General features: G+C 49.2%; 4 protein-coding genes and 2 long non-coding RNA genes across 11 annotated transcripts in view; 4 read left to right on the plus strand and 2 right to left on the minus strand.

The window, feature by feature from the left end:
* The first annotated feature begins 14729 nt into the window (after positions 1 to 14729).
* On the plus strand, positions 14730 to 59249 carry ASAP3 (ArfGAP with SH3 domain, ankyrin repeat and PH domain 3). 3 transcript variants are annotated; one of them, XM_070510711.1, is made up of 27 exons: positions 14730 to 14828; positions 15043 to 15198; positions 37443 to 37515; positions 37606 to 37751; positions 40026 to 40100; positions 41223 to 41272; positions 47114 to 47225; positions 47456 to 47541; positions 47979 to 48054; positions 48235 to 48321; positions 48499 to 48608; positions 49504 to 49573; positions 49871 to 49958; positions 51116 to 51164; positions 51295 to 51485; positions 51570 to 51703; positions 51967 to 52061; positions 52291 to 52468; positions 53419 to 53504; positions 53663 to 53778; positions 54361 to 54428; positions 54523 to 54630; positions 55028 to 55220; positions 56033 to 56258; positions 56817 to 56907; positions 57296 to 57358; positions 57886 to 59249. In XM_070510711.1, the coding sequence occupies exons 2-26, from the start codon at positions 15070 to 15072 to the stop codon at positions 57314 to 57316; spliced, it is 2658 nt and encodes an 885-aa protein (XP_070366812.1). In that variant the 5' UTR covers positions 14730 to 14828; positions 15043 to 15069; the 3' UTR covers positions 57317 to 57358; positions 57886 to 59249. The 3 variants fall into 3 exon arrangements, with proteins under 3 accessions (XP_070366812.1, XP_070366813.1, XP_070366815.1); XM_070510712.1 differs by lacking the exons at positions 14730 to 14828; positions 15043 to 15198 and adding an exon at positions 25921 to 26060; XM_070510714.1 differs by lacking the exons at positions 14730 to 14828; positions 15043 to 15198 and adding an exon at positions 26119 to 26139.
* LOC123285729 (uncharacterized) lies at positions 48993 to 51745 on the minus strand. Its single transcript, XR_006527645.2, has 4 exons — positions 51607 to 51745; positions 51130 to 51307; positions 50001 to 50120; positions 48993 to 49515 (listed from the first exon to the last, which is right to left on the minus strand). It is a non-coding gene; the product is annotated as an uncharacterized lncRNA (long non-coding RNA).
* Positions 58752 to 63252, minus strand: LOC139045354 (uncharacterized). The gene is made up of 3 exons (XR_011503570.1): positions 63116 to 63252; positions 61387 to 61544; positions 58752 to 58840 (listed from the first exon to the last, which is right to left on the minus strand). It is a non-coding gene; the product is annotated as an uncharacterized lncRNA (long non-coding RNA).
* Positions 61783 to 92951, plus strand: TCEA3 (transcription elongation factor A3). The gene is made up of 11 exons (XM_044769983.2): positions 61783 to 62354; positions 67244 to 67306; positions 68101 to 68206; positions 68679 to 68820; positions 72151 to 72213; positions 79880 to 80043; positions 80193 to 80249; positions 83144 to 83298; positions 88420 to 88566; positions 90241 to 90312; positions 92832 to 92951. The coding sequence occupies exons 1-11, from the start codon at positions 62286 to 62288 to the stop codon at positions 92838 to 92840; spliced, it is 1047 nt and encodes a 348-aa protein (XP_044625918.1). The 5' UTR covers positions 61783 to 62285; the 3' UTR covers positions 92841 to 92951.
* A 7750-nt stretch (positions 92952 to 100701) lies between these two features.
* ZNF436 (zinc finger protein 436) lies at positions 100702 to 109610 on the plus strand. Of its 2 annotated transcripts, XM_014855092.3 has the most exons (4): positions 100702 to 101292; positions 102603 to 102695; positions 103496 to 103622; positions 105842 to 109610. In XM_014855092.3, exons 2-4 carry the CDS (start codon positions 102663 to 102665, stop codon positions 107092 to 107094), a joined length of 1413 nt encoding a protein of 470 aa, XP_014710578.1. In that variant the 5' UTR covers positions 100702 to 101292; positions 102603 to 102662; the 3' UTR covers positions 107095 to 109610. The 2 variants fall into 2 exon arrangements, with proteins under 2 accessions (XP_014710578.1, XP_044625915.1); XM_044769980.2 differs by lacking the exon at positions 102603 to 102695 and having other exon boundaries at positions 100821 to 101292.
* A 10704-nt stretch (positions 109611 to 120314) lies between these two features.
* Positions 120315 to 140364, plus strand: part of HNRNPR (heterogeneous nuclear ribonucleoprotein R) — a 33594-nt gene continuing 13544 nt past the window's right edge. The window contains exons 1-5 of one of the 3 annotated variants that reach the window (XM_070510715.1): positions 120315 to 120810; positions 123971 to 124139; positions 126380 to 126498; positions 127130 to 127237; positions 129321 to 129434. In XM_070510715.1, the coding sequence (XP_070366816.1) occupies positions 123983 to 124139; positions 126380 to 126498; positions 127130 to 127237; positions 129321 to 129434 (498 nt within the window). In that variant the 5' untranslated portion in view covers positions 120315 to 120810; positions 123971 to 123982. The remainder of the gene's footprint in view (positions 120811 to 123970; positions 124140 to 126379; positions 126499 to 127129; positions 127238 to 129320; positions 129435 to 140364) is intronic. The other 2 variants (XM_044769976.2, XM_044769978.2) reach the window with 2 other exon arrangements.

The raw sequence follows: 140364 nt of genomic DNA on the forward strand, positions 1-140364 counted from the left end.
GCAGCCCAAGGAATTCCTCCCCTAGGTGTCTACCCAAGAGAATCGAAAACACGTCCACACGATAGCTTGTACATGAATCTTCATAGAAGCGTTATTCATAATAGCCCAAGAGTGGAACAACCCAAATGTCCGTCAATTGATGAATGGATAAAGAAAATACAGTATGTCCATACAATGGAATATTATTTAGCAATGAAAAGACATGAGGTATTGATCCATGCTACAATGGATGAACCTTGAAAACATGCTAAGTGAAAGAAGCTAAAGACAAATAGCACATGTTCTATGATTTCATTTGTATGAAATGTCCAGAATAGGCAAATCCATAGAGACTGAAAGTAGATTGCTTAAATTGATTGCTTAGATTGAAAGTGGTTGCTTAAGGCTTTGGAGGAAGAGGGAAGAGGAGTGACTGCTAATGGGTACAGGGTTTTCCTGGAAGGGGGTGATGGAAATGTTCTAAAACTGACATGGTGACAGTTACACAACTCTATGAATATCCTAAGAACTACTGAATTGTATACTTTAGGTGAATTGTATGGTATGTGAATTATACCTCACATAAACCTATTATTTTACAAATGGACGTAGGGATCTTATGGGAGGCATGAAAGTGTTCTAAAACTGATTTATGGTAATAGTTGTAGTTACTTGATGAAATTTCTAGAAATCATTGCATTGTATACCTGAAATAAGTGAACTTAATATTATGCAAAATGTATCTCAGGGCCGACCTGGTGGCGTAGTGGTTGAGTTTGTGGACTCTGCTTTGGTGGTCCGGGTTTCATGGGTTTGGATCCCGGGCACAGACCTAGCACCACTCATTAAGCCACACTGCGGCAGCATGCCACATAAAACAGAGGAAGATGGGCACAGATGTTAGCTCAGCGACAATCTTCCTCAAGCAAAAAGAGAAGATTGGCAACAGATGTTAGCTCAGGGCCAATCTTCCTCACACACAAAAAACTAAAAACTAAAATGAAATGAAATAAAATGTACCTCAATAAAGTTGTTTAAAAAAAAAGAGTTCCCAGGTAATGTAGCCAATGAAAGACAGAGCTGAAAATGTATTTGAAAGGGACAGTTTTCTAGAAAATAATAAATTTACCCAAATTGACTCAAGAAGAAACAGGAATCATTAACTAACTTCACTTGGCATTCGAGAGTTTCTGACTCCAGATGATGCCAGAGCCAGATGGACTTACAAGGGAGTTTTATTAAACCTTAATCTTGAATGTACACATTTTTCAGAGAATGGGAAAGAAAGGGAAGTGATCCAATTCATTTTATGAGGCTAGGACAACTTTGATCTCCAAACCAGACAAGGACAATGCAAGAAAAGAAAATTACCGAGGAATTTTCTTAAATGTAGAGACACAAATTGTAAATAATAATTAGCCAATTAAATATAACCTTGCAAAATAAAAATAAATCACAGTCAAGTTGGATCCATCCCAGGAATGCAAGCACGTTATCAGCATATTTACTACAAAACTCCAAGGTTTTCTCATGTGTAGAATGTGAGATAGAAATGCTACTTTTTGCAAGTTTGCCCAGGAATCTGTTCCTCATTTATTCATTGAGCAAATATTTGGGTGCCTATTGAGTGCTGGGTGCTGTTCAGACACCAGTGCATAACATGAATTCCTGCCCTCAAAAATGGAAAGAAAGCAATCTATGCGTCACCCACATTGACAAATTAAAGGAAAAACTGATGTGACCATCTCCATAAATACGGGAGAGACACGTGAAAAATTCAACATTCCTTTATGATTTTTAGAAACCTGATAGATAAATGAGAATATATAGGAATTACTACTCTACAGCAAATTTCATACTGACAACAGAAACAAGACAGGACACCTTACTGACACTCCTACAAATCAACACCGTCCTAGTGATCCTGGACAAAGCAGTAAGATAAGGGCAAGAAAAACGCCCACATCTGACTTCCCTAAACCTATGCAATTGACTACTCCACTCTGCTGGACAAAGGTCATGTATTTATCAGACATTTATTGAGCATCTACCCTGTGCCAGGGTGGGGTCATAACTACTGCTCCTTCCTTGTCTACCCTGTGCCAGGGTCGGGTCATAACTACTGCTCCTTCCTTGTCAAAGGTATTGACCTGCTTTAAGGCTTGGCTTCCTCTTTCCATGGATGGACAAGGCCTGGCAGGTGCGCATCTGCAGCACATCTCTTGAGGTCCCTGAAGTTCTAGATTACAGCAGGAACAGAAGAGCCAGGCCTCTCTGGGGCTTCTTTTGAGGAAGATTAGCCCTGAGCTAACTACTGCCAATCCTCCTCTTTTTGCTGAGGAAGACTGGCCCTGAGCTAACATCCATGCCCATCTTCCTCTACTTTATAGGTGTGATGCCTCCCACAGCATGGCTTTTGCCAAGCGGTGCCATGTCCACACCCAGGATCTGAACCGGTGAACCCTGGGCCGCCGAGAAGCAGAATGCGCGAACTTAACCACTGCACCACTGGGCCGGCCTCTCTCTGGGGCTTCTAAACGAGATTTTCTAACAGGCCTCAGCAGTGTGACAATACCATTTTGTTATGAATATCCATATATTTCGTTTGCCTCTTGATCCTTCAATCAATCCTGGAAGAGATGACAGGCAATGAAAGTGAAGTTTGGAAAGTTTAGGACACTTAGAGCCACAAAAAGAACTGGAAACAACCTTCGCTCATTTATTTTACAAACACGTTTCGAGCATCTTCTATGCACTTGCATCTGCCAGGTGCTGGGGAAACTACAGCCTCTGCTGCCTTCCTGGAGCTCACCGCCTTTTCTAATTCAAATCACATATTTTACAGATCTGTACATTCATTTAAATAAATACTTTTGAGCCTCTCTGTTCTAGGCCGGTGGATCTCAAATTTCAGCTCTCATCAGAGTCACCTGGAGGGCTTGTTAAAGCACAGATTGCTGGGCCCCATCCCCAGAGCTCTGATTCAGTAGGTCGGGGTGGGGCCTGGACATGTGCGTTTCTGACAGGCTCAAGGTAATGCTGCGGCTCCTGCCCAGGGGAACCCTACTTTGAGGACCGCTGCACTACAATGTGCCCACACTGGGATTCGTGCGTTACACAGCGTAGAAAGAAAGAAGACAGTCCCTAGCCCTGAGGCACTTACAGCTCAGTGGAGTTTGAGAGACATTCACTTACTCACTCATTTGTTCAACAAACCAGCGCCTTGAACACATAATAACATTTAGTTTTGAGGAAAACCCTATGAGCTGGATATTGTTATTAGCCCTATTTTTATGAATCAGGAAACTGAGACTCAGAGAGTTTAGGTAATGTGCACACGGTTACACAGTAAGTGACAGAGCCCAGGCTGGGGTCCAACAGTCCCTACTCTTAACCTTTAGTTAAACTGCACACAAATAAGTAATTTAATGACGTGTTATACATGCTTCTGCTAAGGAAAGAACAGAGGGCTTTGGGAGCCCAGATGGACTCCAGTTGGGGAAGAATGAACTCAGGGAGGTCACCTCAGGAGGGACCTGAAGGAGACACTTGCCCAAGGGAAGAGAGGAGAAGGCTGCACAACAAGTAGAAGGAACTGCTCTGGAAGAGGCCGGGAGGCCCAATGGTTATGGTATATGCAGTAGAGCATCTCAACAAATCCCAATTCACTGGTCTCAGGCTCGCGCCAATCCTCAAGTGACCATGTGGAGAGTCACCAGCAGGATGCCCAGTGTATCTGTTGGCCGGTGGCTGTGTTAACCCAATAAAGGCCACATACCCTCCTGGCACACTTGTGCACGCATGTGTGTGTGCGTGTGCGTGTTCCTTCAAAGGGATGACTGACCACCAGACAGGTTATTTTCCCAGCCTGGGGACCACTGCCCTCTAGTGGCCACTCTGCCAAATGCCAAAATTGGGGAAAGAACTACCCTTTTTTGAGACTATTGAAGACCAATAAGGACCCGGTTTTATTTTATTTAATCTCCCAGAAACCTTATAGAATAGATATTATTATCCCCAATGAGGCTCAGAGAGGTGAAGTTACTTGCCTGAGGTCACACAGCTGGAAATGATGGACAGGCCCATGCCTAGGGCAAGGCAGCAGATGAGGGAAGAGAAGCGCCTCGCTTGCCTCACCCTAGTCCCAGCCCTCCTGATGGACTAGGACTAGAGTCGAGTCAGTCAGCTCCAAGGCTCATGGTCTTAACCACTATGTGGTCCAGCCTCCTAACTGGTATTTTAGGGGTTCCATTCTGAACTTGGACGTTTGCTCTGTGTGTACAATGCTAGATTCTGAGGGGGGAAAGACACAGCCCTTCAAAGGCCCATGGAGAGCATGATTCATGTCCTGCAAATGGAAGCTGTGAGAAGACACCTTGCTCCAGGAACAGCAAAGGAAGCCTTTTGTGTCTGTGTGTGTGGGCCTGTGTGTGTGCGTTTGGTGTCCTAAGGAAACAGGTCCTCAGGGACGCCTAAAGGCAGTGTCCCAGCCACAAGGAGACTTCCTCCCCAGGCCGTGCATCCTCTGAGGCAAGCCAGTTGGAGGTGCAAGGGAAGTGTCTGTTGGATAAATGACTATGAACTTGCAACACAGTTGATCTGCTGTCCATCGCCACCACACACATGGTTGTCATTGTGCTGTGCGGTCGTGAGGCATAGAAGGAAAACACTCACCAGTGTGAAGGTAATTAGCATTGTTTGGCCCAGACATTCCCAGCTTTGCTCATTTTGCCCACATTGTTCATCAGGGCCCAAGTCAGTAGGGTTCCCTAAAACCAATTCACAAGTTCTTACTGAGCACCCAAAGGAACTCAAAACACAGGGAGAGGGAAATTATAGAGGTGCAGCTCGGTGCCATTTCTCCAGCACCACTGAGATGCATGGCACTGGCCTAAGCCTGTTACTCCTTCAGTCAACCCAGTGTGGGGGGAATGGCGAAACCTTTTAGAGATGAGAAAGCAGCTTGGAGAGGGCAAGGGACGCATCCACGGTCCCGCAGCAAGAGGCAGAGCTGAGATTCGAGCCTCAGGCCAACACCTCAATGTCTGTGCCCGTGGTTCTTGAAGTATCCCCCAGCCCAGTAGCATCAGGACCACCTGGGCACTTGTTAGAGATGCAGATTCCCAAGTTCCACCACGGATCTACTGAGTCTGAAATTCTGGACGTAGGGCCCAGCAGTCTGTGTTTTAACACACTCTCCAGGGGATACCGTGTGATTCTCAAGTGTGAGAACCACAGACCATTGCTACAGTGGTCCCCAAGCTTCAACGGCCCACAGTCAGATGGGGACCAACCCAGACTGAGACAAATACAAATAACTCCAGTCAATAATACTCTATAACAGTGCCAGAGGGGGGAGAGTCATTCTGGGGCTTCGGAACAGGTTTCACAGAAGAGATGACGTTTGAACTTGGCCATGATGAGTGGAGGGACTTTAAAGATCACAAACGGAAGAAAAAGGCTTTCAGGTAGAACACAGGCAAGGAGGCCAGAGAGTGCCTGTTCATAAACGGGATAGAGCTTAGTTCATGAAGACCTTGCCTGCCAGGCTGAGAGGTCTGGCCCTTATCCTGGAGGCGCTGGGGAGCCATGGGAGGTTTGTTTTTTGAGCACGGGTATGCTCATAGCTCAAATTCCCAGTATGTCACTGCCCAACAAGAGCATTTTCTTACTTACTCACTGTGGATGGCAGAATAACGCCCCTCCCCCCCCCCCGAAGATGGCCGTGTTCTAATGCCCAGATCCAGTGAATATGTCATGTTACATGGCAAGGGGAAATTAAGATTGTAGATGGAATTAAGGCTGCTAATCAGCTGGCCTTGAGATGGGGCGAGTATCCTGGGTTATCCAGGTGGACCCAGTATAATCGCAAGGGGTCTTCTAAGTAAAGAGGGAGGTGAGTCAGTGTCAGAGTCAGTGAGAGATTTCAAGATGCTGCACTGCTGGCTTTGAAGATGGAGGAAGGGGCCACGAGCCAGCCATGCAGGCGGCCTCCAGGAGCTGGGAAAGCAAGGGAAATTCTTCCCTAAAGCCCCAGAAGGAACACAGCCCCGCCAACATCTTGATTTTAGCCCATTAAGACCCACTTCAGTCTTCTGACCTCCAGAGCTATAAGACAGACCTCTAGAAAACTGTAACTTTTCCTTTCTTCAACCAAAGACAAATAATAACACGAGTCACCATTTTTCGAATACTTCCGGTGTCGTGTACTTTATACACGTGCTCCCTTTAATCCTCCCTATAACCCCATGAGACAGGCATTGTTATCTCCATTTTTCATATGGGGAAACTGAGGCTTGCCTGAGCTAATAAGGAGCGCAACCAGCATTGAAACCCAGGCCTGTCTCCCAAGCTCGTCCCCACTAGGCTCGAGAAAAGACTTCAGGACAGCCTCCGCTTGAGCTTGCCTGGATGGGTGTCAGACCAAGGTGCTAGGGGCCTTCCCCGGCTGGAGCAGGGGCAGAGGGTTGGAGGACCCTGGACATCCTCTCCCTCTAAGGAGGAAGTTGGTGAAGACAAACTTGAACTTCCCAGTGTTCCACCCTGACTTGGGTCTGCTCTCATCTAGGCCAAGGGAGATAGAAGCCCAGGCACTGGCCGCTGGTTCACAGAAGATGGCCTGCGTTTGTCACTTGCCTGATTCCATAACTTGCTTACCAGTAACCTTAAGCAAATTCCGTACTGCTCCCTGTCTTAGTTTTCCATTCTATGAAATGGGGATAATGATAGTACCCACCTTTGAGAGCACTCTATGAGTGATCATATATAACGGGCTTAGAAGAGAACCTACAGAAAGTAAGGCTGATGACTGATATTATTACTTCATGTCATAGGAGAGCTAGCCCACCCCAAGCCCCCTTCTCAGGAACAATGGTGATGATCAGCTATGCAGATGGGTTCACATACATACTCTTGGTTTGGTTTTTTTTGTTTTTTTGGAGGAAGATTAGCCCTGAGCTAACATCCACCGCCAATCCTCCTCTTTTTTGCTGAGGAAGATTGGACCTGAGCTAACATCAGTGCCCATCTTCCTCTATTTCATGTGTGGGATACCTGCCACAGCATGGCTTGATAAGCAGTCCTAGGTCCGCAGCCAGATCCTAACCAGCAAACTCTAGGCCACCAAAGCAGAGCACATGAGTTTAACAACTACACCACTAGGCTGGCCCTTACATACCCTTTTAACATGAACGTTTTCATGTGTTCACCAAATACCCCTTTAGGAGGTTTTAACCTTTTATGGGTTTGTGGACCCTTTGGGAATCTGATGACAACTGTCGACTTTGTGTATCTGATCAGTCCACTCTCTTCTCTGAAAATTGCCCCTGGGCACACAGGGGCAGGTCCCCGCAGCTATGCTTGGACTCTGTGGGTGTTGGCAGGCCCCCACAGCTCACAGGAAGCCTGGCCCACGCTAGTGGGCACTCACAGCTACTTTGCCCAGCCTTCCAGCTGTGCAGGCTGTGCACTGCCCAACTCTAGGGGGCGCCGTGATATCGACCTCAATTCATAGTCCTGGAGTTGAGTAACATGGAGCCTTGCAAGCTTCTGAGCGAGGCTGGGGCTATGCAACTCTCTCTCAAGGGAATTTAATAATTGAGGTTCTAAGATTAGTCTCTGCTGGTGGCTTGAACTGAGGACACACAAAGACCATTTGGCCCTGCAGAGTAGCTGCCCTTTGTTCTTGGGTACTTTCCAGGTCCTTGGGTAGGGAACATCTTACACAACTTGAGGCCACAGGCTCATGGAGCTCATGGTCCAGCAAAGGGTGGGATGGGTCTTTATACACACGTGCACGCACAATGATGAGGGAAAAACAAGGAAACAAAGTGACACGTACTGGGGAAGCCCCGGGGCCTATGGGAAGGGCATCGAGCCCTTCAGAGAGGGCTTCCTGAGGCAACGACACCAGAGTCAGGAGACGGCCAGACAAAGAGGCTGGGAGACTCATGCAGGCAGAAGGAACAGCAGAAAGGTGGTGGTCGGGTGGCCTCAGGAACTGGCGGAGGCTGAGAGACAGGATTCCTTCGTAGAGACAGGATTGAAGAGGCAGCTGGCGTTAGATAGGAGGGGCCTGTGGCCATGCAAAGGAGTGTGGACTTGATCCCAAAGGGGAGAAGGAGCCCCTCTTTGCATCCATTTTCTTTGGCTATCCTCATTTCCACTTCTTCCGGTCGCTGGTCTCATCTTGCCCCGTGACATGAAACATGAATTCTCCAGTCCCTGGAAGTGAGCCTAGAATTGATCTCCAATAGGTACATCATAGAGCAGTGGAAGAAGCAGGGGTTTTGACCACAGATAAATGTGGATTCTAATTCTGCCCCTGCCACTCACTGGTCATGTAACGTTGGGCATCAGTGAAAAGGGGAAAAACATCTACTTGGTCCAGCAAATATTTATTGTGTGCCTAATATGGACCAGATGTGGGGACAATAGTTAACACTTACCAAGCTACGACATACTATGTGCCAGGCATGATTGCCAAATCCTTTTCATCTATCACCTCATTTAATCATTCTACAACCTTATGGGGGAGGCACCATTATTCCCTCATTTTACAGATGAGGAAACGGAGACCCCCAGAGATTAAGTTGTTTACCCAAGGTAGCTAGCAAAGCCAGGATGCACACCCAGGTGGTCTGGCTCCAAAGTCTGGGCACACAACCTGGTTTCCGGCAAAGCCCTAATCAGGACAAAGAAGCCTCTGCTCTCACAGAACTTACATTCTAATGGAGGGAGCAAACGGTAAACAACAGACAAAGAAGAAAAGCAGCATGTTAAAAGGTATAAGTCCTAAACAGGAGAAAATAGAGTGAGGTGAGGGAGACTGAGTGCGGGGCAGACGCAGGTGCTTGCAGTTCTAAATGAGATGGTCAGGATAAGCATCATTAAGGTGGTGACAGTTGAGCTAAGACTTGAAAAAAATCGAAGGAGTTGGTCATGTGGCTATCTAGAGGAAGAGCAATCTAGGCAGGAGGAGCAGCCAGTGCAAAGGTCCTGAGGCAGGAATGTGCCTAGTGCATTCAAGGAACAAGGAAGTCAGCGTGATTGGAGCAGAGGTGAGGAGCAAGGGGAAGAGTGATAGTAGATGATGTCAGAAGGAGGCAGGTCATGTAGGGCCTTGTGGGCCATGCAAGGACTTGGCTATTAGTCTGAGTGCAATGAGGAGCCATTGGAGGGTCTTGAGGAGTGAAATTACGTGATCTGACATGATACTTTAAAGGATCACTTGCTGCTCTGTTAAGAGTAGACTGCAGAGGAGCAAGGGTGGAAGCAGAGAGACCAATCAGAAGGCTCCTGAAGTAATCCAGGCAAGAGATGGCGGTGGCTTGGATCAGGCTGGTAGTGAAGTGATGAGGAGTGGCGGATTCTGGATCTCTTTCAGGGGTAGAGCCAACAGACTTCCTGATGTGGGGAAAGAGATTCGGGGAGGAAAATCAGAAGTTCAGCTCTGGACTTGTTAATTCAAGATGCCCTATTAGACTCCCAAGTGGGAGTGTCAAGGAGCCGGTTGAACATGGGAGTGTGGAATTCAGGGAAGAGGTCCAGGCTAGAGTTATAAGTTCGGGAATCATCAGGATCTAAGTGGTATTTAAAGTCATGAGCCTGGATGAGATCGTCAAGGGAGTGAGCAGAGAGAGGAGAGTAAAGACCAAGGACTGGGGTCCTCAGTGTTAAGACAGTGTCAGGAAGAACAGAAAGAACCAACAAAGGAGGTCAAGAAGGAGCCGCCAAGGAGGGAGAAAGAAAATCAGGACAGTGTGGCGTCCTGGAGGCCCAGTGAAGAAAGTGTAGCATGGAGGAAGGCACAGGAAGCTGCTGGGAGGCCAAGCTTGGTGACCATTGGGTTCAACAATGTGGGGGGCACCTTGATGAGAGCTGTTTCAGTGGCTTGTGGGAGCAAAAGTCTACCTAGTGGTGTAGCAGTGAAGTTCACGTGCCCTGCTTCGGTGGCCCAGGATTTGCTGGTTTGGATCTCAGGCACGGACCTACACACTGCTCATCAAGCCATGCTGTGGCAGTGTCCCACATATAAAATAAATATTGGCACAGATGTTAGCTCAGGGCCAATCCTCCTCACCAAAAAAAGAAAGAAAGAAAGAAAGAAAACACCACACACACACAAAAAGTCTGATCAGAGGGAGTTAAAGAGAATATTGGAGTGCAGGCATTGGCTTCCTTCCTGAACTCCTCCTGCTGTCTCCAGTGGCCCCACAGAGCACGCCTCCAGGGCCTCTCTGAGTGCATTGCTCAACCTCCCCACTGCTCAACCCCAGCAACATCCTGGTTTCTCCCCTTGACAGATGGCAGCTTGCCTATGACCCAGAATCCAGCACAATAATCCAGTGATGCTGGTAGAGGATTGTCCAGGCAGCTGCTCCTGACTCTACACTACGGGTTGTATGCAGAAATGAAGAGAAGAGGTTCTCTTCTCTTCTCATCATCTTAAGAGGTTCTATTTAGAAAGTTATGACACTGAAAGAGAGTATTTACATTCGGTACATCAAACACTGGGATCCTTAGATTTTCTCCTCTGTCTATTTTGATCCAATATAAACCTAATCGTGAGCATGCCATGACATCACACCCCTAGAGATTACTTAGAGATTACCCCAAGCCTGGAAATCTAGGGAAAATTTCAACGGAATTGAATTATTCACATCACATTTAAACAAAAGCAAAAAGTTATTTTACTGAAAAGAAAAATATTGGAGGAGAGGAAGCAGATGCTGTGAACATAGTGGCAACTTTTCAGTGACTTCTGCTGCAAAAAGGAGCAGAGAAACGGGGCAGCAGCTGGAGGGAGAAGTTGGGTCAAGAAGAACCATTTTATTATGGGAGATGTCACAGCATGTGTCTACACTGATGGAAACGGGCTCATCTACACCGTCTTTCTTCCCTGTCTTTGCTCTTTCTATCCCCAGATCCCTGAAATCCTTCAGGGCTCAGCTCAGGTTCCCCTTCTTTCCTGAAGCCTCCTGAACTTCTCTGAGTCAGAAGCCGGAAGGACTCTCTTTTCCCCTCCCCATCCCTAACTCCCACAGCACCCTGTAAGGGTATTTACAATTTGAGTCTTATGATTATGAGTACAAGCTCCCTGAGAGCTGCTCCATATCCTGCCCATCTTGGAACCCACAGCCTCCCTACTCCTCATTTTCCACATGGGAATACACCTAGAATGACTTGATCAATGTTTGTTGAATGACCAAGTGAACTGCAGGCAGCCAGATTTGTACAGGTTGGTCCAGGGACCTAGAAACAGCTATTTTATAAGTAGTGTGTCTCGAACTCTTCCCTTGAAGTAGCCCTAGTAAGGTGAACGTTTACACAGGGTGGTCTGGGGAAATAGCTTGAATCACCTGGAAATTTCCTCGAAGGCACATGTTTTCTCTGAAAATTCCTAAAAATCTTATAACCTACTCTGATAAAACCCTGGGTTTTTCTTATTTCCATATAATACTGTAATTTTTATTTATCATTTGTTATTCAATTTTCTGCCAAAAGTCTTGAAATAAAACTTACACTCCAGCAAGGGGCACACCAGCAGTTTGTGTGTCTCTCAGTTTGAGGATCTGATATAGGATTTGACACTGAAGTAGTTGCTTTACAAAATAGTGAGGGATTTGTGAGCCTGAAGATATTATGACAGTATTCTGCCTCTGATGGGTGGAATGTTTTAATTATAGGAGAGAATATATGGAACATTCATATCTACTTAATTTACAAGGGGCAATATTTTCTAGTTGGGTGGCATAATTTGATGATTAATAATAAAACAAAAGAAAGGGCTTTGGAGGCATGCAGGCCTGGGTTGGAATCTCGGTTATATGTCTTGTTCATTCTGACTTTATATGAAGTAAACTCTCGAGGCTTTAGTCTCCCACCTATGATATGGAGATGGGAAGAATAATATCGCCTGCATCCTTGGGTACCTCCTGTTGTGGGTACTGAGTGAGCCATAGCCCTTGGCACTGTGACTGCACATAGTAAGTGCTCAATAAATAAATAAGGGGGCCAGAGACTCAGACCAGCAAACAGGTGATCACAATCCACAGTGAGAAGTGCTGTGGTAGAGGGTACCCAGTCCTGTAGGAACCCCTGGGACATCAAGGAAGGCTTCCTGGAGGAAGTGACAACTAATTTGGCCAGTTGAAGGGGGGTGGAGGAGTCTTACAGGCAAAGAGAAGAATAGTGAGAGGGCTGAGATCACGGAGGGGAGGCAATGGTGAGAGATAATTATGGCTGACGATGGCAGGAGCAATGAGACCATGTAGAACCAGGCAGCCAGGAAAAAAAGTTTGTCTTTCACCCAGAGAGCAATGGAGGCCATGGAAGAGTTCTAAGCAGGGGAGCAACAGATCAGAAATGCAAGACTGGGGACAGGGAGACGGGGGAGGAGGTGAGAGTGGAGGCGGTGGCCTGGAGATGGGGAAGATGGGCACATCTGTGAGCCATTTAGGAAGCAGTGATAAGGCTTGATTGAGTGGAGGTTGGTGGAAGGAGATGGTAGAATGATCCCCACAGGGTGCATGGTGGTGCCTTCCACCAAGACAGGGACAGAGAAGGAGCTGGGGCCAGGGACGGGGTACAAGATAGCGAGTTCAGTTTTGGACAAGTAGAGTCTGAGGTGTCTGTCTGTGAGATAACCTCATGAAGGCTGTGAAGCTGGAGAAGGGTCCAGGCTGGAGACAGAGCCTTGGAAGATGTGGTTGGTTGAATAACGGCCCTCAAAGATATCTAGGCCCTGGTCCCTGGAACCCATAAATGTTATTTTATATGGCAAAAGGAATTTTGCAGAAGTGATTAAGTTAAGGATGGGGAGATTAGCCTGGATTATCTGGGTGTGCCCTAAATGTAATCACAAATGTGGGTGGCCAAGGAGGGAGGGAGGCCAAGGGAGATTTGACCACAGAAAAGAAGACAATAGAACACAGAAACAAAATGCTCTTGAAGATGGAGGAAGTCGGGTGCCAAAGAATGTAAGGAAGCAGTACCTCCAGAACTGTAAGAGAATACACGTGTCGTATTAAAACACCAAATTTAAAGTAACTTGTCAGAGCAGCAATAGAAAACTAACACAGAAGACATCAACATTAATGGCATAAAAGAAGCTGGCGGGTTGGATGAAGGTGTCCAGGAAGCCTGAGTAGAGTGAGGAGAGCAGGTCCAGCAGAGAGAGCTCCCAATGCCTCCAGCACTTAAAATACCAGGGTTGTGTTTCACAGCATATTTGTCTTGCCTTCTCCACCAGATTATACACATTTTTTTCAACTTTCAATTCTGACACACAAGTAGTATATGCTTGGTACAGAAAAGTGAGTATATACGGATTAGCCAAAAGAAAAAAATTTTACTCATAATGTCCTCAGTTGGTAGTATTTTAATATACATCTTTTCAGGTTTGTTTTTCTTTCTATGCAAACTACATAATCCTCTCAATCACCCTATGGGGTAAAATACCATCGGGCCATTTTAAGAGGACGACATTCAGGCTTAGAGAAGCAAGCCATTTACCCAGCTGCACACAGCAGCACCGACATTGGAACTTCGGTGTGTCTGACCCAAAGCCAGTGTTCTTCACCGCTGTGCTCCCCTGATTGCTTCACCTGAAGGAGTCTTTTCCAGAGAATCTCAGGCTCCAGAACTAAACTTAAGTGAGTTTCTATCCTGAACCCCATCCCTCATCCACCCAAGGATACAGGTGGTTCCCAAGACGCAGAGGTTAGGGGGTGGGGAGGAGTGGCAGTCTTTAGCCTGGTGGGGATGGTGAGCGGGGTTGAAAGACCCCAGACTGGGCCCAGGAAGAACGAAGACATGGGTGAGAGGGCAGGGTAAGGTGGAGCGGGTTACTGAGAGCCTATCAGGTACACGCACGTGTGAGGTTCTTTCCTCGCAACATCACAACCAAGTGGGCAACACACTTCCACTTCCCATTTTACACATAAGGAAACTCAGGTTCCAAGAAGGTATGTAATTTTCCCAAAATCACACAGCTACCCAAAAGCGCGGAGCCACAAAGTCCTCGGAGACGGACACGCGGCTGAGGGCGGACCCAAAGGGCGGTGGGCGGCCCTGGCCGCGCGCAAAGCCGAGGCTGAGAGCCGGGTGTGCGGAGCCAGGGAGAGTGGGGCGATGAGGGCGGAGCGGGGCACGGAGACTGGCAGGGCTGCGGGCGGGGTGGGGGTCAGGCTGAAGGGGAGAGGTCATGCGGCTGGGAACGAATCGGTAGGAGAGGAAGAGGCAAGGCGCACTGAGGTGGGGCGCAGGGGTGTGGCACCCGGGCCGTGGGAGACGAGGGCCGGGATGAAAGGGGGTGGAGCCGTGGGGGGGCCGAGAGCGGGGCGGGGCGAGGAAGCTTCGAGGGAGGCCGGAGATCGGGAGGTGGGCCAGGGGCGGGGCTCTCAGGGGCTGGGAGCCGGGGGCGGGGCCGAGGAGCCCAGAGAAGCGGGCCGGGGGCGGAGCTCTGAGGGGCTGGGAGCCGGGGGCGGGGCCGAGGAGCCCAGAGAAGCGGGCCGGGGGCGGAGCTCTGAGGGGCTGGGAGCCGAGGGCGGGGCCGAGGAGCCCAGAGAAGGGGGCGGGGCGGAGCTCTCAGGGGCTGGGAGCCGGGGGCGGGGCCGAGGAGCCCAGAGAAGGGGGCGGGGCGGAGCTCTGAGGGGCTGGGAGCCGCGGGGCGGGGCCGAGGTGGGGCCCTGAGAAGGGGCCGGGGCGGAGCTCTGAGGGTCTGGGAGCCGGGGGGCGGGGCCGAGGAGCCCAGAGAAGGGGGCGGGGCGGAGCTCTCTTGGGCTGGGAGCCGCGGGGCGGGGCCGTGGGGCCCAGAGAAGGGGCTGAGGCTGGCGGTCCAGGCTAAGGTGCGGAGAGTGGCTGGAAGGCCGAGGCGGGGTGGGGACGCTCGGGGCTCCCGGCCGCGAGGGCACAGGGCTGTGGCGGGCGCAGGCAGGGGCGGGGCGGCGGGGCGGCGGGGCGGCGGGGCGGGGCGTGCGGAGGCCCGGACGGCGAGCGCGGCCGGCGGTGAGGTCGGCCCAGCGCGGTGCAGCGAGCGCCCCCCGCGCCCCTCTCCTGCAGCCCAGGCGACCCGGCCCCGCGCCCGCAATGCCCGAGCAGCTCAGCGTTGCCGAGTTCCTGGCCGTCACCGCGGAGGACCTCAGCTCCCCGGCCGGGGCCGCTGCCTTCGCCGCCAAGATGCCCCGGTGCCGGGGGGCGGCGCTGGCGCGGGAGGAGGTGAGGGGGCTGGGGCGGGAGGGTTCGGGGTCCCGGCAGGGCCTCTCCTGGACCTTAACAGGCGTAACCGGAGCTGCGATGGCCCTCACCGCTACCTAGAAACCTGCCCCCTCCCGAGATCTGGGAGAACCGAGTGCATCGCGAACATCAGCATTCTCGCCGTCGAGGCAGGGGGAGGGCCGGAGGGACCGTTTGGGGGGACCTCGAGGTCACCTCGATGACAGGCTTCACAGGTCCGGGGACACACCCCCAGTCCTCTTGGTGACCTGCCCCGTCTCATGTGTTTGCTCAGCGCCTCGCTGCATCTGTCTGGATTTTCGTCTTCAGAGCCCCACAAGCTTACCCCCCAAGTCACTCCCCTTCTGGGAAGCAGGCCTTCCCGCCTCGGTCCTGAACTTACTTCTCCCTGGCTGCAGGGAGGCCCCCTCCCCCTGGCTGCTGGTTCTGAGATTTGGCCGGCGTTTGTGGAATGAATGCGACCGAGAAGGCGCCAGGAGCCGGGGTTCACCTTGGCCAGGCTGTTGGCGAGTTTACCGTCTCCTCTCCCCTCCCCTCCCCTCTTTGTCTTTCCCAGCAACGCGTCCCAGGCCTTTTCTTTCGCCCTTGCAGGCCGCCCCACCCCATTCCCCTGCTTGCTGGAGTTTGTTCCTCTTCCCCGGACCTGCCGCACGTTCCCGGGCCTCCTCTGCAGGGAATCTTCTGGGGCAGACACTGTGCGGCTTTGGGGCAAGAGAGAATCTGTGTTTTTGTAGTTCCCTTTTGGAGGATGCCCTGAATTGGGGTGGCATTTTGGACCTCAGCAGCGGCTCTCGCCTTCCATTCTTCGCTGTAAGAGTATTGACCACCTACTGGGTGGCAGATATAATACCCTGGGCCACTGTCGTGCGAGATCTCTCCTTCTCCTCTCCTCTGGCAGGCTGAACTCCCATCCCAGAGTGTGTGTGTGTATCGCTTTGTAGGAGTGATAGAGGACTGTGGAAAGAGCGTGGACAGTGCAGCAGGCCTCCCTGTATTCAGATGCTGGCTCTGCAGTTTGCCAGCTGTGTGAGCTTGGGCATGTGACCTGATCTGTTGGAGCCCCGCTTTTGGCATCTGTAAAATGGGGATGCTAATGTTTACCTCACAGGGCTGTGGTATTACATGAGGCAACGTGTGTAAAGCATGCATCTTGGTAAATAGAATGACTACCAGGTTCATTGACGGACCTCTTTAGACAGAGATGAGGTCTCTCTGGTTCTCATTTCACTCACAGAGCCTAGCCTGGTGCTTTGCACCTCGTAGAAGTGCATGCTTTGATTAAAATAAGCTGCCGATGACCTTTGGCTTTCTTCCTTGGGCAGCACTAGTAGCTTGGAGGCCACCACCCATGCAGGTGGAGGCTCCCAGGGAAGCTGCCGCAGACTCATCCTGAGGAACGAGAGCTTCCTGAGGTTTGTCTTCGTGGCCTCAAGTTTCGTGACCTGGAAGAGTTCAGTGCCATCAGCATCTTTAGGGCTTCCACTGTTCACCCTTCTCTGTGTGTTCATTAAAATGTGAAATCAGAGCAGGAGCAGAAGGGGCTGTGCTCTGAACCCTTCTCCAGGGACAGAAATGCCCATCTGTGCCCATGCATCTGGCCTTGCCCGGCTTGCTGTGTGTAAGCGCTTGTGTGTGCCGGCAGGGCTGGGGGTGCCCTTGGAAGGGGTCTGGAGGCCGTGGCCGGCTCTGGTCAGGGCTCAGCTTTGCCCCAGTTGAGGCCAGACAAAACTGGGCCTCCTTTGCCTTTGGGACTTTGGTTTGGTGCATGCAGGAGTTCAGTTTTGCAGCAGGAATGCTGTAGGACCCAAACACAGCTTTTCTCCTCAGCATTGAATTCACTGCCCCAGAAGTTAGAATCTGACCTTTGGATTGGACTTTCCTGAGTTTCCTGTTTGGTTTTGCATTCATGTTTATATTTACATGTAGTTTCATGCTGACACCCCCCACCCCCACAGTTCTGGGCATGACTAACCCCCCCCCCCCGGGCCTGAAGCTCCGTTTGGCTGAATCAAAATGCAACTGTTCTTAAGGCACGTCTTCCAGTCCCAGCTGGTTTCCTGGGAGTAGCTAGGGACTCTGTCCTGGGACTTGCAGCCCTTTTTTGCAGTCCTGCTAGGAAGGACCCGGGGCAAGTCACGGGAAACTTGAGTGTCAGTGCTGAGGGACCCTTTAAGAGAGAGCTCACCTAGGAACTCCCTCCTTTAAGATGGGGAAACTCTTGTCCAGAGAGTGCAGGGGGCTTGTCCACGCTCCCATAGCTGGGAAGAGGAAGAATTGGCATTTCCACCCACAGGTTCTAACCCCTGGTCCTATTCCCTTTCTTTCTACAGTCCAGCTGCCTGTCTCCCTGTGTAACTTCTCTGAACCTCAGTTATTTCACCCATAAAATGGGTCTAATAATCCCTCCTTGCTTTCCTCTCTGGGTCGTTAAGTTCTTTCTTTTTGATTGTGAAACACTGTACAAATATAAGGGGGTATTAAGACAGATAATCATTCTCTCAGCCTTCCTCCTCTCCTGGGCCCCTTTGCATCCATCATCTCATTGATATTCACAATAACACAGGTGAAAATGGGTCCAGGGAGGTTAAGGCAGTTGCTTTGTGTCACAGAGTGGGTCAGTCTAACTCTAACCTGTGATCTGTCCAGTTCTCCATGCCATCTCTGTCCTAGGCACCAAGCACAGAAAGATGCTGCTCTGGTTTGCAGGCTGGTTGGGGAGAGGTAGCCTATCTTAGGGAGATGAGTAGGAACCCCAGGAGTCTGTCTCGAGTACCCAGAGAAAGGTAGAGAAAGGTGAGATCAGTGCCATAAGGGGCCAGTGGAGCAGGGGAGGGAGGGCGCAGTGAAGACGAATGCAGTCAGGGAGAGCTTCCTGGAGGCAGTGACACTTCCAGATGGGTCTTGAAGGGGGAAAGAACTCCGTTAAGTGGAGAGGACAAGTGAGTGAATTTGGAGACGGGTAGGAAGAGAACATATTCAGGAACCAAGTAAGCCGTCTTGACCAGTGCTGAGAATTCCTGCTGTATCGTGTGTCTCAAACTACTAGTGAACTTCTGTCTCCTGATGAATCTTGGATGAAGCAGTCCTCCACAAGGAGGGGATATTCAAAGGCTTGTGTATTATATATATTTTTTTGAAATTTAATGAAGTTTTACTTACACGTAGGACATCATAATTTTTAATTAACATTTTAAAAATGTAACAGAAAAGACTAAAGCCACCTGTGACCGTGTTTCACAAACCCTGTGTTCTCCCCAGAGGTAACTGCTGTGGCAATGTGTGTGCTTCCCACTGTGGGTCCTCAGAGAAAGTCTACTATCAGCAAGGGGGAGTGGTTAGGAGAATGCTTACCTCAATTCGTATCATGTCTTATAATGCATGCTTTGAAGTTTTATGGGAATCAAATTTATCTTTTCCTTTGTGACTTTTCCTTCTTTGAATCTTGTTTTAGAAGAAGAATTTTGTTCTTTTTTTCGTTTTTTTTTTTTTTTCTGGTGATTTGAGGGACTTGCAAGTCCCTGAGCTAACATCTGTGCCGATCTTTCCTCTATTTGGTATGTGGGTCGCTGCCACAGCATGGCTTGATGAGCGGTGTATGTCTGAACCTGTGAACCCTGGGCAGCTGAGCCAGAGCACGCCAAACTTAACCACTACGCCACCGGGCCGGCCCCAAGAATTTCATTCTTAATCCTTAATATTCTTGTCAATTTTACATTCTGCTTCGTCCTATGTCTATAATTGTTTTACAAAAAATAATAAAATTTTTGTTTTACAAAAAATGATAAAAATTATGTCATCTTAGGGCTTATTTGTTTGCAAGAAAGATAAACCCTCTCAAGCTTGTTTATGTTGAAGGGAAATTTGCTTTAAGGAATTAGAGGTGCCTGAGGGGACCGAAGAGCAGTAACTAGTAGACCTCACCAGGGCCTTACTGGAGGCTGGGAAGTCGTCAGGGACAAAAGCAGCTGCTTCGTCCTTCTCACCACCTTTTGCCTTCCTCTTTGCACATCTGAAAAGTTTGCTCCCTTGTCATCACACAGGCCCCAAAGGGCATCACAGAGTCTTCTGGGGAAGACAGGCAGCTTCAGCCCCCACATTCACGTGACCCCACTGGTCCAGCCTCTGAAGGTGACCAAGCCAGTCTTGTGTCCCACTTCCAAGTTCCTGGCAGAGAGGCTGCTGGCCCAGCCCAGCTTCTGGATTGGTTCCAGAAGCTGGGTCTCCACCCCTGGTTTCATCAGCAGAGGTCGTGGAGCGATAGACGCAGGCAGGGTAAACATGGCCACAGAGACCTACACTGTGGGAGGGGGTACTTCTCGAGAAGAGGGGCAGGGCCTGGAAAGTGACCCCCCCCCGACATGTCCACACCAATTTCTCTTCATTTGGCACAATCTCGGCTCCAGGGAGAGGCACTGTGCCTCCCTGATTATCCAGGCGCGGATGAATCCCAGTTTGGAAAGCTCAGGTGCAGGGGAATTAAAAAGATGGATTGGAGAGCTAAGGGGGTGCAACAGGACTTGGAGGGCCTTTGGGCTTTTGAGGTTTTTGCTGAGCAAGGGGGACCAGTGGACCCAATCCTGTCACCTAAGGAACGGATGAGGCTGGCCCCTCCACTGTTCCCTTCTCAGTGAGGGGTACCTCCCTCTCTTCTGTTACATAAGCCAGAGATCTCGCACCTCCGCGTGCACGCTGCATCACCAAGGGTCATGAGCTTTACCTTCCCAGCGTCTCTGCAGTCTACCCACTTTCCTTCGTCTCCAGTCCAAGCCACCATCACCTCTGCCCGGGAGCACCGCAGTGGCCTCCTGACGTGCCTCTCCACTTTCAGTCCAGCTCATTTCTCCCTAACAGCACGGTATCTCTCTCCTTTGCAGTGCACACCATAGAAAAATTTTACATTTATTTGTATAATTATTTTATTAAAATCTGATTTCTCAATAGCTTTTGACTTCCATGAGAACAGAATCTATCTCATCTTGTATGCCTAGTATTTACCATAGCACAATAGTAGGCGCTCAGAAATATTGGTTGAATAACAAATAAATAAAAGAAAACTAGAAAGAAGCATTAATAGAAAATAATGGTGTGAGGGTTCTCCAGATGGAGGGAACAGCTTGGGCAAAGGCCCTGTGGCAGTAAAGAACCTAAAGTATTTGTGACACTGAAGGGAGGCCAGGGGATAGACAGCGATGGACAAATGGAAGAGTGATGCCTTCCACTGAGGAAGTTTGGGGAGGTAGGCAGGGGCTAGATCATATTCAAGCTTCGAGGCCCCAGCAGCAAGTTTGGATTTTACTTAGTTTGCAGTCAAGCAATGTGATTCAGTTTATATTTTAGAAAGATCATATCAACTGCTGGGTGGAGACTCCTTTGGAGGGGAGTGGGAGGGGACCCAAGGAGGCTGTTGTAGTTGTTCATGGAAGAGATGATGGTGGTGTGGACAGGGCCGTGACTGGGGGAGGAGAGAAGTGGGCAGATTCTAGAAGTATTTTATAAGTAGTAACATCAAGATTTGTTGATGGAGTGCATGTGAGGAGTGGTTCCCAAGTTCTAATGGAAGAGTGCCATTGACCCTTCCTAAGAAGGGGAAATCTGGGAGAGGAACAGGTTTGGGGAAAGTCAAGAATTCTGTTTGTGGGGTCGGCCTGGGGGTGCAGCAGTTAAGTGGGCACATTCCGCTTTGGCGGCCTGGGGTTCGCTGGTTTGGATCCCGGGTGCGGACATGACAGTGCTTGGCAAGCCATGCTGTGGTGGGCATCCCACATATAAAGTAGAGGAAGATGGGCACAGAGGTTAGCTCAGGGCCAGTCTTCCTCAGCAAAAAGAGGAGGATTAGCAGCAGATGTTAGCTCAGGGTTAATCTTCCTCAAAAAAAAAGAATTCTGTTTGTATATCTTATGGGTCTTTGAGACATCCAAGTGGAGATGTCAAGAAGGCAGTTGGATATGTGAGTCTGGAAATCAAAGGAGCTGGAGATACACATTGGAGAGCCGTCAGCATCGAGATAGTGGGTTTCAAAGTTGCCTCTGTGTGAGAATCACCTGGCATCATTCCCAGAGAGTCTGATTCAGTAGCTGTGTCTTCTTTAGGCTTCTTATTGCAAGTAACAGAAACCAACCTGAGCTGATTTAAACAGAAAAGGAGTTCATTGAAAGGGAATATGCAGTAGTTCACAGAATGTCTGGGAAGCTGGAGACCTGGAGCGAGGCAGCAGGCAGGATCTCAGCCAGAATCATTCTGCTGAGCCAGTTTGGCGAGGACACTGCTGCCCTGCACTAAATGCCACTGTCCCCTGGAGACTGGGCCCCTTCACTGCTGTTGCCACCAGCATAAGGACGGATCTTCCACTCTCTCTGCTCCTGGTTCCAAGTCTGCAATGAGTGCCTCTGATTGGTCGAACCTAGCTTGTACAACTGTACCCTAGCTGCAAGGGAGGCTGAAAAGTAAGAACTTGGTTTTCTTAGCTTTTATAGGAAGCAAGCTCTGCCAAGCCTTGTGCAGCAAGTAATTTCCCAGACGAAGGAAGTTCAGATGCCAGACTGGCGAAAGATGACAGACGTCCTTGACAGCAGGTTTGCTAGCGTGCAGAAGGTGTCTGGGAATCTTCATTCGAACCAGCAGCCCAGGAGATGCTCGTGCAGGTGGCCCATGAACCACATGTGTATTCACTGCATTAGCTGCTGTTTAAAGCTGTGGGAACGGAAAAGGTCACCCAGGGAGAGGAGTGGAGAGGGCCGGGGCCCAAGCTTTGGGGAGCTTCAGGATTGAGAGAGTAGGATGGAAGAGTAGTTAATAAAGGAGACTGAGAAGGAGCCACCCATGAGGAAGGAGGGAAATCAAGAGAGTACAGCGCCTCAGAAGCCAGGAGAGGGATGTTTTGAGGAGGGAGCAGTGCTCAGCTCGTCAGACGCTGCCTAGCTGTCCAGAGGTAAAGTGAGAAATGAGTGAGACGTGACCCTGGCGTTGGCAGCCTGGAGGTCATTGATGACCTTAAGAATAGGTTTAGTGCTGTTTTCCCCTTCACACCGGCCTGGACTGGTAGAGGAGGGGTCAGATGAGAAGTTCTCCTGAGATGGGGAGCAGAGACCAGGGATGGTGGCTAGGGACCTGGGCCCAGAGGGTTTTCCAGCTTAGAACCCGCCCGGCCTGGGCCCGGCCCCTTCCCAGAGCAGGCTGACTCTGCACAGGGCCAAGGGCCTTCCTGCGCTCGTCAGTCTCCAGCCCAGTCTCTCGGAGTCTCCTCCCCTCTCCAAATTTCAGTCTTTCCTGCTCACTTCCTTGCCTGGCTTCTGCTGTTTCTAGCCACCGAGGTGACACAGGCAGGTTTGGGGAGAGAAACTGGAACTTTAGGTCAGAGCAGAAGGAAAATGCTTTCCCCGAAGGCAGTTTGGAGGTGTAGTCCTCAGACAGACGTTATTGCTGGAAGGTCCCTTTGGTGGACCTGGTTGCAGCCAGAGCACAGGAGACGGTGAGGCCCGTGAGGGACAGTGAGTTCCCCAGACTCTGGGGCCGGGCCCTGGGCTCCCTTTGTCCTGGGAACGTTGTGATTGGGCGTCACCGTGGAGGGTGCGGGAGGCCAAGCGGGAACAGCTGCTAAAGGTTCTCTAGCTCAGCTGGGTTTTGACCTTGACTGAGCTTTCAAGAACTTCACATGCTGCGGGCTCCACCCAGACTCACTGAATCAGAATCTCCCAGGGGCGAGGCCTGGGCAAGCGTGCTTCAGAAGCTCCCCGGGGTGACTCTGATGTGCAGTGAAGGTGAGAACTATGATGGTGAGCTCTTACACGCCCACTTAGGTTAGTAATCCCTTCAACTCCATTTATTGAACACCTGCTGTGTACAAAGGCAGGATGGCAGGTTCTGAGGGCATGAAGATGACAAGGCAAGGCCTCCATCTGGAAAGGAGGACTCATGCCCATGAAAAGATGATTGACAACCCACAGCACACAGGACATGGCTGAGGTCTGTGGAGAGAGTCTATAAGTGAAGTCAGACAGACCTGGGTTTGAATTTCTATTGGCTGTGTGACCTCGGGCAAATGACTTACCCTTTCTGAATCTCAGCTTCTCCATCTGTAAATCAGGGGTGATGATAACTATCTTCTGGGGTTGTACAAGGGGATTACGTATAAAGCATATAGCATGTACCTGGCACATAACATACTTAATGATTTTTAAAAATTCCCTTTCACTAAAAACACAACTACACCTGCACATGGGACAGTTAAAGCGATCAGGAAACACACAGAGAAAAGGGGGAGATATTGGCAACAGGGATGAAGTAATAACTATGAGTGAGCCCTGAAATTGTCTGTGCAGTCCCGGCACGAGAGCAGAACGGGAATCTGTGTACCTGGCAGGTGTCCGGGGATGAATAGCTCAGCCTAGATCTGGATGAGGCAGGTTCTGCCCTCAGCTCTGCCCTTTGCTCTCTTCCAGCCATTTATTTCTTCATCAAACACTTGTTGAGAAGCCTATGCAGTTCTCAGTCCTGGCTGCATGTTACAATCCCCTGGGTTGCTTTTAGGTAGATTTTTCTTTAATTGAGATAAAATTCATATAACATAAAATTCACCATTTAACCATTTTAACATGTACAATTCAAGTGGTCTTTATTCACAGTGTTGTGCAATTGTCACCATTTCTAATTCCAGAACATTCCTCTCACCCCAGAAAGAAACCCTGTGCTCATTACTCCCCTGGCAACTTTCTGTCTCTATGGATCTGCCTATTCCAGACATTTCATATCGGTGGAATCCTACAATATGTGGCCTTTTGTGTCTGGCTTCTCTCAGTGAGCAGAATGTTTTCAAGGTTCGCCCGTGTCGTCTGGGTTGCTTTAAAAGCAAAATAAATAGGAATAGCAAACACACCAGGCAGTGCTGTAAGCATTCTCCATATATTAACTCATGTAATCCCCACAAGGAAGTGAAGGCACAGGGAGATGAAATAGCTTCGTAAGCAGGGCTGCCAAATAGCACACAGGATGCCTGTGCAATATTTGGGGCACACTGATACTAAAACACTGTGCATTGATTACCTGAAATTCAAATATTACTGCTGTCCTGTATTTATTTTTGCCAAATCTGGCAACTCTGCTAGCAGAGCGAGGGTTTGGACTCGGACGGTTCCAAGCACTTGGGGGGTGCCTAACCTGTCACACCCCAGGCGGTGCCTGACTCTCCCCTGCCCTCTCCAGGGACTCTGATTGAACAGGTCTGAAGTCGCTCTGGCACCCTTATTTTTTTTTTAGCGCTCCAGGTGATCACCCTGGGCAGCCTGGGGATGTGTTTCTCAGGGCCTAGGAATACCGAGAAGATGTTTGCTGGTGGGATAACTACCACGCAGCCCTCCTTGTATGCCAGGCACTGGGCTAGGTGCTTAAATGCCTGATCGCATTCAGTGCTATGAGATAGATGCCATGAGATAGTATCCCATTTGACAGATAGGGAAATGGAGGCTCAGAGAAACTAAATCACTTGCCCCAGGTCACACAGCTAAGAGTATTGGAACCAGAATTTGGACCTCAGAACAATGTGACGTAAAAGCCAGAGTTCTTAACCCCTCCTGCCTTTTCTGTGTTCCCATAGGGCCCTGCTGATATCCATTCATTCATTTACTCATTCATTCATCCCACAAACGTTTATTGCTACATAGGGACCAGGCCCTGAGCTGGGTGCTGTGGATACAAAGGCAAAGGAACCAATCCCTGCCCTTCTAGAGTTTTCAGCCTTGTAGAGAAGTCAGATGCATGGTCAGTAAGGGCCATGAGTGCCCTGAGAAAGCCTGGAATGGGCGCAGGGCGGCATGAAGGCAGGAGGGATGAGTTCTGTTGTGCAGGGAGGGGTGACCTGTAGGCTGAGTCTGGAAAGATGAAGTGTTCACAGGCAGAATGGGGGAAGGGCTCTCCAGGCAGTGTGAGCAGTGTGCGCAGAGGTCTGGCGGCTGGAAACAGGCATAGTAAGGAAATTGCAAAGCATCGGTTAGGGCTGGGGTTTAAAGGATTAGTGATGGATATCAAGCCCAAGTTGGGGGCAGGGAGGGGTTTGTCCAGGCCAACAAGGAACCCAGAGGATGGGAGGCGTGGGACCCTCTGCTGTCTGTCCCGGAGGGCAGGCCGGGCTCTCCCCAGGGTTGGGCGGAATTCAGGGCTTGGGGCCAGGAGTCGGACGGGAATCTTCGGCAGTCAGGCCGGCAGAGTTCTTGCTCTCTTAGCTCATCCTGCCGAGCAGTCTCCCGAGAAAAATCCCAGCCAGGAAACTTGGGGTTTGCAGAGGCCTCAGCGTACGTCAAGGGTGCGGCTCCCTTCCTGCAACCCCTTTTCTTCCCCGCTTCCCAGCACCCTGCAAGGGGCAGCTGGTGAGGCCAAGCTGGCAAGGCTGGACAGGCTCCCGGGCTGGGGAGATGTCTGCGGGGGCCCAACCAAGGGGGCGCATGGCCAGTCACAGGCTCCAGCAGCGCAGGAAGGAAAACAGCAAGAGGCTGAGGGATCCTGAAATAATAAATGTCAGAGCTGGCAGGAGCCTTCCATGTCACCGCCCAACCCCTTCGTTCCAGATGAGGATTCAGCCCAGGCAGAGAAGGGGGCTGGGCAGAACAGGGGCTGGCCCCGGGCCCTGGCCCCCAGGCCTTGCAGTGCAGCCACTGCAGGGGCTGCGAGTGAGCAGGCAGGGCTGGGGGCCCCTTCCACATGGGCGATGCAGAGCGGGCCTGGGAAGAACCCTGCCATCCGCAGACACCTCCTTCTGACTGCCCCAGCCTGGAACAGGCGTGGGGCTGATCCAGATGAAAACCACTGGAGACTTTTGCTCCTGCTGGCGGCCGAGGTTGGAGCAGCCTTGCAGGGTACCGTTCATCTCGACTCTGAGTCCCAGAGCATCGACCTGGGAGGGGATTTGGAGGTCCTGTCCATCAGCTCTAAATGGTATGGATGAGGAAACTGAGGCACAGAGGGAGGAAGGAATTTGCTCAGAGGGACACAGAGGGGCTAATGGCAGAGGCAGGCCTAAAATTCAGCACCCTTCCTTCCCCCAAAACATTTCTGCGTGGCCTCTCTAGAGGCTGACATCCACCATTAGGAAAGAAACGACCTGATTTCATCTTCACAGCAGTCCTTCCAGAGCCACCTGGGGCTCAGCGAGGCGGGACTCACCTTGTGGCCTGCTGTCATGTGCTAGAGAGCGAAGTCTCTGGAGGCAGAGGGCTCCGCGCTTCCTGGAGTGACCTTGAGCCAGTTGCCTCAGTTTCCTCGTCTGTAAAATGGGGAAGATAATAACTACCTCACAGGGTTGTTGGGAGGAGTAAATGATTTAAATAACACGTCTGCCCCAAAGCAGGCACTCAGGAAGTGGTGTCTGGATTCGTCCTGGACACTCCTCCCGGGAGCTGGGAATCCGAGTCCTTCCTGTTGTGTGATCAGCTTTGGGCCGGGCTGTGCTCCCCAGTCACCCTGTCGTGCCTGGGGGACGAGGCTACACCCCCTTTCTCCCGCTTGGGCGTGGGCCTGCAGCCGAGCCCCAGAGTTGGTCTTTCTACCAGGAGAATTTATCAGGCCACTCGGCTCTTGTGCAGAACCCTGCAGGATCTCCCCATCACTTGTGGGATAAAACCTAGAGGTTTTGGTTAAAGGCATGGACTCTGGAGCCTGACACCCTGGGTTTGAGTCTTGGTTCCACCACTTACTAGTTGTGTGAGCCTAGGCATACGGCATAAGTTCCCTGGGCCTCAGTTTCCTCATCTGTAGAACCTCCTGGGGTTGTTGGAAGGAATACATGAACTAATACATAGTGTGTCAGGTGCTTAGAATAAAGCCTGGTACGTGGTACTGATAGAGAAGCACCGGCCGGCTCTCGTTATCGTGAGCATGGTCTCCCAGCGGCCCCTTCCCGGCCCTTCTTGGCTCGAGGCTCACTGCTCGCCACTTCCCCACTGGCCCTGGCACCTGCCTGCTCCGGGAGACTCCTGGCTGTTCCCCAAATGTGCCGAGCGCTCCTACCAGGGGCTTTGCAGGGGCACCTCTCCTCGCTTAGAATCTTCTTCCCCTGTCCTACTTTGCTCCACCAATGTCTTCATTTTTTGACTTTCTGATGAAGCATCACTTCATCCCAGGGTGGGGTGGGTGCTCCTCCTCTGTGCCCCCACACGGGCTTCTCTTCTGCTCCAGGCTCACCAAGGCCGCCTGAGCCCTTAGACAATGTCCTTGTCTACCTTCTGGCTCCCCGACTGGGCTGTGAGCACCTTGAGGGTAGATCCTGGCATCCCTCTCTCCCCAGCACCTGCACCGGGCCTGGGTACAGCCAGGCACTCAGTGTGTGCGGATGAGCTCCTACTGCGTGCCAGTGACCCTGTTAGAGACCTTCCCCAGCCCCTCCCTCTGCGCATCAGGGTGGAGAGGGGCAGGTTTGCAGATCTGAGATTCCGAGCAGGCGCTATTAAGGGAGTGGAGCGAGCTGGGATTGCCCTAAGGTGTGATGCCAGAGAATACTTCTCGGTCCCACCCTTTCCTCTTCCTTGCTGGACACCCAGGAGGGGCCCTGGGGGGCTCCCTGCCTTCCTCTGGATCTGGCGGTTGGGCAGGTGGGTGAGAAAAGGCGAACTTCGAACATGACGTGAACAGGACAGCTCTCCTTTGCACAGCTACAAACCTCCATCTTTCTGTGATTCGATTCTCAGTGGGAGGTGGCTGAGCAGCAGTGACTGTCATTCCCATTTTGCAGGTCCAAATTCCGCTAGAGACGCTGGGGACTTGCTCAGGGTCTCAGAGCTGGTAAGGACTGAGTCCAGAATAGAACCCAGGTCTCCTCATTCTGCGTCTTGTTCTTTCCACCATGTGCCCTCTTCGTAATTAGGCCTGGAGCTTGGTGGCCGCCTTTAGCCAGCAGATCAACCTTAACCCCTTCCCGCCTGGGCCTTGCCCTCCATTGCTCCTGAGCCCCTGGCCCTCAGGCCCACTTTTCCCAGACCCCACTCTCTCCCATCCATCCCTCTTGTTGAAAGCCGTGCACTGTCCGTTGAAAGGGGCCAGCTCAGTGTCCTAAGGTGTCAAGGACTAGTTCCAGGTACCTTGGGGCAGTGGCTCCAACTTTGCTGAATATGAGAACTTCTTGTTTTCTTTTATTAACTTTGTATTATAGAAATTTTCAAACATACACAAAAGTAGCCTTACTCAGCTTCAGCAGCTATTCATATTTTGCCAATCTTATTTTCTCATCTATTAGCCCTCCCTTTTGTCTCATTATGGAGAATTTATAATAGTCGCCGGAACAGAATGATGAACCCCCATTTACTCATAACCCAGTCCTGTCCTGTCCACACCCCCACCAACTTTCTTGAGTCTCATCTTATTTTGAAGCAAATTCTAAACATCAAGACATTTCATCTTTAAATATTTCTATATGGATCTCTAAATAGTAAGGACCCCTTTCTTGTTTGCATAACTATGATACCATTATTGTACCCCAAAACATCAACAATAATCCCTGAATCATCAGTTATCTAGTTTTCAGATTTCTAGTTGTCTGATAATTGTCTAACCTCTTTTATAGTTTATTTTTTTAAAAAGCAGGATTCAAGAAAAGTCCGCACATTACCATTTGTTGATGTGCATTTTGAGTCTCGTAAGATTCCCCTGCCATCGTTTGTGGTTTTGTTTTTTTGCGGTCCCCTTGTTAGCGAAACCACGAGGCTTGTTCTGTAGTTTCACACCGTCTGACAGCCCATTGCCGCATCCCCAGGTGTGGTTTAACAAGATTCTCCATCTTCTGCACTTTCCTTAAATTGGTAGTTGGATCTAGAAATGAGAAGTCCCAGGTTTTCGGGGGGTTTTAGCATTTTATATATCATTTCATGAAGTGTTTTAAGGATAACTTAATTTGCTCATTAAAGTATTGTATTTTAATTTTCGTGTTTAAATGTAGTGCAGATAATCTAATCTTCATGTGGACATCAGAGTCCAAGAGCAAAGGAGCCAGGACCCCGCCAGCTCACCGGAGGACCCCTTTTCAGTGTCAGAGTTTCACTGACCTTCCCTCAACAGCTGTACTTTTCATATTGATTGATTGATTGATTGATTGAGAAATATGAAAAAGGACAAAATACTATCAAGAATTCAAGAATGCTTTTAAAGATTTCAGTGTCTTATTGATCATGAGAGCTGCATACATGTTTGGGATGTGGTCAGGCTAATTTGTGAGACGTTTCTTATTGGTCTTTAGTGTGTACTGTAAGTGTGGCTTCATAGGGGCCTGGTAGTAACTCCATGGGCCCCCAGGATCTGGGGCCCATGGACTGGAATGAACAAGGGAGTCAGAGTCTAAAGTCTGAGTCCCAGGTCTATCTCCACCACTTGCTGGCTGTGTGAGCTCAGGCAACTTTCTTTACCTCTCTGAGCCTCATTGATTCATCAGTCAGATGGGAGCAAAAGCAATGACTGCCTCATTAGGATGCTGTGGGTCTTAAAGGGTGGATGCCAACTGCTTTACAAACTGTAAAGCCCTGTACACGTTTGGGTTTGTATTCTTTCCCTAGTTTGTTTGCGTTTCCAATGAGACCCAGGGCAAGAAACTCAGCTGAGCCTTCTTTGCAACCTGTAAAATGAGGAGGGAGTGTTAGATTATCTTCAATATTCTGTGATTTAGCCTCTCAGGGGTCAACATCACGGTCCAAAGCAAAGATAGAAAATGGTTTTCATCTCTGTGCCAAGTCTAGTTTAGTTGGTAGAGGCTACCTGAAGAGCTGTCTTAGCAGAATGATGAACCAACCCAGGGTTAGTGGGGAAAATACTGTGATTGATTAACGATGGCTGCAGTGGTCATGGGATGCCACAAAAGCAGTGCCTATGCCGCATATTCATCCAAAGGAGTGAATGTCTAATGGTATAATTTAATCTGCAGCTCCCAAGGCCTTAGCTTTAGCTGCTCTGCCCTCTTGGCTGAGTTGCCATGGTTACCACAGCTGGCTCTGAGGACTCACAGGAATGAAGAATGGGTCCTATTGATGAATCTTGACCCAGGAGAGGGGCATGCAGAAGGCCCTTCCAAGCAGGGCAGCTGGGCATGGCCCTAGTGCTGCCATCTGTGGTCTTCTGCCTGCAGAGAACACGAACCAGGGAGCCAGCACGCTGTGTGTGTGTGTGTGTTTGGGGTCGGGTAGAGGACATAAAAGGCAGTGCCGCCAGCTGGAACTAGCCAGGCAAGGCTGCCTGAAGGACTTCAGTTGGTTTTCCAAGTTCAGACATGTCCCTGATGCCCTCATGTTTCACCTGCCTTTGCCCTGTGCCTGCCCAGGCTCTTGCATGGAGCCGCTGACTCTTAGCTTTGAGATAAATCTAAATGGCCATCACTACTGATCCAAAATCCAGTGCCTGAATCATGCTCTACCCCCTGATGTCCTTGAATACTTCTAGTGATGGGGAGCTCACTCCCTATAGGGGTCACTTATTCTTCCTCTGTTTGAGGAAGAGGAAGAACTCCTTCCTCGGTTTGAGCTGACATCTGTTTCTGTCTGCCTAACTTCCACCTCTCAGTCCTGGGACTCCTCTTCAGGCCAACAACTCATACAAATCTACTTTCTCTTCAGTAGGCTTGGAGTATTTGGAATTGGGGCTCTACCACTGCTGTCAACCTTGTTTCTTTGGGCAGCTCTTCCTCTGTGGCTTCCCCATCTGAGGGGATGGTGAGGGGAGAAGGTGGAGGCAGAGGTGGCCGCGTTGGGATTCAGTTCAGAGGCAGATCAGGATCAAAGAAGCCGTGTCCCTTAGCCTTTGTGGGACAGCTCGGTGGAAGGAAAGCACATTGGCCCCGGATCTGGCCAGACCTGGGTTTAAATTACGACTCTGCCGTTGTTCAGCATTATGTGACCTGTACATACCTGGACGTGTTGCTTTGTCCCTGGCACACATCTATAGAAGGCAAATGGTGATGCTTACCTCATACAGTGGCGGGGGGGTGACGAGTAACGTGCCCAGCACAGAGCGGCCACCCAGGACATGGAATGTCTGCACTCTGAGACTGCCGGGGGCTGAAGTTTCACTGTGGTTCCTCCACACCTATGGTTCTCACAGCTTGCCAAGCAGGATCACAGTGGGGTGGGGGTGCAGGTGGGGGAGGGCTATCTTTAATTAGCTCAAGGGAAGTCAAAAAATTCCTAAACCAAATTCAGTTCAATTTTGAAATAGATGACATTATTAGCTACCAAATAATAGTGTTCTAAGCACTTTACCTATGAGAATTCATTTCATCTCCCCAACAACCCTATGTGGTGGAAACTATTATCATCTTCATTTCATGAATGGGGAAATTGAGACACAGAGAGGTCACATAGCAAGTACCTAATGGAGCTGGAATTCAAAGCTAGGTCGTTTGGAGCCAGCCCCATACTTTTAGCAAAGATGACTTACTGCGTCTCTGAAGGTAAAATTAGACCAGCCATTCCGGGACCTTAGCTGCGTCAGAATCAGCTGGAGGGCTTGTTAAAACACAGACTGCTGGCCCCACCCAGAGTTTCTGATCCAGCTGAAGAATTTGTGTTTCTAACAAGCTTCTGGGTGATGCTGATGCTGCTGGCTCAGGCGCCCCGCTTTGAGAATCCCTGACCACTCGGGATTAAATGGACCACCTGAAGCCAGAGGCGGACTTGTTTTTTCTCACCTGCCCTGTCTCGGGCTCAGGGCACGAGGGCTGATCTCATCCACAGGCAGAAAACAAAGCACAGGGAGAATCACATTCAGATTTTCCAAATGCCTCAAGCCTTGGCACAGGCCGCGGTGGCTGCGCTCCCAGGTCAGCCTCACAGTAACTCTGAGTTAAGTGGAGAATTTTTTCCCCCCATGTTCTACTATTTTTCTCTCATTTTAAAGAAGAGGCAGTTTGGAGAACTGGCTGGGCTGGGGTCCCCCGGGGAGATCGTTTGGGGGAGACGGGGGTTAGAATCTCAGCTTGTGACTCATTGTGCTATGCTAGCATCATTGCAGGAACTCTGGGAACCTCTCTGCCTTTCCCCAGATGCCTCCCCTCCCCAGGCTATGATCGGAACTTCCTCCTTAAACTACATTTCGTTAGCTTAACTCTTTGCCCCATTATATCACAGATGTTATCAGTCTTTTATACCCCAGTGTGAATGATTTTCAGATATTTTCTTGAGAAAAGGGTGCTCAGAATTCTCCCCTCTTTGTGCCCCCTTCGGGTTGCGTGTTTATATGTCTGTGAGCCTCTTGAAGGAAGGGGCCGTGCCCAGCTAACCTAGGCACCTCGAGATGCTTGTTGAAATGAAGGAATGAAAGGAGGAGTAAACGGTATTCCTCTCCTTGCCCATTCTTCCCCGAGGAAGCTTCCCTCCTCTAGCAACCCTGCCACTCAGACCACGTGCTCCCCCACCGCCGCCCCCGCCCACAGTGCAGTCTCTCAGTCTCTTTTCTGCCTGCCCAGTGCCCACAGTCAAGCATCACAGCTTAAAGCTGTCCCTCTTCCTCCTAAGCAGACACGGCTCTGCCTCCCCTGGGCTCCCAGGCCTTGTCTCTCTTCTATTAAAGCCCTAATCACATTGCGTTACAAGTATCTGCTTGGCTCTTTCTTCCCTTCCATGGTGATGTCCCTGAGAGCTGAGATTGTCTTTTATTATCTCAGGGAGTGAACACATAGCAGGCACTCAATAACGAGCTGAATGAGTGAATAGCTGTGTGAGCCTTGGTTGCTAAGAGCAGTATGGGCCAGGATGGTATCTTGCTGGGAAACCATTTCCTGATATATGTCTGACAAGGGCATCAGGGACAGTTTTTGGATGATTAGAGTGACCTGCCTGCCTGTACCAGTTAGAGCTAGTTCAGCTACAAGTGTCAGAATACCCAGCATAACAGTGGCTCAAATAAGATATGTATTTCTCTTTCATATAAAAGAAGTCTGCAGATAAGTAGTCCAGGGCTGATAGGGTGGCTCCCCAATCATCAGAGACAAGGCTACTACCTTGTTATACCACCATCCACAACACATGGCTTCTACCTCATGGTCCAAGATGGCTGCCTCAGCTCCAGACATCACTAATGCCTTCTAGCCAGGAGAAAGGTGTGGCAGAGGACACCCTTCTCTTTGTTTTTTTCCTTTCCTTTTCTTTACTAAAAAAATAGGGGCTGGCCCGGTGGTGCAGCGGTTAAGTTCACACGTTCTGCTTCTCAGATCCCGGGTGCGGACACGGCACCACTTGGCAAGCCATGCTGTGGTAGGCGTCCCATGTATAAAGTACAGGAAGATGGGCACAGATGTTAGCTCAGGGCCAGTCTTCCTCAGCAAAAAGAGGAGGATTGGCAGTAGTTAGCTCAGGGCTAATCTTCCTCAAAAGAAAAAAAAACATTTAAAAAAAATAGACTTCATTTTTTAGAGCAGTTTTAGTTTCACAGCACAATTGAGTGGAAAGTACAGAGTTCCCATATATCCCCTTGCTCCACATACACGCAACCTCCCTCACTATCACCATCCCATGCCAGAATGGAACATTTGTTATAATCAGTGAGCCTACACTGACACATCATTATCACCCAAAGTCCCTGGGTTACATTAGGGTTCACTCTGGTGTCGTACATTCTATGAACTTTTTTGGGTTTTTTTTAAGATTGGCACCTGAGCTAACATCTGTGGCCAATCTTCTTCTTTTTTTCCCCTTCTTCTTCTCCCCAAATGCCCCCGGTACACAGTTGTACATTCTAGCTGTGGGTCCCTCTAGTTGTGGCATGTGGCCTCCCTCCTCAGCGTGGCCTGACGAGCGGTGCCGTGTCCACGCCCGGGATCCGAACCGGCGAAACCCGGGGCCGCCAAAGCAGAGCGCGCGAACTTAACCACTCGGCCACGGGGCCGGCCCCTATTCTATGAGTTTTGACAAATGTATAGTGACAAGTGTCCACTATCATAGGATCATAGAGAGTAGTTTTGCTGCCCTAAAAGTTCTCTGTGCTCCACCTGTTCTTCCCTCCCTCCCCTCACCCCCGGCAACCACTGGTCTTTTGTCTCCACAGCTTTGTCTTTTCCAGAATCTTGTATAGCTAGAGTCACACACTACCCAGCCTTTTCAGACTGGCTTCTTTCACTTAGTAATATGCATTTAAGTTTCCTCCATGTCTTTTGTGGCTTGATAGCTCATTTCTTTTTTTTTTTTAAGATTTTATTTTTCCTTTTTCTCCCCAAAGCCCCCCCGGTACATAGTTGTGTATTCTTAGTTGTGAGTCCTTCTAGTTGTGGCATGTGGGACGCCACCTCAACATGACCTGAGGAGCGGTGCCGTGTCTGCACCCAGGATCCGAACCGGCGAAACCCTGGGCTGCTGAAGCGGAGCACGCAAACTTAACCACTCGGCCACGGGGCCATCCCCAGCTCATTTCTTTTTAGTGCTAAATAATATTCCATTGTCTTCCGAGCTTTGGCGGTTAAGAATAAAGCTGCTATAAGCATCTGTGTGCACATTTTCAGTGGAAATAAGTTTTCAGCTCATTTGGGTAAATATCAAGGAGCGCGGCTGCTGGGTTGTATCGTAAGAGTACGTTTAGTTTTGTAAGAAACTGCCAAACTGTCTTCCAAAGTGGCTGTGCCATTTTGTGTTCCCACGAGGAACGTGTGACAGTTTGTGTTGCTCCACATCCTCGCCAGCATTTGGTGTCATCAGTGTTCTGGATTTTGGCCATTCTAATAGCCGTGCAGTCCCTCTCTTCCTGTTAAGGATGCTTTCTGGAAGCTAACAAGTGAAATATCCATTACACCCCATTGGTCAGAACTTGGGTGTACGACCACACTTAGCTACAACGTAGGCTGGGAATGTGATCTTTAATCTGAGTGGCCAGGTGGCCATCTGAAAAGTCAGGGTTCTTACTGCTGAGGAAGAAGAGAGAATGGACGTGGGGGCCAACAGCAGTCTCTGCCACAGTGCCGGGGAGAGATGGCCGTTCAAGCCAGCTCAAGCACTACAGGGACTTTGTTGGCCGGTTCAGGGGTATTTCGTGGAGGCCCCAGGACTGGAAGGTGGAAGGGCCTCGGGGCAGGATGTGGGTTTCATGTGCTTCTCTCCACACCTGCTTGTTCTCTTCTCTTTGCACATAGTGGGAAAGGCGCCCCAGCTCAAGCACTTGCAGTCAATTAGCTGGCTTCCTAGAGCCTGTTTCCAGATTCCTTGGAGAGAGTGTCCACCCTGGTCCAGTCAATGCTGGCTAGAACAAACAAGGCGCCCAGGACCCCCCTCTAGAGGGGAGGAGAGCAGTTTCCAGAGACTGGGTGTCATGGGATGGGAGACTCCCCAAGGTGTCTAGAGCACAGACATAGACCTCTCAGGTCCGTGTCCCAGGCCTTTGCAAACCTTTCATTTAGATAAACAATTATTGAGCACCTTATGTATGCTAGGCACACAGATGGCCTTCTAGGGAGTTTTCTAAATCTCTGTGGAATTTGTTCATATCTTTAACCTGCGCTATCTTTTGGCGTGAAGTCATGGCTCCTTCAATTAATCCCCTCTTAGCTTTCCCTTTTCAAGTTTCAAGGTATGGGGATGAGGCCTTTGCGAACATGTGTTTCTTCACCCGGGCCTTTGGGAACTAGGGAGATGTCCATGTTCTCTCCTCTTGCCTTTGTCTCGCTGGTAGAAGTGTCTCAGTTCTTCAGCTGATTCAGATATGGCCCCCACTCCCTGATCTCCCTGACTCCTTGACTTTCTTTCTTCAGCCCTGAGATGGGCCTCCACTGGTCCCAAACGTGCAAGTATCTCAAGTTCATACTCAGGGAGGAGAACGTTAGGTTTCTAGTCCCCGTAGGAAAAGTACCCAGAATCTGATGGACCTTTCTAGTGTCAGCAATAGCAGCTAGTGATGACCATAGGTACTGTTCATTGAAGATGCGCTCTGTGCTCCACACCAGGCTAAGCCCATCATCTCATACATATAACCCTCCTAACAACCCTGAGGGGTAGGCATTATTTCCCCCATTTTACAGATAGCTAATCAGGAAGCTCAGAGAGAACAGGCAACTTGCCCAAGGTCACACAGCACCTGGGCAGTGGAGCTAGGCTTCAAAACCAGACCCTCCTCCCTCCAGAGGCTTCCTACCTGCCAAAGTCTTCCGCGAACACCCCACATCGCCTCCGAGCTCTGCCCTGTGGCATATCCTGTGAGTATGGTGTAGAATCTTCGGAGGTGCCATTCCAAACGTGTTCGCTAACTCTTGTCATATTGAAGCAACTCTTTGGAGCTCCAACTCTGATCCCACTTTAGTCACTGGACAAAATAGGTGGGGCTGGGGTCAGAGGAGGGCCGTGGTGTCTGGATGGAGAAGTGTGCTGACTGGGGCACCCTGGGAGCCCAGCTCTGCTGCGACCCTGCCATTTGACTCTGGGCAAGATTCTCCCCTGTGTTGGCCTCGGTTTCCTCATCTGTGGTTCTGTGGGCCCTTTGCAGCCCTGACATTCTGTGACTTCCAACTTAACTCTGCACTTCATAAGGGTTTCATGAGGTTGGCAGCTTTATACCCACTGAAAGAGGAGCATGTCTGGGAGGTTTCCATGCAGGCTGAGCCTACCTGGGGCAGGTGAGTTCGGCCTCTCGCCATCACATCTCCTGGCCTTCCCCAGTCTGCACCCCCAGACTTTGAGGTTGCATGTTGTCATCCCACCGAGTCTTCCCAGTGGAGTTGAGTGCCCCCTCTACCCTCTCTCATCTCCCCACCACCCATAGTATCTGGTATCTTCCTCATCCTCACGTGCCTGCTCCTCGAGCCTGGGATTTGGTGAACAGAGTTCCCCCATATAGAGACGTCTACATTCTCTCTTCTGGTCTTTGCTAAGCATTTTGTACATAATCGTCAAATCATTCATTCTCTCAGCAACTCTGTGAGTCCTTAGTATCATCCCCACGGTGCAGACAAGGCACCCAAGGCTCAGAGAAGTTAACAGTTTGTCTGGATTGACACACTAGTTCGTGTCAGAGCCGAGATTCAAACCTGCTCTGGCATATCCCCCCGTGCCACATGCCTTGGCATCGCTGCGTTTACTTGGCCTGCACTGGCGTTCGGGAGACAAGTCTGTGGACTTCCTGGGGGAGTGTGACTGGTCTGTGGTGTCCACGCATCTGGTGGTCTGTTTCTGGGTGGTGGGGTTTCAGGGGGCCCCGTGGGAGGAAACTGTGTGTGTGTGTTTGGAGGGTGGGATGTGGAGTCAGGCACCCCTCCCAGCGGAGCGTCTCTGAACCTCTGCCCCGTGTACTTCCAGGTCCTGGAAGGAGACCAGGCCCTCCTGCAGAGAGTGAAGAAGGCCGTGCGGGCGATCCACAGCTCCGGGCTTGGTGAGCGAGCCTGCCTGATGCCCAGCCTGGCCGGCCAGCCCCTGCCCAGCCCCCGCCTGGAGCTGACGCTGCCCTTCCCTACCTCCCCAGGCCACGTGGAGAATGAGGAGCAGTACCGAGAGGCTGTGGAGTCCTTAGGCAACAGCCACCTGTCCCAAAACAGTCATGAGCTGTCCACCGGCTTCCTGAACTTGGCTGTGTTCACCCGCGAGGTGGCCGCGCTCTTCAAGAACCTGGTGAGGCCCCTGATCCTTCTCACCCAGCCCTTAGCCCAGGCTCAGGGTAAATCGAGTGGGCTTGAGAACCTGACCGGGAAAGGGCTGGTTTCCACCCTTCTCCTGGGCTGCCCTTGACCTCTGACCCATGACCTGAGGTCCCTTTCCAGTTCTGAGCCACCATTTGCATCCTTCTTCCTCTCTGACTTCCCACCCACGTCTCCTCTCCCGTCCCTCTCTGCCCTCCTCTTTCTCTCCTGTGGCGAGTCCCCAGGAGCAGAGGGGTCTCACAGTGGGGAAGAGTCCCACGCGACAGAGGGCTCCCTGGAGGAGGTCTGGGAGAAGGGAGGGCAGACTTTGGGGTTCCTGTCTTTGCGCCTCTCCTTAACCCCCTTTGTCCTCTGCTTTCCCAGCTGCATCTGCTTTGTCTTCAAAGCCTAGAACCTGCCTCTCCTCCCCAAACCCCCAGCTCCTGCACGTGGCCCCGTGGCCTCAGGTTCCTTCCTGAGATTACCTCCTCCCCTGTCCTCTGAGTCCCCACCTCGAGACCACCCGAGGTACCAGCTCTTCCGTGCGCAGGCGCGGCTCTCAGCGCTGCACTGCTGTGAACTCATTCAAGCCGGGAGCACAGCTCTGTGGGGTGGTTCACCACTGCCCTTGCTTTGCAGACTAGGAAACCAGGACACGAGGTTAAGCAGCTTGCCCCAGGTCTCACGACTGGATTTGAACCCAGATTGTCTGGCTCCAGCTTCTGAGCACAAGCCTGGCTGTACTGCCGCCCAGCAAAGCCCCTCTCTCTCCAGGCTCCGTAGCTTTTGGACCGGCTCTTGTGGCCTGAGTCCCACGCAGTGCCCTCCCTGGCTGGCAGGGACCCTCATCTCTGAGAGGCAGTTTGCTTAGTGGTTAAGCACCCAGACCTCGGGCTTAGAGTCAGGCCTCGAATTCCCGCTCTGCTGCTCACTAGGTGTGTGACCCTGGGCAAGTCACTCAATCTGCCTGAGCCGCGTCTGTAAAATTGGGATGCTGATGGTACCCACCTCACAGAGTCGTAGTGAGGGTTACGTGAGTTAAGCGCCTGCTCCAGAGTAAGTGCCCCGTAAATGTTTGCTAAGACTGCCATCCGTCCTTACTACGTCTGCACAGCACTGCCTCACACGCTGTCCTGCACGGGGGGCCGTGAATGGCGCTTGAGTTCAACTGAGTTAGTGACCACTTTGGTCTTTACCTCTCCTCCTCCTGTTTCGGTGAAACTAGTGTTTGCTGTGGTGGCCAGTGTACCAGGGGCTGGGGACACAGGAAGAGTCAGGCGCTGCCTCAGGGAGCCACAGTCTAGTGAGGGAGATGGGAACTGAGATGTAGGACAACACCAAGCAGTGCCTGCAGCATAGCACGGACTCAAGGACCCAGGAGTCGGGCCAGAGGCCTCGTGCTGCCATCATTCAGAAAAAGGGAGGTCAGCACAGGCCACAGGCAGGAGTGGTCAGGAAGGGAGACCTGAGCTGTACCTTGAAAGGTGGGCTGAAATATCAGACAGGCCGTTTGGGGTTGCCAAATGACAAACTCAACTTGAACTAGGTTAATTTTTAACAAGGGAAGTCACTGGCCCCTGCAATGGGAAGTCCAGGTACGCAACCGGCTTTAGGCCCCAACTTGTTCTCTTAGATAGTTTCTCTCTGCCTCTACTCAGAGGGCAGGATGGCCCAGTAGGCCCAGCTTCGCATCTTACCAGAAGAAAGACAGTCTTTCTCCCGTGACTTTGGCAGAGAAGCCCCAGGAAGGATCCTGATTGGCTGGCTTGGGTGGTGTGCCTGTTCCTGATCCAGTCGCTATAGCTCCAGGATGGAGTACTCTGGTCAGCTCCGGCTCCTGTGTTGACCCCACAGCCACAGGGAAAGGGTTCCCCACATTATAAGTGGAGACGAGGAACTAGCCAGACAAAAACGACAGATGGGCACCACAGGTGGGCTCCAGAGAGTCAGAGAGGAGAGGACAGGGTGCTCCTGGCAAAGGAACAGAGATGGGACTGACCGCGGATGTTCCTGGGCAGTGAGGCGGTGAGGCCGGATTAGCTGGGGAGGGGGTAACAGCTCTATGGCAGGCTGACTCTGCCGCCCCCTTCTACCTTCCAGCCTCTGCATCTCTCCGCCCGCCTCCCTTACCCCGCTGCTGTCCTCCCCCTGCCTCATTATCCCATTGCTGTCCTTTGCTTTGTGACGCGTCACAGTACCCTGAGCCCCTTGGGGCTGGACAGATAGTCACCCAAGGTGGGGTATGGGGGGTCTCTGCTTTTTCCAGGTTCAGAACTTGAACAACATTGTCTCTTTCCCCCTGGACAGTCTGTTGAAGGGGCAGCTGAGGGATGGGCGACAGGTGAGTCTCCATGCGGGAAGCAGGGGTGCCCAGAGGTGGTAGGATGGAGCGAGAAGGGGGCGGGCAGGAGACCAGAGGGGAGGCAGGGCTGGGCTGAGAATGGCTGGTACAGTGGGAGTGCTGACCCCATACTTCTGACCCTTGGAAGCACAGGACCACCTGGCTCTGGGGTCAGCCTTAGGGTAGCTGAACTACTCTCGGCCAGGGCCCGTATGTACTTCTGACAACACCCCTGTGAGGCGGGTTCTGTAGGTACTCTCGTGCCCATCTTGCAGCTGAGGAAACAGGCTCAGAGGGTAACCTGCTCTCAGTTTACACAGCCGGTCAGCAGAGAAGCCAGTGTGGGCTCCGGGACTCCCACACCTGGCTGCTCCCTCTGCACCTGGCAGCCTGGCTCGAGGCAGACAGAGCTCAAAGAAGACGACAGAGTAATCTCCCTGGGAAGTCCACCCCAGAATGCCCAGGGGAGGAGCTGTCCTCCCCACAGAGGCTTCCCTCCTTGCCCCAGGCGGGGAACCACCCAAACCAGACCAGCAGCTCTCCCACCCAGCTGACTGGGGCACCTTGAAAGTAGGGGCTGTTCTGAAGGGTGTGTGCAGCCCAGCTGAATGAGGCCCAGGCAAATGAGGCCAGGGACCAGCTGGGTCTCACTGGCTTGCTGTGCAGCCTTCGGCAGACTTCTTAGTCTCTCTGTGCACCCTTCCTATTGAGAGGACGGTCTGGTGCCAGGCAGGAGAACGGTGGGGTAAAGTTAGGGAGGACCTTCATCCTCCCATCCTCATCCTCATGGTGATCTCCATCTTCTGAGGGAGGGAATTCAGGGCAGATCCCAAAAATCTCCCCACACCCCAGTCCCGGGCCCACCAGTCTGACTGATTCTTGGCAACTGTGGGAGAGGGTCAGGTGGGAGGAGGGGCTCAGCCCTGAGAAGTGGGGTCAGTTGGGTCTATTGTTGGGGTCAGGTTTGCAGGCAGGGCTGTTGGGGCAGGGGTTGGCTGGAGTATGGCTCTGAGCAGCAGAGGGGAGCATGCAAGCACAGGGTACAGGGTAACTGTGCAAAGTGCGCTGTTGATTTCAGGCTCCAAGCGCCCCTTTGGGCAAATTGTTCTTTTTAAACCACAGGATTCCAAAAAGCAGCTGGAGAAGGCATGGAAGGACTACGAAGCCAAAATGTAAGTGGCTGCGGCCAGGTGGTTTGTCCAGGAGAACGATGCTTGTGTTGCAGCAAGAGGCTGGATGTCGGGAAGAATCTAAATGCTGCCAGGACGCGTTGACCCTAAGTGCATGGCACATCTCGATCTCTAGAGGCACCTACGGGGGGTGGTTTCTGCCCAGGCCTGATGGGAATCTGGGGGCTGGACCACGAGACCATCAAAGGGGAGCACTCGTGAAGGGACCTCAAGATGCTGCTCTCAGAGACCCATCTGCTTGGTGGTGCCAGACATGGGTAGAGAGACAGACAGGAGCTACAATTTACTGGACACCTCCATGTGCTGGTCACTTAATCCTCACAATCACCCAGCCCTGTGAGGGAAGTATTAGTATCCCAATTATCAGAGCAGGAATTGGAGGCTCAGAGAGGTTAACTCATTTGCCCCAGGCCACACAGCTAGGCAGAGGCAGAGCTGGGGTTCGCGTTCCTTGATCCTCTTTCTGCAGTACCATGTGATATCTCTAAACATTGAGAGGTACATAGATGAGGAAAGGGAGTGGATGTCCTACGCAGGCCTCTTGTGTGCACAGGATACTCCAGATCTCCCACCAGCTACTGGGACTTCACAGGGACAGAAGGAGCCTCGGGCACCCAGTGACCAACTGCACCTGAGCAGAGCCTCCTTGCCTCTGTCCTCTAGACTCTGTTCAGGTCCCAGCCCCAGCCCTCTGCCCGGGCCCAGCCCGGCCAACCGTATCTCGGAGCACTGCTTGCTATTCTTCGTAAAACTTTATTTTCTCTTACGTTTTGCAAAAGCACTATGTGTTCATTATGAATAACTTAGAAAATATGGAGACGTAAAAGAAGAAACAATTCTATTATCCTTAGCGGGGGGGGGTCTTGTGGGGAAGAGCTAGTGCTTCTGTGTCGTCGGAACTTTTTCACGTGGCGTGGGTAGCACTGTAAAAAGTGGGGGGAGGGGAAACCACCAAAAACTAGGAGGAAAATCTTTCATTTCCAAGCCTAAAGTATTAACACCTTTCTAGTTATTTTTCTATACAGAAAGAAATATTTTTACAAAACTCAAGTAATAATCATACTGGGTTTTTTTTACCTACAAATACATCGTGACCATCTCTACATCATTACATATTCTTCTACAATGTCACTTAAATGGGTGCACCGTGTGCCAGCATATGCAGAAGCCGTAATGTATTGAGTCCACCCCTCTCTCTGGGGAAGCATCCTTGGAACTGAATCTTTGCTCCCATCCATAACTGTTTCTGTAGGATCCATCCCAAGAAGTAGATCCTGGAGCTTTATTGTTCCTCAAGCTCCGAGAGCCACGGGGACCCCCCTCCCCGAGTCTAGAGGAAAGCCATGACCTCTCCCCCCACCAGCATCTCCATCCATTCTCCAGCTGGGGATCTAGATCCTGCCGTGGAGGCAGTGGGAGCTGTGATGGGCGTGGCCTCTGCTCTCAGAGGCCTGTGGCAGGGTGTGGACCGGCAGGCTAGCTCTCTCTTCTGATTTGATGTGGGGTCCCATGGCCTTCCTCCCCCTGAGTTACCCAGACTAAGCCCTTAGCCTTTCAGATCATCATCTACCATGTGGAAAGACTCAGCCCCACCCTGCTGACCTTCCCCAAGCAGCTCTGCTTTTCCCAGATCTACGTATTGATCTTGCCTATCAGGTTTCATTTAAAGACAAGACTCTGTGTAATTGATGGGGAAAGGGGCTTGGCTGAGGTTATTCAGGAGTTATCGACAGGGCCTGGAGCTAGAACCCAGGGCTTCTGGGTCCAGTGCTTTTCCTGCCATGCTACATGGTCTCCTTGCTCCAGCCATGCACGTTACATAGGTTGAGCTACATGTCCTGGCACAGGTGTCTGTACATTCTTTTTGTGAGGGCTCCAGGTATAGCTAGCTATTGGTGAGCCATGAGTGGCTGTGTGATTCTGCCTCATTCTTACCAAACTGGTCTGGGCAGCAGCTGGAAGGGCCCAGGGCCCTGATAGCATCTGTGGGATACCACCAGGAGTCGCACCCACTAGTCATTCATATAGGAGGAGGGCTCCCCTCTCTACCTGGGGCTGCTGAGAATGGCATCCCAGAACCTGTGCAGGGGCCTGGTTTATCTAGGCTGTTCCATGTGCAGGTCTGTTTCCTCTAATGGAAAATGGGGCCAGTGATACCTCGTAGCGTTGATGTGGGGATGAAACAGTACAGCATATAAAGCGCCTGGCAGGGCAGTTCAGCAGGTATTTATTGGCCATCTTTCTGAGCCAAAACTGGGACCAGAATAACTCAGCAAGGGGCTGAGAGGCAGGACCTGAGACCTCTGCTCCTAGCAATTCCCCGGACCAGCTTGGGATCTTAGGCCGTCATGTCCTTTCTCTGGGTCTCAACTTCCTCTTCTGTAAAATAGTCCTTGACTGTGATCCATCAGAAAAGACAATGTGAGCATCCCCAGCTGGGGGAACCAGGCAGGGGAGGAGGGATGGAACAAATCTGAGCGGTGGGGTTAGTTACCAGTGCCCTCCGTCCCCAGGGCGCTAGCCTCAGACAGATCTGGGTTCAGATCCTGCCTCCAGCACTAACTAGCTGTGTGCCTTGGACAAATGGCTCCTTCTTGTAAAGTCGGGAATGATCCTGCCTCACGGGTTATCCCTTTAGCGTGTGACACGTCTAGGAGAGCACCCAGCACAAAATTAGTGCTTCAAAACAATAATTAGTAATAATAGCAGCTAGTACTTGTACTTACTTGAGACCTTCCTTTCTCCAGGCACTCTGATAAGTTCTTTACATCTGTTATCAGATTTATTCCCCTAGGCAGGGGAAAGCACTGTTAAGATCCCAAATTTATAGGTAAGTAGTGAGGAAAAGACCACCACAACCCCTGCCTTAGTGGGTCCCACTGGTTTGTAAGCAAGAAGAGAGGTGGGTCAAGAAATAATGAAAATGCAAAGTAATTGTGCCCTAATGGAAGTGTCAGCACGGAGCTGGCAGAAAAGGCAGGTAGTTGGCAGGAAAGGCAGGAAGGGTGGTCAGAACAGGCATCGCAGGATGCCATGGTGTCAGGTTGGCAGGTGCGAGATTGGCTTTGCTTCCTTTCCTCTCCCGTCTCCCCCCTCCCTCGCCTCCTCACTCCCCCGGAGTCCCTGTTCCGTCTCCTGAATAGCATCAGACTGCTGCTGTAGCCCTTTCTCCGCTCATCTCGGTCTTCTTAGTAACCAGCATTTCAGCGCTTTTCACCCCCTATTTCATTTCGCTCCTTCTGCTGCAACTCCATTCAAAGGAAATCAGATATTCCTAACATATGAAATGTTTACAAAACGTCGGTGATCCTTGGAGACAGGGAGGGAATGGGACTTGCTGTTTTCTGGGCTGGGGTGTGTGGTGGAATAAAAAGCACTCCCCAGCTATTAGTTTGAGGGGTGTCACATCAGGTGACTGTGTCAGACTTTGTGGGGTAAATCTCTGTAAATTACCATAGCCGAGGCTGAGCGACAGAAATAGGGTAATTCACAAAGCCATGGATAGCTTCCAAGCTTATCTTCATCCTGAGCTAAATAGCTTCTGTCCTTTAATCTCCACTAGACCCTGTATAAAAAATATTAAATAAATAAAGAAGTACTGTATGCTAAAAAAAAATTATCTAAAGGGATCACCAACCGTTCTTACTATAATCATCAGTATCATTAGTATCATCATAATCCTGCCATTTATTGAGGGCTTACCATATGCCATGGACTATATTAAATGTTTCCCATGCATTATGTCATCTGAGAACTAGGCAGTATCAAGGCTCATTTTGAAATGGGGAAACTGAAGCTTAGATTTAGAAAGGTTAAGTGAGGGAGCTGCCATTCAAATCCAGAATCCACATTTCTAGCCACTGTACTACATTGTGGCTTCCTTTCTGTCCATTTATTCTGAAGCAGACATCTTTCCATGTCAATATAGAGAGATCTTCCTCATCCTTTTTAACAGCTGTATAGTATTCCTATATATGGACATAGCATAATTTATTAAACTGCTTCCTATGGATAGACATGTAGCTTATTTTTCATTTTTCACTATTGAAAGATATGGTAACAATGTGTACGGAAGATTCCCCACCCGCTCCCAGCTGCTCTGCCCACTCAGTCTCCTGCCCTCCTTTGCAAGCTGCCAGGCTCGTTGTTGCTAACACCCAGCCTAGCCACTGCCTCTCTCCCTGCTGCTCATCTTCAGATCCCAGAAAAAGCATCAGTGCTGACTCCCAGGCCCGGTTCACAGGGTCAGTCCCCACCCTAACTCCACCACCCTGCCACAGACTCCCTCCTGGGGTATCATAAAGCTTTAGGGAATTGAAAAATAGCTTCTGAGAAAAGAAAAACAAAAGCCTGCAGCGCCCTGCTCTAGAGCAGTAGTTCTCACGCAGGGGCCATTTTGCACTCCACCCTCCCCCCAGGAGACATTTCTGGTTGTCATGACCAGGGAGATGCTACTGGCATCTAGCGGGTAGAGGTCAGGGATGCTGCCAAACATCCTCTATCCACAGAGCGGCCCCCCCACATTAAAGAATCATCTGGTCAATTATCTGTAGTTCCAAGGTCGAGAAACTGCTCCACAGGTCTCCAGGGACAGATGCTGTGGGTAAACTCTGTCCCAGACGTCTGACCTCAGTGGGACCCGAGACTTTAGAGGCAGAAGGGGCCTGAGAACTCAGTCTAGGCCACTGCGTCCTCAGTTTACAGGTGGGAAGGCTGAGGCCTCGAGGGGCTGTAATAATAGCTGTAGTGTCTTCTCCGTGCTAAGTCTTTTGCATACTTTCTCTCATCTGGGAACAGATAAAGAGCCCCCTTTTCCAGATGGGGAGACCCAAAGAGGGGAAGTAACGCAGCCCATGATGTATCCCACGTCTGTCTTCTCTGCTGAGGGCCGGCTCCCATTTGGGAGCAAAGCTATTGAGCAAGACGTCTCCTTTACACAGGATTCATGGTCACATGCGCCCAGCCTTGATGTGGAAATACTCTCCTGGCTGGGAGTGGGTGATCTGATGGGCGTGGGATTTCCAGGAAACCATTCACACAGTTCCACCCATCCCTAAAGAGGGAAAACAGCCAACCCTTGAGATCCGCAGGGGGAAGGCCCAGGTTTCTCTTAGCTACAAGGATAGGAAGCAGTTTCCATCTTCATTTAAATGAAAAGAACAAAGGTTTTGTAAGCTTTAAATGGGGAGTTCCATGGCTCAGAAGAGTGAAGGCACTTTGTGGTCTTCTAACCCACAGGGTCCTAAATCCCTTCCAGCAAAATCAGAATTGTCACCCCAAATCCCAGCTGACCCTTATGTGAACGCATCCCCTCCCCCCATAAAAACCTTCACTCCTTCCCATCACTGTTGGGATGAAGACCAAGAACCTCAACATGGTCTGAATTAGGCCCTGCATGGTCTGGCCCCTCTTTACCTCACCTGGAACCCCTCCCTCTCCATTTCTCCTAGAGCCCTGATCCCTCCTGCCTCTGGCCGCTGTCACATGGTCTGATCCTCCCACCCAGCCCTAGCTTCCTCCAAGGCAACTTCTCAGACTTCAGATCCCACTCAAACATCACTTCCTGAGCAGCCGGATGAGGTCCCCCATGTAATCTCCCATCACTCTCTTCACAGCTGTGATTTGATCCACGTCTTTCTCCCCGACCAGCCTGTGGATTCCCTGAATCTTCCTTGTTCACCGTTGTACGCCAACCCACCACACGGCTGGCACCCAGGAGCGCGCCTCACTCTCGTGTGACCGTGCAGAGAGGAGCACGTAGGGATGGTAGGACGTGAAGGGGCTGGTGGGCGTTGTTCAGCCCTCTCTCTTCTTGGGGCCTAGGGCCAGGCTGGAGAAGGAGAGGGACCGGGCCAGGGTGACAGGAGGGAGCCCTGGGGAGGTGGCCCAGGACACGCAGAGAGAGCGGCGTGTTTTCCAGCTGCACATGTGTGAGGTAAGGAGTGCTCCAGGGGGAGGGTGGCTGGGATGTGTCTGCCTGCCTGCCTCTCCTGAACCCCCGGGGCCCAGGCACAGATTCAGCTCAGGTCCTGGCCGGATGGCCCTTGAGATGTCACCAAGGTTCAGTCATGGCCAAGAGGCGGAGCCCAGGATGGGGACTGCAGCCCCTCGTCCCTGGATTCAGCTTCTGCTCACGTCGCACATCTTGCCCTGCCCTCCCCCCAGTATCTGCTCAAAGCTGGGGAGAGCCAGATGAAGCAAGGTCCCGACTTCCTGCAGAGCCTCATCAAGTTCTTCCACGCCCAGCACAAGTAGGTCTCTCCCCGTGTCCCCACCCCAACCCCACCGTCCCTCGCCCCTTAACCCTCAGGCTACACAGAACAAGGCCCAGGGCCAGGGCCTGGCAGACCTTCAAGGACTGTGTGTGTCTGTCCCCTGTTAGTGATGCGTTGTACAGCTCCTCTTTATCAGGCACTAAGTACCTTACACACTTCATCTTAGCCCAACACCCCTGTGAACAGGTACTGTTATTATCCCCATTTTACAGATGAGAAAACTGAGGCTTAGATTTACTAGATCACACGGCTAGTAAGTGGAGTTTGGACCCAGACACTCTGACTCCGAGTGCCTGCTCTTGACCGTCAGATTCTACTGCCCCCAGGTGCCCTGTGAACCTTAGAGCACCTTCTCCCACACTTCTCTCATTTGCATCTCTTTCTGGTCCCTTGTTTGGCCTCACACCTCTTAGCTTTTTCCAAGATGGCTGGAAGGCTGCTCAGAGCCTGTCCCCCTTCATCGAGAAGCTGGCGGCCTCAGTGCATGCAGTAAGTCGGGCCTCAACCTTGGGCATGGGGTCAAGTCCCTTGTCCTTCTGGGAGAATCTGGGGTGTCGAAGAGCTGGCTCCCTCCCAAAGAGCGAGGCTTCTGCTCTGCAACTCTGGGTCCGGGCTGTGCACCTGGCACGTCTGCTGGCTGATGATGGGGTGCTGCCCTCTGTCCCATAGCTGCGTCAAGCCCAGGAGGAGGAGCTCCAGAAGTTGACCCAGCTCCGGGACTCCCTCCGGGGGACGCTGCAGCTGGAGAGCAGAGAGGTCAGCCCCTGAGTCATCCCAAAGCAAGTGCCCTCCCCTGAGGCCCACCACGGAGGGAGGGAGAAAAGGAAGACCCCACAGCGTCCCCTTGAGAAGGCTCCCGGGGTGACACTCCTGCAGAATGGGGTTCTTCCCACCCAGACGCCCTGAGGTCTCCTTTGCATGTCTGAGGAACAGGAGAACCTGAGCCGGAAGAATTCAGGAGGTGGCTACAGCATCCACCAGCACCAAGGCAACAAGCAGTTTGGGACGGAGAAGGTGGGCTTTCTGTACAAGAAAAGTGATGGGTAAGTGACTCAGAGAGCTGAAGTAACTTGCCCAAAGTCGCACAGCCAGTAAATGACAGGGTTGGGGGAACTGCCCAAAGGGGCTGTTCTTATCATTTGTGTAGACCCCGAGGGCTCCAGGACCGTCCACTCTGGCAATGCAAAATTATCGGAAGCCTGGGCCCATGAACCTCTGCTGAAAGTCACTGGTTCTTCTTGAAGGAGAATAGCAGCAGCTAACCCTCGCTGCAGACTCACCGTGCCCCAGCCAGTCTCCACGCCCCGCGCCTAACCTCTCCAATATGCTGAATATGCCTGGACATGAAAGCGTGGACTGTGCCTTGCTCCCTGGTATAAAAAAATCAGTCCGTGAAATGCACAGGCCCTATGGACGCGTTCATGTTTCTACATATCCGTTTTTATCAGAGAAAAATAACTTTGTTAACCAGTTAATAGGGACCTCTAAGAGCTTTGGATCATGGATTTGCTAATTTTATTTTCAAGGTTTCAATATTTACCCTGCTTTGTTTTTACTTATATTCATCTGTTGCGGTCAAGCGCCTCTTTCCCCTCTCAGACTAGGAGGCCCCTAAGGTTGAGAGCTGTCTCCTCCATCAGACCGGAAGCTCTCAGGGGGCCAAGGTCACATGGTCTCCTTTAGAATAAGGATTCCCAGCCGGCAGGGCTGTGTTCCCCCCATCAGACTGGGAGCTTCCTAAGGAGAGGGCTGTGTCTCCTCCATCATCAGGCAGCCCCAGAAAGTGAGGGGTGTCCGAGTCAGGGCACAGGAGAGGGGAGAGGTGTGGCAGGAGGTCATGCAGGTGGGGCTGGGGACCTGGTCCAGGACTCTCTTCTCTGATTCAGGGGGATTAGGCATGAGGCTCCCGTCACCATCTCTCTATCCCTCTGGCCTTAGAATTCGAAGAGTCTGGCAGAAAAGGAAGTGCGGAGTCAAGTACGGCTGCCTGACCATCTCACACAGCACGGTGAGGCCTGGCGTGCGGGCTCGACCGGTCCACTCCTCTGTGTCCTGAGCAGTGTCGAGCCCTCCCTCCAAGATTAGCCCTCGACCTGGATCCAGGGAGCTGGAGACCCCCTGGGTGGGAGGAAGGAGGGGACCCAAAGCCCCCAACCTCGTCTTGGCCCACCCTCCACATCTTTGAGGTCCTGGGAGGGGGGAGACGTAAACTGGAACAGGATTAGCATGCCATTAAACAGATTGCGATCAGAGTTTGGCAGGCCCAGGGGGGGACGTGTACATCCTCCCGCACAACTTCCCACAGATAAACCGGCCCCCAGTGAAGCTGACCCTGCTGACGTGCCAAGTGAGGCCCAACCCTGAGGAGAAGAAGTGCTTCGACCTGGTGACCCGTGAGTGGTCCCTGCCCCTCCCCCGACTCTTCTCTCAGAGACCTGTCCGCTCCCGGAGGCTTCCCTCAGGGCCTGTGTCCACTTCCACACGTGTTTATAAATGGCTGCTCCTGCAGGCCTGAAACGCCCCTGCAGTCTTCTAGAGGCTTCACCTCACGTCACCTGAAACATTAAAACGCACCCACATCCCACATGCAATCTGGTTATTTCTGTAAGACATATTTGAATGGATTTGGGTAATTTGGCTTTCAAAATTATTACTTTAAAATTTCCAGTTTTTATCCTTTGGAGACTTTGGTGACAGGCTTTACGTGGGGGCCGGCACAGGCTGAGAAAGAGTGAGGCCTGGTCCTCGGGGAGCTCTGACAGGGGTGTCATGTGGGGACCAGGACTGCAAGCTGACGGGGAGCATCCAGAAGGGAGGTGCAGATGTGACACTGTCAGAGATGAGAGGGAAGGCCCGCCCTGTGGTGGGGAGTCAGGAACGGCTGCTCAGAGGAGCATTTGAGTTTGGCCTTGAAGGACACAGAACGGAGAGTCTGGGGGAGGACGTTTCAGGAGACAGGACTGGCATGAGGAAAGGCATGGAAGCAGGAGAGTGGGTTCGGCCAGTTTGGCCAGAGTGCAGGGTTCACACAAGAGTAGTGAGACATGAGCCCTGGAAATGCCTCTTAAAAGTTTGGCCCTTCTTTCCTGGCAATAGGGAGCCACAGGGGGTCTTGGAGCAAGGGAGTGGCTTGATCAGAGCAGAAATTTAGGTACAACAACCTGGCAGCTGGAACAGGCTGGGGGAGGGGGAGAAATGGGGAGCAGGGAGACCAGACAGGAGGCTGTGGGGCCCAGAGCGGTGGTGGCCGTAGGTTCAGAGGATACCCTGCCTCTGAGCTGAGTGGGGTCCTGTGCCCTGGGAGAGCCCCTTGACCCTGGGACTTGGGCTGCACACAGAAGGCCTTGGGATCCTGCTTTGGCAGTAACTTCTGAGAAACTGCCCCCTCTGCTGGCCACTGTCATTACCCTCCCCACTCCCAGCTTGGCAGAGCTTGGCCCCACAGGGACAAAAGCTCCGTCCGGATCCAGTGGTGGGGGTGAGGGCTCCCCGGGTGCAGGGAAGGCCAGCAGGATTTCTGTGGGCCACACATGCCCCCCTCGCCCCACAGACAACAGGACATACCACTTCCAGGCGGAGGACGAACACGAGTGTGAGGCGTGAGTGCCCCCCGCGGCCAGCCTGGGGGTGGGGGCAGGGGAGCCTCATCTAAGCCCCAGCCTCTGGGCCTGAAACAGGAGCCCACCGCCGCGGGTGTGACCCCCACGCCTGCCCGCACACTCTCCGCAGGTGGGTGTCCGTGCTGCAAAACAGTAAGGACGAAGCCTTGAGCAGTGCCTTCCTCGGGGAGCCTGGCGGCGGCCCGGGGCCCTGGGGGGGCGCCGGGCTGGACGGGGAGCCCCAGGACCTCACCAAGCTGCTCATCGCCGAGGTGAAGAGCAGGCCCGGGAACGGCCAGTGCTGCGACTGCGGGGCTGCAGGTGGGGCCGGTGGGCGGGGCGAGGCGGGAGGTGGGCGCCGAGGGGCGGGCCGCACCGCCAGGCACGAGCTGCTCGTCTTTGCAGACCCCACGTGGCTCAGCACCAACCTGGGCGTGCTCACCTGCATCCAGTGCTCCGGCGTCCACCGCGAGCTGGGCGTGCGCTTCTCGCGCATGCAGTCCCTCACCCTGGATCTGCTGGGCCCCTCCGAGTTGCTGGTGAGGGCAGGGCGGGGCCAGAGGGGGGCTCGGGGCGTGGTTCGATCGGGGGCGGGGCTTCCCGACGGCTCGGCCAGAGCCTGTGGGTCGGGTGGGGCTGGGCCAAGGTGGCGCGGGATCCAGAGGAGCCAGAAAGGGGCTGATCAGGGGCGGGGCCTGGGCCCAGAGGAAAGCTGGGGGGCGGGACCTCTGGAGGCTCGGTCCTCCAGGGGCCGCTGTCCCAACCACCCGCCCTTACCACCACCGCGTTCCCGCAACCCCAGCTGGCCTTGAACATCGGAAACACACGCTTCAATGAGGTCATGGAGGCCCAGCTGCCCTCACACGGCGGCCCTAAACCGTCTGCTGAGAGTGACATGTAAGGGGACTCTCAGATGGCGGGCGTCTTGACTGGGGGATTCTGCTTCCCCAGCTCCTGGGGTCTCAGAAAGATCTTGGACCAGAATTCTGGGGGGAGGGGAGCCTCAGATCTGGAAGAGTCCAGGACAGGTTCTGGGAAGAGGGGATCCTGTCTCCTGTGGGATGGGTCCCCGGGTCAGCTGGGTGGAGACGGCCCTTGCTCTGAGATCCCCTGTCTGTTTTGGCAGGAGCGCCCGCAGGGACTACATCGTGGCCAAGTATGTGGAACACAGGTTTGCCCGGCGCTCCACACCCGAGCCCCAGAGACTCTGGATGGCCATTTGCAACCGGGACCTCCTGTCGGTGCTGGAGGCCTTTGCTAATGGGCAGGACTTCGGACAGCTGCTGCCTGGGCCTGAGGGGCAGGTGAGAACCACCTCCAAGGGCCACTGAAAACCCACCGGAACTCGCATACTCCCCAGTCCTCCTCCAGAGCCAGCTACTACTCCCCTCTGCCCCACCCCTGACAGCTGCTCAAACCCCACCATCAGAGGGGTAAATGGGAGAGAACACACACAGCTTCAGTCAGGCAGCCCTGGGCCAGAATCCTGGCTCTGTCTTTTCCTAGCTGTGTGATCCTGAGCAGGTTACTTAACTTCTCTGAGTCTCATTTTCTCATCTGTAAAAGAGGTTAATGATAACACCTAGAGTGCTGAAGTGGGAATTAAGTCATGTATGTAAACGGCCTGGTGCGTAATATGTGTGCCATGAATGTTAGTGTCATTTTTTTTTCCTTGAATAGCCTTAGAAATGGGTAAGGGTGGGTCAGGTTAGATCAGGGAAGGCCACTGCATTGCGATTTCCAGGAACATCTGTGAGCCGAGGAGGGGAAAGGCGATCAGAGACATTTGAAAGATTAAGTCAACAGGAGTTGCTGACTGATTAGACGTCAAAAATTGGATGTCATGTCTTTGAGCTTCTGTTTGACATCTTGGTGGGGCTGTCCAGTGGGCAGTGCGGGTGCAGCGTGTAGGGGAGGTAAGAATTTGGAACAGCCTACACCTGGGTGATGGCTGAGAGCATGAGGTTAGCTGAGGTCTCAGCGGGCAGGGAGAGAGGAAGCCCAGGGCCAAGAACCAAGTTTGGGAAACACCTTCTCCTGGGGGCACAGGAGGCAGAGCCACTGAAGGAAGCGAGGAAGGAATGGTCTTTCACCCTCCTCCCTAACTCGAGGCTCCCCCAGCCTGTCTCAGCTCTCCGCAGTTCTGGCAGCTGCCTATCCAGAGGAGTCAGGGGCAGCAAGGGTTCAAGAGGGTAGTATCGGGTTGAGGGCAGACGAACTGGGGGTAAACTCAGAGGTGTGGACGTGTATTCAGGCACCTGGAGAGCTCGCCCTGCACTTGGCTGTCAGAGTCGCCAGCCAGGCCTCCCTGCCCCTGGTGGATTTCATCATCCAGAATGGGTGAGAACGCCCCTGCCCGCCTCTCCACCTCCTCACGCTGCCCCCTCCTCCCTCTTCTCCCACTCTCCGCCCTCCTCTCCTCTCCCTCCTTTTCCCCCTGACCTTGACCCCTCACCTGTCTGTTCCCCTTCCTCCCTCCCTGACCCCCCCACGCACAGTGGTCACCTGGATGCCAAGGCTGCTGATGGGAACAGTGCCCTGCACTATGCTGCTCTCTACAACCAGCCCGACTGCCTGAAGCTGCTGCTGAAAGGGAGGGCGGCCGCTGGCTCAGGTGGGGCTCCGTCAGACTCCCCTTCCCCACCGCCCCTCCTGTGGGACTTCCTCCTCCTTCCCTGACGGAGAGCACGGGTCACAAGCGTGGACTTGGCAGACAGACGTGCCTTCTAATCCTGGCTTGCCTCGGACCACCTCTGTGACTGTGGGGTCTGTCTGTTCATCTCTTGAACCTCAGCTTCCTCATCTGTAAAATGGGAATAATCCTGCTGACCTAGAAGGCATGCTGAAAGGATAAAATAAAATCATGTTTCTGCAAGTACCTAACAGAATAAATATTAGCCGAATCTGAATAATAATGATTATACTAGCCACTATTTACTATTTAACATGTGCCTGATAATGTGCTAAGTGCTCTGCACATATGAACTCACTTAATCCTCTCAACAGCCACATCAGGTAATTACAGGTATTATACTCGTTTTATAGATGAAGAAAATTGAGGCCCAGAGAGGTGAAGTAACTTGCCCAAGGTGACACAGCTAGGAAGTAGCAGAACCAGGGTTCCAACTCAGACAATCTGACTCCAGAGGCCCATCTTAACCTCGAAGCATAATACCCCTGCCTTTACCCCTCACAGTGAACGAGGCAGGAGAAACAGCTCTGGACATAGCCAGGAAGAAGCAGCACAAGGAATGTGAGGAGCTGGTAAGATCTAGGGAAGAAGGGGGAGCCCCCGACCCTTTCTTTCTCTCCGCTGAGCCCCCAACCCCCTGAACTAACAAGCCTTTGTTTCTGGCAGCTGGAGCAGGCCCAGGCTGGGACCCTCGCCTTCCCTCTGCACGTGGACTACCCCTGGGGAATTTCCCCCGAGCCTGGCTCTGACAGTGAGGAGGACGAGGAGGAGAAGGTGGGTCCCAGCCCCTGCCTCTTGGGCCTCTAGACAGCAGAAGGAGAGAGGCAGGGGTGGGCCCGGTGGCGCAGCAGTTAAGTTCGCATGTTCCACTTCGGTGGCCCAGGGTTTTCGCCGGTTTGGATCCCGGGTGCGGACATGGCACTGCTTGGCAAGCCATGCTGTGGTAGGCATCCCACATATAAAGTAGAGGAAGATAGACACGATGTTAGCTCAGGGCCAGTCTTCCTCAGCAAAAAAGAGGAGGATTGGCAGTGGATGTTAGCTCGGGACTAATCTTCCTCAAAAAAAAAAAAAAAAAAGAAGGAAAGAACCAGATGGGACCTGGCATGGGGAAGGCAGGGCTGAACTGGAGGACCAGGCTGTCCTCCCTCCCACACTTCTGCCCTGGCAGCGCTGCTCTCTGAAGCCCCCAGCCCAGGTCCGCTGGGCCAGTGGGAGGCTGGACATCAGCAACAAGACTTATGAGACCTTTGCCAGTCTGGGACCAGCCCCTCAGAGCCAGAGTGAGGACTGCCCCCCACCCTTGCCAGTGAAGAACCCTTCTCGGACTGTGGTCCAAGGACGCGCGGGACATGCCAGTGGAGGTATGGTGGGCTGTCCTTAGAAGGCTCATCACACCCTTCATTGAGGGCCTCCTGTGTGCGGGGGCAGTGAGCAAGAGTGCGTGTGTTACTCCTTCTCATCCTCACAGCCACTGTCAGGTAGGACTTCTGACCCCTACAGGCAAAGGAACGGAGATGTTAAGTGAGATGCCCAAAGTCCCACAGCTAATAAGTCCCTGATATGGGATTGAAACCCGGGTCCGTGCACTGCTTCACTTAAATACAAAGAGAGAGACACATTTGCTGAGCACCCACCATGTCTCGAGTCCTTCGGGGGCTACGCTGGTGGGAGAGAGAAAAACTGGAGTGCAATCATTGTAATATAAGGCCCAGTGTGCTCTAGAATGTCAATCCCCAAAAGGACGGGGACTGGGAGTGTCTTGTTGACACTATTTCTCCAGCACCTGGCACAGTGCTTGGCTGGTCTCAAGAACTATTTGTTGAATGAATGAACAGGCTTGTTCTGGAAGTCCAGGGGAGGGAGGGAGCATGTCCCATTGGGAGTGGGGGTGGTTCAGGAAGGCTTCCTGGTGGAGGTAGCATCGCGCTGAGCCTGAGGGATGAGTAGGAGAGTCCAGATGGAGGAGAAGGTGTGAGCAGAAGCCAAAGAGTGTGGCCCTGGCTGTCGTGAATGATGCTGTGGATGAATGAGGCTGAAGCATGATGGGGAGGAGCGGAAGGAGAATGCTGGAGAGGGAGATGGGGTTGGGGAGTGGGGAGAGAACCGTGATAGATCCCGAGGCCAAAGAATGCAGAGAAGTGATCAAGACAGGCTTTATCCCTTCTGATTCCAGATCGTTCTGAAGTCCCCAGCCTGAGCTCGGAAGCCCCTGGGGCCTCTGAGAGCCTGAGCAGTCCAGCCTCCTCCTCCTCCAGCCTCACAAGCCCCGTGGAACCTGGGGGTCCCAGCCAAAGCCCACATGGCTCTGAAGAGGGCCTCTGGGAACCCTCGGGCACCTCTCGACCCAGCCTGACATCTGGAACCACCCCTGCGGAGATGTATCCTCCCGTCAGGTTCAGGTTGGTGAGAGCCCAGCTGTGCAACCTGGGGAGGTCTCCTGACCTCTCTGAGCCACTATTTATTTCCCCACTCTAAGTGATCCTGCCTGAAGACTGGGAACCTTCCAGCTCTGAGGCCCATGACTAGACCTTAAGTTCAGGGAGACTGGACCCCTTTCCCTCACACACCTGCTCCCGGGTGTGAGCCAGAGAGCTGGGGAGGAGTCCGGGACCCAGACTGCTGAAGTGGGAGTAGAGAAGGCTTAGTCCCACCTGTGTGGCTTATTCCAGGGGCTCTCAGTGGGGTCTTCACTCTGTCCCCACCTCCAACCCAGGGTCCAGTCCTCCCTTCCTTGCAAACCCTTGCAGTTTGGAGTTTTGAGAATAGACATGGGGAAATCTCTGGAGCCCTCTGGAGGTCAGTTGCAGGCCTCTGGGCCTGTGATGGACGCCGCCTGGGGCCTCGTGGACTCTCTACACATCCTAAGCCCCCAGCCTTGCTCTGTACCTGAGCCCTGTCTCCCCACTCTGAGGGGCTTGCTGGGCTTGAGGTCACGTTGGCCTTTCCCTGCCTTGCAGCTCCGAGAGCACTCGCTCCTATCGGCGGGGGGCCCGGAGCCCGGAAGACTGTCCCACGGCCAGGCAGCCTCTGCCCAGAAGAAACATGCCGGTAGGAGCTCCGGGACCGTGGTTTGAGGGCCGGTACAGGGTGTCTAGGAGGCAGAGTTGGTCAAGAGTGGGTGTATTAGATTGGGAGACCTCTCCCCATGACTGGTGTACATCAGGGCCAGGCGGCCATAGTTTGGCCAGTCCCTGTCCTGGTGCTCCTCCTTCCCTTTCCCGCTCCAGCCCAGGGTGGGGGGAGCTGGGGAGAGCCCAGTTCCTGAGGGACGGCAGAGGTGCTGAGGCCCAAGCTCTGGCTGCTCCCCGGGGGAGGATGAGCAAAGCTGTGTCCGCCAGGCTGGGCGCTGAGAGAAGGAATCACTTTCCTGCAGACGAGGTGGGGTTAGGGTGGCCACGTACCAGCCCTTGGTTTACCTGACCCTCCCTTTGTGCAGGAGTCCCCCGGAATCCGCTGAGCCTGCCAGCTCCCAGGCATAGAGGGATGTGACAGGGACAAGGCAAGAGCTGTCATCCTTCATCGGGCCTCTCCCTGCTGGGTCACGAAGTCTCAAACAGTTGGACATATGTAGCTGAGGAACCTGGGAGTGGGCACAGAACAGAGCCAGTTGTGCCGAGAAGGAAGCCTCCTCTGGCCCTTGTTCCCCAGGGTTCCTCGGGGCTGGTGTTGGTTGTCTGTGTTGGGAGTGGGGCCAGGCAGGGGCAGGAGCTGGGTCTCTGAGGAGCTGGCATCTTCAGTCCATCACAGTCAGGCACGAGACACAAATCTGTGTTCACAACCAGGTATCCGTCACCCAGCATTTAATTGATGCTTGTTGTTGAGACGTGTATGATAACAGGAACCTGGGCTTTGAAGTGTGGAGGCATTGGAAAAGTGGCTTTGCTGCCTCCAGCCTCAGTTTCATCGCCTGTAAAATGGGGATAATTTCGTCCACCCACAAAAGGGCAGTTGTGAAACTGAGGGAGACAAACAGCTGGGACTCAGTAGGTGCTTAGTAAATGTCCATTTTCATCCCTCTCTCCTCAGGTTGGCTTCACGGAAGGGGAGGGCTCGAGGACTGGGGTTCTCCCAGCAAGTTCTGTGCAGCTTTTGCAAGACTAGCTCCTTGCCGGCCGTTGTGTGCCTGGACCATCCCCATGCTGGACCCCAACATTCAGAGCTAGGACTTGAGCCGCATGACTGGAAAGCTGAGGTGTTCGCTTCCTTAGGTCTTGCTTCCTCTGTTCCTTGTGCTTCTGTGGCTGGCCTTCCTCCCTGCCGTGGGCCCGTGCCCCTGCCAAGGACACTGCGCCTTGCCAGGTTAGGGCTGATGGTGGTTCTTTCCCCTCTATCTCATTACCCGCCAGAGGCCAGGGGGCTGTATGGCTGGATCTGAGTACTCCTGAGCTAGCTGCAGCTGCCAAACCCGCAGTCCCTCATCAGACCAGCACTGTGCTTCTTCCATCAGTCTGGGGCCTCCACAAGAGTAGGACCAGCCTGCTTCGTCATTCTCCATGTCCAGACAGGGATTCTGCCAGACCAGGGACTGTCTTCTCAGCCATTATTAGTCTAGTATTCCTTTACTGAGTTCCAGATGCCACATGAATAGAAGAAGGGTCCTGCAGAGGTGGTCCCTTGCTGGGAAGCTGGTCCCAAAGGTTGGGCTTGGGAGTGGGCAGGGCTAGGTTCCAGGGGCTGGGCTCAGGGGCAGACTGACCATCAGCTGGTTTACACCTGTGTGACCCTGCAGCTGTCTGTGGCCTGTGTCCATTCTAGCAGGTCAATGCCCGTGCTATCCTGGCTGTTACATAAATATTCTAAATATCACCCCTTGGAGGATCAGCACAGCCTTCCGGGGGACCTCTGCTACATTCCCCAGTCAGGAGGTAGAGTAGGACTCACCCGAATGTGCCCACTCGCCTTGATGTAGCAGGAAGGAGAGGAATGGTCCAGGATCGTTGATCCTCACTTCTCTGCTCTTTCTGTCGGTCAGCTCAGGAGCCTTTCAGTTTCGGGGGAGGAATGGGCCAAGAAAGGAGAAAGCAGAGTGACAGAAATGGGAGGGCACAGACTGGAAGGTTCTGCTTGCCAGGGCCAGAAATCCCACCATGGCTTCCAGCCCCATCATCGAAAACATATACACCCAGGCCATCCTCAGTCTCTAACACCTCAGCCTTATGGGCACTGGGCGCTGGGCCCTGGCAGGGATGGCCCTGGCCAGACGGGACACCAGAGGGTGCCAATGGCCAACGCAGCAGTCTGTCCCAGGAGGCTGGGCTGTTTACTCTGGAGACCTGGCTGGTCTGTGTTCCCACAGGAACAGGGTTGTCTTCTGAGCCCTCACTGTCTGATTTTGTTTGCCTCAGACTTGTTATTTCACTCCTCTCTAATAAAAGATTTTTTTGAGTAAATTCCACTGGTTTCATTTATGTGATCGGAAGAGTAACAGGGAAGGGGAGGGAATCTTAGGGCTGGGAATTTTCTCGGGACCCAGTAAGGGAGGCAGCTGGTGAAGTGCAGTGGTTTGCGACCACCAGCGATTTTGTCCCAGGGGACATTTGGCAATGCAGAGACTTTTTTTTTTTTTTTTTTGAGGAAGATTAGCACTGAGCTAACATCTGCTGCCAATTCTCCTCTTTTTGCTAAGGAAGACTGGCCCTGAGCTAACATCCATGTCCATCTTCCTCCACTTTATATGTGGGAGGTCTGCCACAGCATGGCTTGCCAAGCAGTGCCATGTCCGCACCCGGGGGGTCAGAACCGGCGAACCCCAGGCCGCCAAAGCAGAACGTGTGAACTTAACTGCTGCGCCACTGGGCCGGCCCCTCAGAGACGTTTTTGATTGCTCCCAACTGGAAGGTGCTACTGGCATCTAGGTGCTAGAGGTCAGGGATGCTGCTAAACATCCTACAGTACACAGCTCTGCCCCTCACAGCAATGAATTAGCCAGTCCAAAATGTTAATAGTGCAGAGGTTGAGAAACTCTGGTGTGGAGGAAAGAGCACTGGATGAGGAGTCTGGAGACGTGTTTTAGCTCTGCCACCGTCCCTGTCTCATTTTGATTTCCCCTGAGACAGGATTTGGAGGCAAGTAGTTTATTATTTGAGAGATGATCCCAGGAAACATAATGAGGGGGTGGGGAAGTGAAAGAGAAGGTCAAAAAGCAACAGTGTATCCATGAGGGGCTACCACCCGGTGCCACTAGGGCTGCTTATCTTGTTGGGGACCTTTGAGAGACTATCCTGATTAGAACATGCCTTCAAGTTATCCCACTGAGAGTGAAGAGATTGGCATGTTTACCACCACCTCTGGTCTCTCCTTGGTTGAGGGGTCCTTCCTGGGGGTGTCAATTCCCAAGCGCCTCCAGCCTGCCCTGGAGCCCTCAGATGTGGGGAGCTGTCCGAGGAGTGTCCAGGAATTGCCCGCTGGAGGCCTCCAGGGAGGACAGCAGGCAGAAGGGATGTGGTGGGTACCAACCGTGTCTGGCATGGTTGAGCAGTGTGGCCCTGGGCCTCTCTGAGCCTCAGTCTTCCCATCTGTGCGACGAGAGGGTTGCACTAGCTGTTTTCTTAGTGTCCTTCCAGCCCTGATGATGTGGCCATCGGGTTCTTTTGATGTCACATGTTTTTTTGTTTGTTTTTTTAAAGGCAGTTCTAACTAACTGCAGACAGCTGTCCCTTCAACCCAGAGGGACTTGTAACAGGGTTGGCAGGAGACCTCCTCACACCCCAAACCGTTAAAGCCTAACCTCCTCAAAGTGGCCGATAATACTTTGCGTGGTCAGACCCCGCCTCTCCCCACCCTCCTCTCATCTGGGTGCTGCAGCCACACCGGTTTCCTGACAGCCAAGCACTGTCCCATCCCTAAGCTTTGCTGCAACTCCAGGAGCATTTTGTTCCTTCCTGGATGCTCAGGGCTAGAACTGCCTGGCACATGGTAGGTGCTCAGTAAATATATGTCGACTGAACGAATGTTACTTCCTCTCTCACGTGAACACTCCCTCCCTCCCCTCAACTCCCACCTTGCACTCGGGCCCAAAGTTTACACTTCGTTTCTTCAGAGGAGATGACACCCTAACTGACGCAGGTCCCCTCAAACGTGTCCTTAACGTATCCCCCCCTTCTTCCCGACCCTCACCCCAGTTGTGATAATACAGAATTGATCGTGTCCAAATTCGTTTAGAGTTTCTCTTGCCCATAGACTGAATCTCAAGCTTGCTGGGACTGGGTCTGCCTTGTTCGTTGCCTGGACACTCAATACATATCTGTTGAATGAATGAAAAGACCCACCCCTTCCTCCTTTCCTCCCAGGTCCCACAGCAGCAGTTAGAAGCCAGATGGGGGGGTCCACACCGGCGCTGTCTCTGTGGCCCGGGCTGGGATGGGGTTCTCCAAGGTTCCCTCAGGACGGTCTGGAGATTTCACTGTGCGCCCCACCCCCAGCTCCCGCCCTGCACACACTGTGGACCAGTGTTCCCGCCTCCCCTCTAGGTCCCTAAGCACACTCCCTCCACCCCCCGAAAGATTATTTTCTGTCAATTAAACTCACTTGTTTAGGACCCTTCCTGGGTCCGCTGGGGACGCTTGTAAGGTCCTTCCACGGGTACAGAGATGTGTGTAGCTGTGGGGGCACAATTCTGTTTCCTTCCCTCCGCCCAAGATGGACCCTTCCAGACCCGATCCCACTGGGAAGGCAGCGGTCGGACCCTGAATAAATAAAGGGCGCCCACGTCCCGGGGTCAGTATTTCTCAAAGTCTCCCCAGCCCTCACTACTCGGACGGCAGCACTGGGACTTGGTAGAAACGCAGAACTTCACTGTAAGGAATCAAATAAACGGCAACAGAGGGCCTGGATCTACGCGGGAGCACAGAGTAGGGCCGAGTTCGATTTAATGATCGCGCACAAAAATGCGATCCCAGCGCGCCAAGTTGCCTCCACCGGGGCAGAAGCGCGGAGCTCGATCTGCCGCTTTGAGCTGCCGCGAGCAGAGACGCGGGAGCCCAGAACTCTCCCCGCAGCCCCCGGGGCGCCCTCAGGCTCCCTCCGCGCAGCGACAGCCTCCCCTGTCCCGGGACGACGGCCTCCCCACTCGCCAGAGAGCCCTCCTCCCCAAATCTCCGTCAGCCCCCGGCCCCCCAGGAAGGGCCCGAGGTGCAGGGCCCTCTCTCGCAGCCTCGTCCCTCTCGGGAGGCCCGACTGGCCGGCGCGGGCAGTCTTTGCCCGAGCAAGTCCTTGAAGTCTATATTTAGCGCAGCCACCCCTCCCCCACGTTCGGAGGCCGGCCCGCCGAGGGGGGTGTGGGGGGAGGGCCCCGCCCCCGCCAGGCGTGTGTGTCGTGTGTGTTTGGGGCCCGCGCGGGTTGCGCGCCCTCCGCCTCTGCGCCTCCTGCCCCCGAGGCCGAGCTGCTGCCCCCGTGCCCCGCGCCCCGCCGGGCGTCGCGGGCCACCATGGGCCAGGAAGAGGAGCTGCTGAGGATCGCCAAAAAGCTAGAGAAGATGGTGGCCAGGAAGAACACGGTGAGGGTGCAGAGTTAAGGCCACAGCCCCCGCCCCCGGAGGCGCGGCGCGTGCGAGCCGGGGAGTCCCGGGGGCGCGTGCTGGCCCGGCGCCCGGGAGGCGCGTGCAGGACTCAGGGGCCCGAGGGAGGCGCGGCGGGTGCAGGGCTCAGCGCCCCTTGGGGACTGCTGGGCACCTAGGGGTGGGCGTGTGCATGGCCCGGGGCGCCGAGGGGATCGTGCGGGCCCCGAAGACCCTCTGGGTGCACGTCCCTCTGGACTTGTAGAGTTCGGGGACCGCTGGGTGGCTTGTGCAGGGCCTGGGAAAGCAAGTGAAGAGACCGGGACCTGGAAAAGGACTTTCGGCGTCCCGGGACTAGCTGTGTGCAAAGCCCGGGGAGCGGCGGCGACGGCGGGCGGGGGGAGGGGCGACGGGGGGAACAAAATCCTGGGCGGCCTGGGAAAGGGCAGAGAAACTTGAGCAGATGAGGGGTGCTGTGCAGCGTCTATCTCGCAGCCCGGGAACGGATCTAGGGGAGAGGGGCGAAGGGCCGCGGATCTTGCGACCCCACAGCTGGGGCGCCAGCAGGAGCGGTGCTGTTTGCAACTTTCCCTTTGCTGGGCCGCGGGGTGGGGCCCGGCGGGCGGGGGCCGAACAGGTGCGGGGCCGCGGCAGCGCCCGCCTTCGGGGCCCGCGGGCGGGGGCAGGGGGCGGGCTACAGGCCTGGGCGGTGCGGGGACTGGGCCCCGGAGGATGGGGGGAGTAGGGACTGGCGGTCCTACCTGCGGGTCCCTGGGCACTCAGTGCCGGGAACTCCGAGCGCAGGGCGACTTGAAGTTAATGTTTATCCTCCCCATGATCTTTGCCTCCGGTCGGCGGCCGCCTGGGTGCCTAGCCGGAGCAAACTTGGCCTTGGGTCAGGGAGGGTGGGCACACCCCGGTAGGGAAGAGAGCGGGGGGCGGGGGGGTGGTGGTAGCCCAAAGGGCTCTCCTCCTCTCACCATCCATAGCCACGTGCTGGAGCAGAACCTGCGTTTCCAGCACATTCTGTGACCCTGGAAACTTGGAAAAGGGATGGACCCTAAGGGAGGTTTTAGAGCAGAGAAGAGGGAAGAGTGGCTGGAGTCGTGGAGCGTCAGGGAGCCCTAGAGCAGACATGGGCGGTGAGGAGTTGGTGTCTGTGTAAAGGCCAGAGCCTCAGTTTCTTCCTCTGTGAGGAGGAGGGGAGCTTACCTGCCTCCTAGGAAGGAGTGGCACTGGACGTGGTGGTCGACGCTGGTGAGGGGGAAAGAAGTGAGATGGGTTTGTAAACCCCTTGGTAGCACTCTGACTGGTGCTCAGTTAGAGGATGGCTCGGTATTTGCACAGAAACCTGCCATACTGGAAGCTTCTCACTCTCACACTCTAAGGCGCCACCCGCCCTCATTCCAGGACCCTCCAAAATCAGCAAAACTGAGCCTCACCTCATGGGGACACTTTCCCAACTGGGGGCGGCAGAGCCCGCCCAGGTCTTGTGAGCTAAGTTCCACCCAAGTGGACAGGTTATCCCAGCCCTGCGCCTTGCTGACCTCACTTTTGGGCCAGCAGATTCTGGGCCTCTGGGGGAGGGGGGGAGACTGGGAGGGGTGGGAGGCTGGGGAGTTTAGGAGACCTGAGACATGCGGCTCAGTTCCCAGCAGAGCTCTGGCTGAGGAAGAAGGGGCCTGCCCTGGCCTCCTCTGCCGCCTTTTATGCCCCTATGCCCACCACTCTACTTTCCCTCTCTGGGCCTCGATTTCCTCATCTGTGAAATGGGAGGAGAACATGGTGTCCTTTTGAGATGGGTTCTTGCGGAAGTACCCAGAGGTCTCTCCAGGAAAGATGCAAGTCTGGCCGCCGTGTCCCGGCTACACAGAGCCAGTGTGCAGCCACGTCTGCGCCTGGGCTCTTGGCAGCATCTGGGTGGGCACGGAGAGCTCTGGGCCCGTGGCCGAGAGGTGGGGCCTACTCTGGGAGTGAAAGTGGGCCCGCCCAGTGGTGGTGAGGGGAGGAGGACACACTTCCTGGAACAAGATGATCCTCCACGTTGCAGCTCAGGCGGAGGGTTTACTGCCTGTTACAGAAGTCCCAGCCCTTAGGGCTTTGTCAGAGGCTGTGAGTGTGCACCCACTGAAACAGCTTCAAACGTACCCACCACCAGCAATCGCAGCTACACGCACATGTAATTACACACAACAAACAGCTACACACACGCAGCCACACACAGAAGTTAAACACACAGCTATGAGTATAAGTGCATATGAGACGTGGCTACTGACTGACATGACAGACACACTGACCATTATATTTACAGAAAGACACGCAAGGACGACTGCACGCCTGCACACAACACAGCTACACCCAGCCAGGCAAAGCTACAGACTTAGCCAACAGCCACACTTACGCATTCAGAAGTTATAACACGGGCATCATCCCACAAAGACAAATAGACCCATTGGGCTTCCAGCCACTACATACAGCTCCACCCCGGACGAGAAATACCACCAGCTACACATCCCATACGTGCATGCAGAGAGACACACCTGGCAACACTTGCACATGGCTTTGTGAGCCTAGCTACAACTAGGGCTCAGGGCTATTCTCTAGCATGACCCAGTTATATACAAATTCTTTTTTTTTTGGTGAGGTGAGGATGATTGGCCCTGAGCTAACATCCCTTGCCAATCTTCCTCCACCCAGTTATATAGTGTGACATACAGAGACACACGCCCAGTGGTGAGCTGGAACTGGCTTAACACCGATTGTTAAATTTTTAGGAATTTTGCAAGCCGGTTGTTAAATACAACCATTGTTTTAAAAACTAAAGTGTATGCTTACAATTAAATAAATTATATTAAAAACAACGGTAATAAATACTCCAAAATCATCACTTCCCAATTATTTTTCTACATTTCACTGTCATCTATGGTCTAGAGGTGATTTACATCTATTGCATCGATATGGTGGAAATACTATATAATGGCGTGCTACTGCCCATCTCTTCCCAGCACCTCCTTTGGGGCCAGCTGGTTGGTTGCTTGAAATTGGCCATGGGAGCAGTATTTACACCATAGAAATTGGCAAACACTACAGATCAGAGGTTTTTCCCCCTTGAGAATTATTAAACATTGAGCAACATACCACTGCACTTAGCCATGTTGATATTCCTTGACGGGACACAGATCTATGTTCATACCTACACAGTTTGTATAGTGGTTCCAGCCCAAAAGGCCTGAGTTTGAATCCCAGCTCAGTTCCTGTAACTTTGGGCAAATGATTTAACCTCTCTGTTTCTTGGATTCCTCTTCTGTGAAAATGGGGTGATAATTCTGTGTGGGAAAAAAAAAAAAAACGGCACCCTAATAGTCATACCTAGCTCATAGGGTGGTCGTTGTGAGAGTTAAGCAAGATAATGTAGGTAAAATACTTAGCACACTGGCCAGCATATAGTAAGCCTTTAATTACTGGCACACACAGGGTCATGCCGTTAAGTTTACGTGCACACAGGTCACACTTCTGAAAACACACTGTGAGCCCAAGCTAAGGGAGGCTGAGGACTGACAGAGGGCAGATCTTGGGACATGGTCCAGGAAGCTTGGCAGGGCAGGGGTTGGCAGCTGGAACCCCACAGTGGGGCCAGGGCAAGGGGCATACAGGACACAGTCGTCTCGTGCTCCCCAGGAAACTGATCTCAGGACAGGAGACTGTGGTTGGCTTCTAGGAAGCCGGTGGGAGGAACAACAAGGCTGAAATGAGTCAGAGGTTGTTCAGGGCCTGGCAGCCAGCAGATTTTCACATCTGAGTCCCCTTTCTTAACCCCCCCCACCCCCGCTCTCCCCCTCCCGCCTTCTGCTTTCTGCTTTATTCATTCACTGAGGGACCCCTGGGCTGTGTGCTGAACCCCGAGGCCTCAGAGATTAAAACAGTCCTCCTTACGCGAGAGAAATGAAAGTATATGTCCACACAAAGACTGTACGTGAATCTTCCTAGCAGCTTCATCTGTAATAGCCCCAAACTGGAAACTGCCCACAAATCCTGTCAACAGATGCATGCATAAACAAAGTATGGTATATCCATGCAAAGGAATACTACTCGGCGATAAAAAGGAGCTATTGATCTATGCAGCAACGTGGATGAATCTCAAAATAATTCATGCTGAGTGAAAGAAGCCAGACAAAAGAGAGTCCGTTACAGTACAGAAAATCCTTAGAAACGCAAGCTCCTCCTCTAGTGTCAGAAAGCAGAATGGTGGGGGCCTGGGCCTGGGGTTGAGGTGCAAGAGGGGTGTATTACAGAGAGGCACAAGGAAGCTTTTGGGGATGATGGCTATATTCTTATCTTGATTTTGGTGATGGTTTTATGGGTGTATGCGGATGTCAAGGCTCATCAAATTCCAGCTTCCATATGTGCAGTTTATTATTGGTCAATTATGCCTCAATAAAGCTGTAAAAAAAAAAAAAGCCGCCATCCTCACCCTGTAGAAACTCCCACTTGGGAAGTGAGGGGAGGAGGATACAGACACAAAAACGATAACAATAAACTGTGAAGTGATTAATTTTAGAGAAGATGGGGAAGGGGAGAGCATGCCTAGTAGAAAGAACAGCTGAACCAACCGGAGGGCTCAGGGCTGGACACTGGCTCAGAGGGACTTGGACCCAGCTGGGTGGTGGGAGATGAAGTTAGGGAGCTGGTCTGGGGCAGAATCTTTTCCTCCTCTCTCCCTCTCTGTCTCTTGCCTGTCCTTCGACCACTTGTCTGCCCATATCCTGCAGCTGGAACCGTCTCCCCCATGCCTCCTGCCCACCTCTCTCCCACCAAGACCACACAGTGGTCAGAGAGGGGCCTGGGGCAGAACCTGCCGCCCTTGGTCCTCACCTTGTGGCCTTCCACAGGAAGGGGCCCTCGATCTTCTGAAGAAGCTGAACAGCTGTCAGATGTCCATCCAGCTACTCCAGGTGGGGTGGGGGTGGGAAGCCCTGGGGGCAGTGCCTGGCGGGTGGGGGGCGGGGAGACCTGGGGAAGGGAAAGACTCTGGGGGTGGGGGAGGGAGACCTCCAAGAGTGGGACCTGGGAGGAATTTCTGAGGGGAGGGTCGGTGGGAGGGGGAGACCTTGAGGCGCTCTGAGGGTGGGGCCTGAGGCATCTGCATGGGAGCGGGGTACCTTCCAAGGGGACCCTCTGGCTCTGAGAGAAAGACTGATTTGCTGTCCTCAAAAATCCCAATTCTCAAGGCCCTGGGCCTGTGGAATCCAAGAGGCCAGTGATCCACGGAGAGGGAAAGGCCCCCATTTTTAGATCCCGCCCTGTGTTGCCCATGTAGCCCCCAAACATTACCAGAAGCTCTTGGCCCAGAAAAAAAAATTGAAAAAATTGGCACAGGCCCAAGCTGTAGCCAGAGCTGTGTCTGGAGCTGAAACTCGAGCTCAGAGACACCAGGGGGTGGGGGATGGGGCGGGGTCCTCGTCACCAGCCAAACCCACCACCATCACCTCAGCTTTTCTCCAAAGCCGCAGTTATCCCTCAGTGCAGGGGGCTGGGCCTTCCTTGGGCACTGGACCTCAGTGAGGGCACAGGTCAGGGCCCCAGTTATAGGATCAGGGTAATTACCTCAGCCACAGGTCAGAGCTGGGGCTCTGGAGAGGCTGAGGCTGGGGGAAGGGGTGGTTGAGCCGGGGCAGGTCCTGCCAGTGGGGGCAGCCCGTTCCGTGTGTCCATTCCCAGGCCAGCTCCTAACCCTCTCACTTCGCAGACGACCAGGATTGGAGTTGCCGTTAATGGGGTCCGCAAGCACTGCTCAGACAAGGAGGTGGTGTCCTTGGCCAAAGTCCTCATCAAAAACTGGAAGCGGCTGCTGGGTGAGAGGGGGGGAGGTCGACTTGGGCCATGTTTTCCTCCCTGTATCTGGGTTGAAACTATGCCTGGCAGGCACTCAGCGTATGTCTGTTGAGTGACTTAACAAATGACAGATGGCCTCAGGTGGGGAGTCTGTGTTTGTGTACGCAAGTGCAAGATTTGTAGACGTGTGAGTTTTGTGTACATGTGCCTAGGCACGTATCTCTGTGTGCTTGTGTGCTTGTCTGTGTAGCACGTCTGTATATACACATTTGTACAAGTATGTGCCTAGGTGTGTGCACATGTCTTTCTGTCCTCTGTGTGAATGTGGATTTGCACCATATGTGCAGATGGTATATGCATCTTGTGTATAAATTTATATTTGTGTGTGTGGCTGTCCCTGACCCTGCCCTTTGCTTCTTCCTCCCCAAAGCCGTGCTGGGTCCTGCTGAGACAAAGCTGAGTTGAGGAACAATGCCACCCTTTTGTTTTCAGACTCCCCCGGACCCCCCAAAGGAGAAAGAGGAGAGGAAAGAGAAAAAGCAAAGAAGAAGGAAAAAGCGATTGACTGTTCCGATTGGAAGCCAGAAGCAGGCCTTTCTCCACCAAGGAAAAAACGGGAAGAGCCCAAAGACAGGTATTTTTTCTGGGATGGAGAGAAAGGGGCCAACACTTGTCACGTCCTCTGCCAGCAGCTCTGTGCATATAACTTCGCTTAATCCTCACACCCCCCCAGGAGGTGGTTATTGTTATCTCCTAGGGGGCCCCCTCTGGGAGTCTTCTTTGGCTCAACCAGACAGACTCACAAGACCCCAGAAGGCCTCCTTGGCACTGGCGTCACCTAGAAGGAGGCAGGGACAGGAGACAAAGATGTGCTGTGCCAGCAGGGCAGCCTCAGGTGTTTCTCATCAGCCAGAGTCCTCACAGGGGCCGGCACCGTGTCCAGAGCTATTCTCTGACCCAGGCAGATGACAGCCCAGCTGCAGGGAATGAGACTGCAATGGATGGGAACCCCCTGACTTAGAAGCCCCATGTCCCAGATGCTATAACAGTCCCGGCGACAAAGCTTCCAGGATCCCAGCAAGGGCGAGGACCAGTTGCAAGATCCACTGCACTCGGGGCAGCCTCAGAAGCTTTGGTTTTCTGCTAGTTATTTATAGTTCACTCATAGCGCTTCCTGTCTAGACGTAAGTTACCCATCAGGGGTCGTTGGCACCATCAGCGTTGTTTCCTAGTAACAGCTGACATTCCACCTTTGTCAGCGATGAGGGAGCTGAAGGTTGAGAGCCAGGGCTTTCCCAAGATCACACGGCCATTATGTGACAGAGTGAGATTCCAGTCTTCATCTGTCAGACCCCAGACCTCTGCTGAGACAAATAGAGCGGTTGTTTGTCTCAACTTCGTGCCCGTTCTCTCTTGCCCACCCCAACCAGGGTCCCCAAAATTGCACGGCTTTCCAGGGCCCAAATGTCTTATCCATCATGGTAGATAACAACCTTTATGCATATAAAAATAAATCCTACCTACTCCCTATGTGACTAGACAAATCACTTAACTTCTTGGTGGGGCGGGGGGAGTCTTGTTCATCTAATAGATAAGGAAGTGGTACGAGATAAAACTGAACAGTATCTGATGGTACTAGATGATACGAGATAATATGGACAATACCATCTGTGATACATCAGCATTTTTATCTTTTTTTTCTTTTCTTTTGTCTGCTTTTTCTCCCCAAATACCCCCAGTACATAGTTGTATATTTTAGTTGTGGGTCCTTCTAGTTGTGGCGTGTGGGACGCTGCCTCAGCATGGCCTGATGAGTGGTGCCATGTCCGCGCCCAGGATTCGAACCAGTGAACCCTGGGCCGCCCAAGCGGAACATGCGCAGTTAACCACTGCACCACCAGGCCGGCCCCACTGCAGGTGTTTCTGAAACATTTTTTCCTTTTTAAATGAATGCTTATTATAATCCTGTAAAATAAGTGTTCTGCAGAAAACACACTGTCGGAGGAGTGATTCTTGACCAGGAGGGAAGTGCACCCCCACCACACTACTCCCATTTTTCGTTGTAAAAATAACTTAGAGCAGAGAGGATGCTCCGTATCCTGCGATGCACAGAATAGTCCTGCACGCTAAAACCATTTTCCTGGGATGTGGAATTCTTGATGCCAGCTCACCGCCCACAGCTGTGAAGCTATGAAGTGCAGCTGTCACTGTGGCTGAGCAGAGTCGTGACATTGTCTCCCCACCTTTCTGGGAGGATCAAGTCGGCAGGGGTCGCATTTCAGCTCAGTTGGGGAACTTCCTTTCTTTTTAGTTTTCTTAATAATTCACTATCGTTATTTATTATATAAACACTATAACCGCATTATTGAAATTTGACATAAAAATGAAAAGTATTTGTCAGTATACCACTTCCAACAAATGAAACAGCTTTTATTTTCCTCTTCCCTCCCAGTCCTGATCTACTTACGCACGTAATTTTTCCGTTCCTGCAGGCAGAGTGTACAAACGATTACGTCCCTGTTTGTTTATCTTCTTGTTGTATTCTAAGCAGTTTTTCATGTTCCTGAATATTTTTCATAATGATCATTTGCAGTAACTGTGGAATATTTCTGTTTTGTTCTAAAAAGAAAAGCAATGAGGAAGGGCCAGAAAAGGCTGAGTCTCGGGGTAGAGGGTCCTGTCTTCCCTTCTTCCTCTCACTGCACGAATTCTGCCTTTCTGCTCTGGCCTGCACCTGCCATCCCCATGGGGCACTCGGGGAGGAACCCGACAGAGGAGCACCCAGGGCCTGGTGTGGGATTGCAGCGGGATGTGGAGGAGGGTCTCTCTTCCCCTCTGCCCCTCTGCGGCCTCTCCCTGTGTTTAAGCCGGGGTGAAAGTCTGGAGCTGGATGGGTCTGGTCCGCAGGATAATTAAGGCCAGCCCCTGAAGCTGCCTCACCCACTGTCTCCCAGACCACGGAGAGGATGAGGTGGGAGCTAGAAATCCATGCAGGAGCATCGCACAAGCTGGAAAACAGGAAATCAGATGCCTGGGATTATGGAGCCTGGAGGACTTCGTTCTGCTGGGAACTGCTGTAGGGATGTAAATGATGTAATGTCTTCTTCCCAAGCAGCCCCGAGGTGTAGGTCAGCTTCTCCCCGCTTGACAGGTGAGGGAACTGATGACCTGCCCAGGGGCAGGGTGGGATAACAACTCATGTCATTGCCTCTCTTTTTTTTTCTTTAGGAAGATTAGCCCTGAGCTAGCTACTGCCAATCCTCCTCTTTTTGCTGAGGAAGGCTGGCCCTGAGCTAACATCCATGCACATCTTCCTCTACTTTATATGTGGGACGCCTGCCACAGCATGGCATGCCAAGCGGTGCCATGTCCGCACCCGGGATCCGAACTGGTGAACCCCGGGCCACCGAGAATCGGAACGTGCGAACTTAACCGCTGCACTACCCGGCCGGTCCCTGCGCGCATCTAATTTTGTACCCTGTTTTTTCACTTACTCTTTTAACCCAGCTCTTCTATCTTCAAGGCCTACGTGCTTCTCCTCTCTTCCTCCTAAGGTGCCTGTGGGGGTGACTGAAGCCAACCTTCTCCAGGTCCTCATGAGAATAGGCAATCCTAGGAATTCTAATCTCCGTGGGCCCCACAAGGCCTGCCAGATAGCAAGGAGGAGCGGGGCCCGCTGAGAATGTCGTTAATAACCAGTAGTACGTGATGTAGCGCATGTAATGTATCTGGTGCGTATTAGGTTTCCTTCCTTGTACTGCTTCACTAGATGGAGGGCAGGTGAGGGTGGCCAGCCCGCACTGCCTGGAGCTTCCTCTCCCGGGCAGCTGTGGTCCAGGTAGGCTCCACCATCCTCACTCCAGCAGGCCTGGCTCCGGGATGCTTTCTCCCCAGCCTCTGAACTCTGTAGATCAGTGCTGATGCTGGCCTACGAGAGAGTCTCACCTCCAATCTCTTCTTTCAGGAGAGACTCTGTGGACTCCAAGTCTTCGGCCACCTCCTCTCCAAAAAGGCCATCGATGGAAAGGTAAAGGAAGCCATGGACTTCTCCATCCCAAAAGTCCTGTTCCATGTGTGTCCCTCTCTCTGCTTTAACGGAGGAAGCCCAAGGCAGGGGAGAGGAGGAAACCTCATACATCATGTTGCCTCCGAGTCCTAGACCCACACAGTAAGACTGTGAGTTCTCTGGTCGATTAGCCGCGTGTGTCATGAGTAAGGCCCAGGAATGGAGGCTCCAGTGTCGTCCTGGTTCTAGACCAGTGGTTCTCAATGAGGTTCGTTTAGAAATTTTTGGAGGTATTTTCAGTTGTCACTATGACTTGGGGGGTATTTTGGTCAGCTTGGACCGCTATAGCAAAATATCATAGACTGGGTGGCTTAAACGACAGATGTTTCTTTCTCACAGTTCTGGAAGCTGGAGAGTCCAAGATCAAGGTGCCAGTCAATTCAGTTCCTGGTGAAAGCTTTCTTCCTGGCTTGCAGACAGCCACCTTTTCTCTGTGTCTGCACGGGAGAGAGAGAGGGAGAGACAGAGAGAGGGAGAGACAGAGAGAGGGAGAGACAGAGAGAGGGAGCACTCCAGTCTCTCTTCCTCTTCTTATAAGGACATTAATCCCATCACGGGCCCCCCTCCTCGTGACCTCATCCTGACCTGATTACTTCTCAAAGGCCCCGCCTCCAGGTCCTATCACACTGGGAGTTAGGGCTTCCATTTGGGGAGGACACAGACACTTAGTCTGCAGTGGGAGTGAGGGAGGAGCGCCACAGCATTTGGAAGGCAGTGGCCAGAGACGCTGAATGTCCTGGGATGTGAAGGACAGCCCTGCATAACAAAGGATCGTCCTGTCCCAAAATGAAACACTGACCACTAATCCATTTCTGGGTTTGATGCTGTAATGAAAACATTCGACATTTGTGTAAGGATTTATAACTCCAGGCTCCTCTCCTGACTTTGACTGTGGCCTTGACGTCTCCTGGCTCCATCCCATAATGCATTCTCTTTCTGAAGGTCAGTCGAGCAGAATATGTTTGTCCTTCCAGCAGTTGTGCCATTTCCTGCTGGGTCAGTATTTGGGGTGGGCCACCCAAAGGGACAGAAGCAAGTCCTGTAAATTCACCTTATCCCCTACCCGGAGTGGCTACTGCACTCTCTGCTTCTCTATTTCATCTTTCTCTTCCATGCATGCATGCATCCATCCATCCACCCATGCATTCATTCAGTGAGCACATTTGTTCAACACCTTGCAAACTCAACGTCCTCCGGGGGTCAAGGGCTTGTGCACACACTGGGTGACTAGTGGAGACCATGGCAAACTGGAGAGCACCTGCCCGTCTGAAGGGGGCGCCCACTCCCCAGCCCCAGCGGCTTGTTGCTTTGTAGAAACCAAAGTCCAGCGCTCCACGTCTTCCAATTTTTTAAGGAAAGCTGGACATTTAGATTGTCAGAGGACACTCCCAACTTTAAATATTGGCAGCACATTCCTATTTTTCTGAGACACAGTAGAGCAAACAAAGCACATTTGTAGCTAGCCAGTTTGTGACCCCTAAGGCCAGGCAGAGATTTTAGACTCAGATCTCTGCCTTGGTACAGCTAACCACTAGTGTAGAAGCAGACGCGAAAATGCTTGTTTTTTGAAGCTGTAAAACAATGGGAACATAGGAAGAGTGTCTCAGTATGACTTGAGAAGTCACAGGAGATTTCATGGAAGAGAGTGTGTGCTGAGCACTGAAAGCTGAATAGGAGTTTGCCGGTAGACAAGCCAAGAGAGGGCAGAGGGAATACGCGTGCAGACGTGTGGCAGGATGAGCGAGCTTGGTGCTCTGGGAACTGTAGCTGGAGTCCCGGGGAGCAGACCATGAGGGGCATCCCTGTGACAGGGAAGAAGGCTGCTTTTATCAGCTGCCGTTAGGACCCAGCTGTCCGAATTGGTGCACTTTTTTTTCTCACCGAGCACTTATGCTTGCTTGGCGGTGCAGTAACCAAAATGCCCTCGAGGTGGCGCGCAGGAGCAGCGAGCCTCCAGGTGCTTCTGCTCTGACCTGGGGCGGGAGCGTCTTCTGAGGGCTTGACGGTGTCAGACCACAGGCTGGTGCTGGCGCTGGCACATTCAGGGAACAGAAGGAAGCTGTTGATCAATCCAGACCCCCGCCCCCACTCCAGTGATGCCCTCTCTGCAGTTTGGCACACTTCCCAATCGTGTGCATTGAAAGCAGAATGAGCATGGCTGCCGGATATGCCACCCAGACACGAATTCCAGCCAGCCAGCCAGCCAGCCAGCCAGCCAGCTCCTAGCCAGGAGGAGGGACCCGGACTGGGAGTGCCCTGCCAAGGAGGTGGGGGGAAAATGAAGCAAGCAGCCTAGCCTAGGCCGCATAAGGGGACTCTGGAAAACCCTCTGCCTTTTAGAGACGTGGTGAGATGTGTTGAAAAGAATTTGGGAGGCAGGCGGACCTAGGCTTGTGGTCTGACTCTGCCATTTGCAAGTTCGATAACCTTGAACAAGTTCAACTCTCTGAGCCTCAGTCTGTTGATCTGGAAGGTGGGTATAATTATGACCTCCTCTCAAGGTCACTGTGGGGCTCCAATGAGGTAATGAAATGCTTAGCACTGTTTGTAACCCGTGTGAGTGCTCAATAAATGCCTAGTGCTTGGTAACAATACTTGCACTTAACGTGGTAATCTCTGTAAGTTTCCTAATCCTTCGTTACTGAAATTCTCTTAGATGCTTCAATTTCTCAACAACTCTATAAGATGGGTATTATGGTTATCCCCATCTTACACATGAGAAATCTGAGGCAGCTATAGGTTAAGGAACTTGCCTAAGGTCACATAGCTACAAGGTGGTGGTGTCAGGCTTTGAACCTGGGAGTTTGGCTCTGGAGCCTGGGTTCTTAATTAATATGCCACCTCAGGGTAGGCATTCCCCAAAGGACCAGTTCTCGTTGTTGTTTGTTATTATGACTCCTTCCTAGCAGCTTGCTCCAAGCTCCCCCTGGTGGTTCCCCACAGCTGGGTCCTAGACCTTGAGAGTGTGGTGATGGGGCCCACGGGTCAGTGAGGGGCGGTGCCAGGAAGAATCTGGGACTCCATCCCAGGTGTGGGAGATGGGATGGCCCAGGTCATGGGAGTTGACAGATGCTGGCTCAGAGGAGATCCTTCTCTTAAACTCAGGGAATGGGGCCACTGGCCTTCCAAAGAGGACCTGTCCCCTGCCCAATTCAGCTCTGCCTAGACCCCCTGGACGTGCCTTTCACCTCTTTGTGGCCAGCTCCCTCAACTCATCCTGTGTTCATTCATTCAACGAGGAGTCATCAGGTGCCCACCTAGAACTGTTGCAGGTGCCGGAAGCCAACGGGGTCCCTATACGCTGGAAGCTGTAATCTGGAGATGGAGGCAGACAATGTTTATAAACACATAAACAAGTTAATTATAGACTTGGATCAGTGCTATGAATGAAAGAAATCAGGTCACGTGCTAGAGAGTTACAAGCAGGAACAGTGCACTTGGCCGCGGTGGTCAGGGAAGGCCTCCCTGAGGATGTGATATTGGAGCCGAGGCCTGCCTGGCAGGAAAGTACCCGTCACAGGGAAATCTGGAGGAGAACGAGCCTTCCGGGAGGAGGGACCAGCCAGCGCAAAGGCACTATGCCGAGAGTGACTGGGGTGTTTAAGGAACAGACAGGAGCAGCGAGGGGGAGGGGGCTTCAGTGAACCCTGCCCTAGGGGACTTGGCGTGAGATGAGGTCGGGGCGAGGCAGGGCCAGATGTGCAGGGGCTGGAAGGCCATGTGAGAAGTTGGAGTTTATGCTAAAAACAGCTGGAAGCCATTAGCAGGTCAGAAGCAGGAGAATGCTGGGATCAGCTGTGAGTTTTTGAAAGGGCCCCAAGGCTGCTGTGTGGCAAATTGACGGTAAGGGGGCAAGAGGATGTAGGGCGAGCAGCTTCTGGGCTGTTGTGGCTGTTGTGGGTGAGAGCCTGGGGCAGGGACGGGCTGTGCAGAGACGTTGGTTCTGGTCGCAGGCAGCCCCTTAGACCAGAGTTTATACCGTCCCAGCCTCTCACCCCAGCTTTCCCTCCCGCTGAAATCTGACTCCAGGGAGAGCTGGTTGGAGCTCAGCTTCGCTGTCCCTGTGCCCTGGCTGCCAGGCCACCCAGTTGTCAGGGTTGGGTAGAATCCAGGGTAAGTTCATCTAGAACAGTAAGGTTCAAACTGCATTAACAATTAAATAAAAGCTAGGGAATCCCTCTGGATGAGTTTTTGGGGATTCAAAATGTCAACCTTATGAGAGCCTTCCGTCCCCAGACCACCCCCGCCCCCCTCCCGCCCCCGTGGCAGCACTGAGACAGCTTTGAGGAGCCTCAGAGCTCCAGAGAATACAAGAATCCCGGCAGTCCAAGGGTATCTGTGGTGAGAGAGGGCATCCGAGGTCAGGCGAAACAGCAGGGGTTGGAGGACAAAGAGGTCACTGGCAGAATCCACACTGAGGGGTGCTCGGGGGGCTGTTGAATGGGATTCTCTTATAACCTCAGGTTTGTAGCATTAAGAAGCCTGGGCTCTTCAGTCAGCTTCACTCTCAGACACAATTCCTTGGGCCTGAAAGACTGTCAGAAGCCCAGCGTCCTCTACAACCATAGTTCCAGAGCTGCCTGGTGTGGCTGCCCAGGTTGTCCACTGTGCAACTCCAAGGGGTACCCAGGTGACAATGCGAGTGGTGCCCCCTGGATTTAGGAAATGCGTCAGCCTTTTGGGCCCTTCCACGAGGGCTCAGTGTGGGAAGACCCTGGAGTGAAGGAAGGACCCTCATTTCTTCAGCTCCGATGAGTCGGTTTTTCCTAGGAGGCATGAGGGCTGGCTGGCAGATCCTGATGGGTTACTGAAAGATGAGACTGGGGAACAGCCAAGAGATGAAGGCAGTGACATCTTGAGTACTGGGCCCTGTCCCCAAGAGTAGTGCAGAGGCAGCTCTGGAAGGGAGGGAGGTGTGAGACTCTCACAAAGTCACTTCACTTCCCAGGGCTCCATCCCCTCATCTGTAAAATGGGGCTAGTCACGTGTGAGTCTCAGGGTTAGAGAGAGGAACGCATAGCAAACAGTAAGTGGTGGCCTTTGTTATTACCATCCTTCACAAGCCCCAGAGTCTGTCCACATCCTCTCTCTCCAGCTCCCTCACGCTCACGCTCCAGCTGCCCTGAGCCCCCCAACATTGCACATACAAACCATAGACTTCCACGCTTCCAGGCATTTCTGCCAAGAATGCCCGCTCCTCTAGTGCCCAACTCCTACTCCCCATCCCTTGCTGAATTTCTTGGACTGAATTGCACTGTAGTGTGTGACCTGTTTGACCTTTCTTAAGCCCTGGCATCGTGATGCTTGTTGGCACGGGCCGCCTCCGGGATGCGGGAGGACGACGCCTCTTGTGACATCGCCCAGCACTCTCTTCATGAAGACCTGAAAGGGACCACCGCCAGTTGGAGTCTGAGCCTTGACCCGATTTTTTCTGGTTGCATGCATCAGTACTTCATTCTTTTTTTTTTTTTTTTTTTTTACTTTTTTTATTGTGGTCAAATACAAATAACAAAGTTTTCCATTTTAATCTTTTTTTTTCAGTCTGAGAAAAAAGATATTTTATCATTTCAAATGGATTAAGATTTACCAAATATATAAAACAGATTAGTTGTCATTGCATATTTCAGGTTTGATGGCTGCTCTCATTCATTACACTTATTATATAGATTTTTCTATTGCGGTAAAATAGATATAAAATTTACCCACTTTAGCCATTTTTAAGTGCACAGTTCAGTAGTATTAAGGAGTAGTATTAAGGACATTCACATTGTTGTACAACAGTCACCACCACCCGTCTCCAGAAGTCCTTCATCATCCAAACTGAAATTCTGTCCCCATTAAACACTAACTCCGTTCCCCTCTCCCCAGCCCCTGGCAGCTGCCATTCTGCTTTCTGTCTATGAATCTGACTACTGTAGGTACTTCATATAAGTAGAATTGTACAGTTTTTGTCCTTTTGTATCTGGCTTATTTCACTTATAATGTCTTCAAAGTCCATACATGTTGTAGCATGTTTCAGAATTTCATTCCTTTTAATGGCTGAATAATATTCCATTGTATTATATACCACGTTTTGTTTATCCATTCATCTCTCAATGGATACTTGGGTTGCTTCTACCTTTTGCTGGCACTTCCTTGAGAACAGGAGGACAGGAAGCCTGTCTGAGCCATCAACACTGAGTGACCGCTCATGCTCATCAGTGTTAAAAAACAAAAAACAAGAAAAGAGTTTCTCATTATACAAGTTGATATATTCTTCATAGAAGATTTAGAAAATATGTATAAGCAAAAGAAAAAGATTTAAATCTCCTATAATCCCATCTTGGAGAGAGAATTATTATGAACGTGGTGTTGTGGTCCGAATGTTTGTGACCCCCCCCCCCCCGCAAGTTCATGTGTTGCAGCCCCAAACCCCAATGTGACTGTATTTGGAGACAGGGCCTTTATGGAAGAAATTAAGGTTAAATGAGGTCATAAGAGTGGAGCCCTGATCTGATAGGATTAGTGTCCTTAGAAGAAGAGACACCTGAGAGCTCGCTTGCTCTCAAGAACGTGGCCGTCTGCAAGCCCGGAAGAGAGCTCCCACCAGAAACCAAATTGCCCACCACCTTGATCTTGGACTTGCAAGTGTCTAGAAGTATGAAAACTAAGTTTCTGTTGTTTAAGTCTGTGTTCTGGCGGCCCAAGCCAAGACACGTGGTTATCCTTCCAGTCATCTGTGCATCTATGCATATGTATATTTGTGGTTTTTTAAGCCAAAACCAAAATGGGATTATTCTTAGGAAGTGTTTCATAGGAATTAAGAGCGTAGGCGTTGGAATCAGACAGACCTGGGTTTGGGTCTTAGCAGGGGAACTTTAAGCAGATCTCAGCAGTGTAACTCTCTGTTCCCTCAGCTGGAAATGGGGACAAGGAGAGCCTCTCCCTCCGAGAACTGCTGTAGGATTAAATTAGAAAAAGCTGCTGAAGTGTGGCACAGTGCCTGGACATGGCAAGAGCCCGCTCCCCATCCCGTAACGGTGGTAATCGTTTGAATGGTGATAAATTCACTGCCCACCAGACTGTGAGGTCCTTGAGAGAGGGAGCTTTTCTCACCTGTCTGCTTTCTCCCTTGTCTTTAGCAAAGTACCTGGAGAACAGGTGCCCATCAATATTTATTGAATGAGCAAATGAATGGTTCAGGGAGAGCCTGGGGAGAGAGCAGCTAGCGCGGTGCATGATGAAGGGACTGGCGTCTGGTTACTGGCGTCGTCGTTTCCCTGTTCTGTAACCAGCAGGGTGTGGTGGTTGGTTAAGGGCCTGGTATCGCAGCTCAGCCACCTGGGTTTCAGTTCTGCTTCTACTCGTTTCCAGAGGTGTGACCTGAGTCAAAGTATTTTACATGTATCTTTCTCTAAAATTCACTTTAAAACGCAACTCTAAAATGAGGGTAAGAATAGTGTCAACCTCATGGGGTTGTTATGAGGATTAAATGAGATGATCCATGTCAGGTGTCTCAAATAGTACCTACCTCACAGGTTTGTTACGAGGCTTAAAGGAGATCATCCATAGAAACATCTAGAATGGTGCTCAATAAATGCTTTATTCGCTTAATGTCAAAATGACCATTACTGATTGTCATCCTCAGATCAAACAGCAGCAAATCAAAAGCGGAGACCCCCAGAACACCCAGCAGCCCCTCGAGCCCCACCTTTGCCCCCTCCGTCTGCCTCCTGGCACCTTGCTATCTCACGGGGGATTCTGTCCGGGACAAGTGTGTGGAGATGCTCTCAGCGGCCCTGAAGGCGGAGGGTGAGAGGGCCTGGGCCAGGGGTGGGGAGGGAAGGGCTTCCCAAGGGCAGAGGAGCTGCGGTCTTGCTCAGCAGTGGGAGTGCTACAGTGCCCGGTACAAGCAGGCTTCACTGCCAAGGTCATGTCTCTGTTTGCCGAATCTCTTTCAGATGATTACAAGGACTATGGAGTCAACTGTGACAAGATGGCATCAGAAATTGAAGATCATATCCTTGAGTTGTGCTGGGGCTGCGGGTGCTGGGCTGTCAGCAGCAAGTCCCCCTGGTGCCAGGGACCCAGGACAATGAGGGAGGAGGGCAGAGGCGGGGGCCGGCCCCCTGCTGTGCCCCCGAACCGGAATTCTGCATTCTAGCTAACATTTAAGTCTCGCACCTGCCGGCCTCTAGCTCAGCTCTTTACGAGCAGCGCCTCATTCAGTGTTGCAGACGGTCCCACATCGTAGGTCCCCCGATTAATCCCATTGTACAGGTGAGGTAACTGAGGCTCCGAGAGGTTAAGTCACTTGCCAAAGCTCGTACAGCAAATAATAGTGGCAGAGTTGGCATCTGAACCCAGAAAATGTGACTCCGGAACCTGAAGGCCCAACTGCTGTGCCAGACAGGCGGTGTCACAACGTGCCTGGGTTGTGACATCAAGTGTCAGAGCAGACAGAGAGGACAGCATTTCTCTTGCACAGCCTTTCCCTCTCTTCCATCCTCTGAAGATAACAGCTCCCCTTTTTGACCCCTGAATATGTACCAGGCACTGTGATGGGCAAATGACACTTCCTACCTCTGTTAGCTCTCACAACAGTCTCTGTGAGGCAGGGGCTGGTGTTTCCATGTTGCGGATGAGGAAACTGAGGCTCAGGAACCACTGGTTGTCAGAGCTGGCCTGAAACCTTGGTCCTTGGATTCCGTGCCCTGAGCTCTTTCCATGTGCCCCCTTCTCCCACTATCTGAAAGGGGCCTTCTAGACGGCGGGGTGGGAGGGTGACCACCTGTGTGATATGGGCCCATTGCACCAAAAGATTTTTGTCTTGGGGAAAATACTCCCTCCGCACAGTGCCCACTGGATGAAGGCATGGAATTTCTTTTACCGGAGGCAAAGCTTTGCATGTCAGAGTGACGTGAAGGGACGGGGACAGAATCCCCAAGGGATAGGGGGTCTGATGTCACAGCAAGGTGTGAGTGACCCTTTGGAGGCCTCTGGGCTCTGTCTGGGGAGCTCAACTGGATCTGCTGGGGAGGGGTGGGGGCCCCTCTGCAGACAGCAAACTTGCCTGCCTGAGGCTCACCCTAATATCCTCCAGCACATCTCCTGGGAGTTTCCCTCCGCCGTCATTAAATTATTAACCGGTGTGTCTTGAGCTGTCCAACTCCTCACCAGGTACATTTTCATAATTTCCAATTAATTCAGGAACACAGAGCACAAGGTGTCAGAACTATCACGAGCTTCATCTTTGTTTTCTCCAGAACAGTTGTCCCTCCAAGGAGTCCGTTCCACCTTCAAGTATGAAACAAAGGTGGATGATCCGGTGCTCAGTTCCACTCACAGTCCACTCGCAGCCTGCCTTCCTTCCTTCCCCCTCCCCTGGAGGAGAGGAGATCAAAGCTGCATCAACCCTTTCTCTCTTTGTTCTGACGTGGTGGGAGGTCACGGGGAGGGTAAGTTTGGGGGCTCGAATGCTCTGTGTCCAGAAAAGGTCTGTCCTCTTTGGAGCGACCCTGGACTAACACGGCAGCTGTGGGGCTCGCATGCGCCCCTCTGAGGGGTCGGTGACCCCGGGTCCTCGCTCCGCCCAGTCCTCCCCTGTGATCTCAGGAAATGGAGACAGAGTCAGGAAGAGGCGGATGGACACACTGCAGCCCCCTGTCCCCACCTGCCAAGCGGATACACGCCACCCGGAATCCCAAATACAGATTTTTAAACAAACTTTTTGACTTTCAAATACATTATGGCATATTCCTTCTTTTCACATTTTTATTGTACAAACGTTAAAACAACAATAACAGAAAAAATAAATAACACCGTATTCCCTCCCACCACTTCTAGCCAGTCAGCTATTTCCAGTTTTCGTATTCCCTGCAGTCTCTTTCTCGAATATGGTTTTTCCCAGCAAAGGCTTTGTCTTCCTGATTCTGTTTGGCTCAGGAGCCCAAGAAATCGCGGCTGTGTGCCCTGAGCTCCTCCAGAGGATGGAGAAGGGAGGCGGGGGTGGGAGGCCTGTCTGGGATGCAGTGTCTGCACAGAGGACTCACTGTGGTTGGTGGCCAGGGGTGACTTCCTGCTGGGGGAGTGGAGAGAGCATTACTGTTAGGAGGGCATCTGGCTTCCAGCCCCGTCTCTGCCGGGAATTTGCCCTGTGACCTTGAGTGAGGGCCTGCACCCTTTTTAAGCCTCAGCTTCCTCATCTGGTAATGAGAGAAGTACCTGACCAGCCATTCCCAAAGTGGGTTCCATGGGATGGTAGTAGGTAGTAGGGAAATGGGGCGGCAGGTTCTATGCTCTGATATATTGGGAACACCAGATTAAATAAAACTCAACCATTTCTTTATTGCAATACTTCTTAGAGCCTTAAACATGTGGTTCCTAATCTTATGCTTTCCTCTGATGACTGGACTCATAACCTCCAGAGGCCCTTCCAAACTAGAGGTCATCTTCGTCATTGTCGTCATCTCAGCAGCCCTTGATTTTGAGCACTGGATATGTCCCAGACACCACCCTCGTGCATCATGTGGCTTAGCTCACTGAACCTCATTACAGCCCTATATTTTATACACAAGGAAACTGAGGCACAAAGAGGTCATGTGACCCATGTGAGATCACACAAGAGGCACAGACAAACCCAGGATGCCCATTCGTGGGGTCCCTGACACCACAGTGCTTGCTACCACCTGAGCTCACCATGGAGGCTGTTTCCTGTCCCTGATACATGGCTGACCCCAAATGTCCAAATGAGATTCCCCACTTGGGGAATCAGAGGTCACAAAGGTGCCCGGCCCCTGTGCAAGTCCAAGGAGAGGAAGAGATGGCCCTGGGGCTCCTTGGGCTTCTGGGAGAGGCTCCCCATCCTTCTCTGCCCTTCTGCGCATGGCTGGCTGGCCCTTGACCATGTCACATATCTACCAGGAGCTCAAGAGCACAGACATGAAGTACCGGAATCGCGTACGCAGCCGAATCAGCAACCTCAAGGACCCCAGGAACCCCGGCCTGAGGCGGAACGTGCTCAGCGGGGCCATCTCCGCTGGGCTCATTGCCAAGATGACGGCAGAGGTGAGGGCCGGGGCATGACCTCTGCATGGGCGGACAAGAGGCCAGGCCCTTCCAGCTTTGTCCCAGTCTGAGAGCCAGTGGCTTGTGACTCAGTGCAGATAAGCCAGAGGGCTCTTTCAGCCAGACCATCGCAACTCCCCATCCCTCGGGCTCCTGGCCCATCTGGAGAGTGAGCACAGCCGATCTGTATTGGGCACTGTGCTGAGTGCTACAGGGACATTGCCGGTTCTATCTTCACACCAGCTGAGGTAGAAATGTTTATTATCCCCCCTTTACAGATGGGAATACAGAGGCTCAGACGAGGGAGCTGGTTTGCCCCTGCCCACAGCTAGAAAATGTCGAGACCAGGAAACAAGCTGTCTGCCCCAGAGCCCCACTCTCCCCTGCTTTGTGATCTGCCTTTCTCTTCTGCCTTGTCGCCCAGCTCTGTGGCCGAGCCAGGATAGGAGTCCCTGTCTCCGTGGAGCACAGGGTGAGGGGGAGACACATGTGTTTACAAAGATGTATAATCAGAGGTGGTGCCATGATGGAGCCACCGTGGAACTTCCAGGAGGGAAGGACTGACCCAGCTCGAAGGGGACAGTACGGGAAGGAAGAGGGAGCAAGCCCGTTTGAGGAGGTATAGTGCAGTGGTTAGAAGCTCAGAGGCTGTGCCACACTGCCTGAGTTTGAATTCTGCCCCTGCCACTTAGCTGTGTGATCTCAGACAAGCTCCTTAACCTCTCTGCGCCTCAGTTTCTCATCTGTAAAATGGGAATGATAATAGCTATCTCACGAAGGATTGAACGAGTTAATACGTGTGACGTGTTTGGAAGGTGAATACATGTGGAGCCCTCCCCAGAACTGGTACATGATAGGCTCATTTGCTGACCGTTGCGTGCAGCCTTCAGCGCCATGCTATGAAAGGGGGAAATTATCCCCATTTTATGGGTGAGAAGACTGAGGCCACACACAATTAGTAAGTGGCCGACGAGAGTTTGAACCCAGAGCCGTTTACTTGAGAGCGCACACCTTGAAAATGCCTTTTGCACGCCATCAGGTGCAAGTGGCCCTTTCCTGCCAGAGCTCACGGAGGGGTTCCCGCACGCACCTGGAGGCCCGGGAAAGAGGGCAAACGCAGGGGGTCCTGGGATCTGGGTGTGCCTCAGGGAGCCTGGGACCCTCTGTAACTGCTGGCCACGCTGGGCCTCTGTGTGTCTGTGGTGTGTGTGGTGGGGGCGTATGATATGTGTGTGTGTGGTGTTTAGTGTGTGTGATGTGTGCGTATTTAGTGTGTGTGTGGGGGGGTGCTATCTAGGGTATGTACGTACATTTTTCTGAGGAGAGAGTTCACTGCTTTCCTCAAACACCTGAAGCAAGAGTGAGCCCTGGCTTTAGGAGAAAATGGGGAACTTGGCACAGGTGGACCCGGGTTATCTTTCTGCTTAATTTAAAATATCTGACCTTTTTAGGCAACTAGTGTCATATGCCCAGAGTTACAAATTGCAGCCTGGCCTTACAGGGAATTCTCCTTCCCTGCATGGTGAAGCTGTGACTTTTACGGAAACCCAGGCTTGTGTTTCCTTCTCTCTGTCCCCACTCTGTGGCTCTGGGGTCCCTCTGCTTCTCTTTGTGTGTGTGTCACGGCAATGCTATCAAGAGACTGTCTTACAAGGAATTCCAGAGACGTTGGGAAACCAGGCCCTGGAGAAGCAAGAGCAAGATGTAGACAGAGGTTTGAGCCAAACACAGCACATTCCCAGAAGCTGGAGGTCGGAATGGAGCTGGGCGTCTGGATTAGGACAAAGACAGGCCCCAGAAGTCCCAGCAAAGCAACTGCGAAAGCCAGACGTGGGCGAAGTCAGGCCCCATCTGAGGACTGTTCACTGGGACAGGACAAGAGAATCGAGTGACCAACCCAGGCCCAAGAAGAGGCTGACCAGGCCAAGGGGAGCAAGCCAGGAACTTGCCAGGCCCTCCACAGGGACTGCCAGGGCCAGCCCTCAGGGACCCGGCCTCCCCAGCAACCCAGGCAACGGATGCCGAGACCTTCATCCTCGGGTCATCTTTTACCCCAGGCAGCAAGTTTCTATAAGAAATGTAGGACCATTTTTCCTCCAATAAGAAAAATAACAGCTTGGGTTTGGGCTACTTGCTGTGCTGTGGCTCAGAGGACAGGGAGCCCCCAGCAGGGAGAGCATGGGACGGCGGATGCCCGTGTGGGTGGACATCCCTCTCTGCATCCTCATTCTCCCTGGCTCCCTTCTTGTGTCTCTTTCCTAGTCCACCTCATTCCCTCATTCTTCTCTTTTTTCCTCTCTACCTGGATGTATCAAAAAATGTCACAGATTCTGAGATTTCCTTTAGAGCTGTCGAGTGGACACACTGTCAGCCCCGCAAGAAGAGGATTTTGTCTGTTCATGGTTCATCCCGCATTGAGACCAGTGCCTGGCATGTCATAAGTGCTCAACAAATATTTATCAGATTCACATTTGGGGCCCTTCTCTAACCGTGGATACAACGTGAGGCCAGTGTCATCTCCTACCCTTATTTTCCTCATTTTCTACATCACTTACTTTATGTGTCTTAATACTGCCTGCTTCCAGAGGAGGCAGGGCAAGATAGGTAAATGAACTGGTGAGTGAGTGGGTAGGTTTTTCTGTTCTCTGTTTCTTAGCTGGCACACAAGACTCTCTTTCCACAATCCTACCCCACACATGTCTCCCACACTCCTCACCTTGAAACTACCCCAAATATGTTATTCTTGTCCTCCGATCTTTTGTGTGTGTGTGTGTGTGTGTGTGTGTGTGTGAAGAAGCTTGGCCCTGAGGTAACATCTGTGCCAGTCTTCCTCTATTTTGTTTGTGGGATGCTGCCACAGCATAGCTGATGAGTGGTGTGTAGGTCTGTGCCCAGGATCTGAACCCGTGAACTCTGGGCCGCTGAAGCGGAGGGTATGAACTTAACCACTACACCACGGAGGAGCCGGCCCTGCTCTGGTCCTTTGTGTCTCCTATTCTCTTTGTCTGGAATGTGCCATCCCCCTTGGGAAGTCCTGCTTATCTTTCAAGACTAGTGAAGGTGTCAGCTTCTTTCATGAGCCTTCCCTGTCCCCAAGCAGTTAGCCAGGTACTCTAGGCTCCCCCTGCACTTTGTAAACTTTTGCTTTAGCACTTTATCTTGCAATCTTGTGTAAATGCCTGGCTGCTCTGCCAGATTAGCATTACTGGGAACAGGAACCAAATCTTTATGTCTGGATCTTTAGGGTTTAGAGGGCGGGGTGTGCTGCAGCCGGCTCCTGCCAGCTCGAGCGATGAGTCTGTGTAGCTGTTGCCAACTCTGCATTCAGTTACAACACATCAGTACCTTGAAATTGGCCATGGTTGGAGTATCTACACCATGGAAATTGGTAAATGCTACAAATCAGGTACCCCTATAACCAAAGTTGGTTTACCAGCACACGAATGCAGTTAAAGGCGTGCAATAAATTGACATCGGATACATTTTCAATGAATGGATGCATTATGCTCTAGAAAGTCCCCCCAAGTTAAAGTCAGCTGCTTGTTTATGTGGCCTCTCCTTGATTGGCTTTTCTATATAGCCCTGCCATTGGTTAGGATCTCGTCCTTGAATTTAACACAGTAGGATTTTTGTTTTTAAGATTTTATTTTTTCCTTTTTCTCCCCAAAGCCCCCCGGTACATAGCTGTATATTTTTAGTTGTGGGTCCTTCTAGTTGTGGCATGTGGGACACCGCCTCAGCAAGGCTTGATGAGCAGTGCCATGTCCGCACCCAGGATCCAAACCGGAGAAACCCTGGGCCGCCAATCGGAGCACAGGAAGTGAACCACTCAGGTGCGGAGCCGGCCCGTGTAGGACTTAAACGTTAGTGTGTGCCAGAATAACTTGGGGACACTAGTAAGAATGCACGTTCCTGGGCCTGCCTTTAGAGTTTTAGATTCATAAGAATCTACCTTTTATCAAGAAGCCCAAGTGGTTATAACGCAGTGGTCAGCACACTAAAATCATTTATCCTTTGTGCCAACTCTGTTCTCCATGGTTTAAGGGGTCAGGATAGATAGCAACAATGAGAATGTTTAGCCAGTACCAAATCCTCATTTTTTTTTTTTAAAGATTTTATTTTTTCCTTTTTCTCCCCAAAGCCCCCCGGTACATAGTTGTATATTCTTCATTGTGGGTCCTTCTAGTTGTGGCATGTGGGACGCCGCCTCAGCGTGGTTTGATGAGCAGTGCCATGTCCGCGCCCAGGATTCGAACCAACGAAACACTGGGCCGCCTGCAGTGGAGCGCGGGAACTTAACCACTCAGCCACAGGGCCAGCGGCCCAAATCCTCATTTTAACCTTAGCCATCCTCCTTCCCCCCAAACCAACCCCAACTAGAGCTCTCCCCAGTTTGAGTGTCCCAGCTCTCTGCTGTCCTCTTGCAGAGGTTTGAGGGGAGTCAAATGGCCAGGAAGATGGATAAAGCAGGGAAGGACCTGGATAACACAGACACTGAATGTCTGCAGTGAGCTGAGGGGAGACAGGAGGCTGTTCTGTAGGAACTTATGGAAAAAGACACTCTCTGATGCTTTCACAGGTGAGCCGTGAGCTCTGCGAACCCAGGAGCTTCAGCTCCTGCTTGGGTTGGGGGTAGCAGCAGTGTGTCATGGAGAGTTGAGACCAAGGTTTCCACCAGGCAGAATGGACTGGGCAGTGATCACAGCTCAGACAGGCACTGGGTCAAGTCCAGGCTGGAAGGATAGGGGAACATCATAGATCGGGTGGTCAGTATTGAAGTCAGCTCAAGCAGGAAGGTTCAGGCAGGCACCCAGGTCCTGGCAGGCAGGCCAGGCACCAGATCTGAGCAAATATACACAAGAGTGTTGATCTTGGAGTGGAAGCTGTTTGCCTTCTGCTCTCCTGTACACGCCCTGCCGTGCTTGGCCAAGTCAGAGCCCCCAGGTTTGACCTTCACCTGGAGATGGAATGGGGAACTCTTGTATAGCCAGTCCTCCCTCCAGCTCCTTGTACTCAATCTAACACATTCCCCACTCCTCTGTTCAGCCTCTCTAGAAACTGGGTGTAGGGCAAGGGTTATGGGGCTCCCTGGCCCTAAAGGGCAGACTCGTTTCTCTCCAGGAAATGGCCAGTGATGAGCTGAGGGAGTTGAGGAATGCCATGACCCAGGAGGCCATCCGTGAGCACCAGATGGCCAAGACAGGCGGCACCACCACTGACCTCTTCCAGTGCAGCAAATGCAAGAAGAAGAACTGTACCTATAACCAGGTATGAGGGAGGAGGCCACGGGGGCCTGGATGCGGAGACCCAGGGAGAGCTGAGGGAAGAGCCAGAGGGGAGGAAGGGCTAACAGCCAGGCTCCAGACAGAGGGCGCGTCTTGATACACCAACATGGTGCCCCTGTGGCTTGTAGGATGTGTTCTCCTGCACGTACGGTCACCCAGATTTGTGTCTATGAGGCTTGGCGAGGGTGTGCTGGCCTGCTCTGAAGCAAAAATAAGAGGAACCAGAGTAACAGGGCGCAGAACTCCATAGAGCCATGGAAGGTTGGAAGAGAACCTAGCAATATAAAAGCTCCCACATTTTACACACTGGGAAGCTGAGGCCCAGACAAGAGACAGGCTTTGCAGCTTTGCCCAAGGTGTCAAGGATGGTCAGTGGCAGAGATTGTAATAAACGCAGATCCAGACCTTTCTGCCTGCAGCACAGCCAACGTGGTCGGTAAAGCCTGAGGTATTTAGCCTCAGTTCTAAGGGTCAAGAGTATTGCCTCGAAGTAGGGAGGCACAGAAGGCTGTGGAGGTCCCTTCTCTGAAAGGCTTAAACCAGAGAACTGACTCCAGTTTCTGAGGTGCACACATGCCCTTGGGGCACCAATATTCTTGAATTCTAATTAGTGCCTAGTCTTTCTGGAACTCTATTCATTCCCCCATCTGCTGGGAAGCGAGATTTAAGAAGAGCACCTTGCCCGTGGGGATGTGCGGCTCCAGCAGAAATACAGTCAGCCTTGCCATTCAGGGGGACGCCCTCGGAGAATTCTGACTCCAGAATTTGGAGATGTTTGCACAAGCTCCTGCTCCCTTCCAAGCACGTTTTCACGTGGAGTGATGTGTTTCCCACACATCGTCTCCCACCAGGAGTAAACTGTCCATTAGCAGAGTTTTCTCTGCACAGAGAAACCCCAATATTACCCCTCCTCAGGTGTCCTTGCTCCCCAGTGACAAGGCTGTGCTAAGCTGTGTCCTCCTGTCTGACCGCTGGGCTCACTCAGCTGGGGGACTCCCTCCCACTCCACGGAATCCCGGGTGACATCCCTCATGGCTGTGTGTCAGCAAAGTAACAACTCGCTACATGTCATGGCCATCCAGGGTTGGCTGTAGAAAATCAGAACAGCCAGGGTTAAATCTGGAAGTGCCAGGGGTTTCCTGCACCTGAATGGTTTGGTGACGGGCATGAGAAACTGGAAAACGTAACGTTAACTAGTCCCAATGATCTTCAGATCCCTTTTCCTCCCTGGGCCTCAATTCTTCCAGCTGCAAAATAAGAAACAAACTAGATGATCTCTAAGGGGGTTTCCAGCTCACAAGTTCTGATCAGTGAGGCACATCCAACAGGGTGTGTTCAGAGCAGGGTCAGGAACCTCCTTCAGGAGATGAATCTTGAGGCAAGAGAAGAGAGATGAGGTCAGAGGATCAACAAGAGTGAGAATGCAAAGGTCAGGCGGGGCCAGTGAGATCCTGGAAGTGAGCTGATGGACCTGTGAGAGGAGGGGAAAGTACACCTGATGGAGTTCTCAGTGATAAGGGTATTGCCAAAGGGGGTGGGAATAACAATGCCAAGCTCTGGGATTTGGACCTACTACCACAGACAGTGGGAGCCATGGCAGGTCCTAGAGCAGGGGAGTGACATCATGAGCGATTCTCGTGCTCTCTCTGTCTCTCAGGTGCAGACGCGAAGTGCTGATGAGCCCATGACTACCTTCGTCTTATGCAATGAATGTGGCAATCGCTGGAAGGTCTGTATCTTTCTCCCTCTCCTGTCATTCACAGATGCTGCCTCACATAAGGAGGAGCATATCCACGGCCCAGAAGGGGCCTCATACATGGGGGGCTGCGCCAGCCTGTGCAGAGTGGGTCTGCAGAGCTGGAGAGAGTGGTGGGTTGCTGTTGAGGAGGCGGGGAGAGAGTGCATGTGTGTGTGTTTTGTTTTGGAAGGCACCCAGCAAGGGTGGGGGCAGCAGCCCACATTTTATCACAGGATGGGCAGGTCTGTCATTTGAGCACAGATGCAATCAGCCGCCCGCCCGAGATCCACAGAGGGGAAGAAAAACAACGGCACTCGGCATCTGGACCACACCCCTTTGCAAAGCACTTTCACAGATGATATTTCCTTTAAACCTGGCCACAACTGGGATGGGAGGAAGGCTGAGCCCCATCAGAGGGGCGTGGCCCCCAAATGCTCCCAGGTCGTCCTCCCCTCCCAAGCCAGCTCTGGAAAAGCCTTACATTACCCAAGGCTGTAACCCAGGCTGCCCCAGCTCCTGCAAAGGCCGAGGTTTTGTTTTCAGGCATGGGAGCCACGCAAAGACTCCTCCCAGAGGGCTCCTTCCTGCCACGTCTTCTGAAAAAACTGAGTGTGATCATGTGATTACTGTCAGTTGCCAGTGCCATCTGGCCTGCATGTGCACGCACCGTGTGATGTCTGAGCCACCAGGCAGGCTGCAGGTGCTCCAAAAGTTCCAAGGTACTTAGCAAGGAGCCCAAGACTGAGCATGGGACGGGGCGTCAGGAGCCCTGGTTTCATGTCTCCGCTCTGCCCTACTCGTTCGTTGTGTGACCCGGAGCATGTCACTCACCTCCCTGAGCAAAACGGTGATAATGCCTTTCCCCTATGGTTGACGTGAACATTATTGCAAATGCACACACACTTTGCAGACATCTATGAGAAGCATTCCTTACAGTATTACTCTCACTTGTCACACAAGGACGCTGGGCTACCGAAATACTTAACGAGCATAAAGTCACATAGTTTGGACTTTATAGTTTGAAAGACAGTGCGCCAAATTCCTGATCAATCTGAGTTTTTTACAACCTTACTAAGAGCCTTGATACCCCTGGGGCCTCATTAGAACTGCCGTACTTTTTAAGGTAAAAGTCAGATGATTATGTATTTTTCCTTTATTCACTCATTGAGCACTTAGAGATGAGGCCAGCATAGTGATGTAGTGGTTTGGAGCATGGACTTTGGCATCAGGTCCAAATCCTAACTTTGTCACTTACAGAGTGACTTAGCTAAGTGATCTGAACCCTCTAGACCTGATTTCCTCATCTATAAAATGGGAGGATTAATATCTAGCCCACAGAACTGTTTCGAGGATTAGAGCAGGCAGTATACACAAAGCATTAACAGGGCCTCTGATCGCTCATATGGCATCTTTGTCAAATTAGAAAAAGGTTTCCCAGCCTCCAGGTAGACACCGCCTTGCACCAGGGTACAGAGCTTGGCACACAGAGCAGGGACTAAGTTTCAGCCTCAACTTGCCCCTTTGGCCAGGCTCTCTTGTGCAGTGAACAACCTGTCAACTATACAAAAAAGCCCTGAGCACGTATATACGTAGAAACTACTGTTCTTACTATTCTGAGTTTGTCACCTACTAGTATTATGGGAGCTTGGGCAAGTCACTTAACCTAAGTTGCTTCTTTACCAGTGAAAATGGGAGTGATACAGTGCCTGTCTCATCAGGTGACTGCGAGGATGAAATGAGTTAATACACACTAATGCTGCCTAGCCTAGAAGTGCTCAGTAAATGGTGGCTCTTGTGATTGGGGCACAAGGACAGTCTGCATGTTCCCAACCCAGCTCCTCCTCCCTGATTCCTATTAGTGAGAGAGGCAGGGCCCACTGGAGGTGGCAGCTGCACAGCTTCTGACAACATTTTCAGGTAGCGTCCATTGCCACGTTGGGAGGTCTAAAGTCCACCAAGTCATTAGTAATAATGACAGTGAATTTTTTTTTTTTTGAGGAAGATTAGCCCTGAGCTAACATCTGCTGCCAATCCTCCTCTTCTTGCTGAGGAAGACTGGCCCTGAGCTAACATCCGTGCCCATCTTCCTCTACTTTCTATGTGGGATGCCTACCACAGCATGGCTTTTGCCAAGCAGTGCCACGTCCACACCCGGGATCCTAACTGGTGAACCCCGGGCCGCCGAAGCGGAACATGCACACTTAACCGCTGCGCCACCGGGCCGGCCCCCACAGTGATATTTTTGACCATGAATTGAGAGCCCACCACATGCCCAGCACCGAATTTTCATTCATTTATTACCTGATCCCCTTGCCCTGGCCAGCATTATGATCCCATCTTACAGATGAGTGATTTGCTCAAGGTCACACAGCCAATAATGGCAGAGGTGGGACCTAGACTCCAGTCTGTGTGGCTCCAGACTCTACCTTCTTTTTCCTGTGCCCTTCCCCTAGCCTCCTTGGGTGATACAGGGAAAGTTCTAAAATGTTGTCGCCTTTTTGGTTTTGTAGTTCTGCTGACAGAACCGCCAGCCAGGATTTCAGTGAACAAGGTGAGGAAGAATAAAGAGAAAGCACTAAGCCGTTGTAACTGGAGAAAAAATAAAAATCAAAACGAAGAAAAATGCTGAACTCTGCATGGGGTATTAGGGACCAGAGGGAGAATTCTTTTGCAAATTAATAATCAGATATTAATAATGCTGGGTTAAATAGGGGAGCCTAGTTGGGGTATGACGCTAAGAATCTGTGTTGACAAACCTCTTGTAGCAACTCAGAGACTGCAGAGCCTCATAGCTGAGGTGTCGTGATCTTTGACAGTGGCCTGGCAGACCTTTGCGTCCCTTCCCTCACATCCGAACCTCTCAGCCTTCTCTGAATTGAAAAATACTAGACCACACAGATCTCACCCCACCCCACTGCAGTCACAGGTGCAGAACAGGTGACACACGGTTTGGCTCAGGCAGGTATGACTTCCACGCCATGTAGAAAGATTTCTTCCCTGCTCCTCATCTCTTCCCAAACTCTCTGTGCTCTTCCCTGTTCCCAGCTGGCTTTGGGGGCCTCTGATGACTTCAGACGCGGTCCCTTTTGGCAGGGAACTGATCGTCTTGAGCCGAGCCTTTCTGAGTGATGAGTACAGTGGTGCCCCCGAGTTCCACGGCCCCTGGGAGGTCCTGAGCCTCAGCACCTGCCCAGGCGCTGGCAGCGCATTCCTTATGGCCCCATCTGTGGCCTGAGCTGCAGAGGAAGCCTGCAGGGCACAAAGGGCCTTGTTGTGCTTCTCCCCTGATGACATAAACTTGCATTTTGAGCTGATAGGAACTTTAGGCAAAACTGGAACCTTCTGCAAAAGCCTTGGGAGCAGGTCTGGTGGGCCTGTCCTGGGTCTCAGTCTCTGACTTTCCCAGCCTTCCAGCAGCCTCTGGATTCTTTGTTTCCTAAAATGGCTGAAGCACAGGAGCCTGTGCACCCCTGGGGGCCTGGGCACGTCACTTAACCTCTCTAAGCCGTTTTTTTCACCTGTAAAAATGGGAGTGGTCCTAGTGTCTATCTCACAGGGTGATTGTGCAAAGGCCGCGGGGTACCCATCTGCCTCGGTTCACCCTTAAGGCAGCTGTTCGGGGTAACTTCAGCCCAAGTTCCTTGTAGGCCCCGGGCATCATCCACTCTGAAATTGGTTATTGCCTTCCTCCTTCCGCCTTCCAACGCCTCCTCCTAGAGATGAAGCCGGCGAGGAAACTGTGTGCAGAAATCTGCCACCATCTTCAGCTCTTCAACAGTCAGATTTGGGGCGGGTCCTTTGGAAGGACAAAAATTCCTCTCACAGAAGATACAACACACATAGCTCATAAATGGCAAACCAGGACTGAAACCCAGGTCCTCTGCCTCACGTCAGTGTGCTCAACGCCATCAGAGGTCCAGCACGACACACAGTGCTCAACCCCTACCTTCCAGGAATTCCTGGCCTGGCAGGGAAGACATCCTAGGTACAGGCTTCCACACCAGGTGGGATGTGATAAACGCCTGAGGGACGAATATTAACCACAGGAGTATGGAGCAATCCTGCTTAGATACCCAGGTGCTTCTGAAGCTTTAATAGGGGTGGGAATCCGCTGGGGATTGTGTTAAAATGCACATTCTGATTCAGTGGGTCTGGGGCGGGGCCTGAGATTTTTCATTTCTAACGAGCTCCCAGGAGATGCCAGTGATGCTGGTCCACAGACCACACTTGGAGGGTTTAGATATCCAGATTTTTCTCTGCACTATCTAATCCTCCATCCAAATGTCTAGAAAACAAAAGCAGAACAAAACAGCAACCACTGCCATATAATAATGTCAATAAATGTTACCTTGGGGCCTTTTAAAGGTGGCACCCTGGGGTGACTTTCAATAGTCACGGTCTAAATATCCTTTGTGTTCCCAGTGTCATAGGGATTTACAGCATAGGAAAAAGTACAAAACTGAATCTCCGCCCTCAACAACCTCGCTGTTTACAAAGGAGATGAGTCAGAGTAAACAGCAAAAGAAGAAGCTGGCTCCAGTCCACATATCTATACAGGGCACATCTACATTCACCAAAGGACACGGAAAAGCGTGACCAGGCCTCAGACTGTGTTCATCAGCAGGTGTCAGGACCCTTCCAACTGGTCTTCCTGTGTCCACTTTGGACCCACTCCAATTCATGCTCTCCATTGCGCTGACCAAAATACACTTTTCAAAATTGCCGATATGATCGTGTTATAGCGCCCCCCCCCATTCTACCACCCCCATTTAAAACCTTCCATTTTTTCCCACTGCTCTTGGCGGGACCTACAAGGCCCTGCAGAGCTGGCCTCTGCCACACCCCCTCACTTGGTGCTCCAGCCACGCTGGCCACGCTGTGTGCTGTGTGTCACAGAGCCTTTGCATACGCTGTTGACTGGAACACATGGTTTAACCCCATCTCCTCCTTCATATCAAAGGGGAAGAGGGTGTGAGCCGCCAGGCAGCTAGCATCAACTTTTGCCACCCAGAAATGCTTCCCAGGGGAGGGGAGAGTGCTACCTTACAGGAGGAAAAACTCAAGGTTAGGTGAAGTGAAACAGAGAGGCAACCTGCTTGGGATGGAGGAGAGAACGTCTCTCCAGGAATGTCATGGCCAAAAGACCTTGAAAACAAAAGTACATTCAAGATCCTATGACCAATGAAGAAGATGTTTTCAAAAAGTTACAGGAACCTAAAATACCATATAGAATGAGAAGTCCTAGTAGTCTCATTCAGACTACCAAATCTGTCTTTAGCCCTGAGATTTCTTTTCTTTTTTTGCTGAGGAAGATTCATCCTGAGCTAAAATCTGTGCCAGTCTTCCTCTATTTTTTTTTTTAAGATTTTATTTTTTTCCTTTTTCTCTCCAAAGTCCCCTGGTACATAGTTGTATATTCTTAGTTGTGAGTCCTTCTAGTTGTTGCATGTGGGATGCCACCTCAGTGTGGTTTGATGAGCAGTGCCATGTCCGCACCCAGGATTCAAACTGACGAAACACTGGGCCGCCTGCAGCAGAGCGCATGAACTTGACCACTCGGCCACAGGGCCAGCCCTCTTTCTCTATCTTGTATGTGGGTCGCCACCACAGCATGGCCACCGCTGAGCAGTGTTGGTCTGCACCCAGGAACCAAACCCATGCCGCCAAAGCAGAGTGTGGCAAACTTAACCACTAGGCCACCGGGCTGGCCCCCCACCCTGAGATTTCTTGAGCTCAAGACTTTCATCACCAAGTGCCTATGTGGATATCTCCTCTAAGTACCCCACTGGCCCTCTCAATCCAAAGAATCTGAAACTTAACTCACATCTTCTCTTTCTTAAATCCTCTCTTTGGGGCCGGCCTGGTGGCGCAGCGGATAAGTTCGCACATTCTGCTTCTTGGCGGCCCGGGGTTCGCCAGTTCGGATCCCGGGTGTGGACATGGCACCGCTTGGCATGCCATGCTGTGGTAGGCGTCCCACATATAAAGTAGAGGAAGATGGGCACAGATCTTAGCTCAGGGCCAGGCTTCCTCAGCAAAAAGAGGAGGACTGGCAGTAGTTAGCTCAGGGCTAATCTTCCTCAAAAACAAAAACAAAAACAAAAACAAACATTAAATGCTCTCTTCTTTTTTATTTGCCAACTAGTTCATTACTTAGAACCATCTTTGACCCTTTCCCCTTACCGTCTTCACCTTATCAGTTACCAATTCTACAGCCTTTCCCTCATCCAACCCTTTTCTCTGTTGCTGTCACTAGCAACACTGTCTTTCAGGTTTTCTTTTTTCTTGGACTGCTGCAAAGACCTTCTACTGGTCTCCCAACTCAGAGCACTGCCTCCCTTTCATGCATCTGCCCTGCAGGGCTCTGTGCTTTCCCCCCGAGCACCTTCAGTGGACGTCCAGCAGCTGTCAAATAAGTTTCAAGCTCCTTGGCTCGGCTTTGAAAGCTCCCCTCCCTCTGCCTCCTGCCTGTCTTTGGTGGCTTGTCTTCCACCCCGCTGCCCCTTCACTCCAGCCTAAGGATGGTATCTGCCCTGTTCTTGAACACCTGATGGTCCTTCCCAACTGTGGTCACCTGTTCTGATTCCCCCTCCCCGACCTCGGTCCAAATCTCACCCCTTCTTCAAGGCTCACCTCAGATGCACGTCTTCCATGACGTCTTCTCCGATCCCCTGGACATAGAGACAGTTCTCAGAACTCCCACAGTGCTGTGAAACTGATAACTATACTGCATTCTGCCACGATGATGAGAACGATGACGACTTCTTTGTGTGATAGTGTCAATATAGCTACTAATTATTGAGCATTTACTAGCTAGGCATCTTGGGCACATTATGTAACTTCTCCATGCCTCCGTTTTTCATCTGTAAACTGGTGGTGACAGCACCTAGCTCAAAGGGTTGTTGTGAGAATTCATTGGAATCATGCCTGGCACAAAGTACCTGATTAGTAAACATCAGCTATTGTTATTACTATGAGTATAGGGGAGTACTTTATATTGTCTCAACTAACCCTCAGACCCCATGAACTAGGATACTATTAATATAATCTTTTTAAAAAAATCATGGTAAAATAAACATAAAACTTGACATCGTAACTATTTTTTTCCCTTTTTTTGTGAGGAAGACTGGCCCTGAGCTAACATCTGTTGCCAATCTTCTTTTTGCTTGAGGAAGATTGTCGCTGAGCTAACATCTGTGCCCATCTTCCTCTATTTTATGTGGGATGCCACCACAGCATGGCTTGATGAGTGGTGCTAGGTCTGTGCCTGGGATCCAAACCTGTGAAACCTGTGCTGCCGACGTGGAGCACGCAAACTTAACCACTATGCCACCAGGCCAGCCCCATCTTAACCATGTTCAAGTGTACACAGTTCAGTAATGTCAAGCACATTCACATTGTTGTGCGGCTAATCTCCAGAACTCTTCCGTCTTGCAAAACTGAACCTCTGTACCTATTAAACACCTCCCCGTCCTCCTCCCCCACCCCTGGCAAGCACCAGTCTACTTTCTGTCTCTATGAATTGTATTGCTAAACTCTTCTTACAGACAGAGACAACCAAGGTTCAGAGAGTAATTTGCTTCTAGGAGACAGAATCTGGACTTGAAACCAGGCCCCCATTGGTACTCTGAGCCACTCTGAAATATGGCTTCACCTCACAGAGCATCTGTGGTGCGTTTTACCTCCCCCATAACGGTGATGGCCGCTGTGTGCCAAGGCCCTCCTCTGTGCCCACGCATTTTGCAGCCATTCTCACATTTAATCCTCACAGCGGCCTTGCAGTCATTGTGAGGCATGGTGTCCTCTCTCTCAGCACAGTGTCTTGTACAGAATAGAGACACAGTAAACACGTTCAGAGAATATGGGCGTATTTGGTGCCTTTTAGAAGGCTAGACAATACTAGTTAAGTTTGTTGTACATTTTTAATGCAACTGTTTACATTTTTGAAAATGTTGACTCTCTCCTGAGAAAACCAGCTGAAATGCACGAGATCATACAGAGTGGCCCAGTCCTCTCTGCTCTCTGCCCCTCCTGCAGAGTCAGCCTGCTGTGCTCGCCCCAGGCCGCCCCCCAGCTGCACCTCATCATCAGCTTTGCTGATCCACAGCCCAAGGCAGAGACAAACAGGCAGGAAGGCAAGGGGACCTAAGAGACTGTCCCTGCTCTGCTTCCTCCCCCTGCCACTCCACCCCCACACTCTTCCCTCTAGTCATACCCAATCCTGACCATTCTGGAACATGCTCTGTCTTTCACGCCTCCGTGACTTCGCACATGCTGTTCTTGAAGACTGGAATGCTTTCCCTCCCCTCGTTCTCCACCTCCAACACTCCTACAGGCTTTGCAAGTCAGCTCAGATGTCACCTCCTCGGTGAAGCCTCCTCGCCTACCCCCAGCTGAGCTCGCCCTCTGCTCGGTGCAGACAAGCTAGCTCACCCGTGTAGCAGAGCAGCTGGACTGCAATGACTGTTCACAAGTCAGTGTGTCCCCCATGTCCCCAACTCCCTGTGCTGTGAGGAGGCTTCATCTCTGCTCCTAGCAGGGGTGAAAAGCCTGAGTCACTCCGATCTTTTTGATGTTCCTGGTATATTTGACAATGAAGCGATGACAAAGCAAGATCACAAACATTGAGGCATGTTTTTCAATGTGAACAAATTAATGCTCCTAATACCAAAAATTACAACATAATTGTGCTGCTCACAAGGTAATTATAGGATTTATTAAAATATAATTTATAGTGCTCCACAGGCACAGTGGTCGGTTAATAAGAAACAAGTTTACGCATCAGCAAGGAGGGTCTTGGGTCAAATTGGTCAGTAGATCCGACATAACATATAACGCTATTTGGAGATGATGTCAGAAGCCTAAACTGGAGACCGTGGCCGAATGGTTCCCCCGGCCCCTCTCCCCAGTGATAGGCTGTGTTGCTGCCTCTGCACTCAGTAGGTGCTCACTGTTTGCTGAACGATAGGAACAAATACAGCTTTCCCAGTTGGTTATTGAAAACTCATGCACAATAAGTATTCCTGAGAAACTATGAAGTCCTGAACAATGGGGCAGGAAGCCACCTCCTCCTCCAGTGACCCCAGCCCTCAGGGTCCAGCTGAAGGCTGCAACAGGAAGCCCCTCACCCACGGTCTTTCCTCCCCCTCTTCCCTACTACCCTCCCCCCACCCCCAGCCAGGGGCACCAAACGCAGTCCGCTTCCCATCCACTCTCTGCCTCTCTTCTCCTCCACTCTCGGGAGGGTCCCAGGTGAAGAGAGAGAAAAGCACTTAGAGAAGGAGGCAAGCAGCCAAGCTGGGCTTAGAGAGGCGTCCTGCCCCCAGGCAGGCCTGAGGAAGAAAAGAAACAGCGAGAGGACAAAGGAGGGCTTAAAGCACAGGAACAAGGGGGAGAAAAGGCCCGAGAAAGTTTACAAAGCAATCTGTCAGAGAAGGACTGAAAAGGGAGGCCCGCTGGGCTGACGGGCCGAGGCACTCGCCTCACCTTAGGCGCGCTTGGAAACCTGCAATTATTTAGTCGAAGTCTGAACCAATCCCCCTCCTCCTCGTCCCAGATTTCCCTGAGCGTGAAGCCTCAGTTCGCTGGGTCTCTGGCAGCCCCAAATACCTCTGCTCTACTGGGCTCAAAACACCATTCGCTTGAACCCACCAAACTGGCCCAACTCCCAGATCCCTCTGAATTTCTAGCCGAAGCACTATGTGAGGAAAAGGTCACCAGCAGATCCTCACAGCTATGGCGCCGCTCTGACTTCCCAGACTTTCAGAGCCAGTGAAAACACCCACAGGCCTCTCTGGAAGTCTCCCCTGCTGCAAAAGGCAGGATTGATAATAATAACAGTTATCTGAGTGCCTATCCCGTGTGGAGCGCTTTGAGTCATCTCACTTAGTGCTCACCATCGCCTTGGGTATGGTTACCCCATTTTACAGAAAATGAAATGGGCCTGGAGAGGTTAAATGGCTTTCCAAAGGATACACAGCCTCGATTCCAACCAAGTCTGTCTGCCCTTGCTGCCCACACTCTCCCCATTAGGGACACTGCCTCTTGGGAACCCTCTACGATTCCATTTTTTGTGGTACCCGCATCAATTTTAGATGGGGTAGGACGGTACAATTCTGTGCTATCTAAAGAATTCCTAGCCTCACAGTTGGGCGTGAGGAGTGGGAGAGTTTGCCTCATGGCTGGGTAGGGTCCTAGTTCTTTTTAGACACTTGAGTAATTTAACCATAAATAACTGGGCACTGGGAACAGGACACTCACTAATAAAAGCATAGCCTGGAGTCATGTTCGATAAAAAAAATTCAAGTCACTGAGTGGGTGGATGTATCTGCAAAACAAAAGAAAAGCCCCTTTCCCAGCCCAAGCAGAGAAGTCTCCTGTACAGTTAAGAGACAACAGGCTTCTGGGCACGTAGCCAAGGTTCTGGGGATATTTATAACTTGAAGAGGGTGGGAGTCCCTAATAAGCTGCTATATTCTTTTTCCATCACTTCCCTCTCCAAGGCTACAGCGAGCTCAGAGCTCTTCCCCACGCAGAATGCCTGCTTTCCCCAGTCCTCGGCTTCCATTGTCTAATTTTCTCATCCTGGCTGGGGAAAGGAAAGGCTGCAAGTCCTTCCGTTCGGAGGAACTCCAATTGAATGCAGCTTAGCTGCTGGTGGTGTTTCTTGGCTAGCTGCTGTGCTCTCAGGGATCTGCCTATGAGCCTGTGGTTTCTCTGAGTTGCCTAAGAGTCTGAGGTCTCGGGAATCTGCGAGTCTTTGGGATCTGCCTACGATCTCTGGGCTTTGCCTGCAAGTCTACGGATTGGAGAGCTACCTGCAGGTCTGAGATATCCGGGATCTGCCAGAGATCTCTAGAACCTTTCCGAACGCCTTAAGTCTCAGAGAACTCTGCCTGCGGATTTGGAATCTGTTCGAGGCCTCTCGGATCTTGGAGCCGCTGATCCAGCGGATTTTTTGCGGGCCAGGTGGTAAGTCTGTTGGTTCCCAACTCGGGTTTTCGGCTTCCTACCTCCAGCCGGTCAGGAACTGCTAACATCCCAAGGGCCCGCCCGGCTCAGGCCCTCAGAGGCGCACGATCCCAGCGGTGCGGGAGGCCTCCAAGAACCCTTTTAGCAGACAACCCCTCAGGGATGATAAGGACAGCCCGTCCCAGCGCGGGGGCTGGCGCGCTCCTCCTTACGCGCCCTATCCCCCACCCTCGCTTCTGATTGCCCTTAGGGTCCCCCCTCCCCCTGCCCCACGCTGGGTGCAACTCAGCCCACTCCTCAAGAGGCGCCCTCTTTAGAAGGACGCAGTCGGACGCGCCTATAGGGTTAACAGCGATGGAGCCCGGACACAGCCTGGCCCAGCCGCTGACCGCACTCGCTCGCAGCGGGCCTTGCGGGGCCTCCTGGGAGTTGTAGTCTGCGTAGCGGGGAGCCAACGCCGCAGGCGCTGCCGGGAGATGTAGTGCATGGGCGGAGCTCAAAGTTCCAGCGCGGCCGCTGAGTCTCCCCTGGGGAGTGGGCGGCTGCCGCTTTCCTCTCAGGCCTGGGCTGCCAAATGAGAGCTAATCCTAGCGGAACCCAACACAGGCCAGCGCCTAAATTAGGCCCGACGTCGCAGTTTAGGTCCGACTCAAGATAAGCTTCTAGTGAGGAGAGGAGAAGCAGGGCAACCGCCCTGGCTTAATCGGGCTGTGGTCTCCAAGAGAAGAAAGCAGCAGATACTCTGCCCTAGCTAGGAGGACGCGCTTCTTTCTTCACCCTTTTGTTCTTTTCCCTCTTTGGCTTTTGGCCTCCGACTGGCCTTTGTACGCCGGTACGGAACTCCAACTCCCGGCAGGCCATGGGGGCGGGCGCAAGCGTGGTAAAGGGGCTCAGCCGTGCTACAAGAGGCGGGCCTAGTGTTCGGCATCTAATTGGCAGAGCGTTTTCCGAGCTTTGCTCGCTGATTGGCTGAGGCAGCTGCCGGAAAGGGCCCAGCCTCGAGCTGAGGCGTTCTGAAGAGCGGAGGCGTTCTGTGGGCTGGGTTGAGAGCCTCCTCCCTGAGACAGCATCTGCTTGACCCCGGGCCTGGGAGGGACCGAGCCAGGGGGCTGTCTCAGTAAACTCCGGCATTGCCTGCACCCCATGGTGGCGGAGACACAGAGGGCGGGTCGCGCTCGAGGGTCAGGGAGGAGAGTGACCCAGCCCGGGTCCAGGGCCCTCCCCACCCGCCTGGCGGCCAGAACTCCAGCCCTGGGGAGTGGGCAGGGCCTGTTTTCTGTGCCTCACGCCCTGCTTTTCGCCTCCTCTAGCGCTGTCTGCTAGCTGCTTTTCCTGCTCTCTCTCCCGGGAGGCCGATCATTGAGCCCGAGATGGCAGCCACCCTGCTCATGGCTGGGTCCCAGGTAAGCCGGGGGTGGCTTCTCGGACCCTGCCTCTGCTTACCCATCTCGTCCCGGCGTTTCTTTGCTCTCCAAATCCCGATGGGAAATTCCCTGGAGTTAGTAATTCGCTCGCTTCGGTATTCTGCCTCCAGGGACCCAGTACCAGGCCAGTACAGCCACAGACATTTATTGAACACCTGCTGTATGCCTTTAAATAATGGGGAGACAAAAGATGGATGAAACTGGCCCGGGCTTTCCCCGCCTGCTATAATCTGTAGGGAGACAGACGCATCTAGTAAGCCGTGATACAACATGATAACAACATTTGCCATGGAGCAAAGTTGTGGTGGTGTGGGAACCAAGAAGTGGGAGTGATTAATTCTATCTGAGGGGTCCAAGGGAGGAGTGGAGCAAAGCAGAGGGATGTGGGGCATTGAAGAACAGTTGGTACTGGAACAGGGCCTTAAAGAATAGCAGGATTTCACTAGTCTGAGAAAGATATTCCAGGTAAAGAGGAACATTGTGAGTAAAGGTATGGAGTGATGTAGCTGCTAAATGTGTTCTGAGAAATATATGACGAGGAGAAGGTTCCAGAGTAGGGCAGGGATATCAGGTTATGAGGCCAGAGCAGTCAGCTTGTAAATTGCTCCCTTCTTTACCCCATCTCTTTTTTGCTTGTTTATTTCTTCTTTGGACTCCCCAGATCAGATTTAATACCTTTTGCTTCCTCAACAATTCTAGCCATGTGTCTAATTTCAAGAAGAAAAGCTGGTACGAGCCTCCTAGATACCAGGTAATGAGGAAGCATTGTGTGATTTCAGGCACCTGTGACATTTGAAGACATGGCCATGTACCTCACCCGGGAGGAGTGGAGACCTCTGGACCCTACACAAAGGGACCTTTACAGGGATGTTATGCAGGAGAATTATGGAAACGTTGTCTCTTTAGGTAAGTAAAGATTCTCCACCTTTCTTCAACCCACGTTTTTGAGACTGTGTCAAAAATGGCTTAGTTCTTTCAACACAACTTAGTAGTTTGATTTTTTTAAAGCACTTACTTGGATATTGGCCTGAGTGGAGTCCTCAGGCAAATCTTTGAGTGTGGAAACATCAAGGTCATGTTGTCTAAAAGGAAAGAATGTTTCTGCACATGTTAGAAACGTTCAGATTTCTTGGGCCCTGAGTCATTTGCCGTTCTCCAGCCTGTTTGTACAGATCACTGACCAAACAGGTCTGACATAATGGTGCTTGCCAGGATATAAATGCCCCTGTAAACAGCGCTTTTACTAGAAGATGAGGGGGTTCAGACCCAGGTTCATGGGAGGGCAAAAGCCACCTCTTTGTGTTTGTTTTGGCTTCAGAGCCCCAGCTTTGCCTGACGTCCTTTATTTACGTGGAGTAGGTACTTGTCTAGAGATGTTTCAGAGTTGATCATACATTTTGAGTGTGTCAGATGTTGTTCCAGGAGAATCTTGAACTAAATGAGATCACAAATTCTATTAGAGAGGGAAGCTAATTTTTTTGATCATCTGCAAACTTGTCTTTTGCCTATCCTTTCATCTGGGTGTAACTAGAATAGACAGTTAACTTCTTGAGCTGAACAGTCTTTGACTCACTTTATCTCCTGTTAGGACTTGACAGAAGTTAGCAACCGTGGATGTTCACTGGGTCATCTGTCACTCATTAGGACTAATCCTTTTTCTGAGATCTTTATTCCTATAGCCTTTTCCAGGACAAAAGGCGACTGTGAAGGATTTTCTTTTTAACTTGAGCGCTCTCTGGTGTCCCAACTTTCTTGGATCCTTCCTTTAGAAAAGCAACTAGAAATGAAGTTATCTACCTAGATCTATTGCAGTCTGTAACCCAAATATTCCCTTCAACAAAAACAAGAAATGAGACTCTTAAAGAAATGTGAATTTATATGTGTATGGTCCAGCCCAAGGAGCATTTGTTAGAAGGATGGAAGCATGGAAGCACCAAAAAAAAAAAAGAGAAAAAAAAGTTTCTTGCCCAGATAAATTCAGGAGTGGGTTAAATAATGTTTACAAAGTTCCTTTACTTCAAGAGTCTTCAGACTCTTTAATGTGTTATGAGGCATTGTGAATTTCTAAGAAGAGGGACCCTTTTCTCCCAGCATACCTAGTAACCTCTTTCTGAAGAGTGTACCAAGAAACACAGCTTGTAAAATGCAGTGTGTGGTAGAAAGTCTCTTGTAGACAGTGGTTGTGTATTTTGATTTTCATTTAAAGACTGTACTTAGTCAATGCCAAGAATGTTCTGAGCCAGGTATCTTTTTTGCCTTCTCCAGCCTTGCCACCTCTATTTTCAATAAAAAGCCACTGGAAAGTAGCAAGTAACATTTGGCAGTCACTTTACCTGTCAACTAAGACTTGGTATAGGGGCCAGCCCCTTGGCTGAGTGGTTGGGTTCATGTGCTCCGCTTCGGCAGCCCCAGGTTTTGCTGGTTCGGATCCTGGGCACGGAGATGACACCGCTCATCAGGCCACGCTGAGGCGATGTCCCACATGCCACAACTGGAAGGACTCACAATTAAAATATACAACTATGAACTGGGGGGATTTGGGGAGAAAGAGCAGGAAAAAAAAAAAAGATTGGCAATAGTTGTTAGCTCAGGTGCCAATCTTTAAAAAGAAAAAAAAGACTTAGTATAGATCGATAAAGATTCATTTTTCTCTGTGCTAACCCAGTAGGTTCTTAGTAAATATCATATAATAGTAATGATGAAGGCTTGACAAGAACATATACATACACACACATGCATTCACACAAAAAATATCTAGGCTCTTGGCTTTTAGAGATTCTAACTTAGAGTCTCTTCTATTTTCTATCTCTGGTTGTCTTCTTCTTTCAAAACCAGGAAGATATACAATTTTCATAAAGAACCATTTTAACTGTAATGATACAGAGCATGAACTTTTATTAGACATGCCTGGATTTGAATCCTAGTTCCACCATTACCACTAAATGACCTTTTGCAAGTCACTCCTTGGGTCTTGGATTTCTCATTCATAAAGTGGAAATCATCATAATGCCTCACTCTCAGGGTGGTTGAAGTAATTCATGTAAATAACTTAGCACAGTGCCTGGCACACAGTAGGTAATTTTTTGTGTGTATTTACCAGTATTATTATTTACCCTTTGTTACAGATTTTGAGATCAGGAGTGAGAATGAAGTGAATCCAAAACAAGAGATTAGTGAAGATGTGGAATTTGGGACCACATCTGAAAGACCTGTTGAGAATACTGAGGAAAATCCCGAAAGTGAAGAGGCCTTTGAAAGCAGGGATAGAGCAGAAAGACAATGGGGAGATCTAACAGCAGAAGAGTGGGTAAGCTATCCTCTCCAACAAGTCACCGATCTGCTTGTCCACAAAGAAGTCCACACAGGCATCCGATATCACATATGTTCTCATTGTGGAAAGGCTTTCAGTCAGATCTCAGACCTTAATCGACATCAGAAAACCCACACTGGAGACAGACCCTATAAGTGTTATGAATGTGGAAAGGGCTTCAGTCGGAGTTCACACCTTATTCAGCATCAAAGAACACACACCGGGGAGAGGCCCTATGACTGTAATGAGTGTGGGAAAAGTTTTGGAAGAAGCTCCCACCTCATTCAGCATCAGACAATCCACACTGGAGAAAAGCCCCACAAATGTAACGAGTGTGGGAAAAGTTTCTGCCGGCTGTCTCACCTAATCCAGCACCAAAGGACCCACAGTGGGGAGAAACCCTATGAGTGTGAGGAGTGTGGGAAAAGCTTCAGCCGGAGCTCTCACCTAGCTCAGCACCAGAGGACCCACACAGGCGAGAAGCCTTACGAGTGTAACGAATGTGGGCGAGGCTTCAGTGAGAGATCTGATCTCATCAAACACTATCGAGTCCACACGGGGGAGAGGCCCTACAAGTGTGATGAGTGTGGGAAGAATTTCAGTCAGAACTCTGACCTTGTGCGCCATCGCCGAGCCCACACGGGAGAAAAGCCGTACCACTGTAATGAATGTGGGGAGAATTTCAGCCGCATCTCACACTTGGTTCAGCACCAGAGAACCCACACGGGGGAAAAGCCATATGAATGTAATGCTTGTGGGAAAAGCTTCAGCCGAAGCTCTCATCTCATCACACACCAGAAGATTCACACTGGAGAGAAGCCCTACGAGTGCAATGAGTGTTGGCGAAGCTTTGGTGAAAGGTCAGATCTAATTAAACACCAGAGAACCCACACAGGAGAGAAGCCCTATGAGTGTGTGCAGTGTGGAAAAGGTTTCACCCAGAGCTCCAACCTCATCACTCATCAAAGGGTTCACACAGGAGAGAAGCCTTATGAATGTACCGAATGTGAGAAGAGTTTCAGCCGGAGCTCAGCTCTTATTAAACATAAGAGAGTTCACACCGACTAAGTCCTGTAATTATGATGACTGAGAAATGATTCATTTGAAGGTACAATTTTATTGATATCAAAGAGCTCTCTCAAGACAGCTCTCTCTCGGAGCTGCTTTTACCATACTGAGTTTCCTTGTTGTGGGCCACAGTTTAAAACGTCAAAGAAGACAAGCCACTTGAAATTCTGACCCACAGCTTTGGGAATGTTATCCGCTCCTCCAAAATAGTGATTTTTATTCACTCGAATTACTTCCTCAAAATCAGCCCCACGGGTAACTGGAAATCTGAAGACCAGGAGATGAATGATGATAAATTCTCAGGCCTGGAAATGGAGTAAATCTTTAAAAGTTCTTTCTCCTATCCTTGGCCCAGAGAACTATGCTAGGGGAAATATTGGACTGTGATAGGGTGGTCACAGCTGCTTTGGAAAAAGAAGCCAGAGACTTGGCCTGAATTGCCACACCTATTCACTCACCATGGTAGTTTGGTACACACATCTTCCCCTTCAAAGGGCTGTTTCCTTGAGTTGCTCATGCATTTGTATCTTCCTGTCTTCCTGAGAGCAGGATTCTTCTGCACAATGAAGGCAATGATCATAACTTTTCTCCTCATTGTTTCTAATTAACTTTTTTAAAGCTTGCATCTTTGTGAAAGCTAACTGAAGATACAGATTGAAACAAAAAATGAGATACAGGTTTGGGGACCAAGGACTCATCAGCGGTGGTGACTTTAGCAAGAGATGTCCACTGTTGTTATTGCCATTAATCATAATTTATTAATTTTCTTTGGGGATCACTGTAGGGAACATTGTAGGGAAAATATCTTCAAGGAAAGATAGGACCATAAGTGATGATGGAGTGTAAGTGGAATTGACCACTTCAGGGAAGGAGGCACAGAGTCCCTTCCCAAGGAACACAGGCCATTTCTGTGTTCTTTCCCCTCTACCCTTTAAGATCAATTCTCCCTATACTGCTAACTCTCGAATTTGATAAGGGCCACATCCCAGTGTTTATCTTAGCTTGCGTAAGGGCATGTGTGTGTACAGTAAAATGTGTGTTCCTGTGGTTTTTCCAATAGCAGAAACTGAATTCACACAGAATTAGCATGTTCTTGGGTGATGTTGATCATGTGACAGAACTACACACGTAACTCCAATATGAGAAGTGTCCTTTGTTTTCATTCTTTATGAAAAAAAATTTCAACAGTAGTGCTCTAGTGTGCACTCTCCTGTAAGATCTGTGTTTGTACTGAACTAAGCACTTGTTTATATGTATCAGTCGATTGTGGGAGATATGACCAAATAGGCTGATTGTCCTGTTCTCAGACTGAATTATCTTCTCTTCGGCCTAGTCACAAGGACTTAATAAACCTAGATAGGAATGTATTTCAATCCTTCCAGCCTACACATATAAGTGGTTAAAGTAAGAGTTGAACCAATTTAAACCCAGTAGTGTCAGTTTTCCTTATCACAGCCCAAATAGAAATTAAGAAATATCCCAAATGTTGATGGTTATCCAAGCATCTGGAGATGGGAGAAGGAAAGAATTGATGCCCAGGAGATGGGACTGGAGTAAGGATTTTTTTTTTTTTTTTGCGCGTGCCCCACGTTATTTCTACTGTGCTTTATTGTGAGTGTTGTAACATTTGAAGAATACTTTTGCCATAGCTCTTTGGTACTTGGTGTTAAAGGAACCAGTGGTCTCTCTTGGGTGGTGTACTCTAGTGAGTTATTAGGACCCACGGCTATGTGGGACTGCATCCCTTGCAAATGACACAACCCCGAAAGTAACAAAATAAAAAACCACTCCACCAAGGAGGTTTCTTTATGTTGCCACTCCTATTTAAAGACAAACTTGGGCAGGGAGCATGTTTTCTGTTCTATACAAAATCTAGCTGACTGTGGGTATTCCTATTTTAATTGTTGAGTGACTTACATGTTCTTGATGACTAAACTCAAATATGTCTTCTCGTATCAGTGTTGCTGATGGTTGCAGTGAATATCAGAGTTCTCCTGTTGTTTCTGTATGCCACTACGGGCATGAGCTTTGGAGTGGCCGTGGGAGACACCATCTCCATGACCCAACTGTATTTCATCCCCTTTTCCTTCCCTACTCTCCTGCCCCACCCTAGCCTGTTCCTGCTGCTGCTTTTGGCTTCTAAATGCCTCAGCCATCTCTCCATACATCTACACTCCAGCTGAGAAGTTAAGAGGGCTAGGGCCAGACCAGCTCAGTCTCCTCTCTTTCTGCCAGTTGCTGCCCATTTGCTGTGCTGAACTTTGTGTAGAAGTCATGCATTGGACTCTCTTTGCTAATGCTTTTTGCATGCCTTCTGCTCCCAAGTCGCTGCTGCTTCTGCACATCCCCTGAACACTTTGTGCCTGTTTTCTATGGTTGTGGAGAGTGAGTGAACAAGTAAGTATGTAGAGCAGTTTTCCTTATGGTATTGGTCACAGTTATCCTAGTGTCTATCTACATCTGTATTATTCTAATAATATTCTATAATTAAAAGTATAATTTTTAAAATCAAAAAACTGAGAATTATTTTAGTAATCCAGCACTGGTTCATAAAATGTCTTTTCATCAGATTCATTAAAATTGGGCACAATTGTCTTTACACGGATGCATTTGTACAGATGTTCTTGTGGAAATTTGGAAGTACAGTGTGTCTTCACACATTAGTGGGCTCTCTGGATATTGCCATATTTTGGGGAGATGCAAAAACTGGACAGTTTCCTATGAATATTAGGCTGGAGGCAAAGCAATGTGGAAATATTTGGTATGGGTGATTCATTGGCTTTGGAGAATGAAAAAAAAAGACAACAACAGAAAACAACCACATCCAAGAAGAAAAATGAGAGGAGGCCTTGTTGCTTTAAGGAGATTATTTTTGAGTATCTGTTAAGAGTACTAAAACAATTTCTACGGAGCTGGTATTGGGATCCCAGAACAGAGATACTCTTAGAAACAGTCAAAAGCTCTCTATTCATGACATAATTGCACAGTCTGCCTAAGGCAGTGATTTGATTCTGTGCTACCAGGGTGTGGCCACAATTTTCAAATTACTTACAAGTAATTTTCTCTTATGAAGCCCTTTTTTTAAATGGAGAGCCAGTCTAGGCAGAGGTGGGTAGTGGAAGAGCTTTAAATTGGGAAAAAATGCAAATAGCAAAGAAAAAATTTCATTAACCCAATAGCCAAGACTTGGAAAAGAAAAAGATATTATCAAAACATTTTTTAAAACTCTTTTTCTCCTTTCTACATGTTCAGCATTTTTTATTTCTTGAGAAGGAAAGTTCAAGGAAAATGCTGGTTCATCTGGAGAAATTCACCTGCAGCCTCCCCTCTAAGGGTATTTGATATGTTAATATTTCGCCATTGTTATAAGGGTAGCAGGTTTCCTTCTGTGTGAGCTGTTCTCTAGGAGGCTAACAGTTGATAGCGCTGTGCTTCCAGGCCATTAGGACACCACTGAGCGCACTGAAATGATAATTTGTTAAATGGTTCCCTAGTGTTTCAAAAGTTAGTGTTGTTCGAAAAGGAGTTCCTGTGCCCTGGGAGAAAGGGACTCTTTGAAGCCTTGGTTAGATGCCCATCTCTGCTGAGGAGTAGCAGGCTTGGCCTCTTATCTACAGGAGACTTCAAGATAAAAGGTCGTTAGTGGAAAACAATTGGGGAGTAAAATTAATAGAAGAAAACTACCCTGTAATGACCTAAAATTGTTTTGTAGCTAATCCTGTTGTATTATCTGTTTTCCTGAATGCTTGTGTCATTTTCAGCTTCTCCAAAAGTGGTTTTGTTTTTCCTTCTGGGAGAGATTGAGGCCGATGACATCAGAATCTCACTTTGAGTTTCACACCATCCCCTCCAGCTGCCTTGTGAACGTCTCCACTTGGAAATTACCCCCAGGCACCTTGAAATCCAACCCCACGCTGAATTGACCTGACCACTTTTTTCCACTACTGCCCGCCTGCTTCTCCTGCATTTCCTAACTCCATCATTGCCTAGGTATCCAAGCTAGAAAATTGCCTATCGTACTGGACAACAACTGCTCCTTTGGCCAACCTCCCAAAATCAACAATATAAGTAAAAATAATGAAAATTAATTGAATAATTAGTGATTCAGTCATGATCATACCACCTCCTAAATATTTCTCCAATCTGCTTAGCTCTCTCTCTTTTACCATCACTTACCCTGAGACTTTGGGCAAGTTACTTTGCTTTTCTGTTCCTTGGATTTCCCATCCATAAAATGGGGATAATTGTATCTGCCTCACCGATTTGCAAAGATTAAATGAGTTAATGAGGCTCAAAACATTAGCTGCAATTATTCAGGCCATCAGCAAGCCACACCTCGGCTCGTGAAACAACCTCCTAACGAATCTCCTCGGTTCTATTTTCAGCTCCTTTTGGTCTGTTCTCCCTTGCCGCAGCTAGAATGATCTTTCTGAAGGGCAAATCCCTTTGTGTTGCTCTTCTGTGTCAAACCTTCTCATGCTTCCCATTGCCAGCAGCACACGGTGAAACTGCTTCAGTGTGATTCATGAGGAGGTCGTCATCTGGCCTCTGCTGCCCTCCTCGGCTTCAGTTCTCTGCACCTGCAGCACTCTCCAGGCTGCATGTCTCTCCACTCTTCTGGTCAACTCCTGCTCTTCCTTCAGGTCTCATACCTAACCTGTTCTAAGAAACCTTTCCCGATCCCACAAGAGTGGGTCAGGTGTTCCTTTTCAGGGTTCCTTGGGTTCAGCCCAATTAAAGTGCTTTATCCCTGTTTTGTAATTGCTTGTTTCCTTTTTCATCTCCTCCATTAGACTTTGTTATCCTTGAAGAAGTCACTGTGTCTTGCTCACCCTTGTATCTTCAACCCTTGGCACAATTTGACTTAGAGTAGGCAAGCAACACATATTTCTTGGATAAATGAGAGAAGGATATGTATAAACTTCATTCTCTTCAGCAGGGCTGGTGAATTCATTTCTTATTTGTCACCACACAAGCTACTCATAAAAGAACTGTAGAAATTCTGTCATTGTGTATCTGTGGGGCCTTATGCAAGAGGAAGAAGGCTCCCAGAGTCAATGTGACCCATCTAAGACACTGCCCCCACCCCCGCCCCAGGTGAAGCTGGGATAAAGACACCCTCACAGCTCCTGTAGTTGAGGAACCACTGTCATCTTTGGAGGGTTATCTAGGAATAGACTCTGACAACTTTGCAGACGTGTTGCAAGGCAGACGCTCAATACAGGGAGCTTGCTCCCTGCTCTAGATTGGGCATTTGGTCAATCTCTGAATTCTCCAAGCTGAGCATATAAACCAATAGTTATTGAGGCTGGCCCCATGGCCAAGTGGTTAAGTTCGTGCGCTCCACTTCAGTGGCCCAGGGTTTTCCCAGTTTGAATCCTGGGCGTGGACATGGCACTGCTCATCGGGCCATGCTGAGGCAGCGTCCCACATAGCACAACCGGAAGGACCTATAACTAGAATCAACAACTATGTACTGGGGAGCTTTGAGGAAGAAGACGAAACAAACAAAACAAAAAAACCCCAATAGTTTTAATAGTATTAATATTTTGAGGAGGATCCAGATTCCTTTGAGAACCTAATGAAAGTTTTAGATCCTTTGTTTTTATTGAGTTTTGAGAGTTTTTTATATATTTTGGATACAAGTCCTTTATCAGGTATATGTTTCGCAAATATTTCTCCATCTTTAGCTTGTCTTTTCACTCTTAATAGTGTCTTTCAAAGAACCCAGGTTTTAAAGTTTGATGTCCAGTTTTCTGATAGGATTTTTACCCAAGGTTTCCTTTTCTAAATTTCTGTTGATACCTCTTGAGTCATAAAACTTTAACCTTTGGTTTTTAGGCAAGGGGGGGATGAAGCACGCTTTCAGTCTTGTTTGGTTACAGCTGCTCTATTGGAGTTTGGGTTTAGCCCGGGTAGTACTGCCATTAGACTGGGGCAATGGGGCCACGCCCCTGAGCCGGCTCTCCTCCAGTTGCACCTTTTCCCATGGGGCCAAGGGTAGATGGCCATCCAGAGCTCATACCTCTTTCTCCACTTCTGGATCACAAACTCCAAGTATCTAGGACCTTGGAATTATTTGCCCAAACAGCGCGCTTCCTCCCCAGGTTTGTTTTCTCGAGGGCAAACCAAGCCGCCTATGTGTATCTCTAGGCCTTCAGTTTGGGAGGATGGACAGAGCTGGGACCTGCAGGTTAGGTAGCCAGAGATGTGGACATGAGGGCCCTCCTGGAACAGGACAAAGCCAGAACAGGCTTCCCTTTGTGCTCTTGCTCCAGCCTGGTTCGAGGTATGCTATCAAACACTTCCATGAGTGACTTATGGTCAGGAGTCAGAACCTACAAAGTCCAGATTTCTGAGGTGAGTAATTTGTTGGATGGAGGAGTATGCTATGAATGGAACCAGGGCACACAAAGAGGAGGAGTCTGGGGCAGATATAAAGGTTACAAGTTAAGTCATTTAACAAAAATTTGTTGAGCACCAGCTTATGTACCTCAGATGCGACTGAACAAGATGAAGACTCTCCCCATATTGAACTTACATTCTGGTGGGGAGATGGACAATAAACAGACATATATAATGTCCAGTGGTAACAAGTACAATGAAGAAAAATTGAGTAAAAGAAGGGGAGTGAAAGGGGATGGCTATGTTAGAGACAGTGGTCAAGGAAAGCCTCTCTAAAGGGGGGACATTAGAGCAGAGTTCTGAATGAGTTGTCAGGACATCTGGGGGAAAGAGTTCTAAGTACTTAATTTCCTGAAGAGCGACTGTAAGGGGGCTGAGGCAGCGGCTGGCAGACTAGAGGAACCACCACCAGATTGGCATGGCTGGAACTCAGTGAGGAAGGAGGCATATGGTGAGAGAGAAAAACCATCTTTAGAGACGAGTTGTGAGTTGAAGGACCTGTCATACCCAAACATATATTCATATGCCCAGCAGGTAGTTGAAAATGAGTCCAGTGCTCAGGACCAAAAGCAGGGCTGCAGATAAAGAAATGGGAACAGCTACAATGAGGATGGTAGTAGTGAAAACTATGCAAGGGAGTGGGTGGCCCTGATGGAGCATGAGAACAGTGTCAAGGATGGAATCCTGGGGACACCAAAAACGATAGGCAGAGGAGAGGACCTAGAAGGAAGTATTATTGAACCCAGAGAATCAGGAGAGGAGAGTCACAGGGTCAAGAATGTGACACATTTCAAGATGTCCAAAGGGAGCAAAGATGTCTAGTGAGATACTGTAGTTGAAACTCTTTGTACATGAAAAAATTCTACACAAGTATAAGATATTATATTATTATCAATGATAATTAGAGAGCACTTGTCCCCTTCTTCTAATGGATATTTAACTTAAGGGTAACGAGAATTTAGTTATGTACACATAGTCTACTTATAATCTGTCAACCTTAAAAATAAAACAGCTCTGGGGCCGGCCCCATGACCACGTGGTTAAGTTCGCATGCTCCACTTGGGTGGCCCAGGGTTTCGCTGGTTCAAATCCTGGCCACCGACATGGCACCGCTCATCAGGCCATGCTCAGGCGGTGTCCTACATGCCACAACTAGAAGGACCCACAACTAAAAATACACAACTATGTACCGGGGGGCTTTGGGGAGAAACGGGAAAAATAAAATATTAAAAAAATAATAAAACAGCTAGTTAGTTTACTAGGAAAAAGTGTTTATTTGGCAATACCTAAAGAATTGCAATTCAGGATATGCATGCTATGGCAGACTATAGGCAAATCCAACAAATGAGGGAGAGAAACATTATTTTACAGGGAAAAAGGAGGAAGTTGGGAGGGGTTGTTTTGAAGGAAAGTCCATTGGAGGAAAGTGAGAGTTTAGGGTGATAGGTTCTCATTGGCTTAGTTACTGGGGTAGCGGATTTCTGCTTGGGATGCAATGTACATTTCTTCCTGTAACTGATGATTCGTCTCTGTTGACGTCTTTCTGTTGGCGTCTATAACTGACTGTCTTCCTGTTAATGACTTCTTTCTGTTGGGGTCTGTAATTGACTATCTTTCCTGTAATTGATCTGGAGTGGTACTGCACGGGAGCTCCCCCTTCTGGCCTGCTGAGTCCATTTCAAATGAGATTTCCTTTTACTAATTTTCACAAATCAATTCTTCCTGTTTTATTGAATTTTCAGAACAAAACATAAGTAAGTTATAGTATGGAGGGAGCAGGACTCACAATCCTTGTTGAATCTGATTTGTGTTAAAAGTATATTTAACTTGTATATTTGAACATGGGTAATAATACTTACCTTAGAATTCTACTAGATTTTGGTTAAAAGCTTTTTTTTCTTTTTAGGAAGATTAGCCTTGAGCTAACTGATGCAAATCCTCCTCTTTTTGCTGAGGAAGACTGGCCCTGAGGTAACATCCATGCCCATCTTCCTCTACTTTATATGTGGGACGCCTACGTGGCGTGCCAAGTGGTGCCATGTCCACACCCGGGATCTGAACCACCGAACCCCGGGCTGCCGAAGCAGAACGTGTGCACTTAACTGCTGTACCACCAGGCCAGCCCCTGGTTAAAAGCTTACAGTAACACTTCCATAAAAGATTTGCAGCATATAGCTCTTCTGCCTGACTATAGGGAAGCCTTAAAATAATTAGAACTTAATGGACCAGATATTATGTTCAACAAAATCCTAGAATCTCATTTCTGGACTTTAGGAGCAGCTGCTGTTGCTGCCTATGCCTGTCTCTTTAAACGGCTGCAGAGTTCAGTGGCAGTGGGTAGATGCACCAAGGTCCTGCTGGTGAGCGGCCAGGGAATGCCGCTGCAGCCAAGCGAAAGAAGGCTGTGTTAAATTCTTCCATGAGACCAAGTGTCTATCACTCTTAAATTGGATTTAACAATCCTAATTGGACTCAAAAGTTGATTCTTGCTTTCTTGAGTTTGACTGAGGGAATGGAAGGTTGGAAAGGAGAGCTTACTCTGTTATCTTTCTTTTCTCACTTCACTTTATCCATAGTCCCTCAACAGAGTCCAAGGAGAACAGAGAACTCATGAAAAAAAAATTAAGGACAAAAGGAATTTTAAAATCAGAAACTACCAACATCAGGTTTGGAAATATAAAGACTTAAAAAGAGGGCAGTTTAACTTTATTCCTTTGAACTCACCCCTTCTAGCTGTGTAGCATGATGATTAAGAGATTGGTGTTTGGAGTTACGCCAGAGTTTGTCTCAGCTTTGACTCGGGCCTGGGTTTCTTCATCTGCAAAGGGGAGATGATATCTTTTGGTACTTGTGCTGTATGTTGTTGTGAGCATCCAATAAGATAACCTGGCAAGCACTCAACAAATATTAACTACTATTATGAAGTCCACGTAGTTATAATCTTTATGAGATGTCTTCTTTTCTAACAAACCTGCCCAAAGGACTGTCGCTCCTGAATGTTGAGACCTTGTGAGGCCACAATTTTGTTCTTGGATACTGTCATTTCTCGAAACAAGTTCAAATTGCATTGTAAAGCCAATTTGCAAACCACATAAGGAAAATGTTCTAATTATCTTATACCACAATTTGCTTTGGACTCTTAAATAGTATTTTCTAACTTATTCATAAAATTGACAATGGTGACTTTTTGACTGGTAAAAATATGTACCTCTACAAGTGAAGAATCTGCCAACACTGAGACTTTACTTGAAAAGTTGCTTGGTGAAGTAGCTTTGGAGTCACACAGACCTGTGATTGAGTCTTAGTTCAGCTGTGTGACTTTGAGCAAATGTGTTAACCTCTCTGAGCTTTGTTTCCTCAATAAAATGGGATAATATTACTAACCTTGAAAGTTTCATGTAAATATCAGCAATAGCCTAAGTAAAACACTTGACCCACAGTAGGAGCTCAGTAAATGGTAGTGATTTATTGTTTGAAACGTTGTGCCACTAAGATGGAGATATACTTTCTTTTCATATTAAAACAGCTTTGATGAATTTGAGAATTAGAAGGGAATTCAACAAGTCAGCTCAAGGATAATCTTCAACAGAAAAATTGCTACAAATATGATGATAAAGCAGGTGTGCATTAAGGTCTTGGGGTCAGTTGACTACAAGCTACTGCAAATCAGCCACATGCACTTTGTTTTTTAAAAGAAGCATAATCCATGGGGCCAGCCTGGTGGCATAGTGGTTAAGTTTGTGTGCTCTGCTTAGGCGGCCCTGGGTTCACTGGTTCGGATCCTGGGCACAGACCTATGCACCGCTCATCAAGCAATGCTGTGGTGGCATCCCACATAGAAGAACTAGAAGGACTTACACCTAGGATATACAACTATGTACTGCGGCTTTGAGGAGAAAAAAAAGAGGAAGATTGGCAACAGATGTTAGCTCAGGGCCAATCTTCCTCACCAAAATAAATAAACAAACAAATAAATAAATAAAATGAAAGAAGCATAATCCTAGGAGGTATGAATAAAAGACAAAGAGCCTTCAGCTCTGGTCAATCTTGATTAGAGCACCACGGCTTTGCAAAGTGCCTTAAAATAATAAAAATGATTAAAGTTTGAGGAAGAAAATAAATAGTTGTATTTGACATTGGGAGAATTCATGGTAGAACTGAAGTTTTCAAGTAAGGCTGAGTGGACGACTCTTGGCACCTAAATGTTTGTAAGGGTTGGTTGTTGACACCCTTTCCACTAGCATTCCACACACGGTGTTTCTTCATCTTCCTCTCCTCTTTCTTCCATTCTACATTGTTTGTTTATTCCTTCCCCCTGCCTGTGCCTTTGAACTGTGGCTAGCATGGCTTATTCTTGTTAGTGGCAAGTGAAGGCATTTTGAAAAGGCTGAATTTATGTAATCTTGTTCGGAGTCAGAAGAATAGACTAAATGTTTCTTTAAGAATCATCTCAGGGACAAGATTAATCTAAGGATGCAGTAAAAAAGTTTGATAATTTAAACATTCTTTGTTACTTCAGGTTGTAAGTAGTAAAAGTCAGAGCTTCAATTTGAATATTCTGGTGCCCTGTAATTGTTTTAAAAAGCAAAGCATGTTCATTCACATACTAGCTCAGACCACAGAGTGGGTCTGTGACAGAAAAGGGTTGTGGAATGGCCTGGCTGCACCATTACCTAATCTCAAAAGATTAGAGATGTAGCTGGAGCTCTCCCTAGTAATTCATTTTTACTATGTTTATTTGTATACTTATCCTGCCTTGTCAGCTGGAGGACAGAGATGGTGTTTTATTCATTTTATATTCCCTACTTGTAACAGTGATTTTATTTATTTATTTATTGGCTGGGGAAGCTTCACCCAGAGCTAACATCCACTGCCAGTCTCCCTCTTTTTGTATGTGAGCCACCACCACAGCACGGCCACTGACAGATGAGTGGTGTAGGTTGGTGCCCTGGAGTGTGCCGAAGTTAACCACTAGGCCACTGGGACTGGCCCTTAACACAGTGATTTGAATGTGGAGGGCATACAATATTTGTAGAATATTGAGTTCACAAACACACACACACAATTTTTTTGGAAATGCAAAGATCAGAAGATCATGCTTTCCAAATTAAGAAAAAGTCAAGAGAGCCAGCCCCATGGCCGAGTGGTTAAGTTCATGTGCTCTGCTTCGGCGGCCCAGGGTTTCACTGGTTTGGATCCTGGGCACAGACATGGCACCACTCATCAAGCCATGCTGAGGAGGCATCCCACATGCCACAACTAGAAGGACCCACAACTAAAAATATACAATTATGTACCGGGGGAGCTTTGGAGAGAAAAAGGAAAAATAAAATCTTTAAAGAAAAACCAAGAAAAAGTCAAGATACATGGTCTGAAAAGGTGGAATATACTTATGAGCACTATATATGGCTAAATATTTGAAATATTATCTCGGAAAATATTGGGTGACAGAATCACTTTAATTGCAGTGTCCAGCCCAGGAGTTCTTATCCTGTGTTAAATGGACTTAAAGGTCTCTCAGTGGAATTCATTGGTCCTTCAACATGCAAGGAAAAAAAAAATAACATCTTTATTTTCACTAATATCCAGATGAAATTTAGCATTTTTCCCCGCTGTGAATGTAGGCAACAAAGCACACTAGAATTAGCAGTACCTTTCACTCTGTCACCAATAGAAATCAGACATTTTCATATCACATTATGGTTATCATGGATTTCTTGAAATATCTTCTCATTCCTTTAAAATTTCAGTGGTTGTTTGATCTGCTACAAGATCTTGACATTTAATGTGTTCGATTACCATATCACAAATTTGTTTTTAAAATATATTTCCGTATTTCAATATAAAGTTTCTTTTGTAGTGCTATGTATTTTATTTAAAAACTTAGACGAGATCGAGCTTTTACCAGACTGTCAAATGATACAAAATCGGTGAAGAACCCTTTAGCTAGAGGCAGATTTATGTGAAGCTAATAAAGTTTAAGCTTCAAAGCCCCTTTCCCATGCCCTTCCAAGACTGTTCCTAAATTTGTCATTTTATATTATTTTCTTATCGATCCCAGCACTTGTGTAAAGTTTCACACCCCATAATACAAAACTTGGGTCCATTTAGCTCAGTATCGGGCACATAGGTTGTCAATAATTAATTTTTGTTGGTAGGTACTGGGAAATTTAAACGATCCTCGAAGTGTATCTGGAAATTCTGCAGACCTCTTCTCGACCTCCTCCCCTCGGAGAGCGGTGGTGCGTTGGGGGCTGGGGTTGGGGTGGGGGGCGGGCTCTCGGAAGAAAGCTTGGAGGGCTGTGGACGAAGGCGAGGACAGGGAACAAACCCGCGGGGTGGAGGGTGAAAAATCTCCTTTGGGAATAAGCCCTTTTCCCTGCATGGCTCTTTTGGCTTCATAGATACATCTGTCTGCCCAGCTACTTTATGAATGTTAATCAGCTACAAACCCTGTGGAAAAGAGGTCCCTGCTCTGTCATTTGTGGGCGCCGCTGCTCTGGAGCAACGGCCACTTTCGCGATTCCCCTCACGCTCGGAGCGGCCCTAGCGAGGCACGGAAGGCAGCCAGGGAGGCGGGGGTGCAGTTTTCCGATCGTCCCGAAGGGTGATTTTCTACCCGAAATTCTCCAGCAAAACGACGAGCCCAACATCCTTAACTCGGGCTCTACCGCGCAAAAGGCAACCTAGCGGGAGGCCCGACCGCGTGGCGGGGGCGTGGCGGGGCGCACGCCGGCGGCGGCGGCGCGAGAGGGGACCGGGGGCGCTGCGGCGCCGGCGAAGGGGCGGGAGGTCCGCGGCGGAGCAAGGCCGGCGCCGACGGGGGGCGGGGCTCCGGAGGCGGCCACGCGGCGCGAGGCCTACGTCTTCGGCCTCGCGTCGGCGGCAGACGAGGAGGGAGGAGCCTCGGCCGCCCGGGGCCTGGTGCCCCGCAGCCTCGCCTCTACCCGGGGCTTCACCACAGACCCCTTTGTGTTCCTGCCCCCGCCCCGGAGGCGCCCCAGCCGGCGGCGCTGCGTTCCCCCATTGGCTCAGCCGACGGCCTCATCGATTGGCTCCGGAGTCGTCCGGCGTCGTGCGCCTCTTCTCGCTCCTATTGGTCGCCTGAGCTGCCCCTCAGACCGCCGCGCGACGTGATTGCCCGGCCGCTCGGAGTCCCTGGAAGCAGTTCCGGGAAACCCCGCGTGCTGCCGGGATCGCGTCTCTGTCCATGAGGGGGGGAGGGGGTGGCGCGCGCGCCATTTCTAGTCGTTTTCAAAGCGCCTCGCGCTGATTCTCACGGGCCCGGCCGCCGGCCCCAGCTCTGCCCGGGTGAGTCTCGCGCCGGCCCGTGGGGGAAGGGGCCAGGCGCCCCGATCCGACCCGACTCGGCCCGGCCCGGGCCCGGCGTCTTGTCCCCAGTTTCGTTTTCGCTCCGAGGCCCCGAGGTGGGGGTGGGGACGGGCCGGGGGCGGCTTCGGCCTCGTCCGGCCGTGCGGCAGAGGGCCTAGCCCCGCCGCGGCGCCTCCGCGCCCTCGCTCGGCCTCCCCCGCCCTTCCGACTCCCGGCCCGCCGGGCGCCCTTCCGCGCGGCCTGCCGGGGCTGGCTGTGCTTTTCCCGCCTCCGCCCGCCGCTCCACGCGGCCCGGCCGGCGGCCTGAGGCGCCCGCGGCCCCCCGGCCTCCCCCGCCGGAGCCGCCTCGGTCCGGTCGCAGCCGGCCCAGCCGCGAGTGGGATGTGTGGCTGAGCGGGGCGGGCGGAGGGCGCGGGGCGGGCGGAGGCGGGAGGCGAGTCCGGGTGCCCGAGCCGGGAGGAAACTTTGGTGCGAGCAGGAGGCGGGGGCAGCTCCGCGGAGGCGGCCTCCCCTCTCCCCCCGCGCGCCGCGGGCCGAGATTTGAAGGAAAAAATGACTGCTAGAGGCCACGCACCTTAGGGCCGGCGGCGCCCGAGGTCGCCGGTTCCGAGCATGTCGCCGGCGCGGCGCTTCGGAAAGGCGATTCTTGGCCAAAATTGAAAAGTTAAAGCCGAGGGGTTCTTGAGCGGTCCGGTCCTTTCGCGCCACCTGTGCCGACTTTTGCTGTCCTCAAGAGGCCGAGCGTGTGTGTCCTGAGTCAGGGGTAGGATGAAGGCTTGACGCGCCTCGGCCATTAGGTGCCCGTTAGTTTTCATTTCGTGGGTTCTTTGAAGGCCCGTTCTTAATATGGTGCGTCGGCACGAGCGGTCCCGCAAAGGCCAGGGAGGGGCTGGGCTGACTTCCCGAATCTCCCGGCAGCCCTTTGAAAACCTCACTGAAATTTCTACTTTGGGCAGGAAGGCTTAGTATATTTGCTGCATCCAGAAATATGGTTTGGCTGTGTGGCATCGTGTGGAATTGACAACACGAGTTTTAAAACGGTCTCCTAGGACGTAAAAGTCTTTTTTTAAATGAGCGCATTGTGGCTCGAAGAGAGAGGTGTTCCCCCTTGATCTGAAAAGTTTTATTATCTGCAGTCTAATTATTTTACTTTTATTCCCTTAAAAGTTTACAAACTTTTTTTTTTTTTGAAAATTTCCGCCAGTTTCGGAATTCAGCTGGTAGAGAGCCTTTCCGGTGAAATGGCAGTCATAAATATTTCTGTCTTGTGCTTAATCCACAACTCGTCTTTTTGCTTTACACATACTTAAAAAGAATACCACCTTAACCGATGTTCATTGAACTTTTAAAAAAAAAATTTGCCTTCTTTCTGTGACTGATAGTATTCCCAGGTGCAATGCTGTGAGGGTCTTGTGGTGCTGGGAACTTGTGAGTTCTGATGATCTTACGGTCGTGTTTGGGGTGGCGGAGCGTGGGAAAGCAGAACTCTTACGTTCTCAAAGAGATTTCGGACTTTAGGGTGCATCTTTATAGAAATGGGTTGTATTAATCAGTAACGTGTTCATCTTAGACCGTGACTAGTTTCTTGATCAAAAGTGTGCCAGTTTCGAATGTTTTCGGTTTTGCCAGTTCATCAGAATTTGAGGCTTGCCTTGAGGAGCGTTCATCCACCCAGAGTTGAACCACAGAGTCTGCGTCTGTATAGACATCGGTGGGCTATCAAGTCCTAATGTTTTGTGATCATAAGAAGTCATGATGATGTTTATCTCATTTTCAGAATAACCCTTTCTGCATTTTCCTCTCTTCCTACTCTATTACCTCCTACCTCTGGGTCCTCCTCTCTTTTTCATTAACTTCAAAGTACCAGGGACTTTGAAATGAGAAGACGTTGTTTTAAGTCAGAAAACTGCACCTGGTGCATTTGCACAGCGTTTGTTAAGCAATCTGGAAGTGTGGTTATCTTACAGGTTTTAGTGCTTTTTAGGAAACTTGCATTTTCTCTGTAGCTGACTAAGCATCTTGAGTTTCATCAAGAAAAGTACGCTTTTTCTTGAGATCCACCTTCATGTCCTTTATTTCAGTATTTGTTGCAATGTCTTTGTTCTGCTGCTTATCTTCATCACATTATAATTTCACAGACAAATGCACTTTATCTTGAATTCCCTCTTTTGAGGCAGTATAGAGACTGGCTTTGAATGGTTTTATTATTTAATCTCTCTTCAGAGAGGTGGTCCAATTCAGCATTACATACAGGTTGAACATACAGAAAGAATGATTTGGGTAGCTTAATCTGAGCCATCTCACCTAAGTTTACCCTAATTAGGTAATGTGTATTGAAACTATTTGGAAGAAGTTAGTTGTCCATTCTTCATTATGTTTTTGCAGCTTTATTTTATTGATATGAAAAATTCAATATGTATTCATGATTTTTTTTTTTTTTAAAGAAGCAACTCAATTATAGCTCACTTTTTATTTTGTGTGGACTTAAAACAATTGTTTAGCTTTCATACTTGGTCATTTTTTCTTTTAAATCTGTGAATGGGAATAGCAAATTAATTTTAGAACAAAAATTAATGTCAAGTTGTGGTTTTTTTGTTTTGTTTTAAGTGAGGCAAAGAAAACCCAAACCACCAGCATGTTGAACTAGAGACGTGTTGAACAGGGCATTTATTTTCCATCTATATTACATTTGAAGCAGAGCTAGGAAAATTTGAAAGTCCTTAAAACCTTGATTAAGTGATCTATGGGTGTTCATTCTGTTTTTAAACCAAACTTTTAAAAACTGTATAAGAATTGAGAGCTGAGGGGCTTTTTAGGATTTTGTGGTGATTTGTTGATATGCTCGTAAGGACACAACAGCTGCTTTTGTTAATCAGTGATTCTATCTTCAGTAAATTCAAGCCTTTATTTAACCTAGTGTACATGAAGTTCCTTAAAGATCTAATGCTTCCATGTACATTTTCTATGGTTTTACAGAATTATTGGAAATTTAGGTCAGATACATCACTAAAGGCATAAGATATTATTTTGACAGACGTTATTAGCAGCATGTATACAAATTAGTTTAGATAAATCATGCATTGTCCTACAAACTAGTTATTTCTGGCTTAATGTAATATAGCTCCTGAATTTTTTCCAGCAGCATAATAAAATGGCTAATCAGGTGAATGGTAATGCGGTACAGTTAAAAGAAGAGGAAGAACCAATGGATACTTCCAGTGTAACTCACACAGAACACTACAAGACACTGATAGAGGCAGGCCTCCCACAGAAGGTGGCAGAAAGACTTGATGAAATATTTCAGACAGGTATAATATGCATTTCTTGTTTCTGACTGGTTATGAAAGTGAGGGCAAACCACTTTGAATTTTATAGATTTTTTTAAGGTTAAATAATACTGTTTCTGATCTATGTAGAGCTGAATGTTTGTTACTTTCCCTTCGAGGGCATATTGGGTTTGATTTTGATATTCTTATTTCATTATTTTGAAGCCTTCTTAGTGTTGAATATGCAGTCTTAGTTGTTTCAGAACAGTACATCAATTTGTCTTAGATTTACCAATGAAAATGTATGTTTGAGCATACTAAATTTTACATTTTTTTCTTAATCTAAATCAGTCATCGTTTTGCTTTTAGTTTTCTACTTTTAGCTTCTTAAAGTGATTGTTAAATCAGCTTAGGTCTCATTAGGTGGCATAATAAGGGGACTAGTTAGACTGTATTGTCTGAAACGATAATAAATGTCACACTCCGTGAGAGTTTGTGGCCTGTCTAGTTTCTGATAGACAGAAATCCACATCTCTCAGTAATTTGAAAGTGTTTGGTTTGTAACAGCTGCTTTTTTTTTTTTAATCCAGAAGTCCCATGGTTAAGGGCGTAAGCAAATTTGAACATCTTAATATGGTTGGTTGTAGGTGGTTTGAAGTTTTAAAGAGGGAGAGAAATATTTACCCTTAGGGAGTGTTGTTCATAAACAAATGTGTCCTCCCCCCTTGGGGCCAGAGATGGAAACTTTATTCCTCTGTGTTTTGTGTGCCTATCCAGATTCTGGGAGAGAGAACTGAATTGTCTCACAAATGTGTGTTAAGTACCGTAGTAACAAATATCTGTTTTTTTGTCCTCTTAAAAAAAGTTTAAACCTGAAAAGCTCAGGATAATTCTAGACCTTAAAATGATTTCTAAAAATGACTCCTGGGTGATGGTCCCATTCGAAAATCAGTCCTCAGGAACTTTCTGTGACATTCTGCCATAGAGAATTGGCAGTGATCTGCTTAGAGATGCTCTCTTGTAGAGTGTTTTGTTATTGATAAGAGGCTGATGGTTTGGGTGTAGGGTTGGATTGACAGAATGGATTGATGGGTGTCCTGAGTTGTGACTTTGGGTGGTGGTATTGAATATTCAAATGAGAAACTCCAATTTGGGCTGCTCGTTTTTTGAGCTTTTAAAACAAATTATGGCAACATTATTTTAAAGTAACTTTGCAAGTGGCATTACATTTATTTAAAATATATTTACTGTATGGAATAAAGTTCTTTTGGCTTTTCCAAAATGGAGTCACTTTTGATGTTAGTTCATATGGACTTGGAGTTTTAATCTGCCAAATATTTCCATTTTATATTGGATCAATTCTGAAATGTATTCCTTATATACATAGAAAGAGAAAGATAGCAAACTTAACAGACTTAAGAAAGTATATGTTAAGCTTAGTAGATGTTCTGTGTGCAAGTTAAATATACTACCTATGTAGAATGCAGTGAATATATTTTCTGTATAGTTTACTTGTAAGTCCATAGTAAAGTCCTTAACGCCATTTGAAAAAAATTGTCAGTGTTATGAATGCCACAGCATATTTAAATCTCAGCTTGACACTTCAGAAGTACAAAAAATGCTTTAAAATAGAACTTTCAGAATTGATCAAGCTGCACTTGAATTTGTAGAAGAGTTTAAAATTATGCCTTTCCACATTCTGACTGCAGCAAAGCAGGTGCTCAGATAAAAAAATGCATTTCATTTTATCTTTGGTACTAAAGAGGGAAAGCTACTTTTTGGAGAGTGGAAAGAATTATTTAGTAAAAATTGTTCTCTTATTTTTCCCCCTACCTCTTGTGTGGTTAGCAGCAGCTAAAAGAGTCCTATAATTTGAAGGTTGATCCTTGGGAAGTACAGTATTTTCTTAACCATTCTAACATAAACCAGAATTTGTTACATTAATGCTTAATCTGTAGTACAGTGTGTACATCAGATTTAATTTCCAAGACTTAAACCATTTGGGGAGTGGGAAACGGGGTTAGGATTTTTGTGGGGTTTTTTTTGTGGGATATGGAGATTGAAATTCATGTTTATAGGCGTTGACGTTTTATCTATTTTCATATTTGTACTCTTGACCTTTCTTATAGTATTTGTATAGCTGCCTATATACATATAGTTAAATGAAAATGTAGTTTGTTAGTGATAGTATTGAATATAACAATTCTTGATTAAACATTGATAGACAGTTTAGATTATCCCTTTTGTTGCAATAATGTTATCCCTTTTCGATTTAATTTTAGGATTGGTAGCTTATGTCGATCTTGATGAAAGAGCAATTGATGCTCTCAGGGAATTTAATGAAGAAGGAGCTCTGTCTGTACTACAACAATTCAAAGAAAGTGACTTATCACATGTTCAGGTAAGGCCGCTACTCACAAATGTTTTTGAACAACTACTGATCTGAAGTTATTTTACCATTACTTTTTTTCCTGTGGAGCAGTGCTGTTTTTTGTTTGTGAGTACCTCTGCTTCTTTAAAAAAGTTAGTTTAAAGAAAAAAAGGTCTGCTTATGGCAAAGAGTTCAGATATGCAAGTATAAAAGTCTCCCCCGCACTCCTTTGTTTGCAGTGTTACTTGAGAAACTTAAAATCAAAGCCAGAGTTTGCTGGTTGTCGTTATTAGGTTTTTACATGTTTAAATTACTCAGATTTTAAACATTTTTGGGTTATCTAGTTCTGTTTTATTTTCTTGGAGGAAAATAATGTAAGCGGGAGGAATAGTTTTGGAGCATCTGGCAAAGATAGTCTAGATGCATTTAAAAATCAACAAATGGAAGACTGTTGGCCAGCATAGAAGGTAAGCTCCCTGAGGTCTTGGCTGTCTGCTCCAGTCTCTGACACGTAATAACCACTCAGCAAATATTTGTTGAATGAATAAGTGAGTAAATATTCTGTTAAAATTCTGGTCCTCTGAAATTTAAATTTAATTATGTATTTGACCCTTCAACAATTTCTGTGATTCTTTTTCATTAAATTACTTGCCTGTTGTAGAACAAAAGTGCATTTTTATGTGGAGTTATGAAGACCTACAGGCAAAGGGAGAAACAGGGGAGCAAGGTGCAAGAGTCCACAAAGGGACCTGATGAAGCAAAGATCAAGGTAAAACTTGACTTGGATAGGTGCAATGGAATTAAATTTAATGAGATCGAATGCTGCTTTTCATGTTTCCCAGAAACAGTTTTTATAGTTGCACTTCTTTTTCTATAACTAGCGTTAAGAAATGAAATAATTTATGGAAAATTACATAGGAAGAATTTGAGGGGCAAAGATTCAATTGTATGTTTGGTGGAAAACCCTAATTCAGACTCTTCCCTCATTCCTTGTTCTTCTCGATATGAATGATATGTATTTATTGATACTTCCAATAATAGTTTTTTGTACTGATCCGGTCATATCTCTTGATTCGGTTTCTTTCCAAGTGCTTCCTTTTCTCTTGGCAAAGAGTTGTTTTTATAACTGCTTTCCTCCTTTTGAATTTTTATTTACCTCAGTTTCTTTATTTGTAAACTGGAAATAGTAATAGTGCCTATCTTATAGAGTTGCTGTAAGGGTTAAAGGAATTAAGATATGTGAAGCACTTAGAGTAAGGCCTGGAATGTGGCAAGAGCTGTAAAACTATGAGTTGTTGTTGTTATTACCATTATTATTACGATAAACTGCTCTGAAAGGTAAATACAGGGCTTTTAGTGGAAGACCAGTGAACCTAGTTCCTTCGTTAAATGCACGTGGTTATTTTGCTGCAGTGGTCGACTTTCCCATTTGAAGTAGTTATTTAATGTGAATGTTGTTTGTATAGTTCTATGTTTTAGACAGGGAATATAACTCCTACTTTCTCTCATTTAACTTGTTTATATAGAGCTCCTTTGTACCTTTTTTCGTCATCTGTAAAATAGCATAACCCCATTCTTACACTTTTTCAGATAATTAAATGTGTGAAAATTTTGTTTGACGTAATAGTTGTTTTTTAAAAAAACCTTTCTGCTGTTCATTGAATAGGCCTATGTTATTTTCCTAAAGCTGGCTGCTTGCTCTTGGTAAGATGTGTATTATATATATAATATGTGTATATTACATATTAAGCAAGTATTGTGTAAATATGTAATATACGTGTTATGTGCATATTATACATTACATGTATTCCTATGTTTAAAAGTAGAGCAGCTCTGCTTGAGTCAAAGGTAGAAGAACGGAGAGCCTCAAGTGACTCTGGAATCCCAGGGTTCCTCCAAAGACACTTTTGAAAACCACTAAACTTGGTGTCTAAAATCTCTTGTTGCTTTGGCATTGTATAGTTTTAAAAACCTTAAAAAATTCTGCCCTCCCCAGGTAGATTGCCTTTCTTCTTTTCCATTGTATCTTCATTCTCTAGGCCTTTCATGTAGTTACAAACGCTTGAGGGCAAGGATGTTATCTTTTTTTCTATGATTCTTCCTAATACCTAATATTGTGAGGAAGGTTGGTAATCAGGAAACATAAGGTTATTTGGTTTTTGAAACCTGAGTATACTCATTTGGTAATTGCCGAACATTTTGAGTCTTTGCTGTATGAAAAATGGTCTGGTTCTTATGGAGCTTATGGTATAGCAGGAGTACAAAACAAGTGATCAAACAATATAAAGGTTAAATTATTTGAGTACAATAGAAAGTCAGTATGAAGATGTGAGAAATAGTAAATGAGAGAAGCTACATAAAGGAGGTAGGGCTTTTGATGTTTTAAGAATACAGAACATTTTATTTGAAAAGAATCACTGGTGGACATAAGTATGGTATATCAAGGGAACAATAGGGAAAGAAGTCTAATTGAAGTAAAGTGGGATGCAAAATGAGGAGTACTTCAGTAATTAACCATGGATAGGTAGCCTGGGGTCAGCTTATGTCAAATTTTTAACGCTTGCTGCCTTTTTCTGTTCTCATTCATAACAAAGTGGTAGTGTGTGCTTAGACACTTAATTTGCGTACAACTCTTTCCATTAGATGTATGGAAAGGAACAGTAAAACAAAGTAGGAACAACATATGTGAGAGGTCCCAGTGTGCATTTTGCCGTTTTTTACCTAACTAAAATACATAGGCTAAGACGTTGGGGTACCTTTTGGGAAAGATTAATATACTGGTGTGTGTGTGTGTGTGTGTGTGAGAGAGAGATTTAATATTTAAGTATAAACAGATGTTTAATTATCTTTAGGCCTTGCTTGAGAGGACTGGTTATACTCTGGATGTAACCACAGGACAGAGGAAGTATGGTGGACCTCCACCAGACAGTGTGTACTCTGGTGTGCAACCTGGAATTGGAACAGAAGTAAGTGTTCTTCAGCTGTTTGCTGAAATCTTTCCAGTTTGTAAATTATTCTGTCTGCTGTTTGATGGTGGAAAATACTTGATTATTTTCAAAGTCTAGCTATTATTGTTTTTTGGATATCCAGCTGTGTTTTGCTGCCATCATAAGCAAGGAGAATCATGTGACTGGTAGATACCCAAATACTTTTTAAAAGGAATGAGGAGTTCTTGGAACTGGTTGCTAAAACCATACAACTAGCAACACACCATTTTAGGTGCTTGGGTTGAGGGTATTAGGGAGAAACAATTGCTTTGTTTTTGTTTTGTGATGTCAGTAATTTGGAACAGTGCTTGTCCTCCCTCCTTGACCCCCTCCCCATCACATAGAAGGTACTCAGTATTGACCGAGAGGTTTATTGATGGGGGTGGGTTGCACAAGGGAAGGATGTGGAATCAGACAAAAGGTTGGTCTATCCGTGAACAAAGAAGCACTTCCTCCTCCCTCTGTGCCTTCATAAAGGTTTCTTCATATGCCTTTATGCTAGCCTGTTCTTCTCCTTTAAATGCAGAAAACTGAGCCAAAATGTAAGCTCTGTTATAGTAGGAACCTTTTCTGATTTCGTGTCTCCACTATCTATATTTAGTGCCTAGCATAATGCCAGGAATATAGTAGGCACACAGTATTTGATGAATGTGTGGTTATGGTTCTTTTCTTTGAATACTAAAATCATGGCCTTGTAACTTAAAATTTAAACTAGATTAAATGATAATTTGATAGGATTTTCTTTAAAACAAACTGATGGTAGCTTCCTTAGGGAATGATGTCAGTTAAATATTTAAGTGGTTTTATTATGTATCTCCTGCTTATGTTAGAATTCTAAGAAATCTTAAAAGTTTACTCAGGCTCCTGTTTGAGTAACTTTAAAGGAAACAATTCCTTACTCAAACTTATCAATGACACCCTCCTAAAAGCTAAAACTTAACTTTTCAGGTAGCCAAAAGCAAAGATTATCATCTCCAGTTTGTGAATAAACAAAGATGGCACAATTTAGCATTATTTATTTACTTATTTATGTATTTATTTTGAGGAAGATTAACCCTGAGCTAACATCTGCTGCCAATCCTCCTCTTTTTGCTGAGGAAGACTGGCCCTGAGCTAACATCCGTGCCCATCTTCCTCTACTCTACGTGGGGACACCTGCTACAGCATGGCTTGCCAAGCAGTGCCATGTCTGCACCTGGGGTCCGAACGGGCGAACCCCAGGCCACTGAAGCAGAACATGCACACTTAACTGCTGTGCCACCGGGCCAGCCCCAAGCATTAATTTTTAGATATATATCAAAACTAATTCTAGTTATGTTCTTTGTATATAGAATGGAGTTTTCATTAATTGCTCTTTGTTCCCTGAACTTCTTTTAAACATTATAACAGTTAATATTCTGTTTCTGAATATTTAGCATTATTGAAGGGGGCTCTAAGCCATTTTTATTTTTCATGATACCTGAATCAGCTGTGTATGATTGTTCTGAGTCTCTTAAAAAACTGCTCTAATTTCTTAACGTTATATAATTATTGATTGACTTACAATTGGAACTCTAGGCCATCTGAGTTCCTTGCGGGAGCAAATGTCATTGAAACATCATGTACAAGTGAATAATATTTCAGCTTTTTTTTCACTTTTGTCCTCTCATGTACACCTCTCCCTCCCCACCCCCTGGCCATCCTTTCAAATCTACATCTGTGTTTTATTTACTTTGTAAACAATATGGAAATAGAGTTTAGTTCTCTTACTTGAACTCCTACAGCATATCTATTTTTTCCTAATGGTTTTACATTTTGTTTTTAGTGTCAGGATTTTTTTTTTAGTGAATAAAAGCGGAATTGCTTTTTTGCCTTTTCTTTGTTCTCGAGGCAGCCTGCAACACCTCCAAGAGGGGAATACAATTTTTAAAAGTTTATTTATTTATTTATTTATTTAAAGATTGGCACCTGAGCTAACAACTATTGCCAATCTTTTTTTTTCCCCCTGCTTTTTTCCCTCCCCAAATCCCCCAAGTACATAGTTGTATATTTTAGTTGTGGGTCCTTCTAGTTGTGGTATGTGGGATGCCGCCTCAACATGGCCTAATGAGCAGTGCCGTGTCCGAGCCCAGGATCCAAACCAGTGAAACCCTGGGCTGCCGAAGGGGAGCACGTGAACTTAACCACTCAGCCACAGAGCTGACCCCTAAAAAGTTATAGTATACCATTCAGCATGTGAAATCCTTGTTAATATTTACCAGATGTTACATTTGTCTTAGTCTTGTTTTTTCCAACTAGTTATAAAATCCTTAGGAATAGGCATTGTCTGTAAAATTATTATGTTCTTACAATGCCCAATACAGCCCAGTGTAAAATTAGTTGGTTGTATCTATTTTGTAGTTATGGAAATGAACTTTTTAAACCCATTAGATTGGTTTTATTAATGAGCTCATCAATGGAGATTTATTTTGTCTTTGCTTGATAAAGATGAGGAGTTTGCTAGTGCTCTAAAAGTTCGCTGAAAGCATTTGAACAATTTAATAGGAGAAACTATTTTGACTATTCAGTTAGAAACAAATACTTGGTATGATAATGCTGAAGTATGTGTAAATTCTTTTATTGCATTGTATTTTATTGTATTGCATTCCTTACTCCACTGCACTGTCTCTTTAGGAGGAAGATCTATTTTCCCATATATGAGATATCATTACACACAGCAAATATTGTTGCAGCAAAATCCCTATATGAGATGATCAGCCTAAAGCCACTCCTGTCAAGCAATTTGTTACAGCAAAATCCTGGTGTAAAGTTTTTGATTCCTCCCATAAAATAAGATTTCATGAGATTTCGTTATACTTGTTGAAAACTAAAGTTTTGAAAAATAGATTTTTAATATATTGGGTTGCTGATTTAGTAAATAAATATTTTAATTGGTGTCACTTTTGATGCTGTGAGGTTCTGCTTTTTGTTCTTTTATGTTTTATTACACTTACTAAAAAGTTTTAGGGACAGGCCCGGTGGTGCAGCTGTTAAGTGCGCACGTTCCGCTTCAGCGGCCCGGGGTTCGCCGGTTCGGATCCCGGGTGCAGACATAGCACTGCTTGGCAAGCCATGCTGTGGCAGGCGTCCCACATGTAGAGTAGAGGAAGATGGGCACGGATGTTACCTCAGGGCCAGTCTTCCTCAGCAAAAAGAGGAGGATTGGCAGCAGATGTTAGCTCAGAGCTAATCTTCCTCAAAAAAAGAGAGAAATTTTTAGCTCTTGGGGCCAGCCCTGTGGTCGAGTGGTTAAGTTCCCATGCTCCGCTTCAGCAGCCCAGAGTTTCGCTGGTTTGGATCCTGGGCACAGACATGGCGCCACTTGTCAGGCCACACTGGGGCGGCGTCCCGCATGCCACAACTAGAGGGACCCACAACTAAAAAATATATACAACTGTGTATGGGGGGAATTTGGGGAGAAAAATCAGGGGAAAAAAATTTTTAGCTCTTGATTTAGGAAGTTGAAATTAGGGTCAGTGCCTGAGACTGACAATATTAAAATTAAGTTATGAGCAGACTCAGATTTCATCTTTGGGTAAAATCTACTGTAAATGAGCCCTATAAATGAGCACTCGTTAACAGACATTGTTGCTAAACGTCCTGAGATAAGAAATATATAAGAGGGGCTGGCCCCGTGGCCGAGTGGTTAAGTTTGCGTTCTCCGCTGCAGGCGGCCCACTGTTTCGTTGGTTCGCATCCTGGGCGCGGACATGGCACTGCTCATCAAACCACACTGAGGCAGCGTCCCACATGTCACAACTAGAAGGACCCACAATGAAGAATATACAACTATTCTATGTACTGGGGAGCTTTGGGGAGAAAAAAGAAAAAAGTGAAAATCTTTAAAAAAAAAAAAGAAGAAATATATAAGAATAATAGGTATTAATTTTGAGATGTACTTTTTAGTGTGCCTTGGCTCTCAGACCTAGTCTGGTTATAGTATCTTTGTATTCTTCAGCTGGTTTTGTAAAATTGTTTGGAAGTAAATTCTGTTTTAATTTGTTTCTGCTGACGTAAATGTGATATCCATGGAGATCATGGCTAGATAGACTCGTTTGTGTAAAGAGCATAGCGCTGATGTTCTGTGGAGGAATCCGAAAGAAGTGGTAGAGTGAGATCTGGTTCTTTGGTTTATTAACTGTTAGCAGTGGTTTGGTTTATTTAGTGTTACAGAGCCAGTATATTTAACAGAGACCTCTAAGTATATGACTTTGTAGCACCTGAATTAAATTATGTACTGGGAAAAGCTGCTATTGTTTGCCAATTAGCAATAGGAGCTAGATAATGGAAGAACCCGAATAGATAGTCAAAACACTATTGAGCTGCCTGGTTCTGTTCCTTTCAGAGACTTGAAGTGCTTCCTCTATTACTGTTTCAGTTTTCGATGGATAGGGAGTAGATCCAAGCCCTGATGCCTAGTGAGTACAGAAAGAACTGTTGTTATGGTAGTCACTAGATTCTGTTGGTTCTAAAGAGGGGGAGGATTTACCTGCACATGACTGAGTGCTTACTCTGAACAGCTCGTATGGAGCCAGAATGGTTCAGAGACCAGCAAGTTAATAAAAGGAAAACATTTCTATTTGATTTTAGTTAATTAAAAATTGAGCTTAGGGGGCCAGCCCCGTGGCTGAGTGGTTAAGTTCACGAGGTCTGCTTTGGTGGCCTGGGGTTTTCCCGGTTCAGATCCTGGGCGTGGACCTAGCACCGCTCATCAGGCCATGCTGAGGTGGTGTCCCAGATAGCAGAACCAGAAGGAGCTACAACTAGAATATACAGCTATGTCCTGGGGGGCTTTGGGGAGAACAAGAAAAAACAAATGAAAAGAAGATTGGCAACAGATGTTAGCACAGCTGCCAATCTTAAAAAAAAAAAAAAATTGAGCTTAAAAACTCTTAAAGGAGTGATGCTGGGTTAGTTTTTGAATACTGTTTATTTTTAGCCTTTCTAAGCTCTTTTAGTGTAAGCTGATCTTGAAATGAAGCCATGTTCTGTTTTTCTGATAAACCAGTGTTTTTAGTTTGTTCCTTCATGGACTCCAATGATTATAATATTCGGGACTTTGTTGACCACAGATTTATTGGTATTCTAAAGTAAAACAATATTCTTATGGAAAATCTGTAAGTTGGGCTTCTAAAATTCAAATGATACTTTTTTTTTTTTTAAGACTTCATTTTTCCTTTTTCTCCCCAAAGCCTCCCGGTACATAGTTGTATATTTTTAGTTGTGGGTCCTTCCAGTTGTGGCATGTGGGATGCTGCCTCAGTGTGGCCTGGTGAGCGGTGCCATGTCTGCACCCACGATCTGAACCAGTGAAACCCTGGGCCACTGAAGCAGAGCGCAAGAACTTAACCACTAGGCCACGGGGCCAGCCCCTCAAATGATGCTTTAGAGAACAAAGAGCTTGTTCTTAGGAATCCTTTCTGTAAAGTGATTAGTCAATCAATAAATTACTTTTCCTAAAAATACAGGTTTTTCACTTTAGGTTGCTTAATGAGGTAAACCTGTCTGGTTCTAAAAATATAGGCATAAGTGTTATATAAGTAGTGTAATATCTGACACTTAGCTTCCTCACTTAGCTGTGTGTCAGATTTTTTTTCCTTTTCTTTTCTTTTTTTTGGTGAGGAAGATTTGCTTGAGCTAACATCTGTGCCAGTCTTCCTCTGTTTTGTATGTGGGTCGCCACCAGAGCATGGCCACCGACAAGTGGTGTAGGTCCACACCCGGGAACCAGACCCAGACCACCAAAGCGGAGCACATTGAGCTTTTAACCACTAGGCCACGGGGCCAGCCCCCAGATATATTTTCATAGTACCACTGCATGTGCTCTTTCTTTGCTTTACTTGTATTTGTAATGGGTAGGAAGGAAGTATGTATGGTGAATGATCTAATTATGAAGCACCATTGCATTGTGTTAATAGAAACAATTTAAAGCAGAATTTACTTCCTAGATCAGTTTTTAAATATTCAAAGACAGATATCCTCAAATATAAAAATACTCTAACCAGACTGGGCCAGAGAGCCTAGCCACACCAAAAAATACATTTCAACATTAATGCCAGTTATCCTTGTGTATTTCTTGTCTCAGGACACCTTTTATCAGTAGTTTTTTTTAGTGCTATGCCCTGTTAATGAATGTTCATTTATTGAGTTGATAATACAGGGTGGTATAGCTAACGCCAGTAAGAAGTGGTCAGATTCTGGATATCTTGAAGACAGATCTAACAGGATTTATTGATAGGTTTGATATAGGGGTGTGAGAGAAAGGAGCGAAGGATGACTTCAAGGCTTATGACCCGACAGCTGGAAGGATTGAGTTGCCATTTATTGAAGTGAGGAAGGTTGTAGAGAAGAGCAGATTAGCAGGATTGAAAGATAGTAGTTCAGTTCAGGACATGTTATGAGTGAGATGTCTCTTACTCCTCCAAATGGAGCTATTGAGTAAGCACTTGCTTTTATGAGCCTGGAGTTCAGGGGAGAGTTCTGGCTGCAAGTTACAAATGTGGGAGACACAAGCATCTAGATAGTATCTAAAAACCATGAGTTTGGATGTGGTCACCAAGGAAGTGTGTATAGCTGGAGAAAGGGTCTGAGGTTGATCCCTGTGGCCCTTCAACATTAGAGTTTGGGAGATGAGGAGGAACTAGCAAAGGGGACTGGGAAGAAAGCTAGTGAGGTAAAGGGAAAACCAGGAGTGTGTTGTCCCAGAAGTCAAGTGAAGAAAGTTTTCACAGAAGGAAGGATGGTCAGTCATATCAAACTTTCCAAGTAAGATGAGGACTGAGAATTGACATTTGATTGTGACAACATGGATGTCATTAGTGACTTTGACAAGAATGGTTGTGAAAACCAGATTTGAAGATGATTTGAGTGGGAGATGAGGAATTTGAGCCTTTTTTTAGTACTTGTATATAAAGCAAATATGGACAGCTCTTTTGAGCAATTTTGCTATAACTGGTCATAGAGAAATGTAACAATAGCTGGAAGGTGTTGTAGTCAAGATATATTTTTGTTTTACTTAATTTTAATGGAGAAATTATACCATACTTGTGTGCTGATGGGTATGATCCATGTATAAATGAGGAAATTGATGATAAAATTGTTGCTGGACCAAATGTCCTTGAGTAGGAAAGAGGGGATGGCATCTAGTGCATAAATTAACAGTATGAGGTAAATTTCATTCATGCCTTCATTCAAAGATGAGCAGCTGTTACGTTCCAGGCACTGTTCAATGTTGGGAATAAAACGAGGAACAAAATGTGGGCTCTCTGCTCACATGGAAATTGAACCCTCCTTCTGGTGTTATTCCCAGATGAAGATATTGACTCCCTGATTAAGAAATTTGCTCGAGGTAACTAAAATGAAAATTTGAATCCAACATAACTTAAAATTCACTGTTTCTCACATTCTCCCTACCTTCATAGTTATCATCCTAATGCTCCAGGCAACCATCATCCCTTGCCTGGATTGCCCAGTTAACCTGACTGAGCAACCTGTTTCTCCATATAATCCATTTTCTACCCAGCTTCCAAAATACTCCCTCTAGAACATAAGTCATACCTAATCACTTGTCTGCTCAAAACCCTCTGATGTCTTCCTGACACATTTGGAATAAAACTCAAACCCCTAACTGTGGTTTAACTTGATCTGACTCATTCTCTCCTCAACACTTAGCTCCTTTGTGGACCTTCTGTTGCAGTGACTGGCCTATATGCTGTTCTTCAGATATGTCAAGTGTACTCCCATGTTTTTGTACTCGTTCCCTTGCCTTGGAATGCTCTTTCCTCGTATTTTTACTTAATTTTCTTTCTTAGGTCTCGGTTCAAATTAGCCTCCTCAGGGAGGGCCTGCTAATTAAAATACCACCTCTCCTTCATCATTGATCACCTTTCCTTGCTTTTATTTTTCTTAACCCTTAACACCTGAAATCATATATTTTTTTTAATTTTTATTTGTGTCTATCAGTAGACTATAAGCCTCATGAGTGAGATCTTGTCTGTGATGTTCACTGTATCTCTAAAACTTAGGAAGATACATGATACGTGAGTCCAAGGTATATGACATTTCGTGTATCATGAAACATTTCGACAAATTCTGTGAGTAGGGAGGAAGCCAGTTGTCTGTTGTCTGATAGGCTAGACATTACGAATTGGAACAACTTCAAGCTGATACATAAAAGATTAATTAGATATGGATGGGAATGGGAGGGATTCACTCTATCTGGGATTTCTGTTTATGGGAGTATTAATTCTTCAGTCATTTTGGGGGGAGGAAGGGGAGCATAAATTATGTTCTCCCCAGAGAAATGGGGAAAATCAGAGGAGCTGGTTGGTTTTAGTCATTTTGAGTTTTGGAAAAAGGAGACATTCGTTAGAAATGTATTATATCTTGACCATGGAATATTTAGGGGGCCGGCCCTGTGACCAAGCAGTTAACTTCGTGCGCTCTGCTTCGGCCCGGGGTTTTCCCTGGTTTGGATCCTGGGCGCGGACATGGCACCACTCATCAGGCCACATTGAGGGGGCATCCTACATGCCACAACTAGAAGGACCCACAACTAAAATGTATAACTATGTACTGGGGGGGATTTGGGGAGAAAAAGCAGGCAAAAAAAAAGATTGGCAATAGTTGGTAGCTCAGGTGCAAACTTTAAAAAAAAAGAGATTTAAAAAATATAAGGTAAAAGAGTAAAATTAGGACAGTATTTTCATGCATTGATAACCACTATTAGTATTATTCTGATACCTACTATTAGTAGTATTCTGATACCTAGTCATCCTTATCTATACGTACACCTATAATCAAAAAATAAAAATTGGCATTGCTAGATTTATTGATGGTTTGAGGTAAAATCAAGACAACCAAGAGAAAATGTTTTATAGACAGCTAGAGATAGAGAATTAGACCTTGGGATGTAGATCTTGGGAGAGATCACTGTATAGTTGTAGGCTTTGGGAATGGATATGATCTTTATTTTGTTTTTGTTTTGAGGAAGATTAGCCTTGAGCTAACATCTGCCGCCAGTTCTCCTCTTTTTGCTGAGAAAGACTGGCCCTGAGCTAACATCCATGCCCATCTTCCTCTCCTTTATATGTGGGATGCCTACCCCAGCATGGCTTGCCAAGTGGTGCCGTGTCCACACCTGGGATCTGAATGGGTAAACCCTGGGCCACTGAAGCAGAACGTGTGCACTTGACAGCTATGCCACCAGGCCGGCCCCTGGATATGATCTTTAAAAGTGAAGAAAATATAGTACAGATTAGGAGATAGAGCCATAACTTTGGGAAACAGGTAGATGATTATTAGGTTGATAGAAGAATCACTATGGAAAGGACAGAGAAGTAATTAAAGGTAAAAAGACCTGGTTAGTGGAGGATTCTGAAAACTTAAGAGAATTTTCAGAAGGTGGCATCACCAGTGTAAATGCTTGTTGAGAAGGCAAGGATGATGAGGCTGAGGGAAAAAAAGACTTGAATTTGGTCACTAGAACGTTAGTGACATTTGGGCATACAGTTTAGTGTTAGAGAGTTAAAGACAGCATAGATGCCAAGTGCTTTTCAGAGTCAGTTTTCACTAGGAAGATGCTTCTCTAGGGATATCACTCAGCTGTCTTATTTATACTTCTCTGTAGCTTCGCAATACCAAGCATATTAGTTGATTAGATGAAAAGAATACCCGCATGAGTGAAATAAAACAGACATGGGCCATGTGTTCAAAGCATTTAGAAGTGAAAGGAAAGGGATACATACACACACACACACACATAAATATATATAAAATATAGGCTAAAGTAAGGAGTTGGTTTTTGTTTTTTTTTTTTTCGTTTGGGAGATTTGGTATGTTTAAAGATGGAGGAAGGAACCAGAGGGAAGGAAAACATGTTCTGAGCAAAATAGGAGAGTTGCAGAAATAAGGTTTGCAGTTATTTCCTAAAGAAGGTGATGAAAAGAAAGCTTATTTATTACGGTTAAGGAGTTAACCTTGGAAAGAAAGTAATCTCTGTCTGTGAGGTATAAGGAAAGAAGTGAAAATAAATAGATTTCGGGAGAGGTTTTTTTGGGTGTTTTTTCTTTTTGGTTTGGTTATTTATTGAGATCATAATGGTTTATAACTGTGTATTTCAGATGTGCATTATTATTTATCAATTTCTGTATAGACTGCATTGTGCTCACTACCAGTAGTCTAATTTTTATCCATCACCATACATGTGTGCCCCCCTTTGAGAGAGATTTTTAAGGCTGAGAAGAAAGAATGTGAGGAAGCCAATGACCTTCCCAGAGATGTCCTTAGAATCAGACTTAGTGAATGAGAGTTGGAGAATTTCAGGAGATAGATTAGGAATAGCTGTTATGTGAGAATCATGCTAGAGATTCAGAAGAAGACCTCAGGTTTTACCAGACAGCAGTGAAGGTGAATCTGATTATTTTGAAAAGGATTGTCTTGAGATAGCACAACTGTTGTAGAGCTTAACATCAGAAACTTAATATCCAGTAATAATTTTGGCATCTTTTGGATTAATCAGGTCATTATTTTGGAATATGAAATGTTGATGTAGTTGACATTCATGAGGAAATTAATCTCATGCAAATGCTAATTTATTCTTTAAGACTTGGTGTGTGGGTTGCAAATGTTTTAACAGAAAAGATTGTTTTTGAAGTTGCTGATATGGTGGAAACTTGAAGAAAATTGTGGTCTGATATTAAATATTGAGAGGGTTTCTGATTGTTTAATTTATCATTATTGCATATTATAATTTAATCCTACTTAATATATAATTTTAATTAAGATAGAGCACCAAATCTTCAAATGATAAAGAGTTTCTTTCATACCGTAAAATGTAATATTCTGATAGAGAAAGGGATATATTGAAGCATTAGAGTTTTCAGTAGTAAAG

Source organism: Equus asinus, chromosome 5 (assembly GCF_041296235.1).
Source record: "Equus asinus isolate D_3611 breed Donkey chromosome 5, EquAss-T2T_v2, whole genome shotgun sequence".
NCBI lineage: Eukaryota > Metazoa > Chordata > Mammalia > Perissodactyla > Equidae > Equus > Equus asinus.

What these genes read in the sequence shown, in the direction of transcription:
- ASAP3 (XM_070510711.1), top strand. Translation starts at nt 15,070, where the DNA reads ATGCCCGAGCAGCTCAGCGTTGCCGAGTTCCTGGCCGTCACCGCGGAG. An exon ending in CCGCGCTCTTCAAGAACCTG is followed by an intron (nt 37,752 to 40,025) that starts GTGAGGCCCCTG and finishes TGCTTTTTCCAG; the next exon opens with GTTCAGAACTTGAACAACAT. An exon ending in CCGTCTGCTGAGAGTGACAT is followed by an intron (nt 52,062 to 52,290) that starts GTAAGGGGACTC and finishes CTGTTTTGGCAG; the next exon opens with GAGCGCCCGCAGGGACTACA.
- TCEA3 (XM_044769983.2), top strand. Translation starts at nt 62,286, where the DNA reads ATGGGCCAGGAAGAGGAGCTGCTGAGGATCGCCAAAAAGCTAGAGAAG. An exon ending in AAACTGGAAGCGGCTGCTGG is followed by an intron (nt 68,207 to 68,678) that starts GTGAGAGGGGGG and finishes TTTTGTTTTCAG; the next exon opens with ACTCCCCCGGACCCCCCAAA. An exon ending in CGGGAAGAGCCCAAAGACAG is followed by an intron (nt 68,821 to 72,150) that starts GTATTTTTTCTG and finishes CTCTTCTTTCAG; the next exon opens with GAGAGACTCTGTGGACTCCA.
- ZNF436 (XM_014855092.3), top strand. Translation starts at nt 102,663, where the DNA reads ATGGCAGCCACCCTGCTCATGGCTGGGTCCCAG. An exon ending in TGCTCATGGCTGGGTCCCAG is followed by an intron (nt 102,696 to 103,495) that starts GTAAGCCGGGGG and finishes GTGTGATTTCAG; the next exon opens with GCACCTGTGACATTTGAAGA. An exon ending in TGGAAACGTTGTCTCTTTAG is followed by an intron (nt 103,623 to 105,841) that starts GTAAGTAAAGAT and finishes CCTTTGTTACAG; the next exon opens with ATTTTGAGATCAGGAGTGAG.